Here is a 144,179-nt window from a genome sequence, read left to right as displayed (position 1 = left end):
TATAGTCTCAGAAGGAGGAAAGGGGCATCTGATCTATATTCTCCAAAGTGTAGAGTTCTTTCTCTTCCCAGCTCTCTTTCTTAACTCTCATAATCCAACTCCATTCTTATACTCTTTCATAATGTTATGTCAGCATATCCTAATAACACCCATATTTGCATATATACCTAATATGGTTCAGTCGAAAGATAAGTAGCATAACTCCACCCATTTTCCTGACATAGTAACTCAAAAATAGAAGTACCTACTCAGCAAAACCACTCCTCTCTGTACTCTGTGTTGTTCTGTGACCTTCAGAGACCATCACTTATTACCGTACATATAACTTACATATATTTTCAGAAACATTTATCACTTAAAATATAAATTAATTCAAAAACTTCTAACACTGTGATTGACAGCAGTGGGAGCTAATGGCTCCCACTACTGTCTCAGCCAATGGGGAGAGGGATTTCCAGGACAGCTGAGGCTCTTGTGCACATCACTGGATTGGGAGGGAGCTCGGGTGAGTATTAAGGGAGGCTGTGGAGGGAGCAGCACACAGAAGGTTTTTTACCTTCATGCATAGAATGCATGAAGGTAAAAAAAGTCAGCCTTTACAACAACTTTAAGTTTAAATAGACTGTAATGGAAATTTGTAAGTTCTGTATATAATTGTGTTCTCTTTTGTATGTATTGCACACTGCTCTCACTGTGCACACGGCACTAATAATGTTTTCATTACGTTGGCATTCTTTTGAGTCCTGATTAAAATTAGTCTGCCTATGATATGCCCATTGTTACCATAAACCTACAATTGTAATATTAATGTGATACCTGCGTAATCATGTGTATAAAAACCTTCAATTGCATCATAATAAAGCAGAACAGTTATTTGGAAGGATGCAGAGTGTATCTTTTGTGTCTGTTCCCTACTGCAGCAGTTATTATTAACTTGGAATCACTAATCAATAAGAGGATGGGAGCTGCTTATCTATAACATGTACAGGTTAGATGGTGAGCTTTGTCTAGGAGGATTTACAGGTGACCCTGAGAATCTAAAACGAGGAGCTTGAAACGATTCGGGAATTTCTGATAAATGCATTTCTGATTTCTGATGCCGGCTGAGGTAAGCCTTTTGCTTACATTTGAGTTACTAGACTTACTTGATCGGTAAGGCATTTTCAAGACAAAGGGTACCTATTTTACTCTCCTTAATCAAACTGTATTGATTGGTGGTTATAAGTTATGTTGTCTATCGGAGTGTTATAGATAAGAAAGGGAAGAACCGTGCTGTGTATGTATGTATATGTAGTGCATCTGCTAGATAAAGTAGTTTAGAGGCAAGAGGGTATAGGCACACGTAGAGAAGACTGTCCATTCATTATTGGCATTAAATTAAGTAAATGAATGAAGGGTAAGAGACCCTCAAAAATGCCCAGCGCAAGAGGAGCGATATAAAATATATTAACCAAAGGTGTGGTTCCGCCTATACTGAGCCCCTAGATTAATGGTCAAAGGGGGCATGGATCCACAATGGGTAACTGGATTACCAAAGTTCACAGGGACTAAGAATCATGCAGAGTGAACAGGTAGAGAAACAGCTATCTATGGTGAGCAGGATGGATCAAAGGTGACAATTAACACTAGATAGAAAGGGACATTTTGATGTTAAGTTGTGGGATGAATTTGAGGTCAGGCACTACAACTATTAAACTAAGTTAAAGCAGAGAAATGAGAGTTAACACAGACACACACACACATATATATATATATATATATATATATATATATATATATATATATATATATATATATATATATATATATATATAGATAGATAGATAGTTGGAAATTAAATCCAGGTTACAACATGAAACTGGAGTTCTTACACAAACAGCATTATAGAAAACAAGCCATTGTAATATATTTATGCACGCTGGACAGAGTAAGAGAAGGGTTCACCGCGATATATCAGAGCTGTAGCTTTATGCAAAGGTGCTATTAGACAAATTTACAGACATTATTTTGGTCAAATATTTATTTTTTAATGGTCCCACAACTAAATGTTTGTCTAATGAAAGGTTCAAAATATGAATTTGTTTTGCTTGTCTATGTACAAATCTAACAATGGAAAATGTGTACATTTGAATCCAGCCACCTTATTGCCTCTATTGGAGGTGGATGTAGACAAAGAAAAACCACGTGTTAAATTGATAACTTAGGAATCAGCTGCTATGAGCCCAGTGCAGGACACACTCCCTGAAGACCCAGATATTTCATCTTTTATAAAGTTGATTCCTGGTTTTATACTGAGTATACAGTTTATCACCCAGAAGGATACCCTGTATTAAGAGTCATTGGATAATTTTTTTACCCAGTTCAAAAAGCAGAGCTCCATGTTTTAGCAAAGCCTGTGAGCTTCCCCGTGGCGTATGGGTGACCCCGCCCCCCTCTAATGTAACGGAAACCTGCCTGTGTTACATCAAAGGGGTGCGGGGTCATCCATACGTCACGGGGAAGCACGGGTTTCCCCTTGCGTCAGAGGGGGTGGGGTCAGGTGACGGGTGGCCCCGCCCTCCGCATATAACAAACGTCAGTCCGCCAGATTCTCCGCAGTGTCTCCTCCGTGGAGACAGAAGATGGATGCATTCGCTGCGCTGACTCAGATGAGCCATCGCTGGACCCTAGAGAGATGATCGTCCGTCGCTGGATAGCAAGAGTGGATTACCACCGCTGGAATCTTTTTTTTATTTTTTATTTTTAATAAAGGAATTTTTCAAACGTGTGTTTGTCTTATTTAACTATTTTTTACACTTTCTTTGTGAAATGGTAGGGGTACTTTTGTACCCCCTTACCATTTTAAACAGGGAGGGGGCCGGGATCTGGGGGTCCCCTTGTTAAAGGGGGCTTCCAGATTCTGATAAGCCCCCCGCCCACAGACCCCCACAACCACCGGCCAGGGTTGTGGGGATGAGGCCCTTCTCCGCATCAACATGGGGACAAGGTGCTTTGAGGGGTCACAGATCCCCAAAGCATCCTCCCAATGTTGAGGGCATGTGGCCTGGTATGGTTCAGGAGGGAGGGGGGCGCTCTCTCGCCCCCCCTCTTTTCCTGTGGCCTGCCAGGTTGCTTGCTCGGATAAAGGGTCTGGTATGGATATTTAGGGGGAACCCAACGTCATTTTTTTTTTTTAAAACCAGACCAGACCTGAAGGGCCTGGGATTTAATTTGGGGGACCCCCAAGCTTTTTTAAAAAATTTTACAAAATTTAAAGGAATTTTACACTTTTATTGTTTCACTTTAATCATTATTAAAATCACTGATCCCGAAAAAACCTCTATTTTTTAAAAACTTTTTTTTGCATTGATACATGTGCCCTGGGGGAGGACCCGGGTCCCCAAACACTTTTTAGGACAGTAACTTGCAGAATCTTTTCTCTCTGTCAAATCTTTTTTCTCTGTCGAATATTTTCTCTATATAATCTTGGACTAATAGAGGTAAGGTTAGGCACATTCGACCACAGGTTCTATAGGCACAGATTGTTATTGTCAGAGTCACGTCAAATCTCCTATTCTATATCGAACTGTTGTAACAACGATAATAAAGCATTTATTTATGTCAGATTTATTTATTTCGTTATCGTTTGTCAAAAATGAAAATGAAAATAGCTGAAATTCAGACGAAAATGCATTCGGACGAAAAGAAATGCACATGTCTACTATCGATAGGATCCATCTCCTACCCAAACCGTCACATCTATTTGACCATATTCCCAGAGATGTACTCCTCCGTTTATACTTCTTTCATGTGAAAGAAAACTTCATGTCGTGCATGAGGAAACAAGATCAAATCCCTCCACAGTACCAAAGCTTACAATTTTTTGCTGACCTGTCGCAATATACGCTCCAGAAAAGGAGGAATCTGAACACGGTGACTAAAGTGTTGCGAAATCATAAAATCGCATACAGATGGGGATATCCTACAAAACTGACTGTGACCAGAGAAAATCACACTTACACAATTAACACCTTAGATAAGGGGGTCACTCTCTTAAAAGAATGAGATATCCTCCCTGAGCCAGCTACAGTAAGCCCTACTAAAAGCAAACCGTGACAGGTAGATCGAACATGGAAGGAAGTCACTGTTAAAAATGCAAAGTCACACTTGTGAAATGGACCGGATGGTCAACATTTAACTTCCTAATCCCTGGGTGAATAGTACCAGGGACTGTGCGGTCGAACTAACCCCCCAACATATGCCAGCAGCTCGCTGCTGATGTTAGTTTTATCTCTTCGCCACCCATTTCCTGCAAGATTCTGGATGATAATTAACACAAGAGAACATACAATCGTCTACAACAGCTGTCGGATGATACCATGCCCAACCTTACTGGGCTCCTTCTTGGACCGACCAATGGCAGATGAACTAACCGACACAATCTACAATGTGAGTACAATACATAGTTCCACCTTTGGGACTCTCCCTCTCTCCCATGCTCCCAACTTCCCCTCACAGAGGGCCACCACAGTTTATAAAAATGTATCCTTATGATTGCACTTTTGGATATAACAGACTATGACACTTAACGTTCTATCCATAAATGTCAATTGAGACATTACAGCACATGAACACTTGGACATCCCCCCTAACTTATAAATAGACCCGATCCGGTGGCCATTTTACATTCTTTCTTCTGTCACTATAGGAAGAGGTTGCTGTGTGGAGCAGGAAGAGACTGCAGTGACCCAAATTGCTAGCTATTTGGTCCACAAAAGTTCTTTTCAGGACTGGTATAGGTGTTAGGTGTAGTTCAGGATATAGGTTTGAGGCACTGCTGTGCTACTGATTTTTGCAGCAGCCTGTCTTTTGTCAGTGTAGAGAGAGGGACAGGATGCTGTGTGCTGCAGGGACAGTCAGTTTAATCATTAGCTGTTACTATTAGGTCCACAAAAGTGCTATTCAAGTTATTGTTCCAGCAGCCTCTGTTTTGTCAAATAGGGACAGGCAGGAAGCTGTGTGTGAGGCAGTGAGGGGCAGTCAGTAGCTGTTACTATTAGGTCCATAAAGGTTCTTTTCAGGACTGGTATGGTAATAGGCTTGTACACGTATAATATTCTTTCTTCCAAGTATAGAAAGAATATTAGACTTGACTGCTGCCCTTCTGCTGCAGTAGTCCTTTATCAGTATAGGGACTGAGGTACAATCTGCTAATCATTCACAATCTACGTGTTCCACAAAGGTCCTTATAAGGACTGGTAAGGTATAGGGTACTACAGTACATAGGGTTGAGTGAGGTACAGTCTGCTATTCCTTAAGGACTGGTATAGGTCCACAATACATAGGGTTGAGGTGCACTACTGTTGACTGCTGCCCTTCTGCTGCAGTAGTCCTTTATCAGTATAGGGACTGAGGTACAGTCTGCTAATCATTCACAACCTACTTGTTCCACAAAGGTCCTTATAAGGACTGGTAAGGTATAGGGTACTACAGTACATAGGGTTAAGTGAGGTACAGTCTGCTATTCCATAAAGGACTGGTATAGGTCCACAATACATAGGGTTGAGGTGCACTACTGCTGACTGCTGCTCTTCTGCTGCAGTAGTCCTTTATCAGTATAGGGACTGAGGTACAGTCTGCTAATCATTCACAACCTACTTGTTCCACAAAGGTCCTTATAAGGACTGGTAAGGTATAGGGTACTACAGTACATAGGGTTGAGTGAGGTACAGTCTGCTATTCTGTAAGGACTGGTATAGGTCCACAATACATAGGGTTGAGGTGCACTACTGCTGACTGCTGCCCTTCTGCTGCAGTAGTCCTTTATCAGTATAGGGACTGAGGTACAGTCTGCTAATCATTCACAACCTACTTGTTCCACAAAGGTCCTTATAAGGACTGGTAAGGTATAGGGTACTACAGTACATAGGGTTGAGTGAGGTACAGTCTGCTATTCCTTAAGGACTGGTATAGGTCCACAATACATAGGGTTGAGGTGCACTACTGCTGACTGCTGCCCTATACTACAGCAGTCCTTTACCAGTATAGGGACTGAGAGTTTTGTCACAGGGTCATTTAAAAAATGACAGGCAGAGGAAGAGACAGGCCCTTCTGCAGGGGTGGTAGGGGTAGGGCAGGAGCAACAGGCTTGAGCCAAAGTAGGAAGTTGCAGAAGGTGCGTTCAATTAATTTAAAGGACGCACCAGATTTGGTTGAGTGGCTCACTCAGCCTTACTCTTCTGCACTCTCCTCATCCTCTCGATCTGCACCCTCTTCTTCAGTCTCTGCTATTTGCACCCCCAAAGACACTACCACCAACAACACCACCATCACCACATACCTTCCGCTTGAGTCACAGGAATTATTTTCCGATCCATATCAAGACATTTCTGATGCGCAGCCACTCTTGGTATTGGATCAGGAAGAGGAGGTAGCAACAACCGCCACTCAGCAGTCTGACGACAGTACCCAGATCAGCCCAAGGAGGAGGTTGATCCCCGGTGTTGCTGCCTACTCCGAGATCTCTACTTATAGCGGTGGGGAAGGTGATGTCATTGATGACGTGTCTAGTGATGTCACGTGGGTGCCCACAAGAGAGGAAGAGGAGGGGAGTTCAGAGGGCGATATGGACCAGCAGATAGGGAGGAGAAGCAGGAATAACTTACATTGCACAGGAGGGACAAAGCAGACTGCAAATGTATCAGGAGCGAGTCATCGACCATGTACAGTCACATCTGGCGCTCCCAGGACACCGGCACATGGCTCCGCAGTGTGGGCTTTTTTTTTAACGTGTCCGCTGCTGACAATAGCGTTGCCATCTGCAATCTTTGTAGTCAACGCATTAGTCGCAGTAAGCCCAACACTCACCTAGGGACGACCGCCTTAAGAAGGCACATGAGCAGCCATCACCGAGCCCAGTGGGAGCAACGGAACACACAAAGCCACACTCCAGGCTCTCACCGTCCAGCCTCATCTTCTACTTCTCCTTCTCCTCTCTCCTCACAATTGTCCTCCACTCCACCTTCCATTACGCCAAGCTCACGTTTTTCTGCAAAAAGGCAGGCTTCCGTGGGCCTAATGTTCAAGCGTAAAAAAATTATGACGCCGGATAACCCTCTTGCCCAACGGTTGATGGCTGGCTTGTCAGAACTCATAGCCCGCCAACTACTGCCATATAAACTGGTGGACTCTGAGGCCTTTCACAAATTTGTGGCCATTGGAACACCACAATGGAAGGTCCCAGGAAGGAAGTATTTCTCAGAGAAGGGCATCCCAGAGATATATGGCCATGTTCAGCGGCAAGTGAATGTAGCTCTGGCACACAGTGTCGGTGCCAAGGTACATCTGACCACAGACACGTGGTCTAGCAAACACTGGCAGGGAAGGTATATCACTTTTACTGTCCACTGGGTGAACCTTCTGACGGCCGTCAAGCATGTAACCCGTGGCACCCGTGTAGATTTGGTTTTACCGCCACGGATTGCATGCAGGCCTGGCTCTTCTTCTCCTCCTCCTCCTACTCCATCCTCCTTCCTCTCCTCCTCGGCTGACTCCTCCTTTTCTGCTGCTAGCGTCTCTTCCGCTGCGCCGCCCAAGCTCCCCAGAACCTATTCGACATGCCAGGTGAGACGTTGCCATGCCGTGCTGCGACTGTTGCGCCTGGAAGCCAAGAGCCACACTGGCCCGGCACTCCTTTCAGCTTTGCGTTCACAGGCAGATCAGTGGCTAACACCGCTCAATTTGACAGTTGGTAAAGTGGTGTGTGACAACGGTGCCAATCTGCTTAGCGCTTTGAAACAGGGCAAAATGACGCACGTGCCATGCATGGCACACGTCTTAAACTTGGTCGTGCAGCGTTTCATTGTCAAATACCCTGGGGTCCAGGACATCTTGCGGCAGGCAAAGAAAATCTCGGCCCATTTCAGAAGATCTTACACGGCCATGGCTCGCCTTGCTGACATTCAGCGGCGACACAATCTGCCGGTCAGACGTCTTATTTGCGATTGCCCGACGTGATGGAACTCAACCTTCTATATGCTTGATAGGCTGCTCCAGCAGAAACGTGCAGTTAACGTCTACCTGTATGAACTCTGCGGCAGAACAGGTTCTGGGGAGCTGGGTTTTTTTCACCGCGCCAGTGGCTGCTCATGCGCGACGCATGCAGACTTCTGCGGCCATTTGAGGAGATCACCAAACTGGTCAGTCGCAGCCATGGCGCCATCAGTGACATGGTACCTTATGCCTTCTTTATGGAGCGTGCATTGCGTCGTGTCATTGATCAAGCTGTGGAGGAGCAGGAGCGGGAAGATGAGGAAGTCGCAATGCTGGATTAATTCCCAGGGGGGGCTACTCTATCTGAGACAAGTTAACAACAGGAGTCTGAAGAGGAGTCAGAGGAGGATGGTGTCGGGGCAGATGAGGAGGAGCAAGAAGAGCATGCTTTAAACCTTTCTGGGATCCCTGTTGTTGTGCGTGGATGGGGAGAGGAGAATGAAGAGGACGACATTATCCTGGATGATGAGCAGGAGCCAGGTCACCACACCGCTTCCAGTTTAGTGCAAATGGGGGCCTTCATGCTCCAGTATTTTAACAGGGACCCCCGTATAAAAAGCATAAGGGTCAAGGACCAGTACTGGGTGGCAACATACTTAGACCCCAGTACAAACACAAAATGGCGCAAATGTTACCGCCGTCACAGAGGGCTGTCAGAATGGAGCACTTCCAGGCCTTGTTTCGCGAAATGCTGCATTCTGCTTTTGCATGCGCTGGCAGAGGAGCAATTCCCACTCCCAGAGAAGGAGTTGCGGGTACCAATCCAACAGCGCCTGCAAGAAGAGGCCGGTTTGAAGATGTGTTGGTGACTTCTGATATGAGGTCATTCTTTCAGCCGACCCATTGACAGGTGTCATCCGGATCCAGCATCAAGGAACGCCTAGACCGTCAGGTGTCCGACTACATCGGGTTAACGGCCGATGTGGACGCTCTGAGGAGTGATGAACCCCTGGACTACTGGGTGGGCAGGCTTGACCTCTGGCCAGAGCTTGCCCAATTTGCAATCGAACTGTTGGCTTGCCCCACGTCCAGTGTCCTGTCAGAAAGGACATTCAGCGCAGCAGGGGGGATCGTGACCGATAAGCTTACTCGCCTAGCTCACAACAGTGTTAACTACCTCACATTTCTAAAAATGAATGAGGCATGGATCTCGGAGGAATTTTACACATGTGACCAGTAGACCATGTATATGTCTATAAACGATTTTTTTAATCGAGCACACAGACCTTCTTTCTTCATTTGGTTCACTTCCTTGTCCAAAAAAAGCACACTGTACTATATGCCCGTACCCTCCTGTTTGAAGAGGTTGAGCGGTGTCATATTTCTACTGGGGCTGCTTATTATGAGGGGCTCCCACCATCCCTGTGCTGTGCTGACTTCCTCCTGGGGCTGTACCTCTGCTGTGCATATTATGAGGGGCTCCCACCATCCCTGTGCTATGCTCATTATGAGGGGCTCCCACCATCCCTGTGCTGTGCTGACTTCCTTCTGGGGCTGCTTATTATGAGGGGCTCCCACCATCCCTGTGCTATGCTGACATCCTCCTGGGGCTGCTTATTATGAGGGGCTCCCACCATCCCTGTGCTGTGCTGACTTCCTCCTGGGGCTGCTTATTATGAGGGGCTCCCACCATCCCTGTGCTGTGCTGACTTCCTCCTGGGGCTGTACCTCTGCTTTGCATATTATGAGGGGCTCCCACCATCCCTGTGCTATGCTCATTATGAGGTGCTCCCACCATCCCTGTGCTATGCTGACTTCCTCCTGGGGCTGTTTACGGTGCAGGTGTCAGTGCTGTATATCACGGTGCTGGTGTCAGTGCTGTATATCACGGTGCTGGTGTGAGTGCTTTATGTCATGCTGCTGATGTCAGTGCTCTCTATCACGGTGCTGGTGTCAGTGCTGTATGTCATGGTGCTGGTGTCAGTGCTTTATGTCACGCTGCTGATGTCAGTGCTCTCTATCACGGTGCTGGTGTCAGATCAATCTATCACGGTGCAGGTGTCATTGCTGTATGTCACGCTGCTGATGTCAGTGCTCTCCATCACGGTGCTGGTGTCAGTGCTGTATATCATGGTGCTGGTGTCAGTGCTTTATGTCACGCTGCTGATGGCAGTGCTCTCTATCACGGTGCTGGTGTTAGATCACTCTATCACGGTGCAGGTGTCATTGCTGTATGTCACGCTGCTGATGTCAGTGCTGCATATCATGGTGCTGGTGTCAGTGCTGTATATCACGGTGCTGGTGTCAGTGCTTTATGTCACGCTGCTGATTTCAGTACTCTCTATCACGGTGCTGGTGTCAGATCACTCTATCACGGTGCAGGTGTCATTGCTGTATGTCACGCTGCTGATGTCAGTGCTGTATATCACGGTGCTGGTGTCAGTACTGTATATCACGGTGCTGGTGTCAGTGCTTTATGTCACGCTGCTGATGGCAGTGCTCTCTATCACGGTGCTGGTGTCAGATCACTCTATCATGGTGCAGGTGTCATTGCTGTATGTCACGCTGCTGATGTCAGTGCTCTCTATCATGGTGCTGGTGTCAGTGCTGTATATCATGGTGCTGGTGTCAGTGCTTTATGTCACGCTGCTGATGTCAGTGCTCTCTATCACGGTGCTGGTGTCAGATCACTCTATCACGGTGCAGGTGTCATTGCTGTATGTCATGCTGCTGATGTCAGTGCTCTCTATCACGGTGCTGGTGTCAGATCACTCTATCACGGTGCAGGTGTCATTGCTGTATGTCACGCTGCTGGTGATCATCTCCTGCACCCTCTTCTTTGCCTACCCTGACCTTCCCTCTCCTCCATTGCCTTCATGCGCTCCACAGTCCTGAATTGTCACAACAATTTCACATATAAAAAAAGAATGCTTGTAGTTGTCGATCCCAGATTCACCTCATACATGTGTTATGTCATTGGCCATGTGGTGGGACTATGTTTGCACAGCTAGTAATTATTTTGTGGCTGCAAATTTGACCTGTAGGTTTGCAAAGTTCGCCTCCCATTGAAGTCAATGGGGCCCACCGCAAACGTTACGGTTCGCAAACTATCGGCCACGTTCACGTTCCGCGTTCGTGAAACGTCCCGTCGGAAGTTCGTCCATCACTACTGTTGACCAAGAACGTTACCATAAACACAATAACATGGTTTGATCATGCTCCTGTGGTTCTGTCCATAGTGGATGCATCTTCAGCCCAAAAAAATACCTTATGGAGAATCAACCCATATTTGGTAAAACAAACAGAGAACAAAGCAGTTCTATGAACGCATTTACAGGAATTTATAACTAACAATATGGGATCAGTAAGAGATCCCTTTATTTTATGGAACGCCCATAAGACGTAAATGAGGGGTATTTTGGTGCAACTTGGGGCAAGGGCAAAGAAGTAGAGGTAAAAATGGTTAGTCAAACTCACACAAGAAATCTCAAGTTTAGATGCTCAAAACAAAATTGACACCACACAAACCCTTTAAAAAAAATTATCACAACTTAGACATGACCTTAGACTCTTGTTATTAGATAACTTTGAGAAAGTAGCAAGAAGACTAAAAATGAATTATTATGTCCATACAAATAGAGCTGGCAAGCTTTTAGCATAAAACCTTAAGTGACATAGATATAAAACAAAAATTCCCTGTATACACCGAGGCACTAAACAGAAAGAATACCACCCACAAAAGATAGCAGACGCCTTTCATTTCTATTATGGGTCATTATATAATTTAAAGGATGACCCCCAAACGCATCAACCAAATCTAGAGTCAATGAATATTACCTATAACCAAATTTCACATCTATTATCAACTATCCCTGACATCTACTACACTACCATGGAGAGTGTTTTTATATCTCACAAACCTCACTTCCTCATTCAAAGGCATCTCTTTAACGTATAATATTCTAAACCAAAAATCAATCTTCACCAAAACCCCCTCTATTAAAACATGGGAAATAGATCTCACAACCTCATACTCCAATGAGCAATGGATAAAAGCTATATCATCTATCTATAAAGCTACCAAAAGTGCTAATTTGTGGAAACTATACCAAAAATTACTGTTACGGTGGTATTTTATGCCCACAAGACTTGCAAGCTTTACACCACAGACCTCCCCACTATGCTGGAGAAACTGTGGCAACAGGGGTTCACTGATCCATATATTTTGGATGTGTCCCTCATTGCAAATCATTCAATCAATCATTTTCCACCATTTACAGAATGATAGCTAATATCACGAACACTAACCTCACTTAAGACCCGGGCTTAGCCATTCTATCTTTAGGAAAAAATTCCACCCTGATTAAGGAAAATTGTTTCCCACTTACTTCTAAGTACTAAATTAGAAATAACTAGAAGCTGAAAAAAAAGGGAAGTTTCAACAATTACAGAAGTTCTAATAACCTCTCACTTACACATCACATATGAAATAATGTTTGCTACTTCTCAGGGGAATCACCAAGCACAAGATCAAGACTAGAAACCCTGGTTGGACTGGTATTCTAAAAATAAAGTTTAATTACCATACTTTGTATATAAATCTGATGGAAAATTCTCTCGTAATGAATCACATCCTTAATTTCTTTTTTGTTAACATTGTTTAGTACATAGTTATATGGACATGGTACTCTGATCCTAAGCTAAATAGTCTGAGATTAAGTCCAAATGTTAACTAGTTGATTTGTTACATAACTCAAGTCACTTGGAGAGATGATGACAGATTTTAAGATGGGGCTTGGCCTCCTTCGCCTGTAGACGCAGAGTGATCCTGAGGAACGTATGGGCGGAAGGACACTGGGCCTATACCTACCACTTTTGAGATACACAATTTGGACTCTTCTCATATGTGATTTTAGATCTTTAATGATTACATTAATAAGATGAGTATTTACAAAAATCACATTCCAGAAATATGTCTCATTATCTTGTTCATGTTTGTTCATTTTTATTTTTCATCTGTATTATCTTTTTCCTGTATAACATTTTTGGAAAAATTAAATAAAAAACTATTGTTGCAAAAAAAAGAGTATATATATATATATATATATATATTCATATAGATAGAATAGAATTAAAGAACTTTTGGTTCCATTTGAAGGGCCAGAAGGTTTTACTTCGACAGGTAAACCAATAAAGCATGCCAAGTTAATTGATTGGCTGTTTTCAGCCTGCCAGCTTCTTGCTGAGGTAGCCATATTACCTTTAAAACTCACACATGGAAGAAGACCTGGTGACTCTAAAGCCCCATACACACTATCAGATTTTCTGCTGATTTTTTCTTTCAGAATTACAAAAAACATATAATATGAGGTCAAACCTTATGAGTTTCAATGTGTATGCAATCAGGCAAGCCCTTGCACTACGTGGTTTTGGTAAATCTGAAGACAAAAATCATCAGAAAATCTGATCGTGTGTATGGGGCTTAATGATGCTGCATTTACAGCCCCGGACACCTGCTGGGTCTATACAACTCACAGATTTCACCATAGTTCTGGCCCAGTATAGCTGGAATTAATAATTCAACTTTAAGGACCCCAGAATGAGAATAACAAGTGGTCCACAGGGTGCAACTTCTTATGAAACAGGACTTTGGAAAAGGTGATCATTTATGTCTGTCAGCCACCCTTTTCCCTCCAGCTTGACACATGGGCCGTGTCATCAGTCGCAAGCAGTTATGGATGCCTTAGTAAATGAGCATGGGATAGAGCCAGGGTTTACCACAGTTGTTCTTTTTATAACATACCACTTCTTGTTTTACCTGTGGAATACCTAGGAATGAGCAGAACACCCCCCGCTTCGGTTCGCACCAGAACTTTCGAACAGACCGAAAATTTGTTCGAACTTTAGAACCCCATTGAAGTCTATGGGACTCGAACGTTCAAAATAAAAAGTGCTAATTTTAATGGCTAATATGCAAGATATTGTCCTAAAAAGGGTTTGAGGGCCTGGCTCCTGCCCGAGGGGACATGGGCCAATGCCTAAAATGTTTTTAAAAAAAGGCAGTTTATTTTCGGGAGCATTGATTTTAATGACGATTAAAGTGAAAAAAAGTGAAATATTCCTTTAAATATCATGCCTGGGGGGTGTCTATAGTATGCCTGTGAAGTGGCACGTGTTTCTTGTGTTTAGGACAGTCCCTGCACAAAATGACATTTAACAGAAAAAAAGTCATTTAAAACTGCTTGCGGTTTTAATGTAATATCTGGTTCCGGCAATATGGATGAAAATCATTGAGAAACATGGCATAGGTAGCCCCCCTGCCCATTACCAGCCCCCTTGGGTCTTGTGCGGATATTAAGGGGAACCCCGTACCCATATTAAAAAAAGGAAAGGCGTGGGGCCCCCAGACCCTATATACTCAGAACAGGAGTATACAGGCGGTGCAAACAAGACAGGGACTGTGTAGGTTTGTTGTGTTAAGTAGAATCTGTTTGTAATTTTGAACTGGTACATTTTTAAAGTGTAGCTCCAGTAAAAAAATCTATTTTTAAGCTTTTTGGAAAACATAGGGAAGGGTTATCACCCCTGTATAATTTGTTTTGCCCTGCGTCTTTTTTCATATCACTTCCTGTTGTCTCCTTCCGTTTGCAAGTAGGAGACATTTGTAAGTTGGATGTTTGAAAGTATGGGCCTGCCCTATATGCTCTGCAGAAATTTGCGCCTAAGGTGTTGGTGTTGCCACAACACTGTAAGCCCTCAAAGTGACTCTTGGTAGGCGCTGGAGAGCCCTGCTCTGAACAATTATATCAAGAATTGTAATTACATGCCATTGTTGAACAGTGGTAGAAAAATAGGGCCTTTGGTGGTTGTGGTGGTGGTAGTGGTGCTGGTGCCACAACACTGTAAGTCCTCCCAGTTACTTGGTGGGCGCAGGAATGGGCCCTGCTGTGAAATATTATATCAAGAATTGTAATTACATGCCCCCCGTTAAACAGGGGCTGAAAAATTGGGCCTTAGGCATAGATTCTTGCTGGTGCCACAACACTGCAACCTCTCCCAGATACTCTAGTTGGAGTGCAGGAATGAGCCCTGCTGCAAAGCATTGCATCAAAAATTGTATTACATGCCCCTGTTAAATAGGGGCTGAAAATGTTGGCCTATACACTGCAAATTCTACCATATACTCTAGTTGGAGTTCAGGTATGAGCCCTGCTGCAAAGCATTGCATCAAAAATTGTAATTACATGCCCCTGTTAAACAGGGGCTGAAATATAGGGCCTTAGGCACTGGTGCTGGTGCCGCGACACTGCCACCTCTCCCATATACTCTATTTGTAGTGCAGGAATGAGCCCTGCTGCAAAGCATTGCATCTAAAATTGTAATTACACGCCCCTGTTAAACAGGGGCTGAAAAATTGGGCTGGTGGTACTGGTGCTGGTACCACGACACTGCAACCTCTCCCATATACTCTATTTGTAGTGCAGGAATGAGCCCTGCGGCAAAACATTGCATCAAACATTATAATTACACGCCCCTGTTAAACAGGGGCTGAAAAATTGAGCTGGTGGCATCACCCTGAACCAAAAATGTTCTTCCAAGATATCAGCGGAGGAGTAAGAGGATAGACAGTCAACATAACAGGAGAGTCACTCAGCATCAGCATAGGCAGTCTTGAAGGGATGTGATATTTCAAAAAAAATTATTCGGTTACATCAGCTTCAGGTGCTTGGTAGCTGTTGGTGATCCAAGACTGATTCATCTTTATGAAGGTCAGTCGATCAACCGAGTCGGTGGACAGGCGCACCCTGTGATCGGTTACAAAGCCACCAGCAACACTGAAGGTGCGTCCCGAAAGAACGCTGGATGCAGGACAGACCAGTAGTTCAATTACATACTGCGCAAGCTCTGGCCAGTGATCCATTCTCAAGACCCAGTAAGCCAGAGGATTTTCACTGGGAAAGGTGTCCAACTCTGACCTTGCCCCTAGGTATTCCTGCACCATGTAAATCAGACACTGGTGATGGTTGCTGGAACCGATCATACCTTGGGGCTGCGGACTAAAAAATTGTCTGAACTCATCGGTCAGACGGCCACCTTCTCCACAGCTACTTCTGACCGATGTCTCAGCAACACGTTGTTAAGGAACAGGAGTTTGTAACCTCCCAGTCTCTGGGAACGCGTTGCACAGACCTTTATGCAAGGCCTCCCAGAGATGTCTCATCCTCTGCTCCCTCTGTGACGGCAAGATAAGGTCCGCAACCTTACCCTTATACCATGGATCAAGGAGAGTGGCCAGCCATTAATGGTCCCTCTCCTTGATCCAAAGAATACGAGGATCCTTCCGCAGCCTTTGCAGGATCAGGGAGGCCATGCAGCATAGGTTAGCTGAGGCATTTGGTCCAGAGTCCTCTGGGTAACTAAGGACAACATGATCCACAGCTACCTCCTCCCAGCCACGTACAAGTCCACGGGTTTCTTGGAACTGTAGATCATCCCTAGAAGGCTGCTGATGCTGAGTGCCAGGCTCCACCTCCATGCTGACACAATCATCCCCCTCCATCTCCTCCTCATCCTCTTCCTGTGTGATGGGTGGGACAGCAGGAACACTGTCTGGATAAAGGGGGCCTTGAGAGGCAAGGAAGTCCTCCTTTTCCTGCCTCTGTTCTGCCTCAAGTGCCCTGTCCATTATTCCACGCAGCGTATGCTCCAACAGGTGGAAAAGAGGTACAGTGTCACTGATGCATGCACTGTCACTGCTCACCATCCTCGTGGCCTCCTCAAACAGTGACAGGACAGTGCATACATCCCTGATCATGCCTCACTGGCGTGGTGAGAAAAAACCGAGCTCCTCTGACTCTGTCCTGGTGCCATAGTCACACAGGTATTCATTGATGGCTCTCTGCTGTGTGTGCAGCCACTGCAGCATGGCCAACTTTGAGTTCCACCTGGTGGGCATGTCACATATAAGGCGGTTCTTGGGCAGGTTCAACTCATTTTGGAGCTCAGCCAGCCGAGCACAGGCATTAAATGATCTGCAGAAATGCACACAGACTTTCCTGGCCTGCTTCAGGACATCCTGTAAGCCCGGGTACCTTCCCAAGAACTGCTGCACCACCAGGTTAAGGACATGAGCCACACAGGGCACATGGGTCAGTTGTCCCTGTCGGAGGGCGGAGAGGAGGTTGGTGCCATTGTCGCAAACCACCAATCCTGGTTTAAGCTGGCGTGGCATCAACCACCTCTCAGCCTGCCCCTGCAGAGCTGACAAAACATCCGCCCCAGTGTGGCTCCTGTCCCCCAAACAAACCAGCGCAAGCATGGCATGACATTGTTTTGCCTGCGTATTTGCGTAGCCCCTTGAACACCTACTGAGCACCACTGGTTCCGAGGACAGAGCACTGGAAGAGGCCATGGAGGAAGAAGAAGAGGAGGGGGTGGAGGAGAGAGGTGTGTCACAACCAGTAGTCGCATTTTGGAGGCGTGGTGGCAGTACAACCTCCAAAACTACTGCACCTTGTCCTGCATCCTTCCCAGCTGCCAGAAGAGTGACCCAATGAGCCATGAAAGACAGGCAACGTCCCTGTCCATGCCTGCTGGACCATGAGTCAGCGGTAATATGCACCTTGCCGCTGACCGCCCTGTCCAGCGAGGCAAGTATATTGCCTTCCACATGCCGGTAGAGAGCCGGAATCGCCTTCCGTGAGAAAAAGTGGCGTTTGGGGACCTGCCACTGAGGAACCGCACATTGCACAAACTCACTGAAGGGGGCCGAGTCTACCAACTGAAAAGGCAGCAGTTGAAGAGCTAGCAATTTAGCCAAGCTAGCATTCAACTGCTGGGCATGTATATGGCTGGGAGTGAACTTCTTTCTACGGTCCAACAGCTGGGGCAGGGAAATTTGCCTGCTACAATCGGACATGGGTGTACTGCTAGCAGAGTGCCCGCAAGCACTTGGCTGTGACACACCTAATTCTACACCTTCATTCCTCTCAGCACAGGTTTCAGAGAGGACTGAAGGTCTAGTGGGGTTGGAGATCCCAGCTGATGAGGAGCAAGGAGAGGTCCGCTTTGTTCTTTGGTGTGGGTCTTTGAGGTATGCTTGCCAACGAGCTGCATGGCAGGTCAACATATGTCTGGTCAAGCATGTGGTGCCCAAGTGGCTGATGTTTTGGCCACGCGAAATACGCATGAGACATTTGTTGCACATAGCAGTGGTGCAATCTGATGCACTCGTCTCAAAAAAGGCCCACACCAAAGAACTTTTAGAATAAAGCGCAGAGGCAGCGCCCTGCACAGGCGGAGCTCTGCGGTGTGATTCAGGCGTGCTGCCCCTAAGCTGGCCCCCGGAGAGGATCCTGCCTCGTTGGAGATGTGCCTCCTGCTCCTCCTCCTCTCTCCTACCAGGCACCCACGTGGAGTCAGTGACCTCATCATCCCCTACCTCTTCATCACTGGAGCAAATATGGCAGTATGCTGCAGCTTGTGGAATATGACTGCTAGATTGCTGTCCTTCTTGAGCATCCGCTCTCTCTGCGCTCACGCTACTACCTTCCTCTAGCTGAGTATCATCATCAGAGCCTACAAAACACTGGGCATCCTCCTGGAGCATGTACCCAACACTGTGCTTAAACAGTTCGGGGGACTCCTCAGGTGGACGTGGTGGGTCTAGGGAAGGAGTCAATGATGATGACATTGAAACGAGGGAAGAGGATGTGTTGGCAGCTGCTTTGCTAGTACCCTGAGCCTGGGTGAGAGAGGATGAGGAGGATGAAGAGGGCTTGGTCATCCACTCTACCAAGTCTTCGGCATGATGCGGCTCAACACGTCCAGCTGCCGAAAATAAGGACAAGCGTGTCCCATGGCCACGTGCTGATGACGATGCACCGCATCCACGACCAGCACTGTTGTCTCTAGACACAGAGCCTGCTTGCCCTCTTTTATTGGCTTGTGCCTGTCTGCCTCTACTTGTTGGCCTTCCAGACATGGTAATGGCCTGCAGGGAGATGGGAAAACTAGCAATTGGGTAGTGTATATTGTGCTGGAGGCACAAAACACCCACTAACTCCAGCAGATGCCTTTATTATAGAACACCAGCAATAAAGGGCAGATACAGGTGTATATTGTGCTGTGCTGGAGGTACACAACACCCACTAATTCCTGCAGATACCTTTATTATAGAACACCAGCAATAAAGGGTAGATATAGGTGTATACTGTGCTGTGCTGGAGGCACACAACATCCACTAACTCCTGCAGATGCCTTTATTATAGAACACCAGCAATAAAGGGTAGATATAGGTGTATACTGTGCTGTTCAAGAGGCACACAACACCAACTAACTCCTGCAGATGGCTCAATTAGAGAAGAGCAATATAGGTAGCTACAGGTGTATACTGCGCTGGAGGCACACAACACAAACTAACTCCTGCAGATGGCAGATGGCTCAATTAGAGAACAGCAACAATGGGTAGATACAGGTGTATTCTGCGGTGCAGGCACACGGAAAACACCCAGTCGCCCACTAACTCCTGCAGATGGCTCAATTAGAGAACTGCAACAAAGGGTAGATACAGGTGCATTCTGTGGTGCAGGCACAAAGACAACACCCAATCGCCCACTAACTCCTGCAGATGGCAGATGGCTCGATTAGAGAACACTCAGAACAGCAATGAAGGGTAGATAGAGATGTATTTTGTGGTGAAGGCACACAGACAACATCCACTAACTCCTGCAGACGCCGAAACACTACACAAGGCCGCCGCGCTTATTTAGTGTGGGGCGTGTACTACACAGCCTGAGCTATAATTGGCCACAGGCATCCTGCCTGTGGCCAATCATGGCTCTCCTCGCTGCCGGCGCTGTGATTGGCCAAGCATGCGGGGTCACAGTGCATGCTTGGCCAATCATGAGCCAGCAATGCACTGCGATGGGCAGCACAGTGGTGTAGTGGTTAGCACTTTCACCTAGCAGAAATAGGGTTGCTGGTTCAAAGACATGCTGGTAGGCTAATTAGACCCTGTCCAAAAAAATTGTCCATAATATGTGTATGTGTATGTCAATGTTGTAAGTGTGTCGGGACCCTACAGGTTAAAGGACCGCATAAAAGCTGCAGATGGACACCGTTGGCAAGAAAGCACCCTGAGGTGGTTCAGTTCGCATAGGTAGCACTATACAAGTCACTCATTCATTCATTCAATGCATTGTGGGTCGTGAGCGCCAAGCAAATTTGGCGCGAATGGTCCAAGCTCATCCCTACCTGTTACTAAAAGCTGAACATTCCTTCCATAGATTGCAAACAGATATATTCAGATGCCCAAATCAGGATTTTTACGAGTATGCATTTTGTCTGTATGGACATGTTTTCTGGATGTCCAGTGGCAAATGCTACTGCAACGGCCACAGTAAAAAAAGTGTTATTAGAAGTAGTTTGTAAGTACAGAGTGCAGAATGTACAGAGAGTACAGAGAGAGAGAGAACAGAGGAAATCATTTTATAGGAGAGTCCTTACTAGAAGTTTTGTGGCTTTATTTTTACACCCCCTACTGTCTACAATGTAGCAGAAAAAGTAGAGTAAGAAATTAGAAAACTTTTGCCTGAATGTTTTCTTATATTTTATCAAGCCCCTAAGGGGCGGTTGGACTCTCTCCCTATGGGATTTGGTTTGGGAGTGTGTTACTTACTTATATTTTGACTCAGCAGCTGAAGTCCTCCATTTGGATCTCACACAGAGAATGTCGCTGATCTTTTAAGGTTTTTGACACACTCATTTATGTGTTTTCTCCCCAATTCCAGATCTTAAAAGCTTGTGGATTGTTAAAAACATTTATATATAAGGAAATGTTTGGAGACTCAATACAGCGTCTATTTCATGTACAGTTGTGCAAACCTTGAAGGAAAAATCACTTGGATCCACATCAGACACTATATATATATATATATATATATATATATATATATATATATATATATATATATATATATATATATATGTACTGTGATTTGAAAAGTAGTAGTTTAATGTAATTTTTGTCTTTTGTACGTCTTCCATTTGCAGAATTGTCTGTGTTTACATATACTGATAAGTCAGCATGCCAAAAATCAAGCTAGAAAGCCATTCTGGCCACAGGAGTATACAGCCAGTAGTCTGTAAATATGTTTTATCAATCATTTGTTTTTCACAATGAAAAGTAATTCTGTAATGAAAAAGCTGCTCAGCTATTATATTGTCCGCAATGGAGTTTTGCCTCTTTGGCCAGGACTACCTCCACCTAAGCGTGTGGATGTTCCAGGTTAAAGGTGATAGCAGGTTTGGTTAGTGATCAAAATATTGATCAAAAGAGAGGAGACTGGGGGCGTGGCTTGACCGGAGCCAAGATGGCAGCTTAGCACCAGAGCTCCGACGCATAGCGGGCAAACTTAGCGGCTCACGGACCACAGCGGCCTTTTTTTTCAGCCCCATAGTGGCGATCTGACTCGGGCACCTCTCGTCAGCATGACCCGTCGCAAAAGAGCGGAGAAGAAGCCCAGAAAATTGACGGCGTACTTCGTTCAGTCGCCCAGACAGCACACTAAAGATGGCGCCGACGTGTCCTCCACTCCGCTCCTCCCGCACAAACCCTGGGAACAACGGGAGGAATCGAATCACGCCAGCGGCGAGCTCTCCCCTGACGACTCGCGGACGTCCACCCCGCTGAGTAGGAGCCCAGCTAAGGCCAGAAGCAGGAGAGACTATTCTGACACACCGCTCCAATCAGAGGTGAGATCCCCCGCTGACTCTCAAGCAGACACAAGGGAGTTTCATGACTCCATTACTTCGTTCCCCACTACTAACCAGCCGGTTTTGGACACTACCCTTAAAGACATGCTCGTTTCATTGCGCAGCACTATCCACACAGACATGATGTCCTGTATGCAGAGCTTCGGCACAGAGCTTAAAGAGGTGGGCGAGAGGGTGAGCCATGTTGAAAACAAAATGGGGGAATATGCCACTACCATCAACGACCTGATTGATGCCCACGACTCGGTCGAAGAAGACCAACAGTGGATTAAAGCTAAATTGGCAGACCTGGAAGACCGGGCCAGGAGAAATAATGTGAAGCTAAGGGGGATCCCTGAATCTGTGACCCCGGCAGAGCTGCGTCCTTATGTTACTAAGCTGCTATCCACTCTCATGCCGGATCTCTCACCAATCGAGCTGTCCATTGATAGAATCCACTGGATCCCCAAACCATCCTTTATTCCAGAAAATGTTCCTAGGGATGTATTGCTCCGGATGCATTTTTTCCAAACTAAGGATCGCCTGATGCAAATGACCAGGCGAGGGGAACACCGAAATACGGAATTCTCTGACCTGCAATTTTATGCTGATCTCTCGCAGCACACTCTCCAGTTACGCAAGAACTTAAACAACATCACTAGGGAATCATGATATTAACTACAAATGGGGATTCCCCACCAAACTAGTTGTACACAGAGACGGGTCCAATTATGTGATTTCCACACCGGATAAAGGTCTCCAACTACTCAGAAAATGTAAGATACTTCCTGACGATTCCTCCTCACCTCCTGATGTACACAGCCCTAAGAGTCGATCATCTGCTGAATAACTGACTTTCCCCCCTGTTACTTTTCACTACCTATCTTGATGCTAATTGACGACCGTTGTACTCCTTTAGCTTGTCCCTAATGGGGCCCGCCTGATGGAGCTGTGCTTTGTTGGTCATTACAGACCCCACTCACTTGAGCAGATAAGATCTGCACACGGGTCATGATGACCCTCCTTTTATTCACTTTATGTTTTTGTTCTAGTTCTTTTCCCCCTGTTATGTTTTTTTCCCAGGAGATTGCAATACCTTCCCAAGAACCAGACGCCGTCAACCTTAAGCTATCTACGAGCCTTTCACATGATGGTAACTTAGAGAAGATGTCCCACCCGTCGCACCTACCTTCCTGCTCGCCACGATTTCATCAGGACGAATTGCTCTGTGAGTACCAGTATCCACCCAGGTTTAGCTTCCAATCTTTGAGTTCTGATGCCTTTAAACATCTTGTCTATTAATGCCCATGGACTAAACCACCCGGCAAAAAGATTCTCCTTGTGGAAAGAGACCGAATCTTCGAAATGCGATATACTATGCGTCCAAGAGACACATTTTTGCAAGGTCTCCCCTCCAAAGTGTACAGCTAAGGGATTTCAGCATTATTTTTTCTCTAACGCCCACAAGAAAAAGAGTGGAACTATGATAGCAATCAGAGATACTGTCGCTTTTCAACTACATCAGGAGCTGATAGACCCGAACGGTCGTTTCATAATTTTAGTTTGTGATGTTAACAATGTGCGTTACACGCTGGTAAATACCTATGTTCCTAATGTACACCAGATCCGCTTTTTGAACAGACTTATGGTCAAAATTTGTAAAATTAAGCAGGGAGCTCTGTTGATATGCGGAGACTTCAACGTTGTACCTGACCCAGCAATAGACTCAACTTGTACTTCTATTAGGAGACCTCAAGCTCTGGGCAACTTTCTTCGTAGGAATGACATTTTTGATGTTTGGCGTTGTAGACATGCTGGTGAGAGAGACTACTCATTTTACTCTCATAGGCATCGCTCTTATAGCAGGATAGATCTCTTTCTCTCAGATAGGTGGCTCCTCCAAAAAATCACGCACACTAAAATTAATACTATTACCTGGTCGGATCATGCATCCGTGCTGGTCACCATTGCTGATGGTAGCCCCTCTAACGCCGCTTATTTATGGCGAGCTAACTCCCGAGTAATCCAAGACCCCACCATCAAACGCTTACTTGAAGACCACCTGTCCGAGTTTTTTCGGTTCAACTCTACCCCTGAGATCACTCCTGATATAACATGGAATGCACATAAGGCGTTTATCTGCGGTATCTTTATACAGCAGGGGGCGCGGTTGAAGAGGCAGATAGATGACCTCCTGAACAAAATTACTACTCTAGAAAACTTACATAAATCTAATCCCACCCCGGCCTTTCAGTCTACCTTGGGCAATCTACGACATGAACTTAGACTAGTGCTACTCCACAAGTTTGAACAGGTAGAGAGAAAGCTTAAATTATCTTTTTACTCCTCGGGCAACAAGGCTGGGAAGGCCTTGGCACGTAGACTCCAGGGCCAGAGGTATAAATCAAAAATTCCATATTTACTGAATTCTAAGACTAACTCTAAGGAATGCGATCCTCAGCAGATCGCTGACTCTTTCAGTGAGTACTATAATTCCCTGTACAATTTGAACTCAGACAACTCCACTCCACAACCGACTAAGGAAGACATATTGAACTTCCTTGCTCTAGCAAAGCTCCCTACTCTTTCTGCTAAACAATTAGATGAACTCAATATGCCCTTCTCGATCGATGAGATCTACAGGGCCATAGACACCCTTCCACTTAATAAATCACCGGGGCCTGATGGGCTAACTGGGGACTACTACAGGTCTTTTAAAATGATCCTGGGCCCCCACCTTCTCAGGGTCTTTGAAAATGCCGCTGCCTCTGCTCTCTTCCCGCAGGAAATGTTGGAAGCTGTTATTGTCACTATACCCAAACCGGGCAAAGCCCCGGAGATACCTCAGAACTTTAGACCTATATCTTTGCTAAATAATGATTTAAAGATATATGCCAAAATGCTTGCACTTCGCCTGATGCCGATACTACCTAACCTTATTGATGCTGACCAATCTGGTTTTACCATGGGGAGACAGTCATCAGACGCCACTAGGCGCTCTATTGATATCATCCACTTAGCACGGGCTCGGCGAACGCCTTCTCTGCTCCTTGCTTTGGATGCGGAGAAGGCGTTCGACCGAGTTCACTGGGGATATATGGAGCAGGTATTGAGAGCATTTGGATTTGCGGGCCATATTTTATCGGCTATATTAGCTTTGTATTCCTTGCCTTCGGCTAGAGTTTACTCCTCTGGAATGCTGTCGAGGCCCTTTAAAATCACGAATGGTACCCGTCAGGGGTGCCCATTGTCCCCTTTGATTTTTAATTTGACAATTGAGCCTCTGGCGGCGTGCATTAGGCAGGACCCTAGGATTTGCGGATTTGAGGTGAATAATCGCAAGCATGTCATAGGCTTATTCGCTGATGATGTGATCCTAATGCTTACTAAACCAAAAACCTCGCTGGTGCACGTCGCCAGAACCTTGGAACATTTCAGCAAAGTCTCGTACTATAAGGTGAACACAACCAAATCATATGTTCTCGACATAGGAATCCCCCCTCATGATAAGAGATTGCTGCAAGCTAACTACCCTTATATTTGGAAGGACTCCGGGATATCTTATCTAGGCATCACTTTAACTCCCTTTCCTGAACAACTTTTAAGGCCAACTATGTTCCTCTTGTAGATAGATTGAAGACGGGCCTTTTATCCCTTAGCAAACATATTCTCTCCTTGTCTGGACGCCTGGCGGCGTTCAAAATGCAAATACTGCCTCAGCTGCTATATATTTTTCGTACAGTACCCATACCGGTCTCTAATACATTCTTTAACAACCTTCAATCTTTACTCTCAAGATTTCTCTGGGAAGGTAAAAAAGCTAGAAGTGCTTTCAAGAAATTGAGTAAAACCAGAAGAGCGGGAGGCCTTGGCCTCCCTGTACTAATAGACTATTACAGAGCAGCTATTTTGACACAAATAAGGGACTGGTTCGCTACTGCACCGACCTCGTTGTGGGGGGACATAGAGCGCCACTGTACTCCCGGTTGCAATTTGCTCAACCTAGCACTGGCATTCCCTCTCCTGGAGCGAACCCCGACAGACCTCCCGCTCCCTATAGTGGCATCCCTGAACTCCTGGAAACTATTAGTTTCCGCACACCCGCACAGCAGCCCAACCTCTTTCATATCAATGCCTATTTCAGTGTTGACCTGGCTAATCCCTGAGCTGTCCCTACATAGGTGGCATAGCTCGGGATTACACTGGATTCCAGATCTCTTTGAGGGTCCCCAAATCAAACCGTTTGCTCAGTTGCAGACGGAATACGGTCTACCTCATTCAGAATATTTCACCTACTATCGCATACAATCTTATCTTAAAAGAAAGCCTATCCCCCCTTGCGTGGTCTATTGGCGGGTTAAACAATATCTTAGTGCTAGATGTACAAAAAAAGGTGGTATCTCCTTGTTTTATGAAGCTATAAATGATAAATCACTCTTGGAAAAGACGGGGCCCATGTTGGCCTGGGAGAGAGATCTTGGGATCTCGATCCCTGATGTCCAGTGGAGCCGGGCCATTCATTATACTTATGCCGCTACTAAAAGTACCTCCTTTTGGGAGCTAGCCCACAAAACCACACAAAGGTGGTATCTGACTCCCTACCGTCTCGCCAAGTTTAATTCCTCGATCTCACCTCTCTGCTGGAGGAAGTGCTCCCAAATTGGCACCATATTCCATATCCTATGGTCATGCAGTAAGCTAGCTGAATATTGGAAGGGCATATTTCTGATCTTTAGACAAGTGACAGGCATAGCGACCCCCCCCCACCCCAGCCTTGGCACTGCTTAACGTAGGAATTGAGGACATCCCCCCTTCACTTAGGCAGTTTGTAACCCACTTATTTCTAGCAGCTAAGTTGGTCCTCCTCAGGATCTGGAAGGCTCCTCATCCCCCAGAAGTTCTTGAGGCTATTAGAGTCCTTGCTACCCATTATGCCTATGAACTTAACCTAGCGTCGTCGTCAGGGAGGCGCACTGCCTTCCAAAACAACTGGCAACCTTGGTGCGATTGGTACAAAACTAACATATCACACTGACTGATACACTATATCTTTTTCTCTGATTGAGAACACAGTCACATTTAGATAACTGAGCGACAATCTCCTTCTACAGGACCTAGTTTTAGGTCCTTCCCCCTCCTTCCCTTCCCTTTCCCCCCCTAGTTATGGTTTTACGTCTCTGTTCTTCCTATTGTTTCTGAATTTATTTTTCATACACAGGCGATTCTATCCTATAGCAATATGGTAACTGATGGGTCATCTTATATAACCCATCTGATGGGGTCTCATTTGGCTGATCTCTCTGCAGCATGGGATCTTGCAAAAGGTCCCGTGCCCGTCCTCCCCCGGGGGTGCAGCTAGATCCCGGAAGGGGCACCTCTGGGGGAGTTGCGGTATAGTCCCAGGCTACAATGTAGACAGCAATGTGGAAACATGCTATGTTGACAGTTTATGTTGCTACTCTATAAATCTTACTATGAGGTTACCTGGACAAGCCTGAAATATCTCTTATTTATATGGACTGTTTGTATCGCCTGTATAAGACATAATGTACTTCTTTTATACCTGTTTATACTTTGTAACTCTGAAAAATTTTCAATAAAAACTAATGGTTAAAAAAAAAAAGAGAGGAGACTGTAAAGGAAATGTATACGTTCTGTATATAATTGTATTCTCTTTTGTATGTATTGCACACTGCTCTCAAGGTATACACGGCACTAATAATGTTTTCATTACATGTTTGCATTCTTTCGAGTCCTGATTAGAATTAGATTGGCCTATGATACACACCTTGTTACCATAAATGTACAATTGTAATATAGTAAGTAACCGCTATTTCATTTTATTACTTCAAATCGCTTGGTGGATATACCTGCATGTTGTGGGAACCCCAGCATGAGGTTACACTGATGGCATCTGTAGATCGCTTTCACTTATGTTACATACCTGACCAGTTCAGGATTGGAGTGCTCAGTGATCCATCCAGTTTAACCCAGTGTCTGCTATTGTCCTACCACATACATGCCATTTATCAGGATAATACAACAGGACTTTTTGCATATTTGAGAACATACTTTATTAACGTGAGGAAAAATCTTTTTTGTTTCCCCCTTTTTTTTACATTTTTTTGGACTATTTATTATTCCAGTGTGACCTCTTCTTATGATATTATACATGTCCCTGACTGACTGCTTGACCTACTGTGGGTATGACATGTATATCCTAATAGTCACTGTGACTGTATAGTTTTCAGAAGTGAAATAGTGTGAATTATCTCGGTAGTTACAGAATCACACTGTTTTCCTTCAGGAATCATCCAGTTTAGATTTCGCCCCAGGTGGGTTGGGGAAGTAATAGGTGCTCGTAGGGGGGTGCACCATATTGGGGGAGGGAGGGATTCCTCCACTGCATGATTCATCTCCCCTGCATTTTGTTGAGAGGAGTATTTTGAATCACCTGTTAGCCCTTGTACACACGGTCGGACATTCTGACAGCTAAATCCATTGGATTTTGTCCGACGGATTTTGTCCGAAACTGTTGCATACACACGGTCGGACAAAGTTGTCGGAAAATCCGATCGTTCAGAACGTGATGACGTTATTTAATTACGACGGGACTACGTTCAGGCTAGTAGCCAATATCTTTGGTCTAGCAATTTGATCTGAGCATGCGTGGCACTTTGTCCGATCGGAATTCTCTACACACAATCAGATCATGTTGTCGGAAAGTTTTATAGCACAGTCCGATGGAGCCCACACACATTCGGATTATCCGACAACACGGTCCGATCGGATATTTTCCGTCGGAATGCCCAACCGCGTGTACAAGGGCTTAGATCTCCAATGGTCAAGCAATTGCCCAAAAGCTATATATCTCCTAATTTGGGATTTTCTCTTTGGTCTTTTTTTATCAGGGATTTTAGGATATTATGGTTGGTGTCTTTTGTACTATTTTTTGCTATTTTTCAGCAAATAAAGTATTTGTAGTTTAACTCTTTAGGGTGTGTTTTTCATATCATTTTGTTTGTTATTTTTTCTTGTTCCTTGCTATCTATAAAATGTCCAGGTCATAAGCATTTGTTTATAATCCATATATTTATGCGCCTTCATCCCTAACTCAGGAAATACAAAACCGGGGAAAAGTGGGACTTTAGATGAAGCAAGTGACACAAATTTAGTAAAAATGTATTGACATGTTTTATTAACATAGCACATTACAGTAGGTATATACATGTAAGTAATTAATATATATATTGAGGGAGCTCAGGTGAGTATTAGAGAGACTGTTGGGGGAGCAGCACACAGAAGGTGTTTTACTTTCATGCATAGCATGCATGAAGGTAAAAAAACTTCAGCCTTTATAACCACTTTAAGTTTAAATAGAATTTGTGTATAATCCATTAACTTCTTCTAGTAAAGTATGTCCCTAAATTATTATATAAATGGAACCTTACCCTCCTAATTAAATAAGACTTCATGTTCTCTATATTGTATTTCAAGCTCCTGTTCCTTCACTTCCAGGATGCAGCATCTACCCATATAACAGCAAATGACAGTGCTAATAACCTCTCACTAGGGATGAGCTGGGTGTTCGCCCATTCGGTAAAGCCAAAACTTTGTGGGCCGTTCGCACCATATTCAAATGACGCTCACGGCCCACAATGCACTGCGCCATTGCAATGCATTGCTGGCTGATGATTGGCCAAGCATGCACTATGACCCACATGCTTTTTTCAACTTAAATCATTTTTATTTTATAAACATATAAAACATACTGTACATACCATTAGGAATAAAGAAATTACCAAAGATACACTTACATAATTCCATCAGTATCACCATTATCCATTACTCCCTTCGCACATTATTCTTTCTATAAATCTTTAAACCCCTCCCATCTCCCCATCCTCCCTCCTCCCTTTCTTCCCTCCCAGTGCCTTATCTTTCAACCACCTTTTTACTGTGCATTAACTTTTTTGTGGAATTAACAAACAATACATTTATTACCATTATCCTACACTCCCACACACTAACTACTTTTTCCCCCTTTTGGTCTACTCTCCCCCTCTTATATTGTCTCTTCAGTGTTTACTTCTCCGTTAGCATATACCGTAATTGCCTATTATGGTGGACAGCCCATTTTATCCAACCATGGTGTCCACAACTTTAAAAATCCGCCAAAATTCCTTCTTCTAATATATACCACTTTTTCCCTCCATATAGTGTCATCCATTACCTTTATCCATTCTTCACATGTGGGGGGTCTTACCGATTGCTAATTCTGGGCTATCAACTTTCGTGCCTGAAATAGGCCCCTTATTACTGCTGTTTTAACTTTTTCTGATGTCTTCGTATCTTCTATCTTGCCCAACAAACACATCTCCCCATCCGGTTTAAACATAGTCCCAAAAGTGCTATTAATAACTTCCATTATTCCTGTCCAGTACCTAAATAATTTTGGGCACTTCCACATCATTTGTATCAAATTCCCAGTTTCTTGACACCTTGGACATTTAGCATCCGCTCTATAACCAACTCCAAAAAGTTTTTTCGGGGTATAATAAACCCTGTGTAGAAAAAATAGCTGGGACATTTTTTGTGCAGGGGACACCGAAACCAAGGCACTGCCCTCTAATATCCTTTTCCACTGTACTTCTGTTAACTTTATTCCGAGGTCCTCTTCCCACTTTTTTTTATTTTTGACCAAATCTGCCCTAGTAATAAATTTACTGCAAAGCTGTACATATATTTCAGATATCAACCCTTTAGATGACTCACTATTAACCACTTTTTGAATAAGAGGGGTTTTACACCATACTACCGTTTGAACTCTAAAATGTGTTTGTAGGGCGTGCCTTATCTGAAGATATCAGAAAAAAGAATGGTTTGGAACACCATACTCCCTCCCCAACTCCTCAAAAGACTTCAACCTGCTTCCCTCATATAATTGAACCAGTCTTACAACCCCACACTTTTCCCACTCACCTACTTTGCCTATAAATGTCAAGTCTGGAAAATATTTATTATCCCATAATGGGGTATAGTCTGTTAGTCCCACATATCCCATTCCCTTTTTAACCGCCTGCCAGACCTTTGTGATTAGTCTTAATGTGGGGCATTTAGGGAGGAGTGAGTCGGTTCCATGGCTTCCACCAGTTTATCATGGTTGGCTCCCTGCAACAGCATCAGCTCCTCTTTATTCCTATCCTCCACCCTATCCCATCCCCTCAGGTGCTGTAGCTGAGCCGCCAAAAAATAGCAACGGGGTGTGGAACTGCTGCTCCCCCCTCTTTTATTGGTAGCTGCAGTATCTGTAGGGCTATACGTGTTTGTCTATTCTTCCATATTAGTTCCCTAAATAAAGTATCAATCTTTTTAAACCATTCCATTCTTATCCACACTGGTGTATTATGTAGATAGTACAGCAACTGGGGCATCCAGATCATTTTGATTAAATAAATTCTGGCAGCTACTAGATGTCTCCAGATGTCCCGCTTCTGACTAAATTTAAGCAGGAGGTGGGCAAGATTGTCATTTATATATTGGTTTGGGTCTCTTTTTAGCCATATCCCTAAATATTTCATCCTATCTACCACTCGCAGTTGAACAACTGCAGGCGGCAGAGATCATATTGAGTCCACCTGCAACAACGTAGACTTCTCCCAATTAATTACCAACCCTGATATCTGTCCAACATTTTTTACTATATTCATGGCCGTCACTAAGGATACATCTATATCACCCAGGAAGAGCAGGATATCATCTGCATATAATGCAATCCTGTCTTCACCCACTTCTCTTTTAAATCCCTGTATCGCCCCCGCTGCTCTAATGGCAACCGCCAATGGTTCAATCGCCAGAGTGAACAGCAGGGGTGACAAGGGACATCCCTGTCGTGTACCCGTCTCAAGTTCTATCGGATCAGGATATGCATTATTGATCTTTATTTTTGCTCTAGGGGTCCTATATAGTGCTTTCACCCAGCCCACAAAGATGGGTCCGAACCCAAACATCTCCAGAGCCCGCTGTAGATAGCCCCACTCCAAGCTATCAAAAGCTTTAGTGGCGTCTAGTGATACTATGGCCCGCAAACCCATGTTTAACGTCCGAATCTGTAAGTTTAGATACACTCTCCTGATATTAACAATGGTGAACCTGCTCGCTAGGGATGAGCCGAACACCCCCCGGTTCGGTTCGCACCAGAACTTTCGAACGGACCCCAAATTCGAACGAACTTTAGAACCCCATTGAAGTCTATGGGACTCGAACGTTCGAAATTAAAAGTGCTAATTTTAATGGCTAATATGTAAGATACTGTCCTAAAAAGGGTTTGGGGACCTGGCTCCTGCCCCAGGGGACATGGGTCAATGCCTAAAATGTTTTTAAAAATGGCCGTTTTGGCGGGAGCACTGATTTTAATGACGATTAAAGTGAAAAAAAAAGTGAAGTATTCCTTTAAATATGGTGCCTGGGGGGTGTCTGTAGTATGCCTGTGAAGTGCCACGTGTTTCCCGTGTTTAGAACAGTCCCTGCACAAAATGACATTAAACGGAAATAACACCATTTAAAACTGCTTGCGGTTTTAATGTTATATCTGGTTCCTGCAATATGGTTGAAAATCATTGAGAAAAATGGCATGGGTAGCCCTCCCTGCCCATTACCAGCCTATTTGGGTCTTGTACGCATATTAAGGGGAACCCTGTACCCATATTAAAAAAAGGAAATGCGTGTGGCCCCCAGGCCCTATATACTCAGAACAGCAGTATACAGGCGGTGCAAACAAGACAGGGACTGTGTAGGTTTGTTGTGTTAAGTTGAATCTGTTTGTAATTTTCAACTGGTACATTTTTAAAGTGTAGCTCCAGTCAAAAAAACAATTTTTAAGCTTTTTGGAAAACATAGGGAAGGGTTATCACCCCTGTATAATTTGTTTTGTCGTCCATCTTTTTTCATCTCACTTGCTGTTGTCTCCTTCCGTTTGCAAGTAGGAGATGTTTGTAAATTGGATGTTTGAAAGTAGGGGCCTGCCCTATATGCTCTGCAGAAATGGCGGAACAAGGTGTTGGTTTTGCAACAACATTGTAAGCCCTCAAAGTGACTCTTGGTGGGCGCTGACCTTTGGTGGTTGTGGTGCTGGTGCCACAACACTATAAGTCCTCACCGTTACACTGGGTGGGCACAGGAAGGGGCCCTCCTGTGAAATATTATATCAAGAATTGTAATTACATGTCCCTGTTAAACAGGGGCAGAAAAATTTGGCCTTAGGCACTGCTGCTGGTGCCACCACACTGCAACCTCTCCCATATACTCTAGTTTTATTGCAGGAATTAGCCCTGCTGCAAAGCATTGCATCAAAAATTGTACTTAAACGCCCCTGTTAAACAGGGGCAGAAAAATTGGGCCTTAGGCACTGGTGCTGGTGCCACCACACTGCAACCTCTGCCATATACTCTAGTTTTATTGCAGGAATTAGCCCTGCTGCAAAGCATTGCATCAAAAATTGTAATTAAACGCCCCTGTTAAACAGGGGCAAAAAAATTGGGCCTTAGGCACTGGTGCTGGTGCCACCACACTGCAACCTCTCCCATATACTCTACTTTTATTGCAGGAATTAGCCCTGCTGCAAAGCATTGCATCAAAAATTGTACTTAAACGCCCCTGTTAAACAGGGGCATAAAAATTGGGCCTTAGGCACTGGTGCTGGTGCCACCACACTGCAACCTCTTCCATATACTCTAGTTTTATTGCAGGAATTAGCCCTGCTGCAAAGCATTGCATCAAAAATTGTAATTAAACGCCCCTGTTAAACAGGGGCAGAAAAATTGGGCCTTAGGCACTGGTGCTGGTGCCACCACACTGCAACCTCTCCCATATACTCTTGTTTGATTGCAGGAATTAGCCCTGCTGCAAAGCATTGCATCAAAAATTTTACTTAAACGCCCCTGTTAAACAGGGGCAGAAAAATTGGGCTGATGGCATCAACCAGAACCAGAAATGTTCTTCCAACATATCAGCGGAGGAGGAAGAGGATAGACAATCAACATAACAGGACAGTCACTCAGCATCAGCATAGGCAGTCTTGAAGGGATGTGATATTTCAAAAAAAAGTATTCTGTTACATCAGCTTCAGGTGCTTGGTAGCTGTGGGTGATCCAAGACTGATTCATCTTGATGAAGGTCAGTCGATCAACTGATTCGGTGGACAGGCGCACCCTGTGATCGGTAACAAAGCCACCAGCAGCACTGAAGGTGCGTTTCCGAAAGAACGCTGGATGCAGGACAGGCAAGTAGCTCAATTGCATACTGTACAAGCTCTGGCCAGTGATCCATCCTCAAGACCCAGTAAGCCAGAGGATTTTTGGTGGGAAAGGTGTCCAAGTCTGACCTTGCCCCTAGGTATTCCTGCACCATGTAAATCAGACGCTGGCGATGGGTGCTGGAACCGATCATACCTTGGGGCTGCGGACTAAAAAATTGTCTGAAAGCATCAGTCAGACGGCCACCTTCTCCACCGCTCCTTCTGACCGATGCCTCAGCAACATGTTGTCCAGGACCAGGAGTTTGTAACCTCCCAGTCTCTGGGAACGCGTTGCACAGACCTTTCTGCAAGGCCTCCCAGAGATGTCTCATCCTCTGCTCCCTCTGCAATGGCAAGATAAGGTCGGCAGCCTTACCCTTGTGGATCAAGGAGAGTGGCCAGCCAGTAATGGTCCCTCTCCTTGATCCGAACAATACGAGGATCCTTCCGCAGGCTTTGCAGGATCAGGGAGGCCATGCAGCGTAGGTTAGCTGAGGCATTCGGTCCGGTGTCCTCTGGGTCACTAAGGACAACATGATCCGCAGCTACCTCCTCCCAGCCACGTACAAGTCCACATGTTTCTTGGGACTGTAAATCATCCCTACAAGACTGCTGCTGCTGCTACTGCTGTTGATGCTGAGTGCCAGCCTCCACCTCCATGCTGACACAATCATCCTCCTCCTCCTCTTCCTCCTCCTCATCCTCTTCCTGTGTGATGGGTGGCACAGCAGGAACACTGTCTGGATAAAGGGGGCCTTGAGAGGCAAGGAAGTCCTCCTCTTCCTGCCTCTGTTCTGCCTCAAGTGCCCTGTCCATTATTCCACGCAGCGTATGCTCCAAGAGGTGGACAAGAGGTACAGTGTCACTGATGCATGCACTGTCACTGCTCACCATCCTTGTGGCCTCCTCAAACGGTGACAGGACAGTGCATGCATCCCTGATCATGCCCCGCTGGCGTGGTGAGAAAAAACCGAGCTCCCCTGACCCTGTCCTGGTGCCGTAGTCGCACAGGTACTCATTGATGGCCCTCTGCTGTGTGTGCAGCCGCTGCAGCATGGCCAACGTTGAGTTTCATCTGGTGGGCATGTCACATATAAGGCGGTTCTTGGGCAGGTTCAACTCCTTTTGGAGCTCAGCCAGCCGAGCACAGGCATTAAATGATCGGCGGAAATGCACACAGACTTTCCTGGCCTGCTTCAGGACATCCTGTAAGCCGGGGTACCTGCCCAAGAACCGCTGCACCACCAGGTTAAGGACGTGAGCTACACAGGGCACATGGGTCAGTTGTCCCTGTCGGAGGGCGGAGAGGAGGTTGGTGCCATTGTCACAAACCACCATTCCTGGCTTAAGCTGGCGTGGCTTCAACCACCTCTCGGCCTGCCCCTGCAGAGCTGACAAAACATCTGCCCCAGTGTGGCTCCTGTCCCCCAAACAAACCAGCGCAAGCACGGCATGGCATCGTTTTGCCTGCGTACTTGCGTAGCCCCTGGAACGCCTACGAAGCACCGCTGGTTCTGAGGACAGAGCACTGGAAGAGGCCATGGAGGAAGAAGAAGAGGAGGGGGTGGAGGAGAGAGGTGTGTCACAACCAATAGTAGCATTTTGGAGGCGTGGTGGCGGAACAACCTCCAACACTACTGCACCTTGTCCTGCATCCTTCCCAGCTGCCAGAAGAGTGACCCAATGGGCCATGAAAGACAGGTAACGTCCCTGTCCATGCCTGCTGGACCATGAGTCAGCGGTAATATGCACCTTACCGCTGACCGCCCTGTCCAGCGAGGCAAGGACATTGCCTTCCACATGCCGGTAGAGAGCCGGAATCGCCTTCCGTGAGAAAAAGTGGCGTTTGGGGACCTGCCACTAAGGAACCGCACATTGTACAAACTCACGGAAGGGGGCCGAGTCTACCAACTGAAAAGGCAGCAGTTGAAGTGCTAGCAATTTAGCCAAGCTAGCATTCAACTGCTGGGCATGTGGATGGCTGGGAGTGAACTTCTTTCGCCGGTCCAGCAGCTGGGGCAGGGACATTTGCCTTCTATAATCGGACGTGGGTGTACCGCTAGCAGAGTTCCCGGAAGCACTTGGCTGTGACACACCTAATTCTACACCTTCATTCCTCTCAGAGCAGGTTTCAGAGAGGACTGAAGGTCTAGTGGGGTTGGAGATGCCAGCTGATGAGGAGCAAGGAGAGGTCCGCTTTGTTCTTTGGTGTGGGTCTTTGAGGTACGCTTGCCAACGAGCTGCATGGCAGGTCAACATATGTCTGGTCAAGCATGTGGTGCCCAAGCGGCTGATGTTTTGGCCACGCGAGATACGCTTGAGACATATGTTGCAAATAGCAGCGGTGCGATCTGATGCACTCGTCTCAAAAAAGGCCCACACCAAAGAACTTTTAGAATAAAGCGCAGAGGCAGCGCCCTGCACAGGCGGAGCTCTGCGGTGTGATTCAGTCGGTGTGCTGCCCCTAAGCTGGCCCCCGGAGGGCATCCTGCCTCGTTGGACATGTGCCTCCTCCTCCTCCTCCTCTCTCCTTCCAGGCACCCACGTGGAGTCAGTGCCCTCATCATCCCCTCCCTCTTCATCGCTGTAGCAAACCTGGCAGTATGCTGCAGCTTGTGGAACATGACTGCCAGATTGCTGTCCTTCTTGAGCATCCCCTCTCTCTGCGCTCACGCTACTGCCTTCCTCTAGCTGAGTGTCATCCTGAGCCTGGGTGAGAGAGGATGAGGAGGATGAAGAGGGCTTGGTCATCCACTCTACCAAGTCGTTGGCATGTTGCGGCTCAACATGTCCAGCTGCCGAAAAGAAGGACAAGCGTGTCCCATGGCCACGTGCTGATGACAATGCACCGCGTCCACGACCAGCACTGTTGTCTCTAGACACAGAGCCTGCTTGCCCTCTTTTATCGGCTCGCGCCTGTCTGCCTCTCCTTGCTGGCCTTCCAGACATGGTAATGGCCTGAAGGGAGTTGGGTAAAAAAGCAGTTGGGTAGTGTATATTGTGCTAGAGGCACACAACACCCACTAACTCCTGCAGATGCCTTTATTATAGAACACCAGAAATAAAGGGGTATATACAGATGCATACTGTGCTGTGCTGGAGGCACACACAACTTCCAATAACTCCTGCAGATGGCAAGTGGTCTCAAATAGAGAAGAGCTATGTAGGTGGATATAGCGGTATGTACTGGGTACAGAGCACACAGACAGCACGCACAAGCTCCTAACACTACTGACTGCAAGCTCTATTATAAAAGATAGGTCACTAGCTATATAGGTGAGGTGAATATAGCGTGTATACTGCGGTCACGGCACGCAGACAACAACCACTACACAACAGCAAGATCGAAAATCGGCCGAAAACGATCGGTGTGTACTGTGTTGAAGGTACACAGAACACCCACTGCTTCAGAAGCCAACACACTACACAAGGCCACCGCGCTGGCGACCTTATATAGTGTGGGGCGTGCACTACACAGCCTGAGCTATGATTGGCCACAGGCATCCTGCCTGTGGCCAATCATGGCTCTCCTCGCTGCTGGCGCTGCGATTGGCCAAGCATGCGGGGTCACAGTGCATGCTTGGCCAATCATGAGCCAGCAATGCACTGCGCCATCGCAGTGCATTGTGGGCAGTGAGCGCCACACGAATTTGGCGCGAACGGACCAAAATGTTCGGACTTCGCCGGACGGACGAACAGCTGATGTTCGAGTCGAACGTATGTTCGACTCGAACACGAAGCTCATCCCTACTGTTCGCTATAAACCCAGATTGATCTGGGTGTATAAGTTTTTGTATATGCCTATTCACCCTTGCTGCCAATACTCTTGCAAGTATTTTAACATCAGAGCACAATAGTGATATTGGCCTATACGATGCGGTGTCCTTAGGGTCTTTCCCTACTTTTGGCAATACTATTATCGTGGCTTCTGACATTGAAGTAGGCATATCCCCTCCCGTTGCCATATCCTCCAATACCTTTAATAATTCTGGGAGAAGCACCTCCTCATACCGTTTGTAAATCTCTGCTGGCAGACCGTCAGGTCCTGGGGACTTCTGATTGGCCATCCCGGCCACAGCGCACTGTACTTCCTGCAGGGTTATAAGGCTCTCTAATTCCTCTTTTGCTTGTTCTGATAGTGTTGGTATTTCTATCCCCTCAAAAAAACTATCCCATTCCCCCTTCTCCTCCTTCCATCTAGATTTATATAACTTTGCGTAGTAATGCCTAAATTAATAAAAAATTTCAGCAGTCTGAGAAGAGGTCTCCTCCCCTCTCGATACAGTTTGTAAGGGCGCTCTGAACTTCAGGACCAAGCAAAAACAGATGTCTTTATGAACCAGAATGTCTATAATAGGGTATCTGCCCCACTTAGGGCTGCACTTATGGAGAGAAGCAATCTCTGAATAGGAAACAGAAAAACAAAGAAAAGGCGCCTCTAAGTGTAGAATTAAAAGCTGTTTTATTTCCCCAAAAAGGGTTAAAAACACTTAGAAGATATGTAGACTGGCAGAGCATATCATTAATATCCATGTAGGTGGTCCGGCATGAATACAATGGTCACTGGCATATACAAGTTCTTTAGGCTGTGTGTGTCCAGTAGCAGGGAGGTCCAGGGAATGCCAACAGGAAAACCAGCAGGGAGCTCCAAGAGAACTGACAGGCCAGCCCGCAATCACAGTCTCAAAACACGAGGATCCGAGTGACGTCAGCGGCAGGAGACAATAACCAGCAACCAGCGTGGACCACAAACAGGAAGCAAAACAGGAAGCAGTCATCAAAGAGGGATGCGTTTTGGAACATCTCATTGGTTCCTTTATCAACCAGAGACTGTGATTGCGGGCTGGCCTGTCAGTTCTCTTGGAGCTCCCCTGCTGTATTCATGCCGGACCACCTACATGTATATTAATGATTTGCTCTGCCAGTCTCCATATCTTGTAAGTGTTTTTAACCCTTTTTGGGGAAATTAAACAGCTTTTAATTCTACACTTAGAGGCGCCTTTTCTTTGTTTTTCTGTATCCTCCTGGCATCCTAATCGATGCGTTCCCTGATGGGGAGTTGTTGGTTTTAACCAACCTGGCAAGCATATGACCTGCACTCTCCCGATCAGCGAACGCCGCTTGTTTCTGAAAGAGGCGCTTGTTTTCCACCTTTCTCATAACAACGTTCCTATATCTCTGCTGGCTTCTGAGCCATCTCTCTTGTTTTTCCTGGGTTTTGTCTTCCACATATTGTTTTTCAGCCTCCATCAATTTCCCTCTAATACTCTCTTCCCATTTCCGGCACAGTGGTGTAGTGGGTAGCACTTTCACCTAGCAGTAAAAAAGGTCACTGGTTCGAATCCCAACCACGACACTACCTGCCTGGAGTTTGCATGTTCTCCCTGTGCCTGCGTGGGTTTCCTCCGGGTACTCCGGTTTCCTCCCACCCTCCAAAGACATGCTGGTAGGTTAATTGGATCCTGTCTAAATTGTCCCTAGTAGCCTTGTGTAATGTGTTGTGGTGTTCATAGAGAGAAGGATAGGCAGGGACTGTGTCTACATTTCTTGTGATTGAACCTAGCACAGTTGCAGTGGGTGTATTGTGCCCGCTGCACAGTATACACCTGAAGCTACCCCAATTGCTGGTGTTGTTCTGCAACAGTTACAGTCAGTGTATTGTGCCTCCTGAACAATATCCACCTGAAGCTACCCCCAATTGCTGGTGCTGTTCTGTTCCTATACCACAGGCAGCTGCAGCAGTTACAGTCCATGTTTTGTGCCCACTGCACAGTATACACCTGAAGCTACCTCCAATTGCTCATGTTGTTCTGTTCCTATACCACAGGCAGCTGCAGCAGTTACAGTTGGTGTATTGTGCCACCTGCACAGTATACACCTGAAGCTACCCCCAATTGCTGGTGGTGTTCTCTTCCTATACCACAAGCAGCTGCAGCAGTTACAGTCGGTGTATTGTGCCACCTGCAAAGTATACACCTGAATCTACCCCAATTGCTTGTGTTCTTCAGATCCTATATCATAGGCAGGCAGCTGCAGTAATTACAGTCGGTGTACTGTGTCATCTGCTCAGTGTGCACCTAAAGCTACCCCAATTGCTGGTGTTCTCATCTCCCTGCAGGCCATTAGTATGTCTGGAAGGGCAACAAGAAGAGGCAGACAGTTACGAGCCAATAAAAGAGGGCAAGCAGGCTCTGTGTCTAGAGGCAACAGTGCTGGTCTTGGACACGGTGCATCATCATCAGCACATGGCCATGGGACAACCTTGTCCTTATTTTTGGCAGCTGAACGTGTTGAGCCGCAACATGCCGAAGACTTGGTAGAGTGCATGACCAAGCCCTCCTCATCCTCCTCATCCTCTCTCACCCAGGCTCAGGGTACTGGCAGAGCAGCTGCCAACGCGTCCGCTTCCCTCATTTCAACGGCATCAGTCACTCCTTCCCTAGACCTACCATGTCCTCCTGAGGATTCCCCCGAACGGTTTGAGCACAGTGTTGGGTACATGCTCCAGGAAGATGCCTGGCGTTTTGAAGGCTCTGATGATGATACCCAGCTAGAGGAAGGCAGTAGCATGAGCCCAGGGAGAGGGGATGCTCAAGAAGGACAGCAATCTGGCAGTCATGTTCCACCAGCTGCAGCATACTGCCAGGTTTGCTCCAGTGATGAAGAGGGAGAGGATGATGAGGTCACTGATTCCACGTGTGTGCCTGATAGGAGAGAGGAGGAGGAGGAGGAGACACATCTCCAAAGAGGCAGGATGCCCTCCAGGGGCCAGCTTAAGGGCAGCACACCGACTGAATCACAACGCAGAGCTCCGCCTGTGCAGGGCGCTGCATCTGAGCGTTATTCAAAATGTTCTTTGGTGTGGGCTTTTTTGAGACGAGTGCATCAGATCGCACCGCTGCTATTTGCAACATATGTCTCAAGCGTATCTCGCGTGACCAAAACATCAGCCGCTTGGGCACCACATGCTTGACCAGACATATGTTGACCTGCCTGCAGCTCATTGGCAAGCATACCTTAAAGACCCACACCATAGAACAAAGCGGACCTCTGCTTGCTCCTCATCAGCTGGGATCTCCAACCCCACTATACCGTCAGTCATCTCTGAAACCTGCACTGAGAGGAATGAAGGTGTAGAATTAGGTGTGTCACAGCTAAGTAGTTGCGGGCACTCTGCCTGGTACAATCAGATGTCGGTGTACTGTTAACAAATTTCCCTGCCTCAGCTGCTGGACCGTCAAAAAAAGTTCACTCCTAGCCATCCACATGCCCAGCAGTTGAATGCTAGCTTGGCTAAATTGCTAGCACTTCAACTGCTGCCTTTTCAGTTGGTAGACTCGGCCCCCTTCCGTGAGTTTGTGCAATGTGGGGTTCCTCAGTGGCAGGTTCCCAAACACACTGTCAGCTATGCTTAGCTTAAGCCAGGAATGGTGGTTTGCAACAATGGCACCAACCTCCTCTCCGCCCTCCGACAGGGACAACTGACCCATGTGCCCTGTGTGGCTCAAATGCTTAACTTGGTGGTGCAGCGGTTCTTGGGCAGGTACCCGGGCTTACAGAATGTCCTGAGGAAGGCCAGGAAAGTCTGTGTGCATTTCTGCTGATCATATAATGCCAGTGCTCGGCTGGCTGAGCTCCAAAAGGAGTTGAACCTGCCCAAGATCCTCCTTATCTGTGACATGCCCACCAGGTGTAACTCAAAGTTGGCCATGCTGCAGCGGCTGCACACGCAGCAGAGGCCATCAATGAGTACCTGTGCGACTACGGCACCAGGAAAGGGTCAGGGGAGCTTGTTTTTTTTCCCCATGCCAGTGGACCATGATCAGGGATGCATGCACTGTCCTGTCACCATTTGAGGAGGCCACGAGGATGGTGAGCAGTGACATTGCATGCATCAGTGACACTGTACCTCTTATCCACCTGTTGGATAATGGACAGGGCATTTGAGGCAGAACAGAGGCAGGAAGAGGAGGACTTCCTTGCCTCTCAAGGCCCCCTTTATCCAGACAGTGTTCCTGCTGTCCTGCCGATCACACAGGAAGAGGAGGAGGAGGATTGTGTCAGCATGGGGGTGGAGACTAGCATCAGAAGCAGCAGTCTTTTAGGGATGATTTACAGTCCCAAGAAACCTGTGGTGTTGTAAGAGGCTGTAAGGAGGTGGCTGCAGAACATGTCATCCTTAGTGACCCAGAAGAGTCCAGACCGAATGCCTCAGCTAACCTACTCTGCATGGCCTCCCTGATTCTGCAAAGCCTGCGGAAAGATCCTTGTATTCTTCGGATCAAGGAGAGGGATCATTACTGGCTGGCAACTCTCCTTGATCTATGGTACAAGGGTAAGGTTGCGGACCTTATATTTCCGTCGCAGAAGGAGCAGAGGATGAGACATCTCTGGGAGGCCTTGCAGAAAGGTGTGTGCAACGCGTTCCTAGAGACTGGAAGGTTACAAACTCCTGGTCCCTGACAACGTGTTGCTGAGGCTTCGGTCAGTCACAGAAGGAGTGGTGGAGAAGGTCGCAATCTGACAGATGTGTTCAGACAATTTTTTAGTCCACAGCCCTAAGGTTATGATTGGTTCCAGCAACCATCGCCAGCGTCTGATTTACATGGTGCAGGAATACCTAGGGACAAGGTCAGAGTTGGACACCTTTCCCAGTGAAAATCCTCTGGGTTACTGGGTCTTTAGGATGGATCACTGGCCAGAGTTTGCACAGTATGCAATTGAGCTACTGGCCTGTCCTGCATCCAGCGTTCTTTCGAAAGGCACATTCAGTGCTGCTGGAGGCTTTGTAACCGATCACAGGGTGTGCCTGTCCACCGACTCGGTTGATCGACTGACCTTCATAAAGATGAATCAGGCTTGCTCCCTGATTGTGGCTTGCATGTGGATTTTGTGAACACAAGTGGATTTTTTGAACTAAAGTGGAGAGTTAATAACCAGGAGTTGTGCTTTGACTGCTTCTGCTTGCAAGTGTTGTTTTTGGGGGTGTTTTATTTTCTCCCCTCCTTTATTTGATACATTTGCTAGCAGTTTTTAAAAAGACCTTTTTTCTGACACTTTTTAAATATCATTTTTTTTTCCCCTCTTTCTTCCTACCAAATTAGGGGAGGGGTTAATTGTTCACAGGTGTATAAAGGTAGTTATACAAACTCCCCCTTGAGCTTGCTCCCTGATTGTGGCTTGCATGTGGATTTTGTGAACACAAGTGGAGAGTTAATAACCAGGAGTTGAAAACAGGAGTTAAGACAGGAGTCTCTAACCTCTATCCTACCTCCATCCTCCCCTCCATTTTAAAGATCCCACTGCAAGGGGCAACCAGACAGCTTTCCAGAAATGTCAGGCTGACAGCAAGCCAGATTCACCGGAACCAGAGTGTTTAAAGGGGACAACCGCAGCCAGGTAAGCTCGCACCTCCACTCCCCCCCCCCCCCAGTGATTGTTCCAGGGACTCCGTCCGACCGCCTACGGGGGTCAGGAAGGAATTTTTGCCCCACTGGTGCATTTGGCTGCTACTGTCAGGGGGTTTTTCGCCTTCCTCTGGAACAACCATAGGTTAGCATACCCCTACCTCCGGCCTCCTTTCCATTTTTTACGCTATCCTAGGACGACTATTCCAGATCACAGCCAGACTTCTTTTCTAAGCGGAGACCTCCACCTTAAGTAAAGGCAGCTGGAACAGCCAGCAACCGAATACAACAACTCCTTCCGCATCCATATAGGCACCCCCTGATCAACTTGCGCGCTAATAGCCTCAAGCACGGCGGCAAGTCTGATACCTAGCCCCACCTCAGGATCAATGCCCTGATCAGGATCATCATCTTAGGCCCATAGTACCATCAACAGCATCCACAAACCATGTGCTACTTCAAATACTCAGCTGAAGTTCTGCACAGACTAAGGAACATCAACACCACATTGCCATCTTCCATACAAAAAATACTTCAAAGAGAACAACTATTAAAAACCGGACGACAAGCAGCTCCCAACCACAGGAAGACATCTACTCGACCACTACAATTAGATTGCGCCTTGATTAACGCCAGGTCTGCAGTCAAACATAGACTGGAAGTACACGACTTCATCATCGAGAACAATGTAGACTGCCTCTTCATCACCGAAAGCTGGTTAACCTCTGACTGCAACACCATCCTCACCGAATTGGTTCCGGAAAACTACAGGATCCTAACCGAACACCGGATAGGGAAAAAAGGAGGAGGCCTAGCAGTGATCTTTAAAGGTCACCTGGATCTCACTAAACCATCATCTCAGAACCCAGTGTCTTTTATGGAAACCCTGACGCTACATTTTCAACCAACACCCCATGACACCACAAATATTCTACTGTGCTACAGACCACCGGGACCAAAGTCCAATCTTCTTTCACCCCTCACGGAATCCTTTGCAATGCACACCCTAAAATTCAAAAATTTCCTGGCACTCGGAGATTTCAACCTTTGGGCAAACGAGCCTAAAGACCCCATCGCAACTGCCTGCATCAATCAACTAGAAGAACTGGGTCTACAGCAACTGATAAAGACTCCCATGCATGGGTCAGGACACACCCTGGACCTCATTTTCAAACAGAACATCGACGTCAACATACTCGACAACATAACTCTGCCATGGACGGATCACCACGCCATCAAATTCAAAATCACTACCAACATGACCAACGCAAAACGGAAACCTGTAACAACGCACTGGACCAGATCGCATAAAAAACTGTACTCCGAAGCCTTCAAAACCACTCTGTCCAAAAAAATATCTACAATAACCTTAAACCACTCTACGGAGGAAACACTCAACTCCCTGAACAAGGCATTACTGCAATCAGCAGACTCGGTAGTAGGGATGAGCTTCGTGTTCGAGTCGAACGTACGTTCGACTCGAACATTGGCTGTTCGTGCGTTCGGCGAATTCCGAACGTTTTGGCCGTTCGCGTCAAAATTCGAGTGACGCGCGCGCGGACCACAATGCACTGCGTTGGCGCAGTGCATTGCTGCCCGATGATTGGCCAAGCATGCACTGTGACCCCGCATGCTTGGCCAATCGCAGCGCCGGCAGCGAGGAGAGCCATGATTGGCCACAGGCATCCTGCCTGTGGCCAATCATAGCTCAGGCTGTGTAGTGCACGCCCCACACTATATAAGGCCGCCTTTAAGGCGGCCTCCTGTAGTGTGTTACTTTGCATCTGAAGCAGTGGGTGTTCTGTGTACCTTCAACACAGAACACACCAATCGTTTTTGGCTGATTTCCTATCTTGCTGCTGTGTAGTGGTTGTTGTCTGTGCCCTGACTGCAGTATACACCACTATATTCACCTCACCTATATAGCTAGTGATCTAGCTTTAACCACTTAACAACTGCCCATTGCCGATTAACGGCTTCAGGGCGGTTGTTTAACTCAGAGAGGCCGTTAATTAACGGCCTCCCAGAATTCTGCTCTCGCGTGCCCCGAGGTGTGCGCACTCGAGAGCATCCGTGACCGCCGGGTCCATAGAACCCGGCGCATCACGGTAAACGGCCGCTCGTAGCGGCCGTTTACCACGTGATTGCTCCGTCAAATGACGGAGTGATCACTTGGAAACAAACCGGCGTCATGTTATGACGCCTGTTCCTCCCTCCCCTTTCTGTACCGATCGGTACAGCGGAGGGGAAAGAGATCGGTGTCAGCAGCGATGTGGGCTGCATCTGCAGTGCCCACATCGCTGCTCACCGAATTTAACCCCTCAATTCCCTGCCAATACTCTGCAATACCAGTGCATACTCTGCAGTACCCTGCCATTACTCTGCAGTACCCCGCCATTACTCTGCAGTACCCCGCCATTACTCTGCAGTACCCCGCCATTACTCTGCAGTGCAGTACCCCGCCATTACTCTGCAGTGCAGTACCCTGCCATTACTCTGCAGTGCAGTACCCTGCCATTACTCTGCAGTACCCCGCCATTACTCTGCAGTACCCCGCCATTACTCTGCAGTGCAGTACCCCGCCATTACTCTGCAGTGCAGTACCCTGCCATTACTCTGCAGTACCCCCCATTACTCTGCAGTACCCCCATTACTCTGCAGTACCCCCCAATACTCTGCAGTACCCGCCATTACTCTGCAGTACCCCCAATACTCTGCAGTACCCTGCTATTACTCTGTAGTACCCCGCCAATACCCCGCCAATACTCTGTAATACCCTGCCATAAATTGCCATACCCAGCCATACTCAGAGATACCCAGCCATACTCGGTGATACCCTGAAATACCCAGCTATAGACGCCCCCCACCCCTCACCGCCCTTCGGTGCTTCTACCAACTCGCCAGTACGATCAAAGCCAGAATCTTTTTTTTTATTTTTTATTTCAGGCTTCCCAGCCTAGAGGTGAGATGTGGGGTCATACTGACCCCCCAGATTTCACTGTAAAGAGGACCTGTCACCCCATATTCCTATTACAAGGGATGTTTACATTTCTTGTAATAGGAATAAAAGTGATCAAAAATATATTTTTGGGAAAAAAAATGTCAAACTAAAATAAATAAAGTAAAATGAACAATAAAAAAATAATATAAAAATTAAAGCGCCCATGTCCCCATGTGCTCGCATGTGCCACACATGTGAGGTATCGCCGAGAATGTTAGAGCGAGAGCAATAATTCTAGTCCTAGAGCTCCTCTGCAACTCAAAACATGTAACCAGTAAAAAAATATTTAAAGCGTCGCCTATGGGGATTTTTTAAGTAGCGACGTTTGGCGCCATTCCACGGGCATGTGCAATTTTGAAGAGTGACATGTTTGATATCTATTTACTCAGCATAACTTCATCTTTCACTTTATGCAAACATTGGGCTAACAAGTGGTTAATAATAGAGCTTGCAGTCAGTAGTGTTAGGAGATAGTGCGTACTGTCTGCGTGCTCTGTACCCAGTACATACCGCTATAATATAGGGCAGGCCCCTACTTTCAAACATCCAACTTACAAACATCTCCTACTTGCAAACGCAAGGAGACAGCAGCAAGTGAGATGAAAAAAGATGGACGACAAAACAAATTATACAGGGGTGATAACCCTTCCCTATGTTTTCCAAAAAGCTTAAAGATAGTTTTTTTGACTGGAGCTACACTTTAAAAATGTACCGGTTGAAAATGACAAACAGATTCAACCAGGGCCGGTGCTACCACTAGGCGAACTAGGCAGGCGCCTAGGGCGCACTGCCACCTAGGGCGCCCGGCCACTGGTGTTCCTACTCCCTCTCTCCCTCAGCAACTGCCGCTCTGCTCTCGAGTCCCTCCATACAGCATCAGAGGCGCCATTGCAGTGGCGGCGGGGTACTGTATCCATTAAGGAAAGGAAACATCCCCTGTGCCGCTGCGCTCTCCTGATGATCATAGTGTAGTGCCAGTGAGTGTGACCTCGGTCACATCGTCACTGTCTCTGATCTTCCCTAGCGGCGGCAGTGAGAAGAGGAGGGGAGAGAGCCCGGGAAAAGAGCAGCGTCAGCCAGCTTTGGATTGCTTGCCTGCAGGATACATAGAACCGGCCGGGGCAGATGAGATGGAAGCCCGGCTGCATATAGGTTCGGGATTGGCGCCATTTCACTGCCCTCCTCCCCCTGGACCATCGGGATCGTTTGTGAGAACAGACAGCAGCGCCGCTCTTCTCAGCGAGGTTACCAGAGCCACAGACAGGTAGTGGAAAAACAGTAACCTGAATTAAAAAAAAAAAAATTCTGCTGGCTGGTTTATATTGTATTATGTACAGAGGGGGACAGAGGTGTGGGGGGGTGGGCGCAGAGAAGAACTGAAGTGCTTTGGGGGGGGGGGGGGTGGCAGAGGAGAAAAGATATGTGGGGGAAGGGGTTGGGGGGGTGCAGAGGAAAACATATTAGTGTATGTGGGGGAGGAGGTTACAGAGGGAAAGAAATTGTGTGTGTGGGGGGGGGGGGGGCAGAGGGGAACATATGTGTGTGGGGGGGACAGAAGGGAACATATGTGTGTGGGAGGGGGACAGAGGGGAACATATGTGTGTGGGAGGGGGACAGAGGGGAACATATGTGTGGGGGGGGGGGACAGAGGGGAACATATGTGTGGGGGGGGGGGACAGAGGGGAACATATGTGTGGGGGGGGACAGAGGAACATATGTGTGTGTGGGGGGGCAGAGGAACATATGTGGGGACAGAGGGGAACATATGTGTGTGGGGGGGACAGAGGGGAACATATGTGGGGGCAGAGGAGAACATATGTGTGTGGGAGGGGGACAGAGGGGAACATATGTGGGGGAGGGGGGCAGAGGGGAACATATGTGGGGACAGAGGGGAACATATGTGTGGGGGGGGGACAGAGGGGAACATATGTGAGTGGGGGGGCAGAGGGGAACATATGTGTGTGGGGGGGGGCAGAGGAACATATATGTGTGTGGGGGGGACAGAGGGGAACATATGTGGGGACAGAGGGGAACATATGTGTGTGGGAGGGGGACAGAGGGGAACATACATGGGGGCAGAGGGAAACATATGTGGGGGAGGGGGACAGAGGGGAACATACGTGGGGGCAGAGGGGAACATATGTGGGGGAGGGGGACAGAGGGGAACATATGTGGGGGAGGGGGACAGAGGGGAACATATGTGGGGGAGGGGGACAGAGGGGAACATACGTGGGGGCAGAGGGGAACATACGTGGGGGCAGAGGGGAACATATGTGTGGGAGGGGGCAGAGGGGAACATATGTGTGGGAGGGGGACAGAGGGGAACATATGTGGGGGCAGAGGGGAACATATGTGTGGGGGGGGGGGGACAGAGGGGAACATATGTGTGTGGGGGGGGACAGAGGAACATATGTGGGGACAGAGGGGAACATATGTGGGGACAGAGGGGAACATATGTGTGTGGGAGGGGGACAGAGGGGAACATACATGGGGGCAGAGGGAAACATATGTGGGGGAGGGGGACAGAGGGGAACATACGTGGGGGCAGAGGGGAACATATGTGGGGGAGGGGGACAGAGGGGAACATATGTGGGGGAGGGGGACAGAGGGGAACATACGTGGGGGCAGAGGGGAACATACGTGGGGGCAGAGGGGAACATATGTGTGGGAGGGGGCAGAGGGGAACATATGTGTGGGAGGGGGACAGAGGGGAACATATGTGGGGGCAGAGGGGAACATATGTGTGGGGGGAACAGAGGGGAACATATGTGTGGGGGGGACAGAGGGGAACATATGTGTGGGGGGGAGGAGGTTAGAGGGGAACACAGGTGGGGGGGTACAAAAAGATAAACAGAAGTGTGGGGAGGCTACAGAGGTGCAGGGAGGGTACAGAGATAAACAGAGTTGTGAGGGGGGGTGGGGTGCAGCGGGGAACAGGCATTCAGGGGATTGATGAAGCAATTGGGGTGATCTGAGGTGCTGAAAATACAGGAATTGGGGTGATTTGAGGTGTGCAGGTTCAAACTAGGCAGCCGCCTAGGGCGCCCGTCTGCTGGTGTTCCTACTCCCTCTCTCCCTCAGCAACTAACAAGCATCCGCTCTGCTCCCAAGTCCCTCCATACAGTATCAAAGGTGAAAGTACAGTTCAAGTTCACCTTTGTGAAAAAATAATAAATGCAGATCTTTTTGCAAAAAGGTAAAAAAAATGTGCATTTATTATTATTTTAGTCATTGTCAGTGCATCTGTCTGCTCGTACGGACAGGCAGTTACACAGTTAGCCTGTCCATATACCTGTGTACCATGGCTGATGCAAAGGAAGCGAGCTGGTGCCGCCAATATTTGTCTTCAGGCCGGGTCCAGAGGCACAGGTGTAGAGCTACCGCAAAAATCTCCCCCCACCATCTCCACCATAACCATATACATGGGCAGGGAAAAGGGGTGGAGTCAGGGGCGGCGCTAATGGGGGGGCGCCAAAATTAGGTTTTGCCTAGGGTGTCAAAAATCCTTGCACCAGCCCTGGATTCAACTTAACACAACAAACCTACACAGTCCCTGTCTTGTTTGCACCGCCTGTATACTGCTGTTCTGAGTATATAGGGCCTGGGGGCCACACGCATTTCCTTTTTTTAATATGGGTACGGGGTTCCCCTTAATATGCGTACAAGACCCAAATAGGCTGGTAATGGGCAGGGAGGGCTACCCATGCCATGTTTCTCAATGATTTTCAACCATATTGCAGGAACCAGATATAACATTAAAACCGCAAGCAGTTTTAAATGGTGTTATTTCCGTTTAATGTCATTTTGTGCAGGGACTGTTCTAAACACGGGAAACACGTGGCACTTCACAGGCATACTACAGACACCCCGCAGGCACCATATTTAAAGGAATATTTCACTTTTTTTTTTCACTTTAATCATCATTAAAATCAGTGCTCCCGCCAAAACGGTAGTTTGTAAAACTTTTTTTTGCAGTGACCCATGTCCCCTGAGGCAGGAGGCAGGTCGCCAAACTCTTTTTAGGACACTATCTTGCATATTAGCCGTTAAAATTAGCACTTTCCAATTCGAACGTTCGAGTCCCATAGACTTCAATGGGGTTCTAACGTTCGTACCGAACGCGGGGGTCGTTCGCAAGTTCTGGTGCGAACCGAACCGGGGGGTGTTCGGCTCATCCCTACTCGGTAGCACCAAAACGCAGGGCTCTCATCAGGAAGAAAAATGCTGGATGGTTTAATAGCTCCCTCTCCGTACTAAAGCAAGAACGCAGAAGAGCGGAAAGAACATGGAGAAGAAATCCCACCGAGGAAAACCTATTTAACTACAAAGGTCTGACAGAGAATTATCGGAAAGCAATCTTCAAAGCCAAAAAGGACCACTTCTCATATACAATCTCAACGGCCGCAAACCAACCACAGGAACTGTTTAAACTGGTTAATCAATCAATGAATCCGGTGTGCCTAGAACCCCCAGAAAGCGAATCCCAGGATTACTGTGACAAACTGTCGGATTTTTTCATCGATAAAGTCAAAACCATCAGGGAAACAATTTGTCAGAAGAAAACATCCAACCTCAGCCAGCAAATACATAAAGAGGATGTCCGCACCAACATACCGCAACCGCCAAAATTTTCACTATCCCCAATTGCCGTAGACACCGCAAAAAACATCATTAATAAACTGCGTGACAATACCTCACCTATTGACATCATCCCCACAAAACTACTGAAAGAATGCTCCGACATCGTGGCTCCAACCATAACCCACCTCATAAACCGATCATTCCACGAAGGGATTGTTCCCAGCATCCTCAAACAAGGCATCGTCAAACCTCTACTCAAGAAACCAAACCTGGACCCTCAGGATCCAAACAACCGTAGGCCGATTACAAGCCTCAACACCATTTCTAAGATCATGGAGAAAGCTGTAGTACATCAGCTACAACTTCACCTGGATACTCACAAACTCCTGGACCCGCTGCAATCAGGCTTCCGCCCGGGTCATGGAACAGAAACAGCTCTCCTCAAGATTTGGGATGACGCCTTCGAAGCAGCAGATGACGGAGAGCCGTGTCTCCTCGTACTGCTAGACCTAAGTGCAGCGTTTGATACAGTAGATCACAATACTCTACTCGTCCGCCTCACAGAAGTAGCCGGAGTCCAAGACATAGATCTCCAATGGTTCGCGTCCTTCCTAGGAAATCGGTCACAGACAGTGAAACTAGGAAAATTCCTCTCCAAAACTCGGGCAGTCACCTGCGGAGTCCCTCAAGGCTCTCCGTTGTCACCCGTTCTCTTCAACATTTACATTCGCCCACTCCTTCAAATCATCAGATGCTCAGATCTCTGCTTCCACTCTTACGCTGACGACACGCAACTTTATTTCCGGATCAATGGAAAAAAAGATCACCAACAACAACTTGAAAACTGCCTCAAATCAATAGAGGACTGGATGACCACCAACTCCCTCCAGCTGAACCAATCAAAGACAGAGCTTCTTATCTTACACCCAAATCATAAGCCCGCAACCAAAACCTCCTGGTCTCCACCAACCGTCTTTGGGCAGACTATCTCCCCAAAGACCAAAGCGAAGAGTCTCGGGGTTATTTTAGACGCACAAATGTCAATGGATGCGCAAATAGGATCTGTAGTCAGTCGATCTCACCATCTGCTGCGCATGCTTCGCAGACTCATCCCTTTTATCCCAAAGAATGACAAAGCAGTGGTAGTTGGAACAATCATTAATTCACGACTGGACTACGCAAACTCGCTTTATAGGATTACCACAATATCAACTTGCGCGATTACAACTGATCCAAAACACGGCGGCAAGGCTGATAACAGGAAAAAAACCCTGGGAATCCATTTCTCCTTCACTGAGGAGCTTACATTGGCTAACCGTAAAAAATCGGATCACGTTCAAGACCCTTTGCCTCACCCACAAATGCGTGCATAGAGAAGCTCCGCAATACCTAATGGAGAAAATAAATCATTACACACCAAACCGCAGTCTTCGATCAGCCAACAAAAACCTCCTCCTCGTGCCCAAAGCCCGGTATAAATCCAAGGGTGATCGGAGATTCGCTGTCCAAGGGCCTCGGCTATGGAATGCTCTACCAATCAACATCCGCCTGTAAGAAAATCACCTGGCTTTTAGGAAAAAATTCAAGACCTTCCTCTTTTAGCAGATGATCAAAGCTCGCCACAGCGCCTAGAGGCGATTCAGTTCGCATTGTGCGCTATATAAGTATTTCATTCATTCATTCATTCATTGGATCACCTGAAGCTGATGTAACCGAACAATTTTTTTTTTTAATTTCATATCCCTTCAAGACTGCCTATGCTGATGCTGAGTCACTGTCCTGTTATGTTGAATGACTATCCTCATCCTCCTCAATGATCCTGCTGATAGCTTAGAAGATCATTTTTGGTTCTGGGTGCTGCCACCAGTGGCTAAGGCCAATTTTTTCAGCCCCTGTTTAACAGGGGCGTGTAATTACAATTTTTGATACAATACTTCACAGAAGGGCTCATTCCTGAACTCCAACTAGAGTATCTGTGAGGGGTTGCAGTGTTGTGGCACCAGCACCAGTGCCTAAGGCCCAATTTTTCAGCTCCTGTTTAACGGGGGCATGTAATTACAATTTTTGATGCAATACTTTGCAGCAGGGCTCATTCCTGCATTCCAACTAGAGTATCTGGGAGAGGTTCAGTGTCGTGGCACCAGCACCAGTGTCTAAGGCCCAATTTTTCAGCCTCTGTTTAACAGGGGCATGTATTTACAATTTTTGATGCTATATTTTGCAGGAGGGTTCGTAGCTGCGCTCAACTACAATATTTATGAGTGATTGCAGTGTTGTGGCACCAGCACCAGTGCCTTAAGCCCAATTTTTCAGCCCCTGTTTAACAAGTGGCGTGCAATTACAATTTTTTATGCAAAACTTTGCAGCAGGGCTCATTCCTGCTCTCCAACTAGAGTTTCTGTGAGGTGTTGCAGTATTGTGGCACCAGTGCCTAAGGCCCAATTTTTCAGCCCCTTTTTAACAGGTGCATGTAATTACAATTCTTGATATAATATTTCACAGCAGGGCCCATTCCAGCGCTCCCCGAGAGTAACTGTGTGGACTTACAGTGTTGTGGCACCAGCACCACAACAGGCCCAATTTTTTTTTCCCCTTAATATCCGTTCAAGACCCAAAGGGGCTGGTAATGGGCAGGGGGGTCTACCCATGCCATTTTTCTCAATGATTTTCATCCATATTGCTGGAGCCAGACATTACATTAAAACCGAAACAGTTTTAAATGACTTTTTTTCAGTTAAATATCATTTTGTGCAGGGACTGTTCTAAACCCGGGAAACACGTGCCACTTCACAGGCATACTATAGATACCCCCCAGGCACAATATTTTAAAGGAATATTTCACTTTTTTTTCACTTTAAGCATCATTAAAATCAGTGCTCCTGAAAAAACTGGCATTTTTAAAACTTTTTTTTTGCATTGATACATGTCCCCTGGGGCAGGAGCTGGGTCCCCAAACCCTTTTTAGGACAATAACTTGCATATTAGCCTTTAAAATTAGCACTTTTGATTTTGAACGTTCAAGTCCCATAGACTTTAATGGGATTCTATAGTTTGTACGAATTTTTCGGTCCGTTCGAAGGTTCTGGTGCGAACCGAACCGGGGTGGGGGACGGGAGTTCGGCTCATCCCTACCTCTCACATAACAAAACTGCAAAGCCACGATTTAGGGGTACATTTTTTATCTTTATCTACACTGTTTTGCTTTTCTATACTTTTTTGCTATCCCCCTCACCACCACCTTATACACGCATTTCTTAAAAAGCAATGGTATTGGGAAATTACATAATTACATAATTGCATGCTAATGAGTATATTTAAAAATGTGAATTCTTGACAGCCAGTAAAAGTAGGAACCTGAACTCCTAGTGTAATTATTACTTCGTCACTCCATTGCTGAATAGAAATTAATCTGCATGCACATAAACAGAAGATGTAAAATGCCTGACAGACTTCAAAACGACAGTCTGAGAACATCAAAACATTTAAATATTTACGGACTGTGTGACCTAGCCTGGGTCGAAAATGTTAGATCAATATAGCACAAGATGGACAGTAGTAGGCTTGACCTAGATATTCTGTGCTGCTTTCCCATTTGTGCTGCTATTCCATGTTTGTTCTAGCATATTTGTGAGAAATTAAAAATGGAGTGCTTTACTCCTAACTGTCCCTTATTTGAAGGGCCTATCTATTTTCTCTTTCCTCAGTTGTCTCTTTTGCAGTTTTTTCAGGTTACTATCTGACTACCGACTTTGCTGTACTGCACTAAATGTTTTATGTAACCTTTAAAGAGGAAGTAAACCCTGATGGGTTTACTTCCTCTTTCATTCCCTGCAAAGGCAAAGCATAATGGACTACTATGCATCGCATAGTAGCCCATTATGTGTCACTTACCTGACACAGGAGCCAGCGATGTCACCGCTGTCCCCTGTAGTTGGGCGCATCCATCTTTTTGGTGGGGTCTCGCAGCTCCGCCGCTGTCATTCGGCGGAGCCGCGATGACGTCACTCCCACGCATGCGCACGGGAGCCGACACGCGCGGCAGCTCCGTTGTTGGAAATGCCGCGCTCAGTGCGCCTGCACGCCGCTGTCTACGGTGCCTGTCTTCGGGCAAATATCTCCTAAACCGTATAGGTTTAGGAGATATTTCTTGGACCTACAGGTAAGCCTTAATCTTTGTACCTGTAGGTCAAAGTGGTTTGTAAGGGTTTACAACCACTTTAAGTAACTGTGTGGCTCTAATAACATGTTTTTTGCAGATAGAAAATATAAATATAAAGTAGTGGTGAAAATATACACGCAAGTTTAACCACTGATTTTTGGTATATAAAATCTTCATTACTGAGGGCAGGGACAGGAATGAGTCGTTTCCCTACAATTTGTGCTAAAAGGCTTCCAATTTCCTAATATGGTAGATCATAGTAACTTATCTACTCCACAGAGGGAATAGGCATGTTTCCTATAAGCCATGTTTAACCACTTGCTTACTGGGCACTTAAACCCCCCTCCTGCCCAGACCAATTTTCAGCTTTGAGCGCTGATGCACTTTGAATGATAATTGCGGAGTCATACAACACTGTACCCAAATGAAATTTTTATCATTTTTTTTCCACAAGTAGAGCTTTCTTTTGGTGGTATTTAATTACAGCTGGGAGTTTTATTTTTTTTGCTAAACAAACAAAAAATGATGCAAAACGAAAAAAATAAATAAATCATGTTTAATAGTTTGTTATAAAATTTTGCAAACAGGTAATTTTTCTCCTTCATTGATTTGCGCTGATGAGGCGGCACTGGTGGGCACTGATAGGCTGCACTGATGGGCACTGATAGGCACAGTTAAGGTGGCACTAATAGGCACAGATAAGGTGGCACTGATGGGGACAGATTAGGCAGTACTGATGGGCACAGAAAAGGCAGCACTGATGGGCAAAGATGGGCACAGATAAGATGGCACTGATGGGTGGCACGGATGGGTGGCACTGATGCGCACTGATAGGTTCCACTGATAGATGGGTCGGATGGGCACTGAAAGGTGGCTCTGATAGGTGGCACTGATGGGCACTGATGGGCATTGGTAGATGACACTGATGGGCACTGATATGTGGCACTGAGGTGCAACACTGTTGTTGAGAAAGATTGTGGGCACTGATAGGTGGCACTGTGGGCACTGATGGGTGGCACTATCGGCACTGATGGGTGGCACTATGGGCAATGATGGGTAGCACTGTGGGCACTAATAGATGTCACTGCTACCTATTCTTAGGTGGCACTGGCAGGGGGCAGGTGGGCACTGATGAGCTGGCGCCAGCTCGCCATGATCGAGACTGATGTCCCTCTCACGGCTGCCGGTGATCGCCTTTTTTTTTTCTACTCGCGCTATCAGGGCGAGGAGGAAAAATAGCTGATTACCGGCTCTGTTGTCATCACATGATCAGCTGTCTATTGACGTCATCCCGGCAAAACAGGTCTGCCCTTAGCCATCATTCCGTGGTTAATACTGGCTCCTGAAACACATTAGCACAAGTTGCTGATGCAGTAAGAGGGGTGCCTTTTTGGGGGACTGATGGTAAAGCACCTTCACAGTTCTTTAAGGCATATAGGTTGGTATCACCATGGTGGCATGCTCTACAACACTTCAGCTTTGGAGAAACCAGCCTTTATGCCTAGAAAGTCTCTCTGGGGAGGAGGACACTATCACAAGTGCTGTGCCAACTTCAGGGATACTAGCTTTTCCACTTGCTTGCAGCATTTGAAGATAGAGTTGATTCATCTGAAAAAAACATTTTCATGTGTTATTCGGTTGTTTGTTCGTTAATAACAACTTCAACATTTCTCTTTTAAATAAATTAAGCAGTATTGTGAAATATAATAAGCGCTTAAAACTCTGCCCTTCCCATTCAGTAAGTGTTGCCTCAAGACTGCAGGGCTGATTTCCGAAAAAAAGTTTATTTTTCATTGTAGCTTGTATTTACTACAAATACCAAATGTAGTTTAAGGCCAATTTCTATTTTTAAATTCTACTTAACTGGATTAGGTATTAGAAGTAAACATATACTATGGTGAAAAATACTGTTTTAGTAAGTCAACCCCTAAGTGAGCAAACCTATTAGACCTGCTATATTATTATGCTGAAAACATCAATATCAGGCAGAACAGACTGAACAAAGAGCTTGTATATATTTGACACCAATGAGAATAATTTGGCATTGTACAGAAGATTATCTTCAAAACACTCTGTGTATTATTTATGTCTGTAGATGTGTTTTATCTGCAATTACAAGTGAAAGGTATTTTACATTCTAATGTATTCCAGGTCCTGTTTGATAACAAAAGTGTTTAATATTTCATTGAGAGCAAGCCTTTCTGTGTACCTGTCTTAAAAAGCAGAATAATATATAACATCTTTTGTTTGCATTCCTTTGAAATTTTGTTTCGGGATTAAAACAAAAAAAATGTAAGGTTGCGTTATGCATTACATGTCATGCTAGGTGTGAAACTGACAGCATAAATGGAAGAGAGTAAAGACAGAGTGGGAAATTATAATGTTAGACTAGCACACGGAAAAGAGAATTATTCATGCACTCTGTGTAAAGAAGAGGTAAAAAGTGTGCTTAAACAGTGTATTTTAGGACAGCTCCATCAATCTTCTGTATGCATTATTATTAATGAAGGTGCTGTACACAAACCTAAAGGGTAAAGTTGCTTGCAAGTAGGTAATAGGCTTCACTTTTCCTGACCTGAGGAAATGAGTTGCTTGCTTCACAGTTGCAATTGGAGACTGAAACAAAAGACTGCCCACAATATTTGACTTCATGTAATAAGATGATTATTTACTTTTTTTTCCTAGGGATCAATACAGTATTGCATTTATAGCTTCAGTTAGGTAGGCCAAATGCAATCAAAAGACTCAGCACTGCAAGTAAAATAAATTCATGGTGATTGTCATTTAAAGAGGATATCAACTCAACATTCTTATAAATCTTTCAGGTGCTGAATGAAATCTTGTGAATTGTGACATGCTACCCATTCCTTTATTCCAATATTATTTGCTGCTGTTCAACCATTAGATGTAGCTAGTAGCTTACTGTGGGGGGGCACCTGAGCCGAGCTGCAGCTCCATGTGTCTATTCAGAAATGGAGCCATGATTTGGCCCTACCCTTCACTCCTCATGGGCTAACTGACTTTGATTAACAGCAGCAGGAGCCAGTGGCCACTGCTGTGTCTCAGCCAATCAAGAGGGAGAGTCCTGGATGGCCGAGGCACTCGTACACATCGCTGAAACTGAGATTAATAGTATTATTATTATTATTATTATTATACAGGATTTATATAGTGCCAACAGTTTGCGTATCGCTTTACAACATGGGGGCAGACAGTACAGTTAAAATATAATTCAACACAGGAGGAATCAGAGGGCCCTGCTCATTAGAGATTACAATCTAGAAGGGAGGGTCATGTGGAACAAAAATTAATGGCTGTGGTGATAATCAGATGGTGAAAATGAAAATACAGTTGTTAGGTGTGGGTAGGACAGGCTTCTCTGAAGAGAAGGGTTTTCAGGGATCATCTAATAGCTAATAGAGTAGGAGATAATTGGACAGATTGGGGTAAGGAGTTCCATTGTATTGGAGAGGCTCTGGAAAAGTCCTGGAGGCGAGCATGGGAGAAGGTGATGAGGGAGCTAGAGAGCAGGAGGTTTTGAGAAGAATGAAGAGAACGATTAGGTTGGTATTTTTAGACTAGATCAGTGATGTAGCTGGGGGGGGGGGGGGGGCAGATTTGTGGGTGGCTATGTAAATAGCCACCTTTAGTATTTTGAATATAATTTGTTGGGTGAGCAGAAGCCAGTGGAGGGATTGATAGGGAGAAGTAGCAGACACAGAGCAATTGGTAAGGTGGATGAGTCTGGCAGCAGAATTCATGATGGATTGAAGGGGGGTAGACTATCTAGAGGTAAGCCAATGAGGAGGAAATAGCAGTAGTCGAGACGAGAGATGACCAGGGAGTGAATTAAGAGCTTTGTTGCGTCATTGATTAGAAAGGGATGTATTTTGGAGATGTTGCATAGGTTGAGGTGGCAAGATTTGGACAGTGATTGCACATAGGACTTAAAGCGTAACTCCACTTTTGTTGAGGAAAAAAACATTCCACTCTGGGTGATCTATGTACATTGCAAGGATTATAACAACCTTTGCTGCAGATTCCTACCTTTTGCTATTCTGAAGAAATCCCTCTGCATTTCTCTGTGTCTCTGTACTGAGTGAATCCAATGAGAGTAGTTTCATAACTAACTGTCAGCTGTGCAGCTGCGGAGACTAATAAGGAAAGCTGCTGGACCTGCATCCCTGTTCCTATTGAAAGTATTTCTCCAAAAATTTTATTTTTGTTGCAGGGGATGCCTAAAATCTGACTTGAATCTTAGGCAGACTTCTGGGAAAATTGGTGAACCAATCACACAAGCAGGAAATTATGTTTCTGGGGAGTGGTCAGTACACATTCTGTGTATAGAACAACTCCAGGTAGCCATATTGCAATGCATTCTCAGAAAATTACAGTGGCTGCAGATTGAAAAGGAAAGGGAATTTTTAATAACATTCAATTAAAATATGACTTATGTCACAATTATATGGGCTATATTAATTTTTTTTTTTCTCCACAAAAGTGGAGTTATCCTTTAAAGGAGAGTTCAGAGTCCAGAACTATACCTAGGACCTTGGCATGCGGGAATGGGCTTATAGCTGTGCCATTGATTTTGACAGAGAGATCAGGGGAAGAGGCACGTGGGGGAGGAAAAATGATAAGTTCGGTTTTGGATAGGTTAAGTTTGAGGAAGTGGTGTGAAATCCAGACTCATATAATTTATAGTAAATTAATGATATGTGAGGAGCCTGAAGGAGTGAGCTGAGCACCTAACTGAAACAACTAAAACTTTGATGTGGAGAAGGGAGAAGCAAAATCAAATAGGTGAACGCCTATAAGGCTTTGTTCACACTGCCATGACATTTCTCACATGATTCTCCCATCATTGATTACAAAATCGTTTTTTTTTTTTCAAAAAATTTCCAACATGTCCAATTATTAAAATTCGATGGCCGCACGAAAATCGGCCGTTGCTGCAGCCCACTAATGGTGCGAAATTCGTACGAAAACTTTTAGGCCGCGTACACACGGGCGGATTGTCTGCCCAACTAAGTTCGTCAGACAATCCGACAGACAGTCCGTTCAAAATTTGAATGAACGGACTTGACCACACACGATGAGCAGACAATCCGCTGAAAGCGTGCGTGATGACGTGTACAGCACGTACGACGGGACTAGAAAAACGATGTCCTATACACTGCAATGCAACCTTCGGCCGTGTAAATCCTTTCTGAGCATGCGCCATACTTAGTCCGTCCAACTTGCCTACACACGAGCGGACTGTCCGCTGAAACCAAGTTTGGACGGACAAAACCAAGTTTGAACGGACAAAATTACGGAAATTCCGTAAGACTTTGTTCGTCAGACAGTCCGCTGAAAAAGTCAGCTGAAGCCCACACACGAGCGGATTGTCCGCTGAAACACGTTTCAGCGGACTAAGTTGGACAGACAATCCGCCCGTGTGTACGCGGCCTTAGATAAGATGTTCGAAAGAAAGTTCTTTGAAAATTCGAGCCGTGTATGGCCAGCATAAGTCTGGTTAAAAAGGGAAAAGAGATGTTGTCAGATATAATTGAGAACCATCCCTCAGGAATGACAAGTACACAGTACATTTAGATTGGTTTGCATTTCTTTATATATATTAACAAAGTTTTTGATGGTGTTAAAATATAGGATTGGCTTGTTGCACATGCAGCGTTGTACTGATCAAAAAACACACACTCCTACAAAAAACATAATAGTATATAATATAATTATTGGTACCTGCATCCACGAGGGTGCATGCATATTTCTATGCATACACAGATTGTGCAACGCATTAATTCACCTGTACTGTTTAAATACGCATAACTTTCTTACCTTTGCAATTAATAGTTATGAATTTTGCTTTGTAGAGGGTATGCGGATCAGGGCCACATCAAAATATGGGAAGAAAAACACCCAATTGAGGCAGTATCCAAGGATAGGTAGTGTATCCTGGAGACAGAGCAAATGCAAGATTACTAATGATCCTTGAGCCATAGCATAATATGGGCTGTTGGTTATTACTTGAGAAACTTACCAAAGAGCCTGCACCAAATGCATCCCCCAGAGAGGCACACAGGTGATACTACCATCACTGTCTGTATATTGATGTGCCAAACAAGCGCCTGCCTGGCAACGTCCACAACATAGGATGCATCTGACGTCACTGGCGGTCGGGACCCCCGTGAGTCCGGTCGCGGGTCCTGCGGACTCGATTGCTACAATCGTCTCACGGGGCAGCTGAACGGGGAGATGCCGTTGTAAACAGCATCTCCTTGTTCTGCCTAGCAACAAGTGATGTTGATCTCTGCTCCATGTGATTGGAGAAAAGATCAGTGTTCACTAACACAAAGCCCAGCCCCCCACAGTTAGTAACACACCCCTAGGAACACTTAACCCCTACACTGCCACCCCCTGGTTAACCCCTTCACCGCCAGTGTCATTTACACAGGAATCAATGCATTTGTATAGCATTGATTGCTGTATAAATGTCAATGGTCCCAAAAATGTGTCAAAAATGTCCGATGTGTCCGCCATAATGTCGCAGTCACAATAAAAATCGCGGATCGCCGCCATTACTAGTAAAAAAAAAATATTTATAAAAATGTCATAAAACTATCCCCTATTTTGTAAACGCTATAACTTTTTTGCGCAAACCAATCAATAATCGCCTATTGCGTTTTTTTTACCAAAAATATGTAGAAGAATACGTATCGGCCTAAACTGAGGAAAAAAATGTTTTTTTATATATTTTTCGGGGATATTTATTATAACAAAAAGTTAAAAATAATGTGTTTTTTTTTTAATTGTTGCTATATTTTTGTTTATAGCGCAAAAAATACCACCAAAAGAAAGCTCTATTTGTGGGAAAAAAAGGACGGAAATTTTGTTTGGGAGCCACGTCGCACGACCACGCAATTGTCAGTTAAAGCGACACAGTGCTGAATCGCAAAAAGTGGTCTGGTCTTAAGCCAGCAAAATGGTCCAGTCTGAAAGAGGTTAAATATTACAAGTTGAAAAAGTTTTTAATAAACATATTAATATAGATCTAAGATTGTCTGTCATAAAAAACATCACCAGACCACCTCCAGCCCAACGGGACATATAACACGGAGGAAAGCAAAGAAAAGAAAACAGAGAAACAAAGGAGAGGAAACAAGAAAAAATGAAAAAAAGCTCTTAAGTCTCTTGTGGATTTCAGGGGGGAACCCCGTGCCAAAAAATAAATAAGAAATGTGTGGCCTTCCCCAAAATCCCTAACACACACTTATCTGAGCAGTCCTGCAGGCCAGGGGGTGAAATAGGGAGCCCTTCCTCTCCACACACACATTTTTATTTAAAATGTCAGCTCTTTTGTTTCCATTACGTGAAACCCTTCTAAAATGTACCAGCTTCCAAAAAACACATATAAAAGCATTCATTATTATTAGTTTAGGTACTTATATAGCACTGTTAATTTACACAGCGCTTTACATATACAGTATATTGTATGTTCATACCAGGTCCTGCCTTCAAGGAGTTTACAATCTAAAGTCCATAACTCACATTCATTACACATACTTGGGACAATTTATACAGGAGCCAAGTCAACTACCAGCATGTCTTTGGAGTGTGGGAGAAAACACACACAGACACAGGGAGAACATTCAAACTCTAAGTAGGTAGTGCCATGGTTGGGATTTGAATCAACAACCCTAGTGCTAACCATTTAGCCAATGTAATGCCACATGCATGTAGACTGTATCTCTGTGGTGTGAACCGTCTTCGTTATCTAGGTATTCCCTTCACAGATACCACCTCTGACCTTTTCACGGCCAAGTTCCCCCTTCTTTTGATACAGATATCTGACCTTCTGACACGGTGATCCTCCCTACCCCTCTCCTGGATAGACAAAATGTATGTAATCAAGATGGGTATTTGGCCCAAATTTCTATATCTCTTCAGAGTCTTACCGATCCCGGGTTCCAACGTATTTTCTTTGGATTAAACAACAAAGAGTGGCCACCTTTATATGGGGCACTGCTAAGCTGTGTATTACTAAAACTACCTGATTTCTGGGGGCTGGGACTACCAAATTTTGTGGTATATTACAATGCATCTTGCCATCTTATTTTAGTACCACGCAACCTCTGAAATCCCTCTGTGGGTTGCAATTGAGTCAGTGTAATGTGATCCTATCTCCGTGGTCACGCGCGGTTGACGCAACCTCTATTTCCAATCCCATCATGAAGCATTCCCTCTCATTCTGGGGCAAATTTAAGATGCAATATGGCCTACCTCATGCTCTTCCTCTTTCCTTCCTTAAAAAATACAGCCTTTTTTCCAGCCTGGGATCCTCCTCGATAGTTTCGGGAGTGAACCGCATTGGATCTAATACGCTTTAAAAAAAACGCTGCTTCAGCAGTTCAGCCCTTCCCCGACCTATAAAAAACCTATGGACTACCTCGATCAGAACTGTTCTGTTATCTGCAAATGAAACATTTTTATACACCTTACATTCGGATGGAGGCTGTCCTGGAACAGATGCCCCGCTTTGAACACATTTGCAAATTTGACCCACATCTATTAGAGGTCTTATTTTGATCCTTTATAGTCAGGTAGTGGTCAAACCTAATGTAGGTCCCCCATCTTATGTGGCTAAATGAGAGTGTGATATGGGTTGCACCTTTGATACAGTGTAATGGTCTGAGATTTGGTCTTCAACTAAGTCCTCTGCGGCCACTGTGGTGGAGGTGGAAGCTAGTTACAAGATCTTAGGTAGATGGTTCATGCGAAAATTTAAGCCATTCACAAACATAAAGTTAGACAGTTTGATAGAATCTGGCAACCTTGGATTAAGCATTTTTACCCATGGACTTCAATGAAATGGTACTTATGCCATGGTGACTTATTCTTATTCATTAATCGTTGGTCCCTGGCAATTGGTGTTTCAATGCAGCATTTATTCTGGTCTTCCCTAACTTATAGGGGGGCCCTCTTTTATTTTATTTCCTTTCCTTTTCTCTTCACTATAATACTCGTAAAGAAAGACAACCGTCCCATGGGGATCAAACAGACTTGGGTCTCATCTCAGAGGGATGGAGACACAGTGCCTCTTTGATTGCTGTTTGTTCCACAGCGGGGTCGGGGGGCTGTTTGGAGGAGACCTCTTGGATGAGTTTGGACAATGCGCTGTATATTTAAATCTTATTTCCTTTCCTTTATTTCCTTGTTTACAATATTTTCTCATTATGTCCTCTTTCACCGCATAATAGTAAAGTTTAACCACGATCTCCTTCAGAAGCCCACCCTGGTGAGGGGGTTACAGTCCTCTATGGGCTCTGTTCAGTTCAAGTCTGTGGCTTGGGATATCCGGTATGGTATCTTTTATGAACATTTTAACAGTTCTCTTAATGTCCATAACTAATTCAGGGATACCTCTTATGCAAAAATTGTATCGCCTGTTTCTATTCTCTAATCATCCAATTTAGAGAGTGCGATATCAAGTTGTTCTTGCAGCATTTAAATGCATGTTGTGTTCTGTTTAGTGCGTGTGGCCGTATTGTCCACTGCCTGTTTTATGACATCCATATGGGCTCCAAGGCTCTGTAGGTCTTAACAGATGATATGATCTGTATGGCATTTTGAGCTAGTCCCACGGCCAGCATTTCTAAAAAGCTATTTAGGAGTTGAGCCATGTCAAGGAGATGGCCCTGAGGCAGGTGGAGGCCTGCTGGGAGCCTGAATGTCTGGTGGGAGTGCTCAACAGAGGGGTATGGAGGAGATCTGCCAATGTCCTGCTTAGGAGCGACTCGGTGGAGATATGGGAGACACCATGGTTAAAAGAGTTACTCACAGGAGTAGCCATCGTGTTACTGGCTGGCTGGTGCATGGAGTAACCACAGCCACCATCTTGAGGGAGACAGGTGTGGATAGGCCAAAATCGAGTTGGCAACCAACCTCCTTCTTGGGGTGCTCTTCCGACATGCAGACAAATGCTCCGACTCTTCCAGAGTTTGGGGAGGTCAGTCCCGGGGGGCCCCACTCGTGTCTGTAGACTTGGGGGCCGTAATGAGGCCAGAGCAGGTCAGAGCTCCCAGCTAGTGCTCTTCCCGGAAGTCCCGTGCATGAACACCTGTCACTTTGCTAAATTTCTATACCATAAACTTTGTTCACCTTTTTACCAGTACCTACTGCGGTCTAATATGTACACAGTTTCTTGTAAAAAAAATTGTTTCTTCTTGTTCAAAAACAACAAAGTATAATCTGGTTTAAGTGGAACCATCAATTGGGGAGACATTGGTTAAGGGCTCTGAGCTGATATCATTGAGTCTACTGGAAGCATTGTACTATAGATTGTTGAGTACTTACGGGCAAGGTTTGGATGAAAAATATGCAAAAAGGCCCCCACCTATTCCATGAGAAAAACAAGTAGAATCATTTGTCTATAAACAAAGAGATAGTGGTTGGGGGGGGGGGGGGGGGGGTTCTGTGTAGATCCACTTATGTAGAATGGCTTTCCATGCTACAAGGGATATGATAATGCAGCCTCTTAACATTTTAATACCTGGAATGTTAAGTAGGCCAAAAGGTGCCCTATCAGGACTTAGAGGTAAGTAGTTTAATATGTATAGTATGTGGTAGCATGTTGCAGTGCCAACATTTTTTAATCTTGGGCACACCCAGAAAGCATGGAACAGGTCTGCATTTAAATGTCCACATTTCAGGCAGCAAGAAGAGGGGCTTAGTCCCATAAAGTAGTAATTATATGGGGATACACTATATGAGAATTATGGAAAACCTAAAGCTTAATTTCATTGTACATTGTGACTGTAAGGGAAGCCCGGGCAACAAGCGCACAGTGGTGCGCAGGCGTGAACAATCCAGGAGATGCTCAAGAAAAGACATGTATTGGAGCTTGCGCAGGCGTACGCACTAGTGTGCGCACGGCTGCATGCATTGGTGCGCGCGCACGTGAGCACACTGGTGCCAATCCCTCTATTTAAACCTGCCAGTGACATGCACAACTTGCTGAGTGGTCTTTTCAGCTAGTGCTTGCTTACCTAATCTGAACCAGCTTTCTGTATACTGACCCGGCTTGCCTGAACCACTTCTTGACCTCTGCCTGCCTACTTGAGACCCCGTCTTGTGTTTAACTCTGCTTCCGCCTGATGTTCCTGTGCCTCATTACCCGCCTGTGTACCGAACCCGGCCTGTGTCCCGTCTTTGCCTCTGCCTCACGTCTCAGTACCTGCTATGCCCGGCTGTCGATTAACTCTTATCTATGCTTCCAGCTACTGATTCAGCGTCATGGAGCCCCTGTCTTCAGTTCTGGCCCAGCACTCTCAAGTCACCCGGTGTCAGAAACCATGAATCAGACTGAGACAGAAGTACAATTAAATCACACTTGTTTATTAATAAAAATAAAAAGATCTATAGAAAAAGCGTAGTCAAAGCATAGCCAGAGTCCAGTAACCGGATAGAGTAGTCAGCAGAGTAGTCAGCCAAGCAAGAGTTCAATAACCAGATCGGTCAGTCAGCCAGGCCAGAAGTCAGGGATCGAAGTAGAGCAACAGCAAGCAAGATAAGGAGCCAGAAGGGATGTCAGCATTCCAGTCTTTAAAAAGAACCGCTGGAGATGGCTTCTTGTGATGTGGCCAAGGTGAAGTGAGCTGGACAGCTTTAAGTAGGCAGGTCAGACGAGCATGATCAGGAACAGCTGGTAACTGTGGAGAGAGATGAGAGCTGGCAATTAGCCAACAGCTGAGCAGACAGCCCAGAGAAGGAAGGGCTAAGCCAGCCCTGACAGTACCCCCTCTTCAAAGACCCCTCTCCCTCGGGGGGCCACCAGGCTTGAGGGGAAACCTTCTATGGAACTCGCGGAGGAGGACAGGGGCATGTACGTCCGAGGATGAAACCCAGGAGCGTTCCTCCAGACCATACCCCTTCCAATGTACCAGGTACTGTATGCGCACACAGAACCTACGGGAGTCAACAATGGATTGTACCTCATACTCCTCATGGTCCTCAACCTGAAAAGGGTGAGGATGTGGCACCGAGGTGGTAAATCGGTTATAGACCAACGGTTTCAATAAGGAGACATGAAACACATTTGAGATGCATACTAGGAGGAAGGTCCAACGCGTAAGCCACTGGGTTAATCCTGCGAAGGATACGAAAAGGCCCAATAAACCGAGGTGCAAACCTCAGTGAAGGGACACGAAGCAGGAGGTTGCGAGATGACAGCCAGACCCTGTCCCCAACCTGGTAGGAAGGCGCAGGCAGGTGTCTGCGGTCAGCATGGAGTCTGTACCTATTATTAGCATGACACAAAGCCTCCTGGACTTGTACCCAAGTGGAACGAAGACCACGGAGATGCTCCTCTAATGCAGGAATACTCTGCGGAACAAATGAGTCAGGCAACATTGAAGGTTCATAACCAAAATTCTACATAAATGGAGACAATTGGGAGGCAGAATTCAAGGCACTGTTGTGAGCAAACTCTGCCCATGGTAATAGGTCTGACCAGTTGTTATTGTGGTCATAAATATAGCAACGTAGGAATTGCTCCAAGGACTGATTGGCTCGCTCTGCTGCCCCATTAGACTGCGGGTGATACGCAGAAGAGAACGCAAGCTGGATTCGCAACTGTGCACAAAAGGCTCGCCAGAACCGGGAGACAAACTGACTGCCCCTGTCCGAGGCAATCACCTTGGGTAGCCCGTGTAAGGGAAAGATCTCCTGAGCAAAAATGGAAGCCAGTTCCTTAGAGGTAGGCAACTTAATTGTGACACGATTGAGACCCATATAATCTATACAAGGTCTCAGTTTACCGCTCTTCTTCTTCACAAAGAAGAAACCAGCGCCAGCAGGAGACGAGGATTTGCAGATTAAACCTCGAGAAAGTGCGTCAGCAACATACTCCTCCATGGCCTTATCCTCCAAGACCGACAAAGGGTAAACCAGGCCACGAGGAGGTATGACTTGAACTTTACCAAAGACATCGCTAAAATCGCAATACTCCTCCGGCAGGAAGGGGAGTGAAGAGGTGCACAGGACCTTGGATACCTTCAGGAAGCATGTCTCACTGCATTGTGGTGACCAGGAGAGAACCTCAGCATGGAGCCAAAAGAGGGGTTGTGCCTCTGTAACCAAGGATAACCAATAACCAGCGGAAACCTGGGTGAGGAAATAACTTGGAATTGGATTATCTCATGGTGAAGAGCCCCTACGGCCATTGACAATGGAACCGTCTCATGAGCTACATGGGCAGGCTGTAAAGGTCTCCCATCAAGGGCCTCAATGGCATGTGGAGTGTCACGCAGCTGCAGCGGAATCGAGTGCTTCCAAACAAATGCAGCATCAATGAACAGGCCTGCAGCCCCAGAGTCGATTAGAGCTTGCATCTCGATGGATGACTGAGCCCAAGAAAGGGTGACCAATACCAAGGGCTTATCCTTCTGGATAACTGGGGACAAAACAACGCCACCTAAGGTCTTTCCATGACAGGACCTCAAAGTTTGGTCATTCCGTGGACGGGAGGACACGATTTTAAAAAGTGACCTGCCTGGCCACAACAAAGGCACAATCTCTCCCTCCTCCTAAAGGCTCTCTCATCCGCAGAGAGACGCATGAAGCCCAGGTGCATGGGTTCATCTTCACTGACCAACTCGGTACCAGGAGGCATGGGAGGTGAGGGAGGCATGAGTGGGACTACAAAGCTTGGAGGCAAATGTACAGGAGGCCTCCACAAGCGCTTCTTAAAAGAAAGTCTTTCTCTGAGTCTGGAGCCAATGAGGATGGCAAACGAGATCAAGCTCTCCAGCTCAGTGGGTATATCTCGGGCTGCTATCTCATCCTTGATGGAATCCGAGAGACCATGAGAAAAAGCAGCCACAAGGGCCTCATTGTTCCGAGCAACCTCTGCTGCCAGAGTATGGAATTCAATTGCATAGTCGGAAACAGTTCTCGTACTCTGTTTGATGGACATGAGGCACTTGGCAGCAGAAGCAGAGCATGCGGCAATGTCAAATACCCTTTTAAAGGAGGCCACAAACTGAGGGTAACTCAAAACAACAGGTTTTTGCATCTCCCATAGAGGGTTAGCCCAGGCCAAGGCTCTCTCAGAAAGCAAAGATATCACGAAAGCTACTTTGCTTCTGTCCGTGGGAAACACCTGGGGCAGCATCTCAAAGTATATCTCAACCTGATTGAGAAACCCTCTGCATTGAACTGGATCACCCCCAAATCGCTGGGGAAGAGGAGCAGAAGCAGACATACCTCTTATAGAGGTAATACTCAAGGTGGGTGCCTGCACAGAGACTGGCACAGCTGCAGGGACGGCCTGCGACTCAGGTTGTACCGGAGCAGCCACCATGGGGGATTTCATGTGAGCCGTGCGACTCTTGCTCATCCAATCTGGAAAAAATATTACCAACAAGTGGATTGACTGTATCTTCTGAATTCATGGCCTTCGCCTACTGTCAGAAACCATGAACCAGACCGAGACAGAAGTACAATTAAATCACACTTGTTTATTAATAAAAATAAAAAGGTAAATAGAAAAAGCGTAGTCAAGCATAGCCAGAGTCCAGTAACCAGATCAGTTAGTCAGCCAGGCCAGAAGTCAGGGATCCAAATAGAGCAACAGCAAGCAGGATAAGGAGCCAGAAGGGATGTCAGCAATCCAGTCTTTAAACAGAACCGCTTGTGATGTGACCAAGGCGAAGGCAGAGGTGAAGTGAGCTGGACAGCTTTAAGTAGGCAGGTCAGACGAGCATGATCAGGAACAGCTGGTAACTGTGGAGAGAGATGAGAGCTGGCAATTAGCCGACAGCTGAGCAGCCAGCCCTGACACCCAGTTCCTGCCAAAGTACAGCCAGAGTCATCTGCCACCTCGGCCCTTGTGCCACTCTCCCTCCATTCCCTGTCATCACTAACAGGGGTGTTGGACAGGAGGTGCAAGAGAAGCCCCCTCTACAGCTCGATCTCCACCAGGTACGTGACAGTGACTTTGATCATTCTTCAAGAAAAACATAGTAGTTTTAAAAGAGTGTCAAACAGAATCTGGGGGAAATTCTTGGTCAATTTGTTAAGACTAACTGTACAATTCTGAAAGAATTGTATAGAGTAACAATGTTTTTTAGTTTGTGTTAAGGATATCCCGAGATAGTTACATAGTTAGTCATGTCGAAAAAGACACAAGTCCATCCAGTTCAATCTTAAAGATGTATCCAAATTATTCCCCTATTCCTTCTGAGAACATTTCAGTGATAGAGGCAATATAAGATTTAATTTCAGGAAAAGGAGCAAGTTAATTTATAATCATGAACATTTCAATAGAAAGATTCCTGGAGGTATTCCTCAAGTATTGGAGGCTACATGGACACTCAAGCATGTGGACCCCCCTCTCATGCACATGAAATACATTTTTTTATTTTATACTTTTTTCCAGTTGTGGAGGCTACAAACTCCTTCCTCTATAAAATGTATTTAGTTTCTTCAGAAATAGCATTTCTTACAAGCCACAAAACCTTTTAGTTTTCAGAATTTAAATGTATGTTTTTTTGGAGGTCCAAAACAAATTGGATCACTCCTATAGATGAATTTTGGATAATCAGAGAGGATAATTAATAACATTTTGTCCTTTTTAAGGACGTGCGCATGCTTAATCTTTTCAATCTTCATGTACTGGATATTGAAATCTAAAATAATAGCTATCCTCCACCTTGTTTGCTTTTCTCACCTTATCTTGTATTAAATAAGAAGTTTGGGTTTCAAAAAAAATAAAAATGTATACTCACCTAGGTCAATGCAGCATTGATGCAATGCTGTATCTGTCCCCTGTCAGCTCTAAGACCGAGAACTGAGCGATCAACCACTGCTAATCCCTCAGCTCTCGGTCTTCAGACTGAAGAGAGCTGGTGACTGTCTCTGCTCTGCCTCTCCAGCAGTCACCAGAGCTCTGGGCTGTGTTCATTACCTCTAAATTGTAAGTGCAATCTTTTTCTATTAAGCCACGGATGTTTTACAATATTACACTATGTGGAGCCTTTTTACTTTACATAGTCTGCGATCCCTTGTGTGTTTGTTGGATTAGTCTGGCCGGTTGACAAATCCCTTTATTAGCAAAAGTGATCTGTGCTGCTATCACTACATAAAAAAATGGACTTCTCAGCTTCCGGACGGGGCTCAGTGTTTGACCCCTGGCATGTGGTGTTGTACGGTTTCAGCTATGGCTTCATGTGAGTAAAACTTGGCATGGCCATTTATCTTTATACTTTTTTGTCCTTCCCCGTATGGATACAAATTATATTATATGGGTTATCTACATTTTTCTTTTGTATATAGAACTTGGATACATTTGGCTCCTGAGGAATGGATAGAAGTCCATGAAACGCGTAGAGCCTACCTCGTTGCATCCAAGACACAGTAATTACTCCATTTTGTATTTTTTTATTTGTAATGATATACTCTGATATATGGAGGATTAGGAGTTATTACTCTTATTTTATCTGCTCATGCCATTTTGTTATACGCTGTTCAGTACAGATCTGAAGCGATAATTGTTTACAATGTTATGTGTGCTGTAAGGTTTTCTATGCTATGTTGATCATTGGTCTCAATAAACATACATATGTTTGGACTTTTGTGAATTTGATTGATCCCACCATGCACACCTCATCTAAAGTCCCAACCTTCCCCCTGGTAATACTTTGGTGTCACCTCAGCTATCTCTGGATTCCTTTCCAACATCTTCACTGAGTTTTTGGACTTTGCTTTTTTCTTATTTTATTTTGGAAGTTCATAACTTTTTCTCATGATTTTTTGTTTTTGGATCATTTATGGACAATATTATATGTATATTTATCACTACTTTGCACTTTTACCTTGTCATTATTTCATTTATTCTGTGTACTATTTAAAGGCACAGTCAAACATATATGTGCTGCACTTTGGATGTATCTATGGGAGCCTGGAATCAAAGGTGTAGTGTCCCGTGGCATTGTTGTTTTAACCACAAGCACTGATTCTCTTTTGGTTTATGAATAAAAAAATTGATGTATCTACCCAGCCGCATGCACAAATCATTGATCCCAATAATCATCGGTCTTCTTGGGGGTTAATCCTTATTTTTATGAGCTTTCAGAAAATAATAAAAAACTGGCATCCTACAGGCAGATGTATAACTAAAGACTTCTGCGCTCTATGGGTAAAATAGAAGAGGGCGAGAGTAGCGAGTGAAGAAAGCAGCAATCACTAAATGAGTTGACTCTCACTAATAGAAGCAAAATAAAAAAGGTGTGATGCGCTAATTTCAAAAAATTAAAGATAGCCACAATAAAAACCAATAGTGTGCAAATACATTCAAAGTTGGAAAAAATTATTTAAAGTGCAACCATGCATAAATATATCAAAAGGTGACTTTGTGCATCATATATATAAGGATATGCTTAGATAAGTCAAAGTTATGCTGCAGTAAATCGCAAAGTGACTATGTGCACAAAAAATCATAAATTTACCATAAATATCAAAATTCATATGCAAAAACGTGTAAACATAATTAAATGTGTAAAAATTAAACCATATAGTGACAGATGATACTGTGAACAATAAAACAAACTCTTGATCCAAGTGACAACCGTGAATCGCAATAAAGTGTCCCATACACAATCAGATCAAATAGTGCAATTCGGTAAACACACTAAATTAAACGTGCAACGTGCTGGGCCAACAATCCTTCCGTGATGATCCGTGCAGATGGTGCCAATGCTATGCAATTACCTCACCGCTGTAGGTAAACAGCGAAAATAGTACTGGACACCCAGGTAGCAAGGGATGATCACAGAGATGGCTGTACAACAGGCTCTTTTGGAGACTTCTCTAGCTTCCTCACATGTGGTGGATGGTGGATAAACTCAGAGGAATAAACCAAAGAGAACCGCCATAGTGTAGTATTTTAAGCATGTAAGATTTATTGAAAATTTAAAACTACTCACAAGACAGGTAGGAATGTGCACATTGACAAACAGCAATAGACCGGATATGGACGTCACTTCCGGGTTCCTACGCTTTACGTCGTCAAGACTTCAACTGGGATATTTTCAAAGGGTACCGGAAGTGATTTATAGGTGTACTGGGCGGGACTACGCCGCCCTCCAATTAGCATACCGCCGCTGTGTAAGACTACCAGTGCTGGCGGAGACAGGCCAATTAGAATGGACAGGCGTATCTCTAGCTGAATTCTCCTCCCACCTGGAAGCACACATAGTTATAGCGGCCATCAGGGGGAGAGAGAAAGGACGAGGGGGGGCGGAAAAAACAGGATTAGTTCCAACATTCCAAGGGGCTGCCGAAAACAATGATAATACATTACGTCGGCTGCAAGTAGCGCAGCGTTGAACTTATAAACATAATGTCTATCGAAAAAGATATTTAAAGCCGATAGAGCACGCCCGGCGGCCATTTTGTCGGAGTTAATTTTAGAACTATGTAGGCAGCCATTTTTTGGTGGTTGATATTATACCAGCATCAAAACCGGCAATTGTATATAGACAGCAGCTGGTAAAAATAAATTGTCAGTAAGCATAAAAGGATATTTAAAACAATATATCAGAAAAACCAAAAAGGGGAATCACTAATAATTAGAGAATGCCCAACTGTATATACATAAGTATAAATATATATACAGATGTATATACATAGGCATCTTGAACAGGGAAACAGATAAAAATAGAATGGCTACGAAGCATATTCGAATAGCTAAAAAATATTTTAAATATATCTCTAAAATTATTTTATTTTTCTTTACCATAAAAAAATAAAATATATATATATATCTTCGCGGAGACACGGAAATGACGTACACATTACAGATATCACCAAAGCATAGCAGTTAATTTAAAAGGCATATTGGTATATAATAAGAATATATGTGAAGAAAAATATATGTTTAAAACCTAAAATAAATAAAATCACGAAAATATTCAGACCATATGCAATCAAAAAGGCAAAAAGATGAATTTAAAACGTCGCAGTGACTTTATAAAAGCAAATCACTTTAAAAAATATATATATTAAGATAGAAATGCTGGAAAAAAGCCTAAAAAATCCATAAAAAAGGCCACGCAACAAAATATCTATGGGGGGCTACAGATCGCTAATAAAACAGTTCAAATCGAACTCTATATTCAATCCCCTGGGGGCAAAAGTATCAAGGGTATATATCCATTTGGACTCTATCTGACTTAGAGTCCTAACCTTATGTCCCCCTCTCCAATGTTTGATGTAGGGGACGATGCCCCAGAATTTTAGATGCTTGGGGTCTCTATTGTGGTGAATAGCGAAATGTTTAGAAACATTATGTTTATCATACCCCTTCTGGATATTTTGTATGTGCTCTTTCAATCTAATCCTCAGAGGCCTTTTTGTACGGCCTACATATTGTAGGCCGCAGCTACATTCTAAAACATAGACGGCGCCTACTGTATTGCAGCAGATAAAATCTCTTACTTTATGTGTGTTGCCAGTACTTGTGGATAGAAATTCAAAAACTTTATTGGGTTTACTCGCTCTCGTGCATGCAAGGCACCTTTTACAGGGAAAAAAACCTTTCCCCGTGAAAAACGTAAAGTTGTTCACGGGGAGGATCAGGTATGTTTTTAACTAGCATATCTCTAAGGCTAGGGGCGCGTCTATAGATGAACTTAGGTTTAGGTGGTAGAACTTCGTGTAGATCTTTATCATTCAAAAGGATGTGCCAGTGTTTTTTGATTATTTTTTCTATATTTTTGTATTGGTTATTATAATCCAAGATTATTGCTCCTTCTACTCCTTTTTTATCTTTACGTTGTGTTTTCATATCCTTAAGGAGGTCCTGGCGATCCATCTTTTCTACTTCTGATATTTTCTCCTGAATTACACTCTTACCATAGCCTTTCTCCTGAAATCTCTGTCCCATGGACCCGGCTTGTTCAAGAAACACTTATTTTTTGCTGCAATTTCTCCGTAATCGCATAAATTGCCCTTTAGGGATATTAAAGAGCCAATTCTGATGGTGGCAGCTTGTCCACCTAACGATGGCCTGATGGACCAAGAGTCATTAGACGAATGGTTCAAATTTTTCAATGAAAAAGGGTTAGAGTTACTACAATTCCTGATTAAAAGAAAACAGAGAAAAATAAGGATGGTTGAACAAAATATTGAGCAAATTAAAAGCGATTTGGAGACACATAAAGATTCTGCGGAATTTCTCACACTGACTACACAGCTAAACAAAGACCTGGTAAAGAAAGACAAGGATGTTCAAACAAGGAAGAGTAAAAAATATGCTAGAGATATGGGGGATTTAAAAAATGACCAGGTTTTCAGGTGACAGAGTCAGCTGGGCCGGCTAGATCCCATCTCGGCTTACTCAACACCTGAAAGACCCGCGAGACTGGAGCCTCCTCCAGCCAACCCTACTGTAGCGTCATATAAGCTACCCTCCACGAGTGGACAAACGAGGAATAAAACTAATGAGTCCCCAATGAGAAATAAATCTAATGTGGGACAGAACCACCCAAAACAGTCCACACCCCAATATCCAGAGAGAAGGCCTCTATATTATTCACATACGCCAAAAAAGGGGTGGAAAAAACCACACTGGAATAATAAGAAGGGGAATCAGGGTGATCATTGGCATCATCCCCCTTATGAACAGTCTCGAGCCCCCCACTACCCTCCACAAATAAGGAATCCTGCTCCGTATTATGATTATAATCGAAGAGAGAGAGAGGATTGGGGGCCACCACAACCTTATCATCGTCCCTATGACCAATATTCAGTCCCCACTTATAATCATTACGCACCGTTGAGAGACTATCGAGAGGACGAAAGGGAAGATCACTACTATCAGACCTACTATCCCGATCCAAACGAAAATAGGGCTTTTTTAGGAAGAGGCCCGGATCATCATCCTCCGAGGGTGAGGGATGTACAGGGAGACAGAGAATTAAGTCCAAAAAGAAGAGAGGCAGAAGAGCAGGAGCGAGAACTCAAGCGAAAAAGAGAATAAAAGGAGAAGGAGTTTTCAACTTGAGTGGTATCTCGCTAACAACGGAAGAAATGGCGGTATTAGATAGAGGTCTTAAGTTTGCTCCTAAAAAGAATTTGAACAAATTTGAGACCTATGTAAACATTCAGAAGTATATAAGGGGCTTAAATATGAAAAAATACTTCATGAACAATCCTAGAAACACCCATGCCCCTTCACCTAATGACATCAAACATAGCACTTTTAGGAATAAATCTGTTTTTAATCCTCAAATCAGCAATAATAAATTTGTAGATGTTTTTAAGAAAATCGTCGCAGAAGATCTAAAAAACCTAGACATCAAGAAACACACAGAACCTAACTATATGAGATGTGGAATGAAACGCCTTAGCGAGCGGAAAGATGTAGTGATCCGCCCAGCTGATAAAGGTGGAGGGATTGTAGTTCTGTCCAAAACGCAATATAATGATAACATGGTAAAACTACTGAGTGACACTAAAGCCCCATACACACGATCGGACTTTGTACAAACTTTACCATGGACTTTTGTACAAAGGGCTTGGTCCACAAGTTTGTATTGCATACACACGGTCGGACTTTTTGACAACAAACACGAACGTAGTGACGTCACAACGTACTGACGACGCTTTAAAAGAGGACGTTCAATTTTCTGGCGTCACCCTTCGGGCTCCATCTGCTATTTTCGAGTTAGTAGACGTTTGGTCGGTGCTGATTCGCGGTTTTTCGTTCCGTGCGTTTCTTGTTAGTTTCCGACCGATTTAACCAACTAGTTATGTTGCGCGATCCTAGGAGAGAGCGTGCTATTTATGGGCTTGGAGTTCTTGCTTTAGCCCGGTCTAGGAATAATCAGAGTAGTAGGGTGAGGAGTATTTGGTCCAAAACTTGGCTACTTAATCGAGACCAATTTAGCCATATGCCCTTATTGCGTGAGCTGCAGGAGAATAATCCAAATGATTTTCGTAATTATCTCCGGATGACGGACTCCTGCTTTCAGCAACTATTGTCCTTGCTGTCCCCCTATATCATGAAGCGGGACACCTGCATGAGAGCTTCTATTCCACCAGAACAAAGACTCATAGCCACCTTGCGTTATTTGGCGACAGGGAGGAGTCTCCAGGATATTAAGTTTACCACTGGTATATCTCCGCAGGCTCTGGGAGTCATTATTCCTGAAACATGTTGTGCCATCATCCAAGTCCTGCAGAAGGACTATATGCGTGTAAGTTTTTTGCTTTAATATCACCTTCCTGTTTTCCAACTCAATTTATATTTTTGTATTCCATCCTTCCCATTTTTTTGATATGCTGTGAATGCATGTCCTCTTTGTCCTCATGCATACTGTAACCTCTTTTGTGGCCTACGTGCATATTTCCCCTCACTAACCTCCCCAGCATGTCACCCTGGGCCCGTATACACCTAGCCTAGTGCTAGGGATGCACCGAATGGGTTTTTTGGTTGCTGAAGCCGATACTGAAACAGCACCGATCCCGAAATTGACTATTTTTTTAAAATATTTTTATACAGGAGATGGTCAGAGACTGGGTACATGCTACAGGAGATCAATGCAGCCTCATCAGTGCACATCATATGCAGCCTCACTGTCCCCAGCAGCCTACCAGTGGCCATCATATAGCCTGCCTGTGCCTCACCAGTGCATATAAACATACATATATAAAAACACAAACACATAAATAAACATACACACACATATACACACAGAGAGGCATACAAATATCTATATATATATATATATATATATATATATATATATATATGTATATGTGTGTATATATTGTGGCAGCAGGCCGGTAAAGTCACCTGGTTGTATCCAGGATGGTAAATATGTGTGTCCTAGATTCAGGCTTTATGCAGACTTTTACAATTAGAGGGGAAGAGTTAATGAGCCCAGCTGAATTAAGTGGGCTCATTAAGGCCTCTACAAAAAAAACCAGCATGCATAGGGAGATGCTCCATCCTGGAACCAGTTTTGTGTGTATAGACTGGGGAGTCTGAGATCTGTTCTGTGCGGTGAGTTAACGCCTGTGTGGCAAACCCCTACAATAGAGACAGGGACTGGGGCAGCACAAGGCTGCACCCAGTTGTTAGACAGGGAGTCTACGTGTGTAGTTAGAGGTCAAGCTGACCAGGATTTATTTTCTTGTTTTATTTTGTTTGGCTGTTATATGTATCACTGCATGTAGCCTAAATAAACCGGATCTTTTGTTTTTTGCACCTACACCGCTGTCTGCTGTGCCTGACTTTGTGTTGTGAACCCATCCAGGGGGTCACACACACCCGCTACCGAGCGAACCCCCTCACAGTTGGTGGAGAATTTTGGCAGTTTATTTTTTATTTTTTTGTTAAGGTCAGCATGGAGGAGATACTGAGACAGCTGGCTCTAGCAAATGCAAACCAGCAGCAAATAAATGCAGGTTTACAAAAGAGCCTTGCAGCTCAACAACAAGCCCAGCAGCAGGCAAATGCAACTTTGCAGCAGAGTTTGGAAGCCCAGCAGCAGGCAAATGCAAATCAGCAGCAGACAAATGCAACTTTGCAGCAGAGTTTGGAAGCTCAGCAACAAGCCCAGCAGCGATCTGAAGCCCGCTTCATAGACCTGTTGCAGAAGCAAGAGCAGAATTTTCAACAGAAAATAGAGACATTAATACAGCAACGTCCGCAGACCAATGAAGCAAGTGGTTACAATAATACCGCATCCTTTGGTGTGAGCCGTTTACTGACAAAAATGACTGGAGAGGATGATCCGGAGGTGTTTTTGACCACATTTGAAAGGACTGCTGAAAGGGAAAAGTGGCCTAAGGAGCAATGGGCTGGACTGGTGGCCCCTCTGTTAACTGGGGAATCGCAGAAAGCTTATTATGACCTAGAGCCTGACCAAGCAAAAGACTATGTGGTGCTAAAAGCAGAAATATTGGCCCGGCTGGGTGTCACCCTGGCAGTCCGGGCTCAGCGTGTGCATAACTGGACTTTTCAGGTTGGAAAACCCCCCAGGTCTCAAATGTATGACCTCATTCACCTGAGCAGGAAGTGGCTGCAGCCAGAGACTTTGACCGCACCAAACATTGTGGAACGTGTTGTTATGGATCGTTTCCTGAGAGCTCTTCCTACTGCCATCCAAAAATGGGTAAGCCATGGAGACCCAGAAAATGCAGATAAACTTGTGGATCTGGTTGAGAGGTACTTGGCTACAGAGAACTTGACCACCTCTTCCAGGGACTCACGGACTTTCCCCCCTAAGACCAGATCATCCCCAGTGGCGGGTAAGATGACTCCAAGGGGTGAGGGTGGAGAGAGTGAGAGGGTGGGAGTTCTACCTAAGGTCTGGCGGGAGCAGCCCAGGAAGCCCATGCTGCAAGAGGCAGCGAAAAAAATTATTTGCTACCGCTGCCGGCAAGAGGGACATATTGCAGCCAATTGCCCAGTTGTGGATGAGCCTATGCAATGTGACTTTATAAGGGAGAGACGTCAGTCGCTGTTTGCGACAGTTGCATGCACTGCCATTCGGGGACCTGAGAAACATTTATGTAAAATGTGTATTAATGGTAGACATGTTGATGTGTTGCTAGATTCAGGTAGCCTGGTAACATTGATAAAAGCTGAATTAGTTACTACAGAGGTCTCTGGGAAGAACAGGGTGGCTGTTATTTGTGTGCATGGGGACACCCGAGAGTATCCTGTAACTTCAGTGTTTTTTGAGACCCCCAAAGGTAACCTCTCTCATCAGGTGGGGTTAGTGTCTCAGTTACCACATGATGCTATTGTGGGAAGGGATTTTCCAAAATTCTGGGAACTCTGGGATTGTCCTGAGGCCCCCATTGGTGCCCCTATAAACCAGGAAGATGACCAGAATTCCTCTGGGAGTGGTGAGGACTCTCCTGAATTTCCCTTGTCGGTATTGGCGGGGGAAACTCGAGAAACTGGGGAGGAGCCAACATCCTCAGATGAAAACATGCCGTCTGTGGAGTTTTCGGATCTTGAGGTTCACAGGGAAAATTTTGCCACAGAACAGTTAAAAGACCCCACCCTAATAAAGGCACGGGAAAATGTGGTGAAAGTAGATGCCGAGTTAGTGAACCCAGATAAGACTTGCCCTTATCCTTACTTCACTATGGAAAGGGACCTGCTATATCGAGTGGCTCAAAGGGCAGAAGAAACCATTGAGCAACTTGTAGTGCCCAAAACTTACAGGAAGTTGGTGTTAGAATTGGCTCATGGACACATTCTGGGAGGTCATCTGGGGACAGAGAAAACCAGAGAGAGGGTATTGCAGAGATTCTATTGGCCTGGGGTCATGAAGGAAATAGAAAAGTATTGTTCCTCCTGCCCTGTGTGTCAGAAGTCGGCACCTATGCCACATTTCCGTAACCCACTGGTACCTCTTCCTATCATTGAGGTCCCCTTTGAGAGGATCGCAATGGATTTGGTAGGTCCGATAATGAAGTCTGCTAGGGGGCATAAGTACATTTTGGTTATATTGGACTATGCCACCCGTTATCCGGAAGCAATTCCTCTCCGAAATACCTCGGCCAAAACCATAGCCAAAGAGCTATCCCTTGTTTTTAGCCGCGTGGGTATTTGTAAGGAACTGCTTACGGACCAAGGTACACCCTTCATGTCCCGGGTTATGAAAGAATTATGCAAGTTGTACAAAGTGAAGCAATTGCGTACATCTGTGTATCACCCCCAAACAGATGGGTTGGTTGAAAGATTCAACAAAACCCTAAAACAAATGTTAAAGAAGGTGGTGGATAGAGATGGAAAGAATTGGGATTGTCTAATACCCTATCTGATGTTTGCCATTAGGGAGGTACCCCAATCCTCTACGGGTTTCTCACCTTCGAGTTGCTCTATGGGAGACACCCAAGAGGGCTGCTGGATATCGCCAAGGAAACTTGGGAAAATGAGAGTTCTCCTCACAGGAGTGTGATTGAGCACGTCGCCCTGATGCAAGATAGAATTGCACAGGTAATGCCAATTGTAAAGGAACATTTAACCCAAGCGCAGTTAGCACAGCAGAGAGTGTACAACCGTGGGGCCAAGACCCGTACTTTTTCCCCGGGGGATAGGGTCTTGGTGCTAGTCCCTACGGTTGAAAGCAAATTTCTGGCCAAATGGCAAGGTCCATATGAAGTAATTGAAAAAATTAGTGAGGTGAACTACAGGGTTAGACAGCCAGGAAGGCGAAAGCCGGAGCAGATCTATCACGTCAATCTGCTGAAAGCCTGGAGGGATAGGGAATCCCTAGTCGCAGAGACTTTGTCACAAGTACAGCCTGATTGCTTAGTTCCTGAGGTTGGAATAGCAGACACCTTATCGAAACCCCAACAACAGGAGGTTAAAGAGTTTGTACTTCGTAACAAAGAGATTTTCTCTGAGCTTCCGGGACAAACATCTGGCGTAGAGCATGACATTATCACCCCGCCAGGAGAAAGGGTAAAACTAAAACCTTATAGAATACCAGAGGCCCGACGGGAGGCAATACGTGGGGAGGTTCAAAGGATGCTGGAATTGGGTGTGATAGAGGAGTCCCAGAGTGACTGGTCCAGTCCTATTGTACTAGTGCCCAAACCTGATGGGAGCTGGCGGTTTTGTAACGATTTTAGACAATTAAATAAAGTTACAAAATTTGACACCTACCCCATGCCACGTATAGATGAGTTGATTGACCGGCTGGGAACAGCCCGATATATGACAACTCTTGATCTCACCAAAGGGTATTGGCAAATTCCCCTGGCGGAGTCGGCCAAGGAGAAAACTGCGTTTGTAACCCCAGATGGGGCATTCCAATATAAGAGAATGCCGTTTGGGTTACAGAATGCACCGGCAACATTCCAGCGGAAAATGGATAAGATTCTGAGGCCCCATCAGAAATATGCTGCAGCTTACCTGGATGATGTGATTATCCATAGCACAGACTGGGTCTCACATTTGCCAAAAGTACAAGCAGTCCTAGACTCTATCCGGGAAGCTGGGTTTACGGCCAATCCAAAGAAGTGTACCATTGGACAGGAGGAGGCCAAATATCTTGGGTACACTATTGGGAGGGGGGTGATAAAACCCCAAGTCAATAAAGTCGAGGCCATACAGAGTTGGCCACGTCCCAACAGCAAGAAACAGGTACGAGCCTTTCTGGGAATCGCTGGCTATTATCGACGATTCATTCCCCATTTTGCTTCTCAGGCTGTGCCCCTCACCAACCTGACAAAAGGGAAAGAGTCGGTTATGGTTAAATGGTCCCCAGAGGCTGAGGAAACATTTCAGTCCTTAAAAACAGCCTTATGTAGCCAGCCAGTGTTGTACTCACCAGACTTCTCTAAGGACTTTGTTGTACAAACTGATGCATCAGACGTTGGGTTAGGAGCAGTGTTATCCCAGGTCTGGAACGGGGAAGAGCACCCAGTCATTTACCTCAGCAGGAAGTTAAAGTCCCATGAGGTAAATTACTCCACGATTGAGAAGGAATGTTTAGCAGTGAAGTGGGCTCTAGATTCCCTTCGGTACTATCTGCTAGGTAGGCACTTTGACCTGGTGACTGATCACGCTCCTTTAAAGTGGATGGCTCAGAACAAGGAGACCAATAGAAGGGTAAATAGGTGGTTCCTAGCCCTACAGGAATTGAACTTTACAGTTAAGCATCGCCCTGGTGTTAAAATGGGGAATGTGGATGCTTTGTCTCGGATACATGCGTGTCTGACTGCTGGTGTTACAACCCCAAGGTTGAAACAAGAGGGGGGGGGGTATGTGGCAGCAGGCAGGTAAAGTCACCTGGTTGTATCCAGGATGGTAAATATGTGTGTCCTAGATTCAGGCTTTATGCAGACTTTTACAATTAGAGGGGAAGAGTTAATGAGCCCAGCTGAATTAAGTGGGCTCATTAAGGCCTCTACAAAAAACCCCAGCATGCATAGGGAGATGCTCCATCCTGGAACCAGTTTTGTGCGGTGAGTTAACGCCTGTGTGGCAAACCCCTACAATAGAGACAGGGACTGGGGCAGCACAAGGCTGCACCCAGTTGTTAGACAGGGAGTCTACGTGTGTAGTTAGAGGTCAAGCTGACCAGGATTTATTTTCTTGTTTTATTTTGTTTGGTTGTTATATGTATCACTGCATGTAGCCTACATAAACCGGATCTTTTGTTTTTTGCACCTACACCGCTGTCTGCTGTGCCTGACTTTGTGTTGTGAACCCATCCAGGGGGTCACACACACCCGCTACCGAGCGAACCCCCTCACAATATATATATATATATATATATATATATATGTATGTATATATATATAGAGATAGAGATAGAGATATATAGATATAGACAGTCCTTTTAAAATTGGGAGCTGCAGCTCTGTACTTTAATCTCCATGCTGGGTACTGCACTGTAGGGGGAGGCAGAGAGCACAGCACACACTGCTAGATGCCTCTTCTTTGCTTTTGCTTTCATAGTAAACGGCGTGTTCGAGCTCCTGCACACCTGATTTCCACATCGGCTGAGGAGCCACCGCTGTGGAGAAGGAGATTTACACTGAGACCCCACAGGCTGCCTGTAGCATGGGTGAGCAGGGAGGAGAGGAGGAGAGAGTAAAAATGGAATTGCACCCCTGTGATGGGTGGCACCAGGGGCGGGACCAAGGCCAGAAGCCCCCGCCCCATGTTCGCACCAGGATTGGTGAAAATTCTCTTTCGGCTTCTTGCCGAAAGGGCCATTTTCAGCCAATATATTTCTTTGGCTGAAATTTTGGTGCATCCCTACCTAGTACTTCACACTTTATTTATAATGCTTCATTCCTTACCCTAAACACCACCTAAAATGTGTCAATCTTATTCCTGCCCTTAAATTTATGCAGAGTGCAAGAGTCCCTTTTTTGTGTTTCACACACTTATTTTAACACCCCCAAAAAAACAAGAAAAAAAACAAAAACTAAAGAAAACAATAATAAAAAATGCAGAGTAAACCAATACAACTACTCTATCTGCAGATTTAGCTAAACACATACACTGTGTACCTTATTTTTGGATTTAAGATTGCTGCCTAAATATTTAAAATAATGTAGTGCAAGGGCCTGCCTGATTACCTTCAAAATGTACAAATTCTACTTTGGTTAGGATTAACTTATCATTATGAATGGCTCCCACCATCCCTATGCTCTCCCAGCTTCCTGGCTTTTTAACTTCGTCATATCGATTACTCATAATTAACATTTTTTTGGGTTTATGATGTATGTCAAAATGTGTGTAGATTTGGACAATGTGCATTCTTCTTTTTGTTTTATACCACTTCTTACCTATCCACTGGCCTGACAATCTTGGAAAGATGGATGTGTTGGCCAAATTAAACTTCTCATGGAAGTGTTGACTTGTCCAAACCATCATACACAACTCCCCCCCCAAGTTTTTTTGAATGTGCCACCAGAGAGGGTGAGGGAACATATAATTGTAACTTATCATTTTATAGGAAAAAAACATTTAAATGTTCTAATATTATGTTGCCCCACAATGTTTGTGTCAACTATGTTTGCAATTTTATGTACTCGGGTATTAATATTTTTTTATTTGTTTGATTCCACAGTTTCCTTCAACCACCCAGCAATGGCAGGATGTGGCGGCACAGTTTGCCAATTTATGGAATTTTCCCAACTGTGGAGGTGCCATTGATGGCAAGCATGTGAGGATAGTTCCACCGCCAAACTCGGGATCGTATTATTTTAATTATAAAGGATTTTGCAGCATAGTTCTGCTGGCTGTGGTGTCAGCCAAATATGATTTTTTGTATGTTGACGTTGGGATGAATGGCCGTCACTCTGATGGAGGTGTGCTGATGCATACTGAATTTTATGACCGGCTGCAGAAAGGGACCTTACATTTGCCACCTGCTCAAGAAAATATTGAGGGACTAAATTTCGTGCTTGTGGCAGATGATGCCTTTTCTTTGGGGGAACATATTCTCAAACCCTTTCCAATGAGGAACCTAACCCCAGAACAAAGGATTTTCAATTATCGTCTGTCTCGTGCCCTAAGGGTAGTTGAAAATGCCTTTGGCATTCTTTCAAGCAGATTTCGTCTCTTTTTAACTGCCATAAACTTGGCAGAATATAAATTAAATCATGTAGTGTTATGCTGCTGCATCCTCCATAATTTTTTAAGGAGGAATGCTTCCAGCTATATTGCCTCAGGGCAAACAGATGATGCTTTTTCCGGACCAGCTGAAGAGGCTGTGATGCCAGCTCTGGAAGGTGCGCGTGCTGGTTTGGGCTCCCAGAATGGCCGTCTTGTCCGTGAACAATATATGGACTACTTTGTTGGTAGAGGGGCAGTGCCTTGGCAGCAAAATGTGTTTACTAACTTGTAAATATATTACTTATTCATAAAATAATATTTCTGTTCAACTACTGTTGTCTGTGTTTCTTATGTTTGCAAATAGCCATGATCTTTGTCCTTTTTGCCACTAGTTTAAACCAACCTGATGTGCAACATGAGGTGTCAATCTCTCTTTGAGCTAACTTTTATATTGTGCTGTATCTCAGCTACACACATTTTAGAGTACATGGTCAATGTAACTACAACAACTGAACAAATATACTGGTATTGAGCATTGAAATAAGAAGCCACACATCGTTTTTAGTTTAACTTTTTTAATCTGTGCCACATTTTTTATTAAAATCAAATTTTTTTATTTTTTTTTGTGATCATTTTTTTTTAAAGTGGAAGTAAACCCACTTTTTTAACTTTTACCTACAGGAAAGCCTATAATAAGGCTTACCTGTAGGTAAAAAAAATATCTCCTAAACCTGTACGGTTTAGGAGATATTCCCCTCGGTATGCGCCGCTGACTGCAGCGGCGCATGCGCACAAGGGGGTTCTCTCCGCGAAAATCCGGCAGCGCTCGTCCGGCCGGATTTAAATCTCCCGCGCGCATGCGCGGGAGTGACGATATCGCGGCTCCGGCCACTCACAGCGCCGGAGCCGCGATACCCGGAAGAGACGCCGAGGGAGCATGTCGGCTTCCTCGGCGTGGATCGGGCGAGATGTCGGGGCCTCGTTCTAAGGTAAGTATTTCATAATGAGCTAGTATGCGGTGCATACTAGCTCATTATGCCTTTTGCTTTGCAGGTTTTTAAAAAAAAAAAAAAAAAAAAAAAAAATGCGGGTTTACTACTGCTTTAACTCCAAATATATATTTTTTTGATCATTTTTTTTTTTAAAATCAACATATCTTTTTTATTTTTTATTTTTTTTGATCATTTTTTTTTAAATCAAAATATATTTTTGGTTTTTGATCATTTTTTTTTTTTAAATCACATTTTTTTTTGTTTTTTTTGGATAATTTTTTTATTAAAATCAAAATATAGATTATTATTTTTTTCTGAAAACATTTTTCAAATAACAATAACATTGGAATGGGGGCATCACCTCAACACCATGCAGCTGGAAATGAAGAAAATTATTATTTTTAGAAAAAGGGATTAGATTCTTCCCAAAATATCTATCATATTCTTCATTTCCTGCTGCATGGCATTGAGGCGATTGCGCATGGCATCAATCTCCCCATTCCATGCCATGATCTGGCCGATGAGCCTCTGTGCACTGTCTGTACTGAACGCTTCAGGTTGTTGGTCCACAAACAGCACATCATCTAAAAATGGGATAAAAAACATGTATTTAGAAATATGCATATATACATAGACATAGATTACGTGAAGCTGGGGTGTCAGACACTCACCTGGTGTGTTCACTTCCTCCACCTCTCTTTCCTCCACCTCCTCTTGATTTCTCTGCCATTCAGGCTGGTGGGGTTGGGGGTCCTGGTGGGGTTGGGGGTCCCGGCGGGGTTGGGGGTCCTGGCGGGGTTGGGCTTTCCGGTGAGGTTGGGGGTCTTGGCGGGGTTGGGGGTTCCGGTGAGGTTGGGGGTCCCGGCGGGGTTGGGTGTCCTGGCGGGGTTGGGGGTTCCGGTGAGGTTGGGGGTCCTGGCGGGGTTGGTGTCTGAGTCTTTTCTGCCCTATGAGAACCAAACAAAAGGTATACTTTAGCACACAGATATGAAACATTGCTTTGAGGTGGTGTACAATTTTCTGTTAATGAAGAGATCCAAGGTGAAGACAATGAAATTTCCCTTTTAAACATACTGAAATACATTTCAAAGACAGCTAAACAATAACGTTACGAACTTTACTCATTCCGTCAAATGATCCAGACCAAAACAGTCATAACCCTGGATCAGCTAATAACATCGTATGCGGTATACGAATTTAGTGCAAATATACGAACGGTATACGAAGCTAGTGTGAATATACGAACGGTATACGAATTTAGTGTAAATATACGAACGGTATACGAATTCATACACGTCGCTATGTATAATGTGAACTTAGGACAGGTACTTACTTTTTCGGAGCGCCTTCTTGATTTTGAGGTACTGATCCGGCTCCCTCAATTTTATGTCGGACCATCGTTTTCTCAATTGGTCTTTAGACCTTCGCACCCCAAATTTCTCCTCCAGAGTCTTCACCACTCGAGTAAGGATTTGATCCTTGACCAAATTGGGATGCAGATATGGCCCATGCTTCCCATCATAATCCTCCCTTGTCATAATGGCCAACATCTCCACCATTTCTGCAAAGGCCATGTTGGTGGCCTTGAATCTCCTCCTAGATCGGGATTCCTCCTCACTGGATGTCTGTCTCTCTGCCATGTTTACTTTCCTCCCACTGCGCAACGAAGGGAGAAGGGGCGGGGAATATTACAGAAAAAGAACGTCAGGGGCGGGCGACGCGAGTGTAGTTTCGCACATGCGCACTGTATGTTGAGCGTACCGTGCGGACTATATCCGATCGGAATATACGATGACACCCTATATGCAATCGAAAGAGTAGAGGATTCATTTTTTTGGGATAAATATGTGTATGGAAAGTTTATCACATACACGTATGTGTATATAATTAGAATAGTCCGGCCATGAATAAAGACGATTAAAGTCAATAGTACACGAACGTTAAATATTAACAAAGCATGGCCGAATCTGTAACGTCACGGCCCATCGTCATGACGTTCGGAGAGCGGAGATTTGACGTATACGCCGTGTATAAAGCACGAGCGTATGATGCAACGTAACGTTCAGCATAGGCGGGAGACGAACGCAAGTTGACGTAAACTGAAAGACCATAAAGGAAGGTACGTTTCTAAAACTTTTCCTTATCGCTGGTACTGTTAAATGACTTAAACATTAAAGTACATGGGCACGAAAAAAAAAACCCCGTTTTGTTAAAACGTTCTTTTGCGTTGATACATGTCCCCTGGGTCACAAAGTTTTTTCGGACAATAGCTTGCATATTGTTGATTAAAATTCTGACTTTGGAATTCTCGCATAGGCTTTTAATAGGGTGTTCTGTGGGTTTATTACTTGTCACAAACAACCTTAAATGGTTTGCTATTGGGTGATGTCAATGTTCAAGTCAAACTCATGTTCGGGTTGAACATACAGCCCGTCCCTACAGCTTAAATAAAGGATCATATTTTGAGCAGCTTATGAGCTATACGCCACCAATTATGGTTTGTTTTTTCTTATGTTTTGCAGAGATCAAAATGGCAAAGTCAAGTTTAAATTCTCACAAATTCCTTAGCCAATTTATCGAAAAATACAGGGAGCTCACTTGTCTGTGGCAAGTCAAAAATAAAGACTATTGCAATAAAAACCTGAGGATAGCAGAAATTGAGCAACTGGTGCAATTAGCAAAAACAGTGTACCCCAGAGCAACCTACAGTTTAATAAAGACAAAAATTGGGGGCCTCAGAAGCATGTATAACAGGGAACGAAAGAAGATCGAGGAATCCAAAAAGAGTGGAGCAGCAGCTGAAGAGGTCTATGTTCCCAAGCTGTGGTATTTTAATAGCCTCCATTTTTTACGGGATCAAACAGTACCACGTAGATCGCTCTCTACACTGCCCTCCGCATCAGCTGAGGCCACCGATACTGAGCCTGATCCTACACAGGATGAAGAGGAGGAGGAGCTCAACTTGACTCAGGTATAGCATTGTTGAAAATCTTGGCTAAAAAAACCAATATTTTTGCATATATATATATATATATATATATATATATATATATATATATATATATATATACACATATATATTAGTGTGTGTGTTGTTAATTAGATGCTAGTATGCCAGTAATTAGTTGTCTTAAAAAGGTGAGTTACATATCAATAGACAAGTAGTGGCCAAAAAGGATTTGAACAGTGGCGTAACTAGAACCTTCAGGGCCCCGATGCAAGAAACCATAAAGGGCCCCCCTGAACCCCAGCCAGGGCCCTTCCCTCCGAGTCCGATGGTGGAACTCCAGGGCGTGGTACCAGGTATGACCTTTGTGAGCCCTGTAGTTCCACCACTGGTATCAGTAGTTTTTTTGCCTATTATTTTTAAAATTTTTAGGTGCCCCATTGGGGGACAGTCCTTAGGCAGGATGGGGTCCCCGTCCCCAGAAGAGATGAGGTCCTTTTCTCCAGGGCAGATGAAGTTACTGACCCCAGGTGAGAAGGGGTCCCTGTCCCCAGGGGAGGAGGGGGTCCCTGTCCCCACGTGAGAAGGGGTCCCTGTACCCAGGGGGAGATGGAGGGGGTATGTAATAGTGTGTGGGGGATGAGGTCTTCTCACTCACCATGACCAAGCTGTAGGTCGCACACTCATCCATGTTGGCCTGGGCTCCATCCAGTGTGCTGGACGGGTGATCAGCATATCTCCCAGAAAGACCTTTCATCATCTGTGTATGACGGGGTAGGAGGGGGGCTGGCAGACAAGCCTGCGGTGTCCTCTGGGGGGCTCTCATAGGGCTGCACTGCATCTGTGTGCTTAAAGTTTGTTTACCCGGGAGAAGTATGCAGTGCAGTGTGGGCCGGACTCAGGGGGGGCGGGACTCTGGCTGGGGATAACAGACATCGGACTGAGCGGCAATGCATGGAGCAGGAGAGGGGTACTCTGAGTAGCCGGCCGAGGACACAGGTCATGCGGGGAATGCACAACTAAAGAGCAGCCAGTGCGATAGTCGAGCATGGAGCTCTGCTAATCACCCTCCACCTCCACCACCTGTGTGCATGGTGCACTGGTACCCCTAGCTGCCTATGCTGCTGCTGGCCATATGTAGAGGGGGCTGCATGGGCCCCCCGGCATCGGTTGCGGTCGCGACTGCTGCACCCCCTATAGTTACGCCCCTAGATTTGGACAAGAATGATAAATGCTGGAGTCAGATTGATAGTCTTTACTAATTGGACACATTCCAAATTAAAAAAGTCATGATCTGAAAAGTGTTTGTGATGGATGACCAAACATTAAAATTATGTTTTTTCACACATAGGAACTTTTGAGCCAAGAAGAGGCTGGGCCCAGTAGCCAGACAACAGAGTGCAGAATCCCTCCCCTGCGTCCTCCCAAAAAAAGGGCCAGGAAGAGCCACCACCTGGATGATGCCACAGCTGACTTTCTAAGCAGGGCTACTTCCGTTATCACCACAGCACCCGATAGTGCTGAAGGGTTTGGCTGTTTTACAGCTAATAAACTCCGAGAAATTGACCCAGATCAAAGGGAGCTATGTGAGGGGATCATAATCCAGCTCTTCAGCAAGGCCAGGAAGCGTGAGCTAAACAACAAATCACATGTGTGTAATTTGGACCACACACCTTTACCTCCTCCACAACAAGCCTACCCACCTCAGCAAGCCTACCCACCTCAACAAACCTACCCACCTCAGCAAACCTACCCACCTCAGCAAACCTACCCACCTCAGCAAACCTACCCACCCCAGCAAGCCCACCCACCTCAGCAGCATGGTGGTCAGTGGCAAAATCAGCCCCAGGAGGCCCAACAAGGCCAGTGGTCTGGGGAGTTTAGAGGCTTCTGATTTAATAAGCTATAGCTTTGGTTTTCAGTGTATTATTTGCTCTTTGGTTTTTAATTTTTCTTTTTGAATTGTGGTGACAGAAAATATGTCTAAAATTATTTTACAATTTGATTTATGTTGTGAATGTACAATAAAAAAAAAATGGCCAAAAAAATAATTGTTTTTGGATATCATTAGCACACAAGTCCTATGTAAAAATATGTTTGTTAGTACTTGGTCAGTATCACCAGCAAATCATATTTATTATTACTGAGCCATTAAATTAAGACAATGTACGCTGCATTTCCAAAATTCAAAATTTGACACGTCACGAATGTGCTAACTAAATTACGAATGCTAGTTTTACAAGACCGACCTCTTCGTGCTGGTCCTTACTTCCGAGCATGCGTGTGTGTACTTCGGACTAAAGTCTGATGATTTTTGTGTACACACGATCGGACTTTGCTCCATCGGACTTCTGTTGTCAAAAAGTTTGTCCGTTCGCAGAGCCAACAAAAGTCCAAAACAGCTAATTTGCATGTTTGTTGTCAAAAAGTCCGACCGTGTGTACGGGCCTTAAGACTTATACTACCTTACCAAAAAATCCAATTTTTAGAGGAAGAAAGGAGCTTGAGCTTGTAGTACACCTAGGTCTAAAAAAAGCAATTCTGAGCAAAAAAGAAGCCCAATACCTTATGCCAGAATTAGCGAGAACACCGATTATCTACTATTTACCAAAAATCCATAAGGACAGGATCAACCCCCCACCTAGGCCTATAGTAAATGGCATAGATTCACTCACCTCAAGGATAGGATCCTATATAGACAACTTTTTACAGCCTACAGTACAGAAGACGAAAGCCTACCTTCGCGATACTAAGCACGTCTTGCAGATTTTAGAAGAGTTTACACACGATGGACCGTTTATCCTGGCGACGGCGGATGTGACCTCGCTCTACACCATAATTCCTCATCATGAGGTGTGCGAGGCCGTCAAGTGGGGTTTGAGAAATCACTCTGATCTTATTTGCTCTCAAAGGAAATATCTAGTTAAATGTCTTGATTTTTGTTTAAAAAACAATTATTTTTGGTTTAACCGGACGTTTTATCATCAAACGACAGGTGTCGCTATGGGGGCTAAATTTGCCCCTAGCGTCGCCGGTCTATTTATGGCTAGATGGGAAGAAAACACAGTTTTTTCGAATCCACCTGAAGAATTAGTAATGTACAGGCGTTACATCGATGATATCTTAATACTCTGGAAAGGTAGTAGTGCTAGCCTTAATTTGTTCCAACAGAAACTGAATGAGAACAACTTGAACATAACGCTGACATGGAACTCGGATGAGAAGGAAATAGTCTTCCTGGATTTAGTAATCACACAAGAGGATGGGAGAATAGAAACTAAAACACATTTCAAAAGTGTAGATAAAAAATAGCTATCTCCCAATGACAAGCTGCCACCATCAGAATTGGCTCTTTAATATCCCTAAAGGGCAATTTATGCGATTACGGAGAAATTGCAGCAAAAAATAAGTGTTTCTTGAACAAGCCGGGTCCATGGGACAGAGATTTCAGGAGAAAGGCTATGGTAAGAGTGTAATTCAGGAGAAAATATCAGAAGTAGAAAAGATGGATCGCCAGGACCTCCTTAAGGATATGAAAACACAACGTAAAGATAAAAAAGGAGTAGAAGGAGCAATAATCTTGGATTATAATAACCAATACAAAAATATAGAAAAAATACCGTATATACTCGAGTATAAGCCGAGATTTTCAGCCTCTTTTTTGAGGCTGAAAGTGCCCCCCTCGGCTTATACTCGAGTCATCGCTGTCTGTCTGCCCGATCAGCGTGTCGAGCAGACAGACAGCGGCCATTCTAGGATTCAAAGGCCGCGCCTCCGTCGGTGATAGGCGGAACACTGAATTTCCCAGCAGTCTGTGTTCCGCCTATCATGGACATCCTCTCATCCTCGTCCGTAGTATGAGGATGAGCGGACGTCCATGATAGGCGGACCACTGACTGCTGGGAAATTGAGTGTTCCGCCTATCACGGACATCCGATAGGCGGAACACTCAATTTCCCAGCAGTCAGTGGGAAATTGAGTGTTCCGCCTATCACCGACGGAGGCGCGGCTTTTGAATCCTAGAATGGCCGCCGACGAAGAGCTGAAGGACGGAGGCTCGGCTCGGGACGGGCCGGGACGGGACGCAGGCTGGACGGGACGCAGGCTGGACGGGACGCAGGCTGGACGGGACACAGGCTGGACGGACGCAGGCTGGACGGACACAGGCTGGACGGACACAGGCAGGCTGGACACAGGTAGGCTGCACGGACACACACACACACACACACACACACACACACACACACACACAGATGCATGCACACACACACACACACAGGGATGGATGGACACACACACACACACGGATGCATGGACACACACACACACACACACACACACACACACACACACGGATGCATGGACACACACACACACACACACGGATGCATGGACACACACACACACACACACACACACACACACACGGATGCATGGACACACACACACACACACACACGGATGCATGGACACACACACACACACACACACGGATGCATGGACACACACAGGGATGGATGGACCCACAGGGATGGACGGACACACAGGGATGGACAGGCATGTCTCACCCTCGGCTTATACACGAGTCAATAATTTTTTCCAGTTTTTTGGGGGTAAATTGGGGGCCTCGGCTTATATTCGGGTCGGCCTATACTCGAGTATATACGGTAATCAAAAAACACTGGCACATCCTTTTGAATGATAAAGATCTACACGAAGTTCTACCACCTAAACCTAAGTTCATCTATAGATGCGCCCCTAGCCTTAGAGATATGCTAGTTAAAAACATACCTGATCCTCCCGTGAACAACTTTACGTTATTCACGGGGAAAGGTTTTTTTCCCTGTAAAAGGTGCCTTGCATGCACGAGAGCGAGTAAACCCAATAAAGTTTTTGAATTTCTATCCACAAGTACTGGCAACACACATAAAGTAAGAGATTTTATCTGTTGCAATACAGTAGGCGCCGTCTATGTTTTAGAATGTAGCTGCGGCCTACAATATGTAGGCCGTACAAAAAGGCCTCTGAGGATTAGATTGAAAGAGCACATACAAAATATCCAGAAGGGGTATGATAAACATAATGTTTCTAAACATTTCGCTATTCACCACAATAGAGACCCCAAGCATCTAAAATTCTGGGGCATCGTCCCCTACATCAAACATTGGAGAGGGGGACATAAGGTTAGGACTCTAAGTCAGATAGAGTCCAAATGGATATATACCCTTGATACTTTTGCCCCCAGGGGATTGAATATAGAGTTCTATTTGAACTGTTTTATTAGCGATCTGTAGCCCCCCATAGATATTTTGTTGCGTGGCCTTTTTTATGGATTTTTTAGGCTTTTTTCCGGCATTTCTATCTTAATATATATATTTTTTAAAGTGATTTGCTTTTATAAAGTCACTGCGACGTTTTAAATTCATCTTTTTGCCTTTTTGATTGCATATGGTCTGAATATTTTCGTGATTTTATTTATTTTAGGTTTTAGACATATATTTTTCTTCACATATATTCTTATTATATACCAATATGCCTTTTAAATTAACTGCTATGCTTTGGTGATATCTGTAATGTGTACGTCATTTCCGTGTCTCCGCAAAGATATATATATATATATATTTTTTTTTATGGTAAAGAAAAATAAAATAATTTTAGAGATATATTTTAAATATTTTTTAGCTATTCAAATATGCTTCGTAGCCATTCTATTTTTATCTGTTTCCCTGTTCAAGATGCCTATGTATATACATCTGTATATATATTTATACTTATGTATATACGGTTGGGCATTCTCTAATTATTAGTGATTCCCCTTTTTGGTTTTTCTGATATATTGTTTTAAATATCCTTTTATGCTTACTGACAATTTATTTTTACCAGCTGCTGTCTATATACAATTGCCGGTTTTGATGCTGGTATAATATCAACCACCAAAAAATGGCTGCCTACATAATTCTAAATTAACTTCGACAAAATGGCTGCTGGGCGTGCTCTATCGGCTTTAAATATCTTTTTCGATAGACATTATGTTTATAAGTTCAACGCTGCGCTACTTGCAGCCGACGTAATGTATTATCATTGTTTTCGGCAGCCCCTTGGAATGTTGGAACTAATCCTGTTTTTTCCGCCCCCCCTTGTCCTTTCTCTCTCCCCCTGATGGCCGCTATAACTATGTGTGCTTCCAGGTGGGAGGAGAATTCAGCTAGAGATACGCCCGTCCATTCTAATTGGCCTGTTTCCGCCAGCACTGGTAGTCTTACACAGCGGCGGTATGCTAATTGGAGGGCGGCGTAGTCCCGCCCAGTACACCTATAAATCACTTCCGGTACCCTTTGAAAATATCCCAGTTGAAGTCTTGACGACGTAATGCGTAGGAACCCGGAAGTGACGTCCATATCCGGTCTATTGCTGTTTGTCAATGTGCACATTCCTACCTCTCTTGTGAGTAGTTTTAAATTTTCAATAAATCTTACATGCTTAAAATACTACACTATGGCGGTTCTCTTTGGTTTATTCCTCTGAGTTTATCCACCATCCACCACATGTGAGGAAGCTAGAGAAGTCTCCAAAAGAGCCTGTTGTACAGCCATCTCTGTGATCATCCCTTGCTACCTGGGTGTCCAGTACTATTTTCGCTGTTTACCTACAGCGGTGAGGTAATTGCATAGCATTAGCACCATCTGCATGGATCATCACGGAAGGATTGTTGGCCCAGCACGTTGCACGTTTAATTTAGTGTGTTTACCGAATTGCACTATTTGATCTGATTGTATATGGGACACTTTATTGCGATTCACGGTTGTCACTTGGATCAAGAGTTTGTTTTATTGTTCACAGTATCATCTGTCACTATATGGTTTAATTTTTACACATTTAATTATGTTTACACGTTTTTGCATATGAATTTTGATATTTATGGTAAATTTATGATTTTTTGTGCACATAGTCACTTTGCGATTTACTGCAGCATAACTTTGACTTATCTAAGCATATCCTTATATATATGATGCACAAAGTCACCTTCTGATATATTTATGCATGGTTGCACTTTAAAAAAAAATTTCCAACTTTGAATGTATTTGCACACTATTGGTTTTTATTGTGGCTATCTTTAATTTTTTGAAATTAGCGCATCACACCTTCTTTATTTTGCTACAGGCAGATGGCATAAGGTATTCAGCTACTTTCTTGTTCAAAATGTTAATTTTTCTTCTTTTCTTTATTGTTTTCTTTGTATTCTTTATTCCAATATAAGTATTAAATCTATTCAAGTTCTCCTTCGGGGTGAATTTCAATCCTTTGTCCACTACACAATTTTCTGCTTGCTCTATAATTTATTATTTTAAATTTTTTATTATATCTGATGCGCTTCTGGAAAAATGGTCAAACATTCCTATAGACACACCCCTAAACCTTGTGGATAGCCTCCCAGAAGAGTTGAAGCTGTATAGCTGGAAAGGGTGGGCCAACTCAATATTGAACCCTACTGATGAAGACTGGGATGCCATTAAAGTTTATGTTCGCGTAAAGGCAGGCATATGCAGGTGCGTTACACCAGAGGGAGGCGGGGTCACCCATACCTCACTGGGGAACCCCATGGCTTCCTTTACAAGTTTCAGAGGGGGCGGGGTCAGGTGATGGGTGGCCCCGCCATCCTAATATAAGAAACGTCAGCGCTGGGATCACCGCAGTGTCTCTGCAGTGGAGACAGAAGACGGATGCATGTATGGACAGCGCTGGACTGAAAATCACCCGTCGCTGGATCAGATCAGCCATCACTGGACCCCGGAGAGATTATCATCCGTCGCTGGATAGCAAGAGTGGATTACCACCACTGGAATTTGTTTTTATTTTTTTATTTTTAATAAAGGAATTTTTCAAAAGTGTGTTTGTCTTATTTAACCATTTTTACACTTTCTTTGTGAAATGGTAGGGGTACTTTTGTACCCCCTTACCATTTCAAACAGGGGGGTGGGATCTGGGGGTCCCCTTGTTAAAGGGGGCTTCCAGATTCTGATAAGCCCCCCGCCCGCAGACCCCCACAACCACCGGCCAGGGTTGTGGGGATGAGGCCCTTGTCCACATCAACATGGGGACATGGTGCTTTGAGGGGTCATAGACCCCCAAAGCATCCTCCCAATGTTGAGGGCATGTGGCCTGGTACGGTTCAGGAGGGGGGGCGCTCTCTCGTCCCCCCTCTTTTTCTGCGGCCTGCCAGGTTGCGTGCTCGGATAAAGGGTCTGCATTTTTAGGGGGACCCCCAAGTCAATTTTTTTTTAAAGTTTGACACGGGGTTCCCCCTAATATCCATACCAGACCTGAAGGGCCTGGTAATTGCATTTAGGGGAACCCCCACGCTTTATTTTTTTAATTTTTTTTATTTTTTATCAATTAATGAATTGTCGGATAATACAGAGAACACTCATTGAGTGTTCTCTGTATTACGGGAGCCGACATTGGAAAGTGATTTTAAAAGACTTTTTTCCTTGTGAAATGACACTTTGTGCAAGGACAGTTCTAAGCACGGGAAACATGCGCCCTTCACAGGCATACTATAGACACCCCCCAGGTACGAAATTTAAAGGAATATTACACTTTTATTGTTTCACTTTAATCATTATTAAAATCACTGCTCCTGAAAAAAATGCAGTTTTTAAAACTTTTTTTTGCATTGATCTACAGTATGTCCCCTGGGGCAGGACCCAGGTCCCCAAACACTTTTTAGGACAGTAACTTGCATATTAGCCTTTAAAATTAGCACTTTAGATTGTGAAGGTTCGAGTCCCATAGACTTTAATAGGGTTTCTAAAGTTCACACAAAGTTTAGGTCTGTTCACAGGTTCTGGTGCGAACCGAACAGGGGGTGTTCGGCTCATCCTTACTTCTGGACTTTGAGATATTTCTTCCATTGACATCTTTTCTGCTCTTTAAAAGAGTATTTACAACTTTGTTAGGAAACCTTTCTTTGTTAATAACAATATGTTTAATTGGGGATTGAACATCTCTTCTTTCATTAGATCCTTTCTCAGTGGCAGAATTCATGTTGGCTCTTCTGCCAGTGTTCTCAATAAAAAGAATCAGGCTCTCTTTGGCCAATAAGGGGCAATGACTATCGCTCTCACACTCTCCATTGGTATTTTTTTTCAGAACTCCTGGAAGCAACTGCAAAGGAAGAAAGGCATAGGCCAGTTTTAAGTTTCATGTAAATGGCCCCGGGGAATCCATGCCTAACTCTTCTTCCTCCTGATGGAGAGAGTAAAACCTTTCATCTTCCTGTTCGCTACTGTTGTGAATAAATCCATAGTGAAGAAGTCTGCTTCAACGTACGGGATACTTCCTGTTCCCACTCTTCTGGGTCTAGCAGCACCCCGCTGAGGAAACCTTCGAGAATATTGTACTCCCCTTTAATGTGGACCATTGCTATAGATGCCAGATTTACTTCTGGCCATGTTAGTAACTAATAAGCTGTTCTCATTAAGTCTTTTGGCTTGGTACGTTCTCTTTTGGTTCATGTAGGCAACCGTGATCGAGTTCTATGCTGGCCAGCAATTTCTCTCTAAAATCCTAGCAGGACTCTGTAACCTGCTGTTGATTCCTTCCGGTTGGATGAAGCAGACAACATTTTTAGCTGCCTGACTCCCTGCAGTACCAAATTCTCTTGGTGCCCCCCCCCCCCCCCCCTACTTGCACTGGTGTCTGTAGTGTTGTGCACTTGAACCAAGAGGATTCAAATCCTTTCCTGCCTTACCCGATCTGGACACTTAGGCTGAGGTATTAGAATTGACTTGTGCAATGATTTCACCAATCTATCCTGATGATCCAAGAGATGGGCCCCTTATATAACAGGAATACATGCTGTCATGAGCCCCAGGAGTGACCTTACATGTCTCCTTGGTACCTATATTGTCTCCCTTAAGTAGTTCAATGTCACAAGAAGGTTTTTTTATTTTGTCCTGTCAGAAAAATGTTCTATTGAAGAGTGCTGATAGTAAAGCCCTGGAAAAAATCCTTCTTTTGAGATGGGACAAAATGTGACTTTTCTAAATGTAGCTTGCTTTGGCCTAGAAAGAGTCAGTTTTTCTGCAGGTTTTCTAATACCATCTCCTCTGTCTTGGAAACAATTAGGGATGAGCTTCGTGTTCGAGTCAAACATACGTTCGACTCGAACATCGGCCCGTTCAGCGAATTCCGAACGTTATGAGCCGTTCGCGCCAAATTCGTGTGGCGCTCACGGCCCACAATGCACTGCGTCATCGCAGTGCATTGCTGGCTCATGATTGGCCAAGCATGCACTGTGACCCCGCATGCTTGGCCAATCACAGTGCCAGCAGCGAGGAGAGCCATGATTGGCCACAGGCAGGATGCCTGTGGCCAATCATAGCTCAGGCTGTGTAGTACACGCCCCACACTATATAAGGCCGCCAGCGCGGCGGCCTAGTGTAGTGAGTTGGCGTCTGAAGCAGTTAGTGGGTGTTCTGTGTACCTTCAACACAGTACACACCGATCGTTTTTGGCCGATTTTCGATCTTGCTGTTGTGTAGTGGTTGTTGTCTGCGTGCCCTGACCGCAGTATACACCGCTATATTCACCTCACCTATATAGCTAGTGATCTATCTTTTATAATAGAGCTTGCAGTCAGTAGTGTTAGGAGCTTGTGCGTGCTGTCTGCGTGCTCTGTACCCAGTACACACCGCTATATCCACCTACATAGCTGTTCTCTATTTGAGCCCACTTGCCATCTGCAGGAGTTATTGGAAGTTGTGTGTGCCTCCAGCACAGCACAGTATACATCTGTATATACCCCTTTATCTCTGGTGTTCTATAAAAAAGGCATCTGCAGAAGTTAGTGGGTTTTTTGTGCCTCCAGCACAATATACACCTGTATCTACCCTTTATTGCTGTTCTCTAATAGAGGCATCTGCAGGGCTTAGTGGGTGTTGTGTGACTCAATTACAGTATACCCCTTTATCTCTGGTGTTCTATAATTAAGGCATCTGCTGGAGTTAGTGGGTGTTGTGTGACTCCAGCACAATATACCCCTGTATCTACCGTTTATTGCTGTTCTCTAATAGAGCCATCTGCAGGGCTTAGTGGGTGTTGTGTGACTCCATTACACTGCTGTTTTACCCAACTCCCTTCAGGCCATTACCATGTCTGGAAGGCCAGCAAGGAGAGGCAGACAGGCGCGAGCTGATAAAAGAGGGCAAGCAGGCTCTGTGTCTAGAGACAACAGTGCTGGTCGTGGACGCGGTGCATTGTCATCAGCACGTGGCCATGGGACACGCTTGTCCTTCTTTTCGGCAGCTGGACATGTTGAAGCGCAACATGCCAATGACTTGGTAGAGTGGATGACCAAGCCCTCTTCATCCTCCTCATCCTCTCTCACCCAGTCTCAGGGTACTAGCAAAGCAGCTGCCAAGCATCATCTTCCCTCCTCTCAATGTCATCATCAGTGACTCCTTCCCTACACCCACCACGTCCTCCTGAGGAGTCTCCTGAACTCTTTGAGCACAGTGTTGGGTACATGCTCCAGGAGGATGCCCAGTGTTTTGTGGGCTCTGATGATGACACTCAGCTAGAGGAAGGCAGTAGCGTGAGCGCAGAGAGAGGGGATGCTCAAGAAGGACAGCAATCTGGCAGTCATATTCCACAAGCTGCAGCATACTGCCAGGCTTGCTACAGCGATGAAGAGGGATGGGATGATGAGGGCACTGACTCCACATGGGTGCCTGGTAGGAGAGAGGAGGAGGAGGAGTAGGAGAAGGAGGCACATGTCCAACGTGGCAGGATGCCCTCCGGGGCCAGCTTAGGGGCAGCACACCGACTGAATCACACCGCAGAGCTCCGCCTGTGCAGGGAGCTGCCTCTGCGCGTTATTCTAAAAGTTCTTTGGTGTGGGCCTTTTTTGAGACGAGTGCATCAGATCGCACCGCTGCTATTTGCAACATATGTCTCAAGCGTATCTCGCGTGGCCAAAACATCAGCCGCTTGGGCACCACATGCTTGACCAGACATATGTTGTCCTGCCATGCAGCTCGTTGGCAAGCGTACCTCAAAGACCCACACCAAAGAACAAAGCGGACCTCTCCTTGCTCCTCATCAGCTGGCATCTCCAACCCCACTAAACCTTCAGTCCTCTCTGAAACCTGCTCTGAGAGGAATGAAGGTGTAGAATTAGGTGTGTCACAGCCAAGTGCTTCCGGGAACTCTGCTAGCGGTACACCCACGTCCGATTATAGCAGGAAAATGTCCCTGCCCCAGCTGCTGGACCGGCGAAAGAAGTTCACTCCCAGCCATCCACATGCCCAGCGGTTGAATGCTAGCTTGGCTAAATTGCTAGCACTTCAACTGCTGCCTTTTCAGTTGGTAGACTCGGCCCCCTTCCATGAGTTTGTACAATGTGCGGTTCCTCAGTGGCAGGTCCCCAAACGCCACTTTTTCTCACGGAAGGCGATTCCGGCTCTCTACCGGCATGTGGAAGGCAATGTCCTTGCCTTGCTGGACAGGGCAGTCAGCGGCAAGGTGCATATTACTGCTGACTCATGATCCAGCAGGCATGGACAGGGACGTTGCCTGTCTTTCACGGCCCATTGGGTCACTCTTCTGGCAGCTGGGAAGGATGCAGGACAAGGTGCAGTAGTTTTGGAGGTTGTTCTGCCACCACGCCTCCAAAATGCGACTACTGGTTGTGACACACCTCTCTCCTCCACCCCCTCCTCTTCTTCTTCCACCATGGCCTCTTCCAGTGCTTTGTCCTCAGAACCAGCGGTGCTCCGTAGGCGTTCCAGGGGCTACGCAAGTACGCAGGCAAAACTATGCAATGCCGTGCTTGCACTGGTTTGTTTGGGGGACAGGAGCCACACTGGGGCGGATGTTTTGTCAGCTCTGCAGGGGCAGGCCGAGAGGTGGTTGACGCCACGCCAGCTTAAGCCAGGAATGGTGGTTTGTGACAATGGCACCAACCTCCTCTCCGCCCTCCGACAGGGACAACTGACCCATGTGCCCTGTGCAGCTCACGTCCTTAACCTGGTGGTGCAGCGGTTCTTGGGCAGGTACCCCGGCTTACAGGATGTCCTGAAGCAGGCCAGGAAAGTCTGTGTGCATTTCCGCCGATCATTTAATGCCTGTGCTCGGCTGGCTGAGCTCCAAAAGGAGTTGAACCTGCCCAAGAACCGCCTTATATGTGAAATGCCCACCAGGTGGAACTCAACGTTGGCCACGCTGCAGCGGCTGCACACGCAGCAGAGGGTCATCAATGAGTACCTGTGCGACTACGGCACCAGGACAGGGTCAGGGGAGCTCGGTTTTTTCTCACCACGCCAGTGGGGCATGATCAGGGATGCATGCACTGTCCTGTCACCGTTTGAGGAGGCCACAAGGATGGTGAGCAGTGACAGTGCATGCATCAGTGACACTGTACCTCTTGTCCACCTCTTGGAGCATACGCTGCGTGGAATAATGGACAGGGCACTTGAGGCAGAACAGAGGCAGGAAGATGACAACTTCCTTCCCCCCTTTATCCAGACAGTGTTCCTGCTGTGCCACCCATCACACAGGAAGAGGATGAGGAGGAGGAAGAGGAGGAGGAGGATGATTGTGTCAGCATGGAGGTGGAGGCTGGCACTCTGCATCAGCAGCAGCAGCAGCAGCAGTTTTGTAGGGATGATTTACAGTGCCAAGAAACACGTGGACTTGTACGTGGCTCGGAGGAGGTAGCTGCGGATCATGTTGTCCTTAGTGACCCAGAGGACTCCGGACCGAATGCCTCAGCTAACCTACGCTGCATGGCCTCCCTGATCCTGCAAAGCCTGCGGAAGGATCCTCGTATTCTTCGGATCAAGGAGAGGGACCATTACTGGCAGGGCTGGTGCAAGGATTTTTGGCACCCTAGGCGAAACCTCATTTTGCCGCCCCCCATTGGCCCGCCCCTGACTCCACCCCCAGAATACCGCTTCACCAGCGCTCAACAATTCCGCCTCACCAGCGCCCATAAATTACAGACTTGGGGGGACATTTGGCAGATCAGTCAACATAATAGATATATATACACTCACATTTTAAAATTAAATTTCATGGTCATCACATTCACATAATGTTATTCTCATTAAGGCCCCTTTCACACTGGGGCGGTGCGGGCGTCGGCGGCAAAGCGCTGCTATTTTTAGCAGCGATTTACCATTGTTTTAGCGGCGGTCTGCGTTTAACGGCCGAAAAAGGGTTAAAACCGCCCGCAAAGCGCCGCTGCAGCGGTGCTTTGCCGGCGGTATAGCCGTGCTCCCCCATTGATTTCAATAGGTAGGAGCGGTTTCACCTCTCCAAATATGCGGCTAGCAGGACTTTTTTCACCGTCCTGCTAGCGCACCGCTCCAGTGTGAAAACCCTCCGGCTTTCACACTGGAGTGAAAGGGGCCGGTTTTTTCAGGCACTATACAGGCACTATTTTTAGCGCTGTAGCACCTGAAAACCGCCCCAGTGTGAAAGGGGCCTAATAGAGAGAAAGCAACAGTTTTTTGCTTACCTCACGGTCACACCAGTAACCTGTTGCTGGCACCAACTGTATTTGCCAGCCTGTGTACCTGCCTCGTGTGGAGTGGTGCCTCTTCTCTTCCTGTTCCAGCTAGCCCAGGCTGCGCGCACCTGACCCCAAGCTCAGAGAGTGGCCTTCAAGCGCCACGCCGACGTCGCCCTGCTGTATCCCATGATGATGCATGCTGCATCCATCCTCCATCCATCCTCCATTCCAGGAGAGCGTGGGGGTGGGGCCAGGGGGGCTGTGCTATCAAATGACACGTGTCATCATGTCACAGAGGACTGAGGGGGAGGGGGGGAACGGCTGCGGCTGCTGTGCCTGTGTGTTATCATCATGACGACTCCCCCCCCCTCCACTCTCTGTCAGTCCGATGATCTGTGACATTACTCATGATAACACACAGGCACAGCAGCCGGCCGCCCCCCCCCCCCCTCCCCTCCACTCTGTCAGTCCGCTTCATCTGTGACATACTCATGATAACACACAGGCACAGCAGCCGTCCGCCCCCCCAACCCCCCCTCCCCTCCACTCCACTCTCTGTCAGTCCGATGATCTGTGACATACTCATGATAACACACAGGCACAGCAGCCGTCCGCCCCCCCCCCCCTCCCCTCCACTCTCTGTCAGTAAGATGGTCTGTGACATACTCATGATTCATCAGCTGCTGCGTGTCATCATCATCATCATGGCTAATGTCACACGGTCACAGACAGACTGACAGAGAGCGGATCGGAGGAGGGGGGCGGATCGGAGGAGGAGGGGCGGATCGGCGAGGTGATACTATAACAGAAGAGAGGATTACTGGAAAGCCAGAGGCGGGGCGGGGCGGGGGGGAGGGCGGATGGCGCTGTTGCTTGACATGGCACTGGCACAGTAGTAGTTGCAGCAAGGACAGTGCAGCCAGCCAGGAATAAAATAACCAGCGGCCGGGCGCCCTAGGCGGCAGTGCGCCCCAGGCGGTTGCCTAGTCCGCCTAGTGGTAGCGCCAGCCCTGATTACTGGCTGGCCACTCTCCTTGATCCACGGTACAAGGGTAAGGTTGCCGACCTTATCTTGCCATCGCAGAGGGAGTAGAGGATGAGACATCTCCGGGAGGCCTTGCAGAAAGGTCTGTGCAACGCGTTCCCAGAGACTGGGAGGTTACAAACTCCTGGTACTGGACAACGTGTTGCTGAGGCATCGGTCAGAAGGAGCGGTGGAGAAGGTGCCCGTCTGACTGATGCTTTCAGACAATTTTTTAGTCCGCAGCCCCAAGGTATGATCGGTTCCAGCAACCATCACCAGCGTCTGATTTACATGGTGCAGGAATACCTAGGGACAAGGTCAGACTTGGACACCTTTCCCACTGAAAATCCTCTGGCTTACTGGGTCTTGAGGATGGATCACTGGCCAGAGCTTGCACAGTATGCAATTGAGCTACTGGCCTGTCCTGCATCCAGCGTTCTTTCGGAACGCACCTTCAGTGCTGCTGGTGGCTTTGTTACCGATCACAGGGTGCGCCTGTCCACCGAATCAGTTGATCGACTGACCTTCATCAAGATGAATCAGTCTTGGATCACCCACAGCTACCAAGCACCTGAAGCTGATGTAACCGAATAATTTTTTTTGAAATATCACATCCCTTCAAGACTGCCTATGCTGATGCTGAGTGACTGTCCTGTTATGTTGATTGTCTATCCTCTTCCTCCTCCGCTGATATGTTGGAAGAACATATCTGGTTCTGGGTGATGCCATTAGCCCAATTTTTCTGCCCCTGTTTAACACTTCCATCCTTTTATCCAGTAGTGTAACTAGTGCCTTTAGGGCTCCCGGTGCAAGAAACCATGAAGGGCCCACTGACATTTAGATGGGGCCCTTTCCTCTGAGCCTGGTGGTGGAATGCTAGGGCCCAGTCATAAGTGTGACCTTTGTATCTCTGGTATTTATACCACTGATGCCAGTAGTTTTTTCTTTTCTTTTTTTTTCTTCTTCTTCTTCTTCTTATTTTATTTTAATTTTTTACAATTTTCATTATTATTATTTACTTTTTTTTTTTTAGGAGTCCCACTTTTGCCCCACTTTTGGTAAAATATCAGGGGTCTAAACAGATCTTTAATGTTTCACCTTTGAGGTAGAGATAAGAGATTGAGGACACAGCCCTCAGTCTCAATCTCTGCAGCCTCAGGAGCTTAGAATAGACAGGATTGGTTCTGTACAGAGCTTGCCATTCATTCACAAAATGAGGCATAGTAAACACAGTTTACCATGCTTCAGTTATAAATGGACAGAGTCAGTGATTGGTACTGATCACTTACTCTATCTTTTCAGAAAAGGAAGGGGACGGTAAATTACATATTTATTTCCCAGCCCCTTCCCTACTCTCCATCCTGACATATCGCCAGCTTCAGCCAGCAGGAGAGGGGATGGGGTAAATGGAGGGATCAGTTCCTCTATATCCTGCCCCCACCACCCCTCCAATCCAGGTGCACAGGCCCCCTGGAGCATTGGGCTGGGTCGCAGTTGAGACCCCTATGGCCCGTGTACTGTAGTTTTACCACTACTTTTATCTATAGGATTTAAAGGATGAAGTGAAGCCAACCAAACAAAATGATACCACATCCCAAGTATTCAATATAAACAAGGAAAGCAGGGGAAGAGGTGACTAGCCTCAACGGGACTTTTAACGGTATCAAACATTACATATGAAAAAAATCGCATAGCAATCAAAAAAAGAATTTTTTTTATTTAAAAACGAATTTTCTTAGAAATTTATTATACAAAAACATAACAGATTTTGCTAAAACAGCACCATGAATACAGATATACATCCATACAATACATAGAGATCTGGAAGAATCATTTGTGAACTCAGTCAATGTAGTATGATGCTCAACATGTTTCACTCGTAAGCGAGTTTCTTCAGGAGCTTAGAGTATCATTGACAAGAATAGTACAAATATATATTTACACAATAGATCAAAATAATTCCGTATTGCAAAAAATGGAGAGGCTCAGTGGAAGATAAAGGGATGGGGAAACCATCCAGACCATATATGCTTGCAGGGAGGTGCTTCAAAATAGCAGTTTAAATATATGCTGGTAGGATCAAGGTTAAAGAAACTGAACCCCCACATAGGGGTCAGGGGCTGCCATAGCTAGACCGCAATTTCCAAAATTGGCAGGGGAGATGTCCACCTAGCCATTCTCATATAGGGTGAAATTGACTCAGGCCGCGTACACACGCGCGGACTGTTCGCCCAACTTTGTCCGTCCAACAGTTTCGGCAAACAGTCCGCTCAAACTTAGCATGGACGGACATGGCCACACACGACGGACGAACAGTTTGCTGAAACCGTGCGCGATGACGTGAACGGCACGTACGACGGGACGAAAAATACGACGTCCTATACACTGCAATGCAACCTTCCGACGTGGAAATCCTTTCTGAGCATGCGCGAGACTTAGTTGGCCGAACAAGCCTACACACGAGCGAACAGTCCGCTGAAACCTTGTTTCAGCGGACAGTTTTTTGGAATTTCAGTAAGACCTTGTTCGTCCAACTGTCCGCTGAAACTGTCCGCTGAAGCCCCACACACGAGCGGACTGTCCGCCCAAACACTGTTCAGCGGACAAGGTTGGGCGAACAGTCCGCGCGTGTGTACGCGGCCTAAGTGTTATGCTGGGGCTTATCAAATCTAATTACACAGGTGTAACAAACTTGCACATACACAGTCCTCTACTTTTATCTATATGTTTTTGGAGTAGTCCCAGGAATAATTTGCCAACAAAGCATCCAGTTTGGGGCATTTCACCCAAATGCCTGCTTGTTCATCAAAAGGTAACTGTCTCTTCGTTACCTTGTGGAAAAGCAAATTGTTATCTGGATCTTTCCATTCTTTATCAATCATTTTTGTTGATAGAATGATGTACCGAGAGGGACCTATGTCTGACCTCCTGCAATACCCTTTACAGCTGGTCTTCAATGGAAAGTCCCCCCATACCCCGCACCTACCCAATCAGGGACGTGTGGAAGAAGCCCCTTGTCCTCATCAACACGGGGCACAATGTGCTTTGAAAGCGGGTCCTTCCTGACAAGGTACCACCCCATTGAGGGCATGTTATTTGGTATGGTTGGGGAGCAAGAGGTAAACCCAAGCAATAAAAGAAGAAAAAGAGTCATGGAGGTCCCCTAGAATCCAAACCAGACCCTTATTTGAGTATGCAGCCTGGCTGACCTGGAAATCAGGGGCACCCCCCCAAATCATACTGACATAGTGACAAAATTCTGTATTATGCATGAAAAAAAAAAACACATGCCATTAAAATTCCTTTTTTTGTGTGTATCACTCTTAAAAATCAACACAGACCCCTATCCAAGATAAGCATTCAGTGGGATTTGGATTTAACTGATCCATTTTATACAGGTATCCAGTCAACCTCACCTCTGTTTCTTGTTTTATCCGTCACTTTTCCACTTCACTGGTGGTAACTTGCTCTCTTTAACTTCCCTCACTCCATCACTTCTTAGTCACCAGCCTTCATTACCCTTTCTAGTCCCCAGCACTGATTCTTCCTCTTCACCTCCATCGATCATTCACTTTCTTGTTGTGAATTTTCTAGTTCACTTTATTTTTCACTTACACATAGGTTGCCTTGGTTAAATGCCCGCCCTGGGACACCCCCTTTAATTGCCTGCCGTGGCTCCCGGTGGGGGATACTGTTAGATGGCTAGCGTTGCTTGGCACCACACCACCACCGCACGAACTCGAGTAAGTTAACTTGCATTTGGTATGGGGGTGTCTAGTTTTACCCCTGCCCATATGTGCTTTTACCTTACTATATAAATTTACACCAATATTTCTATTTTTAGGTACATCAAGTGCGGGCTCCTGACGAGTGGCCTTCTAGCCACGAAATGCATAGAGAGCTGCCATACAATTTGATATTTATCAATACTCAGATAGCTTCGCTAGCTAACCTTTAATATCCCATATAAGGATCTAAGAGGCCCGAGGCTTTGCAGGCATTACCTTGTATTATGGTTTTACCTAAAATGTGTCTTTGGTGCACTTTGGATTGTTTTGCCATTGTTTGTGTATTCAATTTATAACCAAGATGTATTGTTTTACCCATGCATTATTTTAATGTATTTTTACATCTTATACTCTGTATATTTTGGCAATCAATAAATTCCTATTATGATCACCAAACTACTCTATTGCAACCACATGCTTCATTTAAAGTCCCACCCCTTTGTTCATTCTTCTTTCTTGATCAAGCTGTGTTCCTGATAGACCCTGGCCTAGAGCCCAGGTCTAGAGATGCCATCCATTTCTTTAGGAAGCAGGCCATGTAAGCCTAAGAAGAGATTTTCTGCTGGATCATCAGTGAAATGAAGTTGCACTTGAAACTTGTTTAGTTGTGCACCAGAGGAAGTTTTGTTTTATACTTCTGGATGTTGAGACTCATCCAGTGATTGCTAGGCAAGGAGCTGTAGAGAGATATGCGTGGGTTAAAGATTTTTTTTTTTTTTGAAAGCCCATGGCATGTGAAACTCACTCAAAAACTTCACCCCGTGCCAAAAAAACACAACACACACAAAGAGTGAAACACAAAAAAGTGCAACTGGTACACAAGCTCCCTGAAATCAGAGGGCCTTTCCCTGAATCCCCCGGGGCGTTGGGCTCCTGACAGGGACAACTGTACTTAAAACATGCTCCATCTGGCCTGAACAAGACAGACCCCTTTCTCTGGAAGGTCTGCCAAAACAGACCCACCCAAGTACTAGGTAGGGCTCCTCCGAAGGGAGACACCCATGAGATAGGGTGAACTAAGCCAGAAGGCCATGTCCACCCCCTTCCAAGACTTTCAGGGCAGACCCGAGGACCTACAATCCTATTCATCACACGTGCAAAACAGTGTACATAACATAAAAATACAAAAACGTGACAAACCAAGGAAATGTATTAAACTGAAAGTGGGGGAGAAGGAAGTAGAGGAGAGTGAAAAGGAGGCCATTGTGCAATACAATGGCCAGGCCCTTCGGGCAGGAATAAAAAATTCCTCCAGTCCCAAACAAAAGGCCCAGCCCAGGAGGCAGGTGTTAAAAAAGCATGTATATGAACCAGTGACCATGGTGTCTCAAATCAAAGTGACCCTCACTCACAGTGATTTTTTGGCACCCCTGGACTGCCACTCCAGGTTCACATACACCCCAGGCTTTCAGGACCAACCCTGACCAACAGCCCAGACCACAGCAGCCCCCACTCCAGTCAGGAAGGCATGAAGTTCAGGGAGCTTGGTGAGAGCCCTTTACCATCAGGCACCACCATCGCTCCCATCACTCCTTCCTAATTACATTCAGAGATACTAAGCGTTCCTCCCCCGCAGAAAGAGAGGACCCAATGTTCCCTCCCGAAAAAGTCTCCAGAGCTAGAGCTACCCCAATGTAGGCCAGAAGGCCAGGGACCTGACCGCATGCAGCACCCACCCATGTTTAGATGGAGGTTCTAGAGACTTAAAAAAAATCAGGATAGTTGCTGTTAAACTTCCACATAGCAGAGACTGTCTCCTGTTACCTAGATGTTGCTACAGCAAGGGAATGTAATGACCTTGAGGTAGGGAAGCATCTGACACAATCCCCCCCCCCCTCCTACCATTACACATCACGTCGGACACACAGTTTTTTTGGAGAATATGGCTGCTTGGCAAAATCTAAAGTGGGGATAGGTTTTTTGCATGTGGCAATGCAGAGTTTACCCGAGAAGTTTGCTCTGGCAACTAAATGGCCAAATTTTGCCTGTTCAACCCATGAGGACCTCTGAATTCTGCTGTAGCAGGAAGTCATTTGTTTAGTGGCAATAATACTAGGACCATTGAATTATAACTTCCCGCTATGCAGGCTGCAGCACATCATTGGATTCTAAGATGCAGGTGACCGAGAAACTTCCATTGACTGTGTGTTGCTCCAAATACTGTATGTAATCTTAAAATTATATGATCACTATGTGGGTTCTCCTTCAAAACTGTAGGTGATAATATGTGAGGCAGACAGCTCATGGGACTGTGCTCTGCCTGGAAGGGCACAAGGATAAACTCAATAAGCAATTTGGTGCCATGGGTACTCAAGCTTAGAGGAGAAGTTACAAGCTCTGTAATTAACTCCATCCCACAATATGTGCTGTTGATTCACAGACAGAACAAAATACATATTTACAATATTAACAAAGCCAACAATTATATATATTTTTGTATCAATTCAATTTTCTCAACTGAACCACCTGCATATTGCATATGTATGTTCTATTGCGTTATAATCATGACATGAAAAATGCAGCAAATTTTTGTGGTAGTCTATAAAATGTCTTTTCCTTTTGATTCTTCGTAGCAATGAATTTCCTTACATGTCATTCCTAACGCTGACCATGAAGTTTGCACTGCACACAGTAAAATAATTGACATTACTAGCCCTCTAGCATTGTGAATGTGTCCCTTCAAAGTGATAAGATGACACATAGCACAAAAAGAAAAAAAGAGTGACCTCAGAGTAGGCAGAGAGGTCCTGATGACAATGAGTCCTAGTGACACATCATTAGCCCAAAGCAATGTGACAGTACCAGTCCTGACATAAATTTTGATTGGCTTCTTACACTCCCTCTGATGTTCTTAAGCTAATCCGTAGGCAATAGTGACCTGTATGTCATATCTAAGGGTAAAGAAGCAGGTTCTGTTAAGTCGTCCTATAATTTAAAACATATACTCTTAAAATGAACTGCTGTATTATCACTGATGAATACTTTGTAATCACTTATTACATAATTTCAGCATCTTCAAAATATACTGCAAAGTTTAGAAAACATACACAATGAAAAAAACACGTATTTGTAGGAATATCTAATGCCCTTATATCGATTCAACAGTGTAAAAAAATTTTGAACTGGTCAAACTGCTAAAATCTACAGATTTATACATGACCAGTGTAACCCAGATAAAGCCCCTTCATACTCCCTTCCCACCTTTTGCCCTGAATAAGAGACCACACTGTTCTCATGGAGTATAATTGCCATAACAGCCTTTATTAACCAAATAAAGTAAAACTCCAAATTAACTTTAATATAAAACAATATAATTATAACCATAGAGAAACAACATGTTTCAACCCCAATTTATTGGTCAGTGACCGAGCTACCTCCTCTTTCACCAAATATATCACCAATACACTGCGGGACCTTTACCAACCATCATAGGCCTCCAGTAGGGATGAGCTTCGAGTTCGAGTCTAACTCATGTTTGACTGGAACATTGCCTGTTCGCCTGTTCAGCGAACAGTGAACAATTTGGGCTGTTCGCGGCAAATTCGAAAAGCCAGAACACCCTATACAAGTCTAAGGGAGAAATCTAAAGTGCTAATTTTAAAGGCTAATATGCAAGTTACTGTCCTAAAAAGTGTTTGGGGACCTGGGTCCTGCCCCAGGGGACATGGATCAATGCAAAAAAAAAGTTTTAAAACAGCAGTTTTTTCAGGAGCAGTGATTTTAATAATGATTAAAGTGAAACAATAAAAGTGTAATATTCATTTAACCACTTACAGACCGGACCATTTTGCTGTTCAAAGACCAGACCATTTTTTGCGATTCGGCACTGCGTCGCTTTAACTGACAATTGCGCGGTCATGCGACGTGGCTCCCAAACAAAATTGACGTCCTTTTTTTCCCACAAATAGAGCTTTCTTTTGGTGGTATTTGATCACCCCTGCAGTTTTTATTTTTTGCGCTATAAACAAAAATAGAGCGACAATTTTGAAAAAAACGCATTATTTTTTACTTTTTGTTATAATAAATATCCCCCAAAAATATATAAAAAAACATTTTTTCTCTCAGTTTAGGCTGATACGTATTCTTATTTTTGGTAAAAAAAAAAGTTATAGCGTTTACAAAATAGGGATAGTTTTATAGCATTTTTAATAATAATTTTTTATTATTATTTTTTTTACTAGTAATGGTGGCGATCAGCGATTTTTATTGTGACTGCGACATTGTGGGGGACCCATCGGACATTTTTGACACATTTTTGGGACCATTGTCATTTATACAGTAATCACTGCTATATAAATGCAGTGATTCCTGTGTAAATGACACTGGCAGGGAAGGGGTTAACCAGTGGGTGGCAGTGTAGGGGTGTGTTACTAACTGTGGGGGGGTTGGGCTTTCATTTAGTGAACACTGATCTCTGCTCCAATCACATGGAGCAGAGATCAGCGTCACTAGTTGCTAGGCAGAATGGAGAAATGCTGTTCACACGGCATTTCCTCCATTCAGCCGTCCCGTGAGACGATCGCGGGTATGCCCGCGGCAATCGAGTCCGCGGGTCCCGCGACCGGACTCATGAGGGTCCCGACCAGCGCGGGAGCACACCGCCAGCGGCGCGCTCCCGATGGCAGGGCGGCATTGAAGATTGGACGTACCTGTACGCCAATATGTCTACCCGTGCCATTCTGCCGACGTACATCGTCGTGCGCTGGTCTGGAACCGGTTAAATGTCGTACTTGGGGGGTGTCTATAGTATGCCTGTGAAGGAGTGCATGTTTCTCGTGCTTAGAACTGTCCCTGCACAAAGTGTCATTTGTGCAGGAAAAAAAGTCTTTAAAAATCACTTGCAGCTATATTGTCGGCTCCCATAATACAGAGAACACTCAATGAGTGTTCTCTGTATTAGCCGACAATTCATTCATTCATTGATTTAAAAAAAAAAAAGCGTGGGGGTTCCCCTAAATTCAATTACCAGGCCCTTCAGGTCTGGTATGGATATTAAGGGGAACCCTGTGTCAAATTAAAAAAAAAAAATTTGACGTGGGGGTCCCCCTAAAAATCCATACCAGACCCTTTATCCGAGCACGCAACCTGGCAGGCCGTAGGAAAAGAGGGGGGGCGAAAGAGCGCCCCCCCTCCTGAACCGTACCAGGCCACATGCCCTCAACATTGGGAGGATGCTTTGGGGGTCTGTGACCCCTCAAAGCACCTTGTCCCCATGTTGATGTGGAGAAGGGCCTCATCCCCACAATCCTGAGCGGTGGTTGTGGGGGTCTGCGGGCGGGGGGCTTATCAGAATCTTAAAAAAATTAAAAAAAATTTGATGCGGGTTCCCTTCAATATCCATACCAGACCCTTCCTGGTATGGATATTTAGGGGGACCCTCACGTCAATTTTTTTTTTAATTTGACACGGGGTTCCCCTTAATATCCATACCAGACCTGAAGGGCCTGGTAATTGAATTGAGGGGAACCCCACGCTTTTTTTTTTTTTTTTAAATCAATGAATGAATGAATTGTCGGCTAATACAGAGAACACTCATTGAGTGTTCTCTGTATTACGGGAGCCGACAATATAGCCGCAACTGATTTAAAAATACTTTTTTTCCTGCACAAATGACACTTTGTGCAGGGCCAGTTTTAAGCATGGGAAACATGCGCCCCTTCACAGGGATACTATAGACACCCCCCAGGTACGACATTTAACCACTTAAGGACCGCCGCATGCCAATGTGCGTCATCACAATGGCATGTACAGGCACAAGCACGTACATGTACGTGTTTGCCTTCCAGCGGGTGGGGGGTCCGATCGGACCCCCTCCTGCTGGATGCGGCAGTCCGTTTCGCTGCAGGAGCGATCTGGGATGAGGGGATGGCCATTGGTTTCTGGCCATCCCCTCTCGATCGCTCCTGGCAAATGAGAAGCTTTCTCCCACTGTGTATAGTAAACACAGGCAGGGAGGAAGTGATGTCATTCTCCTCGGGGGCGGTCTTTTTGAACGGACTACGAGGAGAAGTGAAAGTAAGTGTGCACCAACACTACACTGACATGTAGGCACACACAGGCACACAAACCCCCCCCCCCCCGATCGCCCCCCTGATCCCCCCCCCCCCAGTCACAGTGTCACTGATTGCAGTGATCATTTATTTACTGATCACTGCATTCAGTGTCAGTTGTGACAGTAAAAACTGTCAGGGCAGTTAGTGTTAGGTCCAGGGTAGCCCCCTACCACCCCCCAATAAAGTTTAACCCCCTTATTGCCCCTAGAGTTAACCCTTTCATCCCCTTTTGCCAGTGTCACTAAGCGATCATTTTTCTGATCGCTGCATTAGTGTCGCTAGTGCCGCTAAGTAGCTTGTTATTTTTTTAGGTTCACCGCCAGGTTTTTATAGCGCTAGGTACCCCGATATACTACCCAATAATGGTTTTAACCCCCTGATTGCCCCTAGTTAACCTTTTCACCCCCTTTTGCCAGTATCACTAAGCAATCGTTTTTCTTATCGCTGCATTAGTGTCACTGATGCCGCTAGGTAGCTAGTTATTTTTTTAGGTTCACCACCAGGTTTTTATAGCGCTAGGTACCCCCATATACTACCCAATAATGGTTTTAACCCCCTGATTGCCCCTAGTTAACCCTTTCACACCCTTTTGCCAATGTCACTAAGCGATCATTTTTCTGATCGCTGCATTAGTTTCACTAGTGTTGCTAGGTAGCTAGTTATTTTTTTAGGTTCACCGCCAGGTTTTTATAGCACTAGGTACCCCCATATACTACCCAATAATGGTTTTAACCCCCTGATTGCCCCTAGTTAACCCTTTCACCAGCGATCACAGTATAAGTGTCACTGGTGACGCTGGTTAGCCAGTTAGTTATTTAGGTTCCCCGTCAGGTTTTTATATAGCGCCAGAGACCCCCATATACTACCTAATAAAAATTTGAACCCCCTGATTTCCCCTAGTTAACCCTTTCACCAGTGATCACCGTATAAGTGTTACGGGTGACTCTGGTTAGTTTGCTTTTTATAGCATCAGGGCACCCACCATTTATTACCCAATAAAGGTTTAACCCCCTGATCACCTGGCAGGTGATATCAATTAGGTTTTAGGGTCAGGGTCTGCATCGTCCCAGGCAGCGCTAGGTTAGTGCCAGTACCGCTAACACCCAGGCGCAAAGCATAAACCTCCCGTAGTGGTATAGAATCTGAACAGATCAATATCTGATCTGATCAGATCTATACTAGCGTCCCCAGCAGTTTAGGGTTCCAAAAAAACGCATTGTTAGCAGGATCAGCCCAGATACCTGCTAGCACCTGTGTTTTGCCCCTCCGCCCAGCTCACCCAAGTGCAGTATCGATCGATCACTGTCACTTACAAAACACTAAACACATAACTGCAGCGATCGCAGAGTCAGGCCTGATCCCTGCGATCGCTAACAGTTTTTTTTGGTAGCGTTTTATATTTAAATCCGGAAGGCAGTGCTTGGTTTTCGGGGTCCTGTACGTGGCTAGGCTCCCAAAAAGTCCCCCACATGTGGTATCCCCGTACTTGGGAGAAGCAGCAGAATTTATTTTGGGGTGTAATTTGACTTATGCCCATAGCATGTGTGAGCAATATATCATTTAGTGACAACTTTGTGCAAAAAAAAAAAAAAATTGTAATATTCCTGCAACTTGTGGCAAAATATAAAATATTTCATGGACTCAACATGCCTCTCAGTAAATAGCTTAGGGTGTCTACTTTCCAAAATGGGGTCATTTGGGGGGGGGGGGGGGGTTTGTGCTATTTTGGCATTTTATGGCCTTCGAAACTGTGATAGGTAGTGAGGAGTGAAATCAAAAATTTGCACCCTTAGAAACCCTGAAGGCAGTGATTGGTTTTCGGGATGCCGTACGCAGCTAGACTCCCAAAAAGTCCCACATATGTGGTATCCTCGTACTCAGGAGAAGCAGCAGAATCTATTTTGGGGTGCAATTCCACATATAACTATGGCATGTGTGAGCAATATATCATTTAGTGACAACTTTTTGTAAACTTTTTTTTTTTTTGTGTCATTATTCAATCACTTGGGACAAAAAAAAAATATTCAATGGGCTCAACATGCCCCTCAGCAATTTCCTTGGGGTGCCTACTTTCCAAAATGGGGTCATTTGGGGGGGTTTTGTGTTATTTTGGAATTTTATGGCCTTTGAAACTGTGATAGGTAGTGAGGAGTGAAATCAAAAAATGTGCACCCTTAGAAACCCTGAAGGCAGTGATTGGTTTTTGGGGTGCCGTACGCGGCTAGACTCCCAAAAAGTCCCCCATATGTGGTATCCCCGTACTCAGGAGAAGCAGCAGAATATATTTTGGGGGGCAATTCCACATATAACTATGGCATGTGTGAGCAATATATAATTTAGTGACAACTTTTTGTAAACTTTTTTTTTTTGTGTGTCATTAATCAATCACTTGGGACAAAAAAAAAATATTCAATGGGCTCAACATGCCCCTCAGCAATTTCCTTGGGGTGTCTACTTTCCAAAATGAGGTCATTGGGGGGGGGGGGTTTGTACTGCCCTGCTATTTTAGCACCTCAAGAAATGAGATAGGCAGTCGTAAATTAAAAGCTGTGTAAATTCCAGAAAATGTATTCTAGTTTGTAGACGCTATAACTTTTGCGGAAACCAATAAATATACGCTTATTGACATTTTTTTTTACTAAAGACATGTGGTTAAAAACATTTTGCCATAAATGTATGACTAAAATTGAGCTTATTCGATTTTTCTTATAACAAAAAGTAGAAAATATATTTTTTTCTCAAAATTTTAGGTCTTTTTCCATTTATATCGCAAAAAATAAAAATCGCAGAGGCAATCAAATACCATCAAAAGAAAGCTCTATTTGTGGGAAGAAAAGGACGCAAATTTTGTTTGGGTACAACATTGCATGACCGCGCAATTACCAGTTAAAGCAGTGCAGTGCGAAATTGTAAAAAGACCTCTGGTCCTTAGGCTGAAAATTGGTCCGAGGCTGAAGTGGTTAAAGGAATATTACACTTTTGTTGTTTCACTTTAATCATTATTAAAATCACTGCTCCTGAAAAAACGTCAGTTTTTAAAACTTTTTTTTGCATTGATCCATGTCCCCTGGGGCAGGACCCAGGTCCCCAAACACTTTTTAGGACAGTAACTTGCATATTAGCCTTTAAAATTAGCACTTTAGATTGTGAACGTTCGAGTCCCATAGACTTTAATAGGGTTCTAAAGTTCACACGAAGTTTAGGTCTGTTTGCAGGTTCTGGTGCAAACCGAACAGGGGGGTGTTCGGCTCATCCTTAGCCTCCAGCTGTGCAGCATGGAGACACCCCTTTTTCCGCAGTGCAACCAAACCAGTATTCATCAACCATATGATGAAATACACCAGAGGGGCCATACTACCGATGAGCCCCCCACCCCTTTTACCACATCTGTTACTGCTACCATCACTGACCAACAAACCAAACACCGCAACAGCCTGAAAGGATGAAACCTCAACCTAGAGGGCCCCTCCACACTTGCAGGGCCACCTGTATCCCGTCCTGCAAGCCCAGCGACCAAAGGTCAATTCCCACATCCGTAAGGTGAACCTCATCCCTCCTCAGGTAAAGGCCAACGTTTGTCTCTAAATCCCTGTGACGGATGGCCAAACCCCCTTCCCGGGTCAGAAACCTCCCCACCACCTTGCTGACCCGAATCCTAGTCTTAAGGCCCATACACACGATCAGACTTTTTGACAACAAACATGCAAATTAGCTGTTTTGGAGCAACATCCGACTGTGTGTACACTCCATCGGACAAACTTTTTTGTTTTTTATCGGACTTTTGTTTGCTGTGCGAACGAACAAACTTTCTGGCAACAAAAGTCAGACGGAGCAAAGTCTGATCGTGTTTACAGAAAACCATAGGACTTTTGTACAAAGTACAAACAGGCATGCTCAGAACCAATGCAAAAGATCAGACAACAATACAGAAATTGACCAAAGGTCGCGGTAAAGAGCAGAAAAACCACATGATTTGGTGAAAGTTGGCTGAAAAAGTCCTGCTGTGTGTATGCAATACAAGTTCAAGGCCGACGCCCTTTGTACAAAAATCCAAGGGAAAGTTTGTACAAAGTCCTATCATGTGTATGAGGCTTTATTAAGCCTATCCACCGACCTTGCCATGCGCCATGCTGTCCTCCCTACTATGTCTGACCAGAACAGTAACGTGTTTGGAAAAGCCGAACGCAAGTACACCAGATCCAATTTTACGTCTGCGATCATATCCCTGACTGTACTCACTCCTAAATCATTCCCACCTGCATGTATCACCAACACGTCTGGCGATCTATCCAACCACACATAACGCTCCACCCTGCCCCACATCATCCCTGGCCTACCCAGCCACCTTATGTACGCCTCCGATCTGGATATCCCCAACTGTCTCCCATCAGGTCTGGCATCCCCTCTCCTGGCTCCCCAGGACACATATGAATGCCCCACAATCCAGACAAGGCGTGGTTGACCTGCATCTGAAAGAAAAGCCATAAGATAAATGACAATCAACCCACAAAAAAGGCAGCCTTCCCCTTCCCCCAAACACTATCGGACCCCAACAACTTTTTTTTTTTTTAAACAATTAATATACCCACTGGATTGTCTCGTGTTACATTTTTTTTTTTAAAGGTACCTCATTCCCAAATCAAACTAGGCCGAATATAGGTGCGGAATCACTTAGATTCCCATATCCCCATCCGACGTACCACCTCCTCATCCAACCCACACCTGGCAGCCTCTGTGGCTGCCCCAATGCAGAAGGAGTGTGAACCATACGCTGAACCATCCAAGCCAATTTTCTCCAAACATTTCTGCAGAACCGCCACAAATTGGAACCTTGACAAGTGAGACCCATCTTCATGCACCAACAAGGGCCCTCCCCCCTCCGGTCTCCTCCTGATAAAAGTCCCCACCACATGCACCGGGCAAACTGCACAACCAGGCAGCACATACAGCCACACCTGCACCCCTTTTCTGAGTTGATCCATCTTTGACTTTCTTAGCGTTAACCATAACCTATCCGCCAATATTTCCACATCCTCCACCAATACCCCCGCCACCACAGCCCTAGCCGGGCTGACCAATTCCCCAATATGGAACCTCCCCCCCCCCCCCCCCGAAAAAAGTCAACGAAAAAGACACCGAAAGCAATGACACTTCATAAGAAGAGGAACACACCAACCCCAGCTTTCGGAATATATCCAACAAATTGTCAAATGTAATTGGCCCCCGTGTATCCCCTTCCGATGTTCCTTCCGATATCCCTTGATCGCCTGCTTAACCCAAAAATCCTTCGTCCAGTCCTTCTCCCTGCGCAGTTTAAACCAGAATGCCAAACCTGCCAGTTTCTTCTCAATAGCCGAAACCGAGCTTACCACCTCCATGTTCCTTGTTACAAAATACAGTACCAACATCTGTACCGCAGACCTGTCACGCTCGACCCTCGCTTCCCGGACCAACTCTGACCATTTCTTCCATACCTTCGCGTACGCCGCCCATGTTGCCCCACTTACTGACCTCTGAATCCATCCTGCGGCGATTTCAATGCCAGCTCCCACATCCAGCCCGGGCAAGGTACTCCTTCCTCCTTCACTGCCGGTGCCAAGGCCCTGAACTTGTCCTGCTGAGAGTGAGACAAAGCATCAGCCAACGTGTTGTCCACCCACAGGATGTGCACAGCATAAAGAAACACATTCAATTGTAAGCAATGCAACACCAACTGCCACATCAGCTGAATGACAGGTTGTGAAGACGCTGACATGCTATTGATGACCTGCACCACCCCCATGTTATCGCAGTTCAACCTAAGTTTTAAGTTCCGGCAGGCCTCCCCCCACAATTAAAACGCCAGCACCACTGGAAACAGTTCCAGTAGCACAAAATTCTGAAGGAAACCTGCCGCAACCCAGGACCGAGGCCAGGGTTCTGCACTCCACTGTCCTTGAAAAAATGCTCCATATCCCGTGGATCCTGCGGTGTCGATGACCAATTCCACATTGAAATTGCTCACCGGGCCTGACATCCACACCGCCCTGCCATTGTACACCGATAGGAATTGATAGGATTCACATCCTCCCTGTGTTCCTTGTTCAGGCGGATGAAATGCGCTGGGGACTTCACCCCAGTAATCGTGGCAGACATCCGTCTACAAAAAATCCTACCCATGGGAATTATCCGGCATGCAAAGTTAAGTTTTCCCAACAATCATTGCAATGAATTTTCCTGATTTCTTTCTGCAAATCCTGTAATTTCTCCTCCGGCAAGCGACACTCGCCATGGAGTCTAACAAAATGCAGAGGAAGCTCAGCTCCGTCCTTGGACCCTCTGTTTTATCAGCTGCCAGGGGCACACCAAACCTCTACGCCATGTGCTGCAATGTAGAAAGCAAAATCGCACACACATTCGAAGAGGGAGGGCCCACGCACAAGAAATCATCCAAATAATTGATGACAGACTCTATGCCCGCCACGTCCCACACAACCCACTCCAAAAAGGAACTGAACGCTTCAAACATGGCGGACCAAATGGAACAACCCATGGGCAAGCACTTGTCCACGTAAAAATGTTCCTGCCAACAACAACCCAACAAGCGAAAGCTCTTAGGGTGAACTGGAAGAAACTGCCTCTATGTCAGATTTCGCCATTAAGGCCCAACTGCCGTAGCGCCACACCCACCTTACCGCCGTGTCAAAAGACGTATAGCACACCGTGCAGGCCTCCGGGTCAAAGAAGTAGTTCCCCGAACCCCGTTTCGGGAAGGACAAGTGGTGTATCAACCAGAATTTATTCGGTTCCTTTTTAGGGACCACCCCCAATGGTGACACCACTAAGTCCGCCAGCGGTTTTTCCACAAATGACCCAGCCATGCGTCCCAAGGCCACCTCCTTGGACAGTTTATCCACCACCACCTCAGGATGTTGCAATGCCGATTTCAAATTCCCCGCCTGCTGGGGCACCACCTTAAACCCACAGAAAATTCTAAAACTGTGTTGAAAACCGGACCTGAGCACCCCCACCGCCACCCCATCCGGGTACCTTCTTAGGAAAGGCTGCATCCTTTCCCACATCACTGGTGTCATCCCTCTTGTGAGCAGGCTCCCCAGCACGTTTTCCTTTTTTAAAACACCTCCCGATGAGTGGCTACCCCCGGCGCCTCCTTGAAATAACTGAGGCGGGGTCCTAGCCAATGCCATGAGCCTCATCCAGAGGCTAATGTCTTTATGGTCCCACCGCATTGTGGGCCGGACCGCCCTCCTTTGACTGAACTGCTCATCGTATCTCAACCAAACAGTACCCCCATACACCCTATATGGCTCCCCAATGGCTTCCATATAGCAAAATAATGCCAAACAGTTTGCATTTAGGTGCATTCTGGTGTGTTTTTGATGCATTTTACAGCGTTCCAGTACAGTCCAGTGCAGAAAAAATGCAGCATGTTCTACTTTTTTTCTAGAACTGGAACGCACTGGAACTGACCGCACTGGTGTGAACTATGCCACTGAAAACCATATAACCTTCTTTCCATGCATTTTTGATGCAGAAAAAAAACGCACTGGACTGCATGTGGTGTGAACTGGCGCTAAGGATATTTGCATACAGGTCATGTTAGCATGTTACATTGCCAACATGTGACATGCACCTTGTTAACATGATGTAAAAAGACTCTCGCTACTTTAGCTCCTCCTAAAAGGCCATTTAACCTTCCCCCTCTAATGCGTATGATTTCCTTGGGCTAGCTTTTGTTTTTAAGTGGAATGCCACACTCCATTCTCCAATGCTCTTGTCTTCCATTTCTAATGCATACAATTATTTGGGGCTAGCTTTTGCTTTTAAAGGGGACCTCCACACTCCATTTTCCAATCTCCAAAGGCTGGGAGCTGCCTTCACCAATCCAAACCACATACTTTTTCAGAGCAAACAACAGGGCCAGCTAGGAAAGGGGCAACCAGAGCGATCGCCCAACTCCCTCCTAAATCGCATCCACTCAACATAGCTGGCTGCCTTTGGGGCAGGTTGGGCTCAGCCCAATACCAACCACAAAGCACCTTGTACCCGCTAGTGTACCCACTTTGAAGTTCAGTCTCTACACTTGCATTTTGTGTGTTTTGCATGTGTTTTCAATTGCCTCATTAGCACGCAAACCTATGTTATATAAAGCTTGCAGATAGCATTCTTTACCTTACCCTGAAAACAGGCCAGATTGTGTGTGTGTGTGGGGCCAGCAAGAGAGTACATTTGGGTATCAAGGTAACACATGTATTTCCTCTTTGTAATTTGTTTGTTATTTCTTTGCAAAACAGATGTGTTTTTGAGCAAGTTTTTTTTACTTTGGTTTATTGTATTTTTTTGGGTGGGGGATATTTTCCCCTGAAATTTGTTTGTTGTCAATGTTTGTAGGTTGTTCACTTTGATTTAATTGTCTGTGCTGCATTATTTAGCAAAAACGTTCTCAAGATGTTGTGACTAGGAATGTGCTGGGTGTTCAAGTCGAATCCATGTTCGACTCGAACACTGGCTGTTCACCCATTCGGCGAATTCCGAACATTGTGGGCCATTCGCGCCAAATTCAAGTGGCATCGCAGTGCATTGCTTGCTGATGATTGGACAAGCATGCACTATGACCCGCATGCTTGGCCAATCACAGTGCCATCAACGAAGAGAGCCATAATTGGATGCCTGTGGCCAATTAGGGCTCAGGGGGTTTAGTACACGCCCCACACTATATAAGCCCACCTGCGCGGCGTCCTTGTGTAGTGTGTTGCGGCTCATAGAGAGAGATAGATGGAGAGACAGTCATTTCTTTTGAAGCTATTTCAATTACAGTCGGTGTATTGTACCCTCTGCAGAGTGTACACCTCAAGATACCCCAATTTCTGGTGTTGTTCTAGTCCTATACCACAGGCAGCTGCAGCAGTTACAGTCTGTGTATTGTGCCCCCTGCACAGTTTACACCTGAAGCTACCCCAATTGCTGGTGTTGTTCTGGTCCTATACCACAGGCAGCTGCAGCAGTTACCGTCGGTGTATTGTGCCACCAGCACAGTGTACACCTGAAGCTACTCAAATTGCTGGTGTTCTTCAGATCCTATACCTGTCAGTAACCATGAAACAGACTGAGACAGAAGTACAATCAAATCACACTTGTTTATTAATAAAAATAAAAAGCTAAATAGAAAAAGTGTAGTCAAGTATAGCCAGAGTCCTGTAGCCAGAATGGCTAGTCAGCCAGTCCAAAGTTCATTAACCAGATTGGGTAATCAGCCAGGCCGGAAGTCAGGGATCCAAAGAGAGCAACCACAAGCAGGATAAGAAGCCAGAAGGGATGTCAGCCAGCCAGTCTTGAAACAAACAGCAGGAGATGGTTCCCTGTGATGTGACCAACGCAAAGACAAATGAAAAAGTGAGCAGGAAGACTTTAAATAGGCAGGTCAGACGAGCATCATCGGGAACAGTTGGTAACTGTGGAAAGAGAAGAGAGCTGGCTATTAGCCGACAGCTGAGCGGCCAGCCCAGAGGAGAAAGGGCTAAGCCAGCCCTGACAGTACCCCCCCAATGACCCCTCTCCCTTGGAGGGCCACTGGGCTTGAGGGGAAACAGTCTATGGAGCTTGCGGAATATAACAGGGGCATGTACATTAGAGGATGAAACCCAGGAGCATTCCTCCGGACCGTACCCCTTCCAATGCACCAGGTACTGTATGCGCCCACGGAACCTACGGGAGTCAACAATGGATTGTACCTCATACTCCTCATGGTTCTCAACCTGAAAAGGGTGAGAACGTGCCACGAGATGGTAAATCGGTTACAGACCAACGGTTTCAATAAGGAGACATGAAACGCATTAGAGATGCGCATACTAGGAGAAAGGTCCAACGCGTAAGCTACTGGATTAATCCTGCGAAGGACAGGGAACGGCCCAATAAACCGAGGTGAAAACTTCAGTGAGGGAACATGAAGCCGGAGGTTGCAAGATAGCAGCCAGACCCTGTCCCCAACCTGGTAGGAAGGCGCAGGCAGGTGTCCGTGGTCAGCATGGAGTCTGTACCTATCATTAGCATGACGCAAGGCCTCCTGGACTTGTACCCAAGTGAAACGAAGACCACGGAGATGCTCCTCTAATGCAGGAATACTCTGTGGAACAAACGAGTCAGGCAACATGGAAGGTTGGAAACCATAATTCGCCATAAATGGAGAAAATCGGGAGGCAGAATTTAAGGCACTGTTGTGAGCAAACTCTGCCCAAGGTAATAGGTCAGACCAGTTGTTATGATGGTCAGAAATATAGCAACGTAGGAATTGCTAGGAACTGATTGGCTTGTTCTGGAGCCCCATTAGACTGCGGGTGATACGCAGAAGAGAACGCAAGCTGGATTCCCAATTGGCTCACCAGAACCGGGAGACAAACTGACTGCCCCTATCCGAGACAATCACCTTGGGTAGCCCATGTAAGTGAAAGATCTCCCGAGCAAAAATGGAAGCCAATTCCATAGAGGTGGACAACTTCTTAAGTGGAATACGATGACACATCTTTGAGAACCGGTCAACCACCATAAGGATAACAGTGTTGCCTTGGGAGTTGGGCAATTCCACAATGAAATCCATACACAGGTGAGTCCAGGGCCTCTCTCCATTGGGTATGGGTTGTAGGAGGCCCACTGGAAGGTGTCATGGGACAGGCAGCTACGAAGGCAGTAAGATCAGCCAGTAGACTAGGCCACCAGAATTGTTGGGAGATGACCCAAATGAGTTGATTTTTCCCAGGATTGCCAGCTGCCTTGGGAGAATGGTAAGTCTGGAGCACTGCAGTACAGAGAGTCTCTGGGACAAAGCAGCGGTCACAAGGTTTATCAGGAGGAGCATGGACCTGAGCAGTAAGAATTTTGTCACCCAAAGGAGAAGTAAGACTGGTGCGAACCGTAGCCAAGATACGATCAGGAGGAATCATAGGAACTGGAACCGACTCCGACTTGGAAGTGGAGGAAAATTGTCATGACAAGGCATCAGCCCTTACATTCTTAGTACTGGGTAAGAATGAGACAATGTAATTAAAGCTCGACAAGAAAAGAGCCCATCGCGCCCTTCTGGGAGAGAGTCGCTTAGCCTCAGACAAGAATGTACGATTCTTATGGTCAGTAAGAATAAGAACGGGCACAGTGGTACCTTCAAGGAGATGTCTCCATTCTTTCAGGGCTAAAATAATCGCCAACAGCTCTCTGTCACCAATCTCATAATTGCACTCAGCAGGTGACAATTTCTTGGAAAAGTAGCCACACGGATGCATAGCGCTCTCAGAGTTAGGACGTTGAGACAGAAGGGCGCCAACTCCAGTCTCAAAAGCATCAACTTCTAGGATAAAAGGCAACATAGTATCAGGATGTGCCAACACAGGAGCAGAAACAAAGGCAGCCTTGAGAGTCTCAAAGGCCTTAATGGACTCCGGAGACTCTGTGGGTTACCGTCCTTTATGGTCATATCAGTCAGAGGCTTGACCAGAGACGAGAAGTTACAAATAAACTTCCGATAGTAGTTGGCAAAGCCCAGGAAACGCTGCAGAGGACGTAAACTCACGGGTCGAGGCCACTGTAGGACTGCCGACAGTTTCCCTGGGTCCATTGAAAAACCAGCAGTGGAAATGACATAGCCCAGGAATGTAATTTGTTCACGATGGAACTCGTACTTCTCCAGTTTGCAATAGAGATTGTTCTCTCTTAGTTTCTGAAGTACATGACAGACATCTGTGTGGTGGCTCTCCAGGGACTTGGAAAATATGAGAATATCATCGAGATAAACCACCAAAACAATTGCAACAAATCTCGGAGGACATTGTTAATAAATTCATGGAAAACTGCCGGGGCGTTACAAAGGCCAAAATGCATTACCAGGTATTCATAATAGCCTGTTCTGGTATTAAACGCAGTTTTCCACTCGTCGCCCTCCTTAATGTGCACGAGATTGTATGCCCCTCTCAGGTCAAGCTTTGTGAAAAACGTTGCTCCCTTGAGGTGGACAAATAACTCCGTAATCAATGGAATCGGGTAGGCATTCTTAATCGTGACACGATTGAGACCCCTATAATCTATACAAGGTCTCAGTTCCCCGCTCTTCTTTTTCACAAAGAAGAAATCAGCACCAGCAGGAGACAAGGATTTGCGGATGAAACCTCGAGAAAGTACGTCAGCAACATACTCCTCCATGGCCTTATCCTCCAAGACCGACAAAGGGTAAACCCGGCCACGAGGAGGTATGGCACCAGGTTGAAGGTCAATTGTGCAATAATAAGGCCGGTGTGGAGGCAAACTACCAGCTTGACCTTTATCAAAAACATTGACAAAATCACGGTACTCCTCCGGCAAGGAGGGGAGTGAAGCAGTGCACGGAACCTTGGATACCTTCAGGAAGCATGTCTCACTGCATTGTGGTGACCAGGAGAGAACCTCAGCACGGAGCTAATCAAAAGAGGGATTGTGCCTCTGTAACCAAGGATAACCAATAACCAGCAGAAATCTGGGTGAGGAAATAACTTGGAATTGGATTATCTCATGGTGAAGAGCCCCTACAGCCATGGACAACGGAACCATCTCATGAGTCACATGGGCAGGCTGTAAAGGTCTCCTGTCAAAAGCCTCAATGGCAAGTGGAGTGTCACGCAGCTGCAGCGGAATCGACTGCTGCGAAACAAATGCAACATCAATGAACAGGCCTGCAGCCCCAGAGTCGATTAGAGCCTGTATCTTGATGGATGACTCAGCCCAAGAAAGGCTGACCAAAATCAGGGGCTTATCCTTCTGGATAACTGGGGACAAAACAACGCCACCTAAGGTCTGTCCATGACAGGACTTCAAGGTTTGGGCGTTCCCTGGACGATTAGGACAAGACTTCAAAAAGTGACCTGCCTGGCCACAATAAAGGCACAATCTCTCCCTCCTCCTAAAGGATCTCTCATCCGCAGAGAGACACGTGAAGCCCAGGTGCATGGGTTCATCTTCACTGACCAACTCGGTACCAGGAGGCATGGGAGGTGAGGGAGGCATGGGTGGGACAACAAAGCTGGGGGGCAAACGTACAGGAGGCTTCCGCAAGCGCTGCTTAAGAGAAAGTCTTTCTCTGAGTCTGGAGTCAATGAGGATGGCAAACGAGATCAAGCTCTCCAGCTCAGTGGATATATCTCGGGCTGCTATCTCATCCTTTATGGAATCCGAGAGACCATGAGAAAAAGCAGCCATGAGGGCCTCATTGTTCCAAGAAACCTCTGCTGCCAGAGTACGGAATTCAATGGCGTAGTCGGCAACAGTTCTCGTACTCTGTTTAATGGACATGAGGCACTTGCCAGGAGAAGCGGAGCGTGCAGGAACATCAAATACCCTTTTAAAGTAGGCCACAAACTGAGGGTAACTCAAGACAAAAGGTTTTTGCATCTCCCATAGAGGGTTAGCCCTGGCCAAGGCTCTCTCAGAAAGCAAAGATATCACGAAACCTACTTTGCTTCTGTCCGTGGGAAACGCCTGGGGCAGCATTTCGAAGTATATCTCAACCTGATTGAGAAACCCTCTGCATTGAACTGGATCGCCCCCAAATCACTGGGGAAGCTGAGCAGAACCAGACATCCCTCTTATATAGGTAATACACGAGGCGAGTACCTGCACAGAGACTGGTGCAGCAGCAGGGACGGCCTGCGACTCAGGTTGTACGGGAGCAGCCACTGTAGGGGATTCCAGGTGAGCCGTGCGATTCAGGAGAGTTTGTAACGCCAAGACAAACTGATCCGTGCGGTAATCTTGCTCATCCAATCTGGAAAAAATATTACCAACAAGAGGATTGACTGTATCTTCTGAATTCATGGCCTTCGCGTACTGTCAGAAACCATGAAACAGACTGAGACAGAAGTACAATCAAGTCCTGTAGCCAGATCGGGTAGTCAGCCAGTCCAAAGTTCATTAACCAGATCATGGTAATCAGCCAGGCCGGAAGTCAGGGATCCAAGGAGAGCAACCGCAAGCAGAATAAGAAGCCAGGTGGGATGTCAGCCAGCCAGTCTTGAAACAAACAGCAGGAGATAGTTCCCTCTGATGTGACCAACGCGAAGGCAAATGAAAAAGTGAGCAGAAAGACTTTAAATAGGCAGGTCAGACGAGCATCATCGGGAACAGCTGGTAACTGTGGAAAGAGAAGAGAGCTGGCAATTAGCCGACAGCTGAGCGGCCAGCCCAGAGGAGGAAGGGCTAAGCCAGCCCTGACAATACCACAGGCAGGCAGCTGCAGTAATTACAGTGGGTGTACTGTGTCATCTGCACAGCGTGCACCTACAGCTACCCCAATTGCTGGTGTTCTTCAGATCCTACACTACAGGCAGGCAGATACAGTAATTACAGGCGGTGTACTGTGTGATCTGCACAGTGTGCACCTAAAGCTAAACCCTTTATTGCTGGTGTTCTCTCATATAGGCATCTGCAGGAGTTAGTGGGTGCTGTGTGCCTCCAGCACGATATACACTACCCAATTGCTGGTGTTCTCATCTTCCTGCAGGCCATTAGTATGTCTGGAAGGCCAACACGGAGAGGCAGACAGTCACGAGCCAATAAAAAAGGGCAAGCAGGCTCTGTGTCTAGAGGCAACAGTGCTGGTCGTGGACACGGTGCATCCTCATCAGCACATGGCTGTGGGACACGCTTGTCCTTATTTTTGGTAGCTAGACGTGTTGAGCCACAACATGCTGAAAACTTGGTAGAGTGGATGACCAAGCCCTCCTCATCCTCACTCACCCAGGCTCAAGGTACTGGCAAAGCAGCTGCCCATGTGGCCTTTTCCCTTGTCTCAATGACATCAGTCACTCCTTCCCTAGACCCACCATGTCCTCCTAAGGAGTCCCCTGAACTGTTTGAGCGCAGTGTTGGGTACATGCTCCAGCAGGATACACAGCGTTTTGAAGGCTCTGATGATGATACCCAGCTAGAGGAAGGCAGTAGCGTGAGCCCAGAGAGAGGGGATGCCCAAGAAGGACAGTGATCTGGCAGTCATGTTCCACCAGCTGTAGCATACTGCCAGGTTTGCTCCAGTAATGAGGAGGGAGGGGTTGATGAGGTCACTGACTCCACGTGGGTACCTGATAGGAGAGAGGAGGAGAAGGGGGAGAAGGAGGAGGAGTCACATCTCCAGGGAGGCAGGGTGCCCTCCAGGGGCCAGCTTAAGGACAGCACACCAACTGAATCACACCGCAGAGCTCCGCCTGTGCAGGGAGCTGCCTCTGCACGTTATTCCAAAAGTTATATGGTGTGGGCCTTTTTTGAGACGAGTGCATCAGATCGCACCGCTGCTATTTGCAACATATATCTCAAGCTTATCTCAAGTGGCCAAAACATCAGCCACTTGGGCACCACATGTTTGACCAGACATATGTTGACTTGCCATGCAGTTCGTTGGCAATCGTACCTCAAAGACCCACACCAAAGAACAAAGCGGACCTCTCCTTGCTCCTCATCAGCTGGGATCTCCAACTCCACTATACCTTCAGTCCTCTCTGAAACAGCACTGAGAGGAATGAAGGTGTAGAAATAGGTGTGTCACAGCCAAGTACTTGCAGGCAATCTTCTAGCGGTACAACAACGTCCGATTGTACCAGGCAAATTTCCCTGCCCCAGCTACTGGACCATCAAAAGAAGTTAACTCTCAGACATCCACATGCCCGGCGGTTGAATGCTAGCTTGGCTAAATTGCTAGCACTTCAACTGCTGCAGTTGGTAGACTTGGCCCCCTTCCTCCACTTTTTCTCACGGAAGGCGATTCCGGCTCTCTACCGGCATATGGAAGACAATGTCCATGTTTTGCTGGACAGGGCGGTCAGTGGTAAGGTGCATATTACCGCTGACTCATGGTCCAGCAGGCATGGACAGGGACGTTACCTATCTTTCACAGCACATTGGGTCACTTTTCTGGCAGCTGGGAAGGATGCAGGACAAAGTGCAGTAGTGTTGGAGGTTGTTCCGCCACCATGCCTCCAAAATGCTACTACTGGTTGTGACAGACCGCTCTCCTCCACCCCCTCCTCTTCTTCTTCCTCCATGGCCTCTTCCAGTGGTTTGTCGTCGGAACCAGCCAACCCCCTCTCTGCCCTCCGACAGGGGCAACTGACCCATGTGCCATGTGTGGCTCACGTCCTTAACTTGGTGGTGCAGTGGTTTTTGGGCAGGTACCCGGGCTTACAGAATGTCCTGAGGCAGGCCAGAAAAGTCTGTGTGCATTTCCGCCGATCATATAATGTCAGTGCTTAGCTGGCTGATCTCAAAAAGGAGTTGAACCTGCCCAAGAACTGCCTCATCTGTGACATGCCCACCAGGTGGAAATCAACGTTGGCCATGCTGCAGCGGCTGTACATGCAGCAGAGGGCCATCAATGAGTACCTCTACTACTATGGCCCCAGGACAGGGTCAGGGAAGGGGAGCTTGTTTTTTTTCCCCATTCCAGTGGGACATGATCAGAAATGCGTGCACTGTCCTGTCACCATTTGAGGAGGCCATGAGAATGGTGAGCAGTGATAGTGCATGCATCAGTGACACCCATGGGCGTCCGCAGGTAGGGGCAAGGGGGGTCAAGTGCCCCCCCCTGGAATCAGGGATCAGATCTTAAATTCAGCACAGTTCCATCACTATTAGGGTGACACCATCAAGGTGCTGTCAAGCCCCTCTATCAGTGTAGTGTGACTGCGGGCTCTTTTCCCTGCTCAGTCCAGCAGAGAACTCGGCGGCACTGTGACAGGAGAAAGGCGAGCTGCGGGCTGTCAGGTTTCCCCTGGTCACCCTCCCTTTCTCCTGTCGGGGAGAAGAGACGACAGCTCTCACCAGGTTCCCCGCCCAGCTTCCTGCCCACTCCGTTCCTTCCCTATTGGCCACAACTTAGGGCCAATCAAAGGAGACTAGTAGAGGAGAGCATCATGGGACATGTAGTCCCAAAGATTGGCAGCCCCATTTTCTACAGGGGGGAGTCTACAGCTCGATCAAGAGAGAGATTGAGATACTGCAGCATGGAAAAAAGGTAAGGGAGAGAGCGCTACAGGAAAAAGAGCGAGGGGTGTGCTGGGCAGAAGTCAGAGAGAGCTACACTGCCCCGTGCCACCAGAGAGCCATGCTTTCCAGTGCCACCGGAGAGAGGCATACTGCCCAGCACCGCCAGAGAGAAAAAGACGGAGCCACTCCCGGGGAACAGACATACTACACTACTGACCAGGGTCACCCCTGGGGAACCCAGAGTGAGCAATCGGCAAGCCGGAGGGATCACTGCTGTAGTTTCGCTGGGTCTGGTAAGAGGGTCTGTCGGCCATTATCCACTACTTATGCTAGGGACTGTACTATGTCTGCAGTCTCTGACCATGATAATGTGATAATGACATTGTCGAAGAAGGGCGGCGCATGGGTGACCCTAAAATTATGCCCCCCCCTGAAAAAAGTTCTGCGGATGCCCATGATGACACTGTACCTCTTGTCCACCTGTTGGAGCATACACTGCGTGGAATAATGGACAGGGCACTTGAGGCAGAACAGAGGCAGGAAAGGGAGGACTTCCTTGTCTCTCAAGGCCCCCTTTATCCAGACATTGTTCCTGCTGTCCCACCCATCACGCAGGAAGAGGACGAGGAGGAGGAGGAGGATTATGTCAGCATGGAGGTGGAGCCTGGCACGCAGCATCAGCAGTCTTTTTATGGATGATTTACAGCCCCAAGAAACCCATGGACTTGTACGTGGCAGGGAGGAGGTGGCTGCGGATCATGTCGTCCTTAGTGACCCAGAGGACTCCGGACCAAATGCTTCAGCTAACCTACGCTGCATGGCCTCCATGATCCCGCAAAGCCTGCAGAAGGATCCTTGTATTCTTCGGATCAAGGAGAGGGATCATTACTGCCTGGCAACTTTCCTTGATCCACGGTACAAGGGTAAGGTTGCAACCTTATCTTGCCATCGCAGAGGGAGCAGAGGATGAGACATCTCCGGGAGGCCTTGCAGAAAGGTCTGTGCAATGCGTTCCCACAGACTGGGAGGTTACAAACTCCTGGTCCTGGACAACGTGTTGCTGAGGCTTCGGTCAGTCACAGAAGGAGCGGTGGAGAGGGTGGCCGTCTGACCGATGTGTTCAGACAATTTTTTAGTTCACAGCCCCAAAGTATGATCAGTTCCAGCAACCATCGTCTGATTTACATGGTGCAGGAATACCTAGGGGCAAGGTCAGACTTTTACACCTTTCCCACCGAAAATCCTCTGGGTTACTGGGTCTTGAGAATGGATCACTGGCCAGAACTTGCACAGTATGCAACTGAGCTACTGGCCTGTCCTGCATCCAGCGTTCTTTTAGAACGCACATTCAGTGCTGCTGGAGGCTTTGTAACCGATCACAGGGTGCGCCTGTCCACCGACTCGGTTGATCGACTGACCTTCATAAAGATAAATCAATCTTGGATCACCACCAGCTACCAAGCACCTGAAGCTGATGTAACTGAATAATTTTTTTTTGAAATGTCATCCCTTCAAGACTGCCTATGCTGATGCTGAGTGACTATCCTGTTATGTTGACTGACTATCCTCTTCCTCCTCAATGATCCTGCTGATAGCTGATCCTGCTGAAGAATATTTTTGGTTCTGGGCACTGCCACCAGTGGCTAAGGCCCAATTGTTCAACCCCTGTTTAACAGGGGCATGTAATTACAATTTTTGATGCAGTGCTTTGCAGCAGGGCTCATTCCTGCACTCCAACTAGAGTATCTGGGAGAGGTTGCAATGTCATGGCATCAGCACCAGTGCCTAAGGCCCAATTTTTCAGCCCCTGTTTACCAGGGGCGTGTAATTACAATTTTTGATGCAATACTTTGCAGCAGGGCTCATTCCTGCTCTCCAGGTAGTGTTTCTGTGAGCTGTTGCAGTGTTGTGGCACCAGTGCCTAAGGCCCAATTTTTCAGCCCCTGTTTAACGGGTGCATGTAATTACAATGCTTGATATAATATTTCACAGCAGGGCCCATTCCAGCGCCCACCGAGAGTAACTGTGAGGACTTACAGTGTTTTGGCACAAGCACCACCAACACCACAACCACCAAAGGCCACATTTTTCTACCACTGTTCAACAATGGCATGTAATTTCAATTCTTGATATAATAGTTCACAGCAGGGCACTCCAGCGCCCACCAAGAGTCACTTTGAGGGCTTACAGTGTTAACTTGTGGCAACACCAACACCTTATGGAGACACAGTTCTGCAGAGCATATAGGGCAGGCCCCTACTTTCAAACATCCAACTTACAAACGTCTCCTACTTGCAAACGGAAGGAGACAACAGGAAGTAAGATGAAAAAACACAGACGGCAAAATAAATTATACAGGGGTGATAACCCTTCCCTATGTTTTCCAAAAAGCTTAAAAATAGATTTTTTTGACTGGAGCTACACTGTACCAGTTCAAAATTACAACCAGATTCTACTTAACACAACAAACCTACACAGTTCTGTCTTGTTTGCACCACCTGTATACTGCTGTGCTGAGTATATAGGGCCTGGGGGTGCTTATATTTTTTTAAATTTGGGTACGGGGTTCCCCTTAATATCCGTACAAGACCCAAAGGGGCTGGTAATGGGCGGGGCGTCTAACCATGCCATTTTTTTCTCATTGATTTTCATCCATATTGCCGGAACCAGACATTACATTAAAAGCAGTATATAAGAAAAAGTGTTGCGCTAAAGATTAAAAGTAAATGTGTACAGATCTAGAGTGGTATCTGTCTCGTGTATAACCTGTGTGAGTATGGAATTAACAACACACAACCCAGATAATAATTAAACCGTTTCCATTGTGCATATATACATAAAAGAAGAAAATATGCAAAAATTAGAGTCCCTTGGTGAATATTAGTACAGTCTTTCCAAAAAGGACAATCAGAAGTCCCCCTTAGTGTAATAAAAAAAGAAAATATCCTCCAATCCTCCGATATATAGTGTATACACCCTTGTGTGAACACCGCCACCTAAAACAGATGTAGGCTTACCGAACGGAAGCCAAGCGAACATACGCCCAAAGGGTCAAATAGGCTTTTGATTCAAGACGACTGTAGAACACTCAAGCCGACAAACACTGGAGCTTGGAACTGAATGATGAAAAACTCTTTCAAAGCCAAATCACACGAAATTTCCCATGTGATGCCTAATGTCCCCCACTAACTATATGTTGGTAATTCTAATTGTACAGCGGTTCCACATATCAGACATGTAATAGTTTGTTGGACCGCACAGCGAGAGAGACAGAAACATGTCCCGCCTTTCATATAGTAACCCGGAAGAGACGCAAATCACCGTTCGTCATCACTTCCAGATCCCATCGGCATGGAACGCAACCAGCAAAGCGTCCATCCGCGCTCCCGGAAGTGGCGTCACTTCCCACTTAGCGCCACATCCGGACCTTAGATGGAACGCAAATCAAACAACCATAATAGCGGACGTGACGCAATAGACAGCCTCGTAATGCCATCCAATGGTGCCAAACGAAGAAATACTTATATTTTACATGAATTGTGATGAGCAATGTACATATAACTAATATTTCACATACCTATTATAATCCCTTAAAGGGCCTCTCCTTCACACCTCTATTTAATTCCTTTATATAAATGTAACTCGTTTTGACACGGGAAGCGGGACTCAACCCAACACAGAATACAACTATAATTGAAAAATGTTTCGTAAAATATACAGACAAAATAAAAATAAAAATTGAATAAAAATTCCGCAAATGGTAAATACAGACTCAGAGTATATACGAGACAAAAATGTAGCAGAAATGTACTTGTGATCAAAAAGGTTACATACTGGAATATTAACCCCTTATATTATCAGGCTTCGTTAATGAAGGCATTAATGTCCCACTCCACGTTTAAACCGTATGGGGAGTGGGACTGGAGCTCGTATATCCAATATGTCTCCAAACGAGACACCCCTTTTGTCATGGCCCCTCCCCTCCAGGGGGGCACATACTTGTCTATAACAACAAATTGTGTTCCCTTTGGATTACTATCGTGAAACTCTTTATAATGCCTAGGGACAGTATGTTTAGTATCTCTCGCTTTGATTAGAGCAATATGTTCACCCACTCTAATCGAGAAAGTCCTTGTGGTTCGTCCCACGTATTGTTTGCCACAGGGGCAAGTAATTAAATACACCACATAGCGAGTAACACACGTACAGAATGTTTTGATATTATATGTCTTATTCGTAACAGTTGACCTAAACTCCATGGTTTTATGTCTACCTATTGTGTTGTGTTGACACACTACACATCTTTTGCAGGGAAAAAAGCCAATCAAGTTATGAAAAAACGAGGGCCAAACCGGTGGATTTATAGTATTAGGTGCAGTGCTACCTTGTAGGGCAGGGGCTCCTTTAAAAAGCACCCTTGCTTTTTCTGGTAATTTGGGGCCCAATACAGAATCATTCTTAAGAATGTCCCAGTGTCTATTTACTATGGCCCTAATTTGTCCATGTTGCATCAAAAAAGACGTCAACATGGCCCATTTGTAACTTTCATTGGGTTCCCGTGGGGGCTTAACAGCTAGAAGCGAATCCCTACTTACTAGAGTGGCCTTCTGTAATTCAAGTTCCAAACTCCTAGTGTCATAACCTTTATCTATAAACCGCTGTTTTAAGGTCTTGGCTTGTGTCATAAATTAATCTATCTGGGTGCAATTTCTGCGGAGCCTAAGAAATTGGCTCCGTGGAACCGAGCCCAGCCACGACTTATGATGGCAACTGTCTATGGGAATAAAACCATTGCGGTCTGTGGACTTGAAATGTGTCTTAAATTCAAATTCATTATTAATCAACTCTATTTCGAGATCCAAAAAGTTAATTCTCCTGGTGCTCATTTCTTATGTTAACACTATGCCCCTATCATTAATATTCAAAAAATCTAAAAATTCCTGCAAAGATTCCGGAGAACCGCTCAACAGGAGGAGGATGTGGTCTATATAGCGTGCCCAAAGAACCAATGATGGATTCTGTTGGGCATAGACGACATCCTTCTCCCATTTGGCCATAAAAAGATTTGCAAGACTTGGGGCAAACTTTGCCCCCATAGCTACACCTCGTTGTTGGAGATTGAAATGCTCATTAAACCAAAAACTGTGTTCCGTAGCGAATTCAAGAAGCTCCACAATATATTCGCATTGGAAAGCAGCCAGGGAGTGCTCTTGGTCTAGAAAGTGATGAACTGCTTCTACACCCCTCCCATGTGGTATTCACGTGTACAACGAGGCCACATCAGCAGTAGCAATAATATAGTGATCCTGAAGTTTAATACTTTCTAATTTTCTTATTGTGGGACCTGTATCATTGAGATAAGATGGTGTTCCTTTAACTAAAGGCTGTAAATAAAAATCAATGTAGCAACCAATGCGGGTGGTTATTGAATTAATCCCACTTACTATGGGTCTCCCGGGGGGGGGGGGGGGGGTTAACCCGGTCCTTATATATTTTGGGTAAATAATATATTGTAGGTATCCGTGGGGCTACTGGGACTAAAAAACATTTCTCTTTATTATTCAAAATCCCCAACTCTTGGCCCTTATTAATAAGTTCCTTAAGTTGTTTTTTATATAGATTAGTGGGGTTATTTGGAAGTATTTTATATGTACCAGGTTCACTCAAAATTCTGTACATTTTCATCTCGTATTGTTCCATATCTAAAATAACAATCCCGCCGCCCCTGTTGGCGGGGCGTATTATCACATCTTTGCGATCCCATAAAGACCTAAATCCATTCTTTGAAAAAGGTAATCGATAATTATGTTTTACTGAAAGTTTACCAAGATCCTTGAGCACCAGATCGTTGGATATTAATTTTACGTATATATTTGTGTATGTCAATGAAGGGGTTAAATTTGTCAACATTTTTTGGGGAGCATATTTCAATCCTTTATCCCAGATGGACATTTCCTCCTGGGTAAACGTCTTTGTACTAAGATTGAAAATGCCCTGACCCACTATGTTCTTCTTCTCTTTCCTCCTCTGTAATCTCCTTCCCCCCCGGCATCCTCTCTTGGGTCTTGGCCTCGTTTTTTTATGTATGGGTCCTTGTGAAAACCCTGATTCTCATAATTACTGGAATAGCATTATGGATGTTTGTTTTGCGTTCCATCTAAGGTCCGGACGTGGCGCTAAGTGGGAAGTGACACCACTTCCGGGAGCGCGGATGGACGCTTTGCTGGTTGCGTTCCATGCCGATGGGATCCGGAAGTTACTATATGAAAGGCGGGACATGTTTCTGTCCCTCTCGCTGTGCGGTCCAACAAACTATTACATGTCTGATATGTGGAACCGCTGTACAATTAGAATTACCAACATATAGTTAGTGGGGGACATTAGGCATCACATGGGAAATTTTGACCGTTACTGAGGACATAAAATTTTAATAGTCTGAGAAATTTAATGAAGCTCCAAATAGAGGCTTGAAACGCATTTGAAACCCATTTTGGCCTAAACCGGAAGTGACACGTAGTGACACGGGGAGGCGGAATTCTAGCCCATTGGGCTCATCTGTTTATAAAAGTGAGTATTGCAGCAGTGGAGGGACACCCCAGACGACATCTAAGGAGATGAAATGCATCGGGAGGACTCCACTGCTGCCATTTTTATGTGAAACCGCTTAATCAACTGCTTGAATGTAAGTTTGATAACTTTTAATAAAGTTAATTGTTTTTTACGGAATTACGCTATTTGGCCACATTCCTTTATCCCGTATGTTCTTCCTGGGGAGTGTGACCTGCTCTTTGATCGAATGATATTGGTTTCGTGTGATTTGGCTTTGGAAGAGTTTTTCATCATTTTTTTCCCTCAGTTTAGGCCGATATGTATTCTTCTACATATTTTTGGTAAAAAAAAACTCAATAAGCGATTATTGATTGGTTTGCGCAAAAGTTATAGCGTTTACAAAATAGGGATAGTTTTATAGCATTTTTATTAATAATTTTTTTTTTTTTTTTTTTTTACTAGTAATGGCGGCGATCAGCGATTTTTATTGTGACTGCGACATTGTGGGGGACCCATCGGACATTTTTGACACATTTTTGGGACCATTGTCATTTACACAGTAATCACTGCTATATAAATGCAGTGATTCCTGTGTAAATGACACTGGCAGTGAAGGGGTTAACCAGTGGGTGGCAGTGTAGGGGTTAAGTGTTCCTAGGGGTGTGTTACTAACTGTGGGGGGGTTGGGCTTTCATTTAGTGAACACTGATCTCTGCTCCAATCACATGGAGCAGAGATCAGCGTCACTAGTTGCTAGGCAGAATGGAGAAATGCTGTTTACACGGCATTTCCTCCATTCGGCCGCTCCGTGAGACGATCGTGGGGATGCCCGTGGTGATCGAGTCCGCGGGTCCCGTGACCGGACTCACGGGGGTCCCGACCAGCGCGGGAGCGCGCCGCATTGAATATTGAGGGTGGCATTGAATATTGGACATACCTGTACGCCAATATGCCTGCCCGTGCCATTCTGTCGACGTACATCGTCGTGCGCTGGTCGGGAAGTGATTAAGATAGCACAGTGTCTTAGGTTTTGATTTATAATTACATTAAAAGCAGTTTTAAATTACTTTTTTTACGTTAAATGTCATTTTGTGCAGGGACTGTTCTAAACACGGGAAACACTTTTCACTTCACAGGCATATTATAGACAACCCCCAGACAGGACATTTAAAGGAATATTTCACTTTTTTTTCACTTTATCATTAAAATCAGTGGTCCCGAAAAATGTTTGTTTAAAAAAAATTTTTTTGCATTGATCCATGTCCCCTGGGGCAGGAGCCGAGTCCCCAAAACCTTTTTAGGACAATAACTTGCATATTAGCCTTTAAAATTAGCACTTTTGATTTCAAAAGTTCGAGTCCCATAGACTTTTATGGGGTTCTAAAGTTCGTACAAATTTTCGGTCCGCACAAAGGTTCTGGTGTGAACCCAAACCGGGGGGTTTTCGGCTATCCCTAGTGGTCGGCAAGTGGCTAAAGGAATATTTAATTTTTATTATTTCACTTCAAACATTAAAAAAAATCACTGCACCCGAAAAAACAGACAGCTTTTAAAAAACAATTGCATTGATACCCAGGTCCCCAAACACTTTTTATGACAATAACTTGCATATAAGCCTTTAAAATTAGCACTTCTGATTTTTCATGTTAGTGTCCCATAGACTTTAACTGTGTACCGGCAGCTTTTAAAATTTGCCCTGAACACCGCATATTGTTTGTTTGTTCAGATGTTTGGGCGAACACCAAAGTTTGGTCTGTACTTATGCTCAGGCTGAACTGTTAACCCCTCCCTAATGATAACACAAAAACTTTTCTTTCACTCATGGTTAGTGTTTGGCTGAAGCCATTTATTATCAATCAACTGTGTTTACTCATAAAATCATTCAACATAAATCATAAACACAACAGAAACTACCCAAATGAACCTGATCAAAAGTTTACATACCCTTGTTCTTAATATTGTGTATTGCCCCCTTTAACATCAATGACAGCTTGAAGTCTTTTGTGGTATTTGTAGATGAGGCTCTTTATCTTCTCAGATGGTAAAGCTGCTCATTCCACTTGGCAAAAAGCCTTCAGTTCCTGTAAATTTTTGGGCTGTCTTGCATGAACTGCACATGTGAGATCTCCCCAGAGTGGCTCAATGATATTGAGGTCAGGAAACTGAGATGGCCACTACAGAACCTTCATTTTATTCTGCTGTAACTAATGACTTGCTGATGTGGCCTTGTGTTTCGCATCATTGTTATGTTGGAATGTCTAAATACGTCCCATACGCAGATTCCTGGCAGATGAATGCAAATGTTACTCCAGTGTTTTTTTTACTGCATTCATCTTGCCAAAATTTGTTAACAAATTTCCTGTGCCTTTGTAGGTCACACATCCCAAAACATCAGCGACCCACCTCTGTACATTTCATCATAGGCCTTGTTGATTCCTCGCCAAATGTAGTGTTTATGGTTGTGGCCAAAAAGCTAAATTTTGGTCTCATCACTTCAAATGACTTTGTGCCAGAAGGTTTCAGGCTTGTCTCTGTGCTGTTTTTCAAGTGCCTTCTTATTGTGCATCTTGAAACAGCCACACAACATGTTTTCAGAGAGTGATGTATTTCACCTGAAGTTATTTGTGGGTTTTTCTTTGCATCCCGAACAGTTGTCCTGGCAGTTGTGGCTGAAATTTTAGTTGGTCTACCTGACCATGGTTTGGTTTCAACAGAACCTTTAATTTTCCACTTCTTGATTAGAGTTTGAATACTGCTGACTGGCATTCTCAATTCCTTGGATATCTTTTTATATCCCTTACTTATTTTATACAGTTCAACTACCTTTTCCCACAGATCCTTTGACAATTATTTTGCTTTCCCCATTACTCAGTATCAAGAAAAGTCAGTATTTTTATACACACACACTAATTACAAGCAAACAGATCACAGGTGAGGGTGGTTACCTTTACTAGCCATTCAAACCCCTTTGTGTCAACTTGTTTGCATGATATCAGGCCAAAATCACCAGGGTATGTAAAGTTTTGATCAGGGTCATTTGGGTAGTTTCTGTTGCCATTATGTTTTTAAAAGAGTAATCACAGTTTATTGATAACAAATGGCTTCAGCCAAACACTAACCACGATTGAAAGAAATGTTTTTGTGTTATTCATATTCTCTGAAAAATGTCCAAGAAAGCATCAATTCTGCCAAGGTATGTAAACTTATGAGCACAGCTGTATATTGGTTGGGAATCTCCTTGCTCCATATCACTGCTTTGATGGCTCACCTTCACGAGCCGTCATCCCCTGTGACCTAAGGAATGCCTTTCTTGCTGTCTGTAGCTGCCTTGTCTCTGGTCTCCCCACATATTCTTCAAAGGATTTTACCAGCATAGAGTCCAGAAACTGTCATGTGCATAGCTTTTGAACGTATCCGTTGTTACCAACACAGGAACTGGACATCAATATCCAGTCTGTGAGTCTTCACTATAGCTACATGGATTTCATGCCCTGCCACTGATTGACAGTTCTCTGACTGACTGTTTATGTGGGATTGTGTGTTTATGGTTCATGCTGGACTTGTCCAGGGTTCACTTTAATTTCACTTACTGCAGGTGCCTCATTCTCCCATTGTGGCTTTAAGGTGGAGCACCACACTTAGCGGTAACAAGTGTATATCCTGGTTATGGGTAGGATAGGATTGGGGTCTTTCCATCTGGGATAGGGGGAGGATTTGTATAGGGGAGGGTAGGCTCAGCTCTGTTTGGGACTGCATCCCAATCCCTCTTCATTTGTGAGGGTGGTCCATGGTCCCAGTCTGGGCAGGGTCATTTAGGGATTTTAGTGGGAATTTTACAAGTTCATGGGGTTAATAGAGTTCCTGCTGTTTTTTTGGTCTTTTTGAGCTTAATGCTCAATAAATTTGTAGTTAACTCAGTTTGGTGTGTAGTGTCTTTTTTTTTTTTTGTCCGTTAGTACTCTTTAAGGGATTCTTGTACCACATGCCGCACTAGGGATTCCATTTGCTGGAAAACACCACTGCATGGGTTTAGCATGGCTCAAACAGAAACTTGCACTCTGGGACTGGAATACTACATCCCCATCAGGCTCCCTCCTTTGAGCAGCTGACATAGCGATGGGTGCATGGAGTAGGATTCAGAGCTTCTGCTATGAAGGCTGGACCTCGATGGTGACCTTTGACAAATACAGCTGAAGAAAAATGTTGTGACCTAATGAGATTTTTATCATCTTGTGCCTCACCTAGAAAGACTCAAAAAAGCAAAATAGGATAGAAAGGAAATGATTAAAGAACCCAAAAAGAATACCCAGTTCAGCAAGGAAAGGAAAGGGTTAATCCTACCCTCTCATACCTGCTCTACACCAGAGCTGGCCACACAAGGGGGGCAGTGATACATCATGTGAAACTGCCAAGAAAGACTGACAACCTGCACAGAAAATCAAATCATAGCAGAATCACACAGAGACAGTATACATGGGTGTTACTACAGAGCATACCCTGTGATGATTGCTCACAGCACCTTGGGAAATTGCTGCAAGTTGCCTACAGAGAAATCCTATATCAACAGTACTGACCACCGATTGAATTTCTCCCCTGAAATGAGGCTACCACCGCCCGCAGCGCACATGCGCTGGGCCCCCTGGCAGGAGTAACCTAGGGATGCACAGCCGCAGAGAATGCAGCAGCTTGGAACACAAATTTGCTCAAGCTGCAATAGACTTGAAGACACTAGAGCCAGAGAAGAAACAGACAAACAGAAACACACAAACTGCTGCCATGGAATATGTAATATAAAAATAAACATCACCGCACATGGCAACTTCAATCCTGCTTCCACAATCATATGGGGCCATGTAGGTTAATCACACCGGGCTTGGGGCAGATAGGACCACCCACTAACAGCTGGGCTAATTGGCCATTGTGCCACTTGCCTGCCAATGGCTAGACTTTAGCTCTACCAGCGACTCCTTCATTTGCCCACTCCATACCCTGCTAACAGCCAAGACTTATTGGAGTAGCTTCTGTTTAGCTCTCTCCATACCCTTCTAATAGCCAGGGCATATCGTAGTATCGTGACCTGTCTTCCCAGTGCTCTTAGCTGGCCGGTCTTGACCGCAGAGAGAAAAAAAACAAATAACCAAACCGGTCCTTAGGAGGAGGACAAAAAAGGAACAGAGCTGCTGGCTTGGAGCAAAGATTTATGGGAGAGGGGTCCTATAGGGGAGGAGTGGAGACGGGGTTAACCCACACATATGCTGCCATGGAGTCTGTCAGGAAAATCTACTTAGAAGTTTGGCCATCTTGACAAAACAGTTTTTCTCATCTCTGAGATGGACTGTTTTTAGAGACAAATTATTTCCTCGCACCCAGGAAATTACTTTGTGACAGCAGTGATAGGAATGGGAAACAGAGATTCAGCGAAAAAGACAGTCACTTGTGCAGCACTACCAATAGGTTACTTAACTTTCCTGCCCTGCCAGATATTTTTGTATTGTGTTGCAAATCTGTGTAAATCTCAGGACTGGATGAACAGAAATACAAATCCTTTGGAAGGTAAAATAGCTCCAAAGTATGTATACAGTTGTCTATTTAGTTTTCTACCTAGAGTTTGGTTTTAAGAAAAGGCACTGCCATTCTGTTGACCAAGAAAACCATGACACCATTAGGATTGATTTACTAAAACTGGAGAGTGCAAATTCTGGTGCAGCTGTGCATGGTAGCCAATCAGCTCCTAGCTTTAGCTTGTTCAATTCAACTTTGACAAAAAAAACCTGAAAGCTGATTGGTTTCTATGCAGATCTGCACCAAATTTTGCAGTATCTAGCTTTAGTAAATACACCCCACTGTTTTTGAAGGATCTCTAAAATGACAATCTTCAAAAGGATACCAATCTTCTTGAAGAAAACTATTCTAGAGGTGGACCCCTAACCACTTTCACTCTTTATGAATACAGTGATGTGGGGTTGATTCCTTTGAACTACTTATCTCAGATTTTCCTGGAATGTCCACTAGGTGGGACACTGAAGCACCTCTGGAGGTAAGCATTTACA

Source organism: Lithobates pipiens, unplaced genomic scaffold, assembly GCF_037356315.1.
Source record: "Lithobates pipiens isolate NorthernLeopardFrog02 unplaced genomic scaffold, aLitPip1_a1.2 Scaffold_16, whole genome shotgun sequence".
NCBI lineage: Eukaryota > Metazoa > Chordata > Amphibia > Anura > Ranidae > Lithobates > Lithobates pipiens.
This window is presented reverse-complemented; position numbering follows the sequence as displayed.